This window comes from Protomyctophum parallelum, assembly GCF_964188405.1.
Source record: "Protomyctophum parallelum genome assembly, chromosome: 1".
In the NCBI taxonomy this organism is placed as follows: domain Eukaryota; kingdom Metazoa; phylum Chordata; class Actinopteri; order Myctophiformes; family Myctophidae; genus Protomyctophum; species Protomyctophum parallelum.
Genome location: NC_139697.1, coordinates 69,381,167 through 69,525,345, shown reverse-complemented (window position 1 = coordinate 69,525,345; position 144,179 = coordinate 69,381,167). Strand labels below are relative to the sequence as shown.

The following is a 144,179-nucleotide window of genomic DNA, read 5'->3' as shown; positions in this document are numbered from 1 at the left end:
TTGATTTCTCAATGAATGATAACAGTGAAATTATGGTTTCATTAAGAGGTAACTGTTTTTCTAGCGCCAACTAAAATCGCTGTGTTTTGCTAGCAAGCAGCTACGGTGACGGGGGTCTTACCTTGTGCAGTCACAGTCGATATTTGTAACCAATGAGAAAGATAACACATAAATAATAAAATATATACAAAATTGTATGTATCTGAAACTTTCGCCATTATTCAGTTACGGTCGATTTCCATCAAACACTAGGAAATCATGTTCCCTTTTTCGAGACGGGAACAAATGTTTCGTATCTAAGTCGTCGGATTGGTCGGAATGAAAATAGCACGGACCACTGTATTATTTGTTTTACTTCCGGGTCATGGTCTTATTGTACATTTATGATTTGTACCAACCAAGAGGCTGTCATTCATTTATTTTCTATTGAAATCTCAGGGAATGGAGTGAATGCTATAAGTAATATAACAAGCCGTTTTATGGTTCCACTGGCACTTTATTCTACATAGTACTAAAATCGCGACATTCGTGTGACTCAGTGTGTGTGTGTGTGTGTGTGTGTGGGGGGGGGGCTCTCTCTCTCTCTCTCTCTCTCTCTCTCTCTCTCACACACACACACACACACACACACACACACACACACATGCATTTGCAAAGGCAGATGGTTATGCGAGGCTAAGAACTGCATGCACTCAGTGATGACATCTTCCAGATAGAACGTGTAACGTGTTGTGAGCTTAGTTGTAATCTGCTATTTTACACAAAAGGGGAAAAAAGTGGAATATTTCTGAAACATTTTAACAACACAAATCTTGTATGGGGGTCCATAGCATAAAACATTTTCAAATGGGCCTGCAGACAAACTCATGTTAATTAGGGGGTCCTTGACATGACACTGGTTTTAAACATTACACAACAAGTACGGCAGATGGGGTGGACGGGTGGGAAATTTGGTATAGTCTTTTTTATTGGCCTAAAATATTGTCTATAGAGGGGTTTCTTGTGAATTAACATCCTATGGTAGGCAAAAAATGTCTAACTTTCCTTATGCTTTAAGTAGCATGTGACATGTCAAACTAGGGGTTTTTCATGATTCTGAATCTGAATCCATTGCAAGCATTAGGTTTGCACAAAAAAGGCCCATAGACAAATGTGATCAGCACAAAATGTGTTGAGGTCAGCACATTTGGTGCTGGTGGCTATGGCTGTTTTAAGCCCAAGGAGTTTATTTTGTGCAAAACTAATGCTTGGAATATGTTCAGATTCATGAAAACCCCATAGTTTGACATGTCACATGACACTACTTAAAGCATAATGGAAGTTTGACATTTTAAACAAAAGAAGCCTATCGGCTGCCGACTAAAGCCCAAAATAAGCAACTTCACTTTAGAAACGATTAAACCTACATTAGGTGTCGGTTTTTGTCACAAGGTGACAAGATAGTGTGCCATATCAACATTACATTTAATTATGGACACCACATAAAAATTAAATATTTCCAACAGATTTGAATGTCCAATGTCCTTATGCATAACCTTTTTTTCTTCTTTTAAATATGTTCTTTCACATCAGGACATTGTAATGACCACTAGACTCGGAGCAATAACCCACATATCTCCCAGACTCACTCCCCCTAGGCAGAGAAGTTTGAATGAATGTGCACTCATGTGCAGGATTTAATTGCATACATTTTAAAAGGAAAAAAAAACTCACACTTGCCAATGTTGACACCCATGCCTAAGGTTGACTATCCCTACAGCAGACAATGGCCTAGTCGAAGGCCTTGTGAAATAACGTGTTGAAAAACGTCTCTAAGTTTCAAATTTATTACACAACTTTTGAACATTCCACGACAATCATGCAAGAATAACGCAATAGTTTAGGTTAGAGGCTCAGGTGATTACTACACCACTGTGATAACTGGGCTTCACATTTCCCTAAAGACACTCGGTATGTGAGAGGTAATCTCTATTAAAGACTGTTAGTGAGTCTATAGACCTTGGAAGAGAGGGAATGTAAAGGAAACCACAGTTGAAAGGGGACTGGCAAAAAAATGGAAACATTAACACAATATTTCACATTTATACATGTATGTGATAGCCCATGCATACTGAGCTGCCCCTTCTGTACGACTTGCATCACCTTTCTCTCGTCCGCATAGGAACAAAGATTCATAGCCTCTGTGCAACCTACACATTCTACAATAAGTAAGAAAACAGGTTAAATGAAAATGTTAAGGTGTTAAGAAGCATTCTTTTGAAAGTTCTTTCAACTCATTGTTACATTTAAGTAAATGGATATTTCTGAGTAAGATTTATTCAAGTGTTTAGAATAGATACACACAGATACTAACAGGGTATTGTATTGTTTTGTAATGTTAATATAGTAGTAGCATGACAAAGTGATTACTTTTGAGAATGGAAACCAATTAGAAGACCATTAAACACAAAACAGATAAAATGTTTATGATTATCTACAAATGTAGTTTGAATGGGAATTATTGAACAGCATTGAAACTACCAGGCCAACTCATCTGTGTGTATCTATACATTTCGCATTATATAAGAATAGAATAGAATCACAAAATCATCGTGTGTAAAAGGACTTTCGTGGGCCAGGGTATGAATTCGACTTATGTCCATAGTCCAGAGGCTGGCACCTTCCAAAATTCACTAGCCACATTCACTATTTTGCCAGCCAGCTACAATGGGACTACAAAACAGTGACTGGTCACCAGCCAAAGTGGCTGGCGTGTACAAAACGCCCAAGTCTGCTGGTTGATGTCAATTTCCTATCCTGTTATTAACCATTCCGTCATAATACATTATATAAACCAAACTTCACAAAATACACAATTAGCTTGCAGCAATCATATTTACAGTAAGATAGTTATATTGAGTGATATGTCCCAATAAGCTACTACAGTCTCAATGAAAAAATAAAAAAGGATTATTGTACCATAATGTAGAATAACAGATGAATATAATCAAAGAGTTGGTTATGAGTGAGTGACGACGGCAGGAAGACAAATGTTATATTGTGACAATATAAACATGTATTTGTTAAATTCACAATTGCCATGTTCATATTTTTTATGTTGGTTACACATTTCCTAAGCAGTTCACTAGTTTATTTTGTGCTAACAAATTGATACTACAGTAGCATTATCATACAACAGTGGTAATAGTGCCTTTTCAATTACACGTTACACATACTTATTTCAAGAATAATTTGATATTTTCTTTTAGTGTCCTACAGAAATGTCGATAGTTTGAGTAGAAAACATCAAATTCTTTGGTATTGGATGGATATGGTGGCAACTGGCAAATGTGTTTCTAATAATAACCAAACTCAAAAACAACACAGTGTACGACATATTGGTTTGAGAAAATAAGTGCTAGAAGGTTGTGTTCACATTAATTAAGTATCAAAATACAATATCAAAATTGATAGTATAAAATGTAATATTACAACCAATGATTGCAACCAAATGTTTAAATTAATAATGCTACCGTTATGCATGTGTGGTTTAAAAGTTAACTCAGTAATGCATCTCTCATCATGTCAGACCACTGTCCTTTAGGAGTTAGCTGTTAACTAAATCAAATGTACGGACTAATTTGTCAATCTTACATGTATCCTTTTTTCCATGACTTCAATTCTCACTGGATTATGTCAGATTGTCTGTAACACGTCAAATGTAAATCACAAAAGCCATATCATTTTGGTGAATCTTCAACTAAGACAATTTGAGGCCGTCACAAGGTTGATGTCAGTCCCTCCATATGAATGATGTACAACAGGGGGGAAAACTAAATACAGTACAAACACAAAATGAAAGCAATAAAACTGCAATCAGATCATTACATTCTGGATCACAGAATAAGGGGGGCAACTTAATTAAGAATATGAATCACTTATTCTTCAGACATCCGACACTGCAGAGATTATGCTTCTATTTCAGCAACCAAAGCTGGCTTGTTGACGTTATTCACTGGATCCAGTGGGCAATATCTCACTTGGTTTTGATGAAGACCACAAACAACACTGTCACTGGTATGTCATGGTTCACATAATGGAGGTAACAAAAATTCCTCCTTCAATGCAAATAATACCTGATGAAGGAAAATAAAAATGTTTAGATATCCCTTTAACACTAAACACCAGATTGTAAGGTGTAAAAAGTTTCAAATATTGAAAAGATTAAGTTCTAAACACATTGTTTTAGTTTTGATTTTTTTCTGTCATTTGGAGAGAAAAAAGATTTCAGCATCATATCAATAATCATGTATAAAATGTGTGCCTAATTAATATTTTATACAAGGAGACTAAGGTTTATTCTTGTCAGTAGTGCACTAAATAATATCACCAACATGTCATTCTTTTTTATGCTGAATGCAATCTTGACATTATTAATAAATGGAAAGTTTTACAATTTATCTTCCTTTTAAATGCTTACATTTTTAAATATAATACTTTTTCCTGGAAGTATTTCTGTTGAAATAGAACAAGACTTTCTATGACATCTAACTTGAATTATAGACAGGTTGCTTCTGCAACATAAAATGCATTGTTTAGTACACAATTCAAAATAGTATTTTTCCCCTTCTTGTTCACACATTTCCAGAACTCTGGTAATGTTCTGTGTCACACCATGTGCTATCTCAGGTGCTTCAATGACATCTGCATGCAAGTGACACTAAAAGGGAAATTATACTTGCAGAATATGAACAGCAGAAATGTTACAATTTACCCACCAAACCTCCAAAAGGCAGTTACAATACTATCTATGAATATGTTAGGTGTCCAGTTGCAACACTGAAGACCTGAAAGTTCAGTTTAACAGGCACACAGATGACAGAGAAGTAACCAAAAAAAAAAAAAAAGATAAAAAGAAAATAAATTCACATCTCCTCTATTTCTTGTAGGTTGCTAAGAAGAACACGGAACTGATAGCAGGTTGAAAACATGCCTCTGTCATTCCAATGGTTTGAAGGGGGTAGACAAACGCAAACACGGCAGCTAGATCTCTACTCATTGGCTGCCTTCTCTTTGCATGAGGGTTCACAGATGCCTTCTTTGTGTGGCAGGGGAAAGGGGAAATTCGCTCCGCTACAAATGGTACCGTAAGCCAGTTTGTTAAGGCGAGATAGGCTCTTGATACTGCCGGGGGGCCTTCCGGGACTAACCTTGTACCCTGCAGCCTTGGTTGTACCTAGTGGCCTCCCTGGGCTAGTCTTGAAGCCAGCGGCTTTGGTGGTACCAAGCGGTCGTCCCGTACTGGTTCTGTAACCAGCTAGCTTTGTGGTTCCTGCTGGCCTACCACGTCTCCCAGACTTTCCTGTAGCCTTCTTCTTCTTGGACACCTCAGACGGCGGGTCGACATTTTTGATCCCTCCCAAGTTTCCTTGTGGTGGGCAAGGGTCAGACCCTAACCCTTCCTGTCTCTGGTAGGCCACAGATTTGTGGGGATTCTGGCCCGGTAAAGGAATGGGGCCCAGCGTCATCTGGAGGGACGGCACTGGAGGGGGGTAGAACTTGCTGGACTGAGAAGCGCAGAGGTCAAAGTGGCTGGCGGGGTGATGGCCGTCCTCTGCCAAGCATGATGGCCTGCTGCTCATGCAGAAGTCATTGGTTGTCACCTGGCGCATCATTTTCTGCCAGGGTGGACAAATTAAAATGTATTAATATACACATGGTGTGTGTCAGTGTGTGGTAACTTTGTGTGTCATCGTTCCATTTTGTAGGCCATTTAAAAAAGGTAGGGTACGTTTTTATCAGCTTCAATTTTCTAGTGGTCCAGTTCCAAGTTTGACTGCTCATTTCTTTGCGTCATCGCTTCAATAAAGGTTTCCAGACCTAAATTTTTTTTTTCTTCTAAAAAGCTGGAGAAACAGGGAGACTTCTGTTACTATCAGAATATAGAGCTATCAACACTTAAAGAAGTTTAAGAAATAAATATCACTCACCCTACCTTTGAAATGGCTGCTCTACAATCACAGATTGCACTTGTAAATATTTATGCTTTTTTATAAGCCTAATAGGCTATTGATGTTTTACATTTTCAAATACAATGACATCCAAAATAGATGAGCTCTGGTGGTAAACAGCCAAACAGTTTGGGAATAGAAAGTCTCCTGACTAAATCTCCCTCGTTAATTCAAACCCTTTCTGATCACGAGGAATCCTCAGTCAATACATTTTAATTCTGACGGAGAAGCAATATGCATAGGCCTATGTGTCACAAAGAAAAGGTGATAAGCTGTCAAGTCGGCTGCTGCCCGATGTCGTTGTGCTACTGTCAGAAGAAATGCATGCAAGGGGGAGGGTACTTTACATTGTAACTAAGCAGTAAGCACATTTCATTCACAAAACAAACACACAAGTTGAGCATCTGGATTTCTTTCCGTCAACGTAACAGCCTTATGACCAGGTACATCCTGGGCAAGTCTAAATGAATAATGCATTATTTTAAAAAGGTTTTAAACAAAGGCATCGTTTTCGCATATACATGAGAACATTTTAGCCTACCCAAAGGGGTTTAAATCGCTTTAAAAGGAACGCAAAAGTGCATCCTGTGCAGATATCTCATCTACTACTGCATGCAATCTGCACAAATTACAATGCAAAGGCCATTAGGAAGAAAAGCATGCGACTATTAGGAATATCACTATACTGTACCTCGATTGTTCGCAGATCATGGAAGGCAAGGGGTTAAAAACAAAAACGATACATCTTTCATCCTTCAAAACACAAGTGGATCGAAATTTTCGAGAAGAGCCGAAAAGCAGCGGCGACCAGAGAACGTTGGTTCGCTTCAAAACGTGCATCAAATGCATGGATTACGAGGATTTTGTTTCCACAAGCTCCGGAGGTTTAGATAAGAAGAAACGCAGCCATTTCCCATTAAAAATTAATAAGACTGGACGCTTGTCTGGGCATGCGCAGAACATCCACACGGGAATGTATATTAAGGGATTTTCCATCCGTTCACTTTCGTACCACGGTGTCGCTTGCCGATAAAAAAAAGATCTACTAATACTTTAAGCTTGATCAGTTACCATGTATAATAGATCAACGGCCTTTGTACTTCAGTTAGCTTTTAGAGCAGTTGTTTTCTGCAAGTGAGTCTTTATGCTTAAAGGGCAAGGCTGATAATACAAGCCGTGGTACAGGCCATTAATAATTTAGACCAAAATGAGCCTTAAAGCACATTCTGAAGATTTTTTCATTTGTAATTTAATCTATAGGCTATACAATAATATTGATTCAGTAAAGACCATGTTTATTTCCTTATCAACACTTGGGCTTTATTTGGTGACTTGGGGGAAACAAAGTAAAAACATCTTACATTGTCCCAGGCTTACTTTTAGAGATGAAATTACTGAAAAAATAATTCACAATCAAATTACAATTATCTTATGCTCAACATATGCAGATATCTGAAAAGGCGAATCAAACTTCGCTCATTGTGGATTTACACAAATGTGGAAATCCAAAGTCTAAGTATAGAGCTTAAAATGATTGACAATTCAACTAAAGCTGGGAAGAAACTAAGCAACAAGAAGAAAACGCCCAACACAAACAAAAGCAAAATATGGAAAATGAAGGGGACACAATTAAAAATGCTAAAATATGTTACAGAATATCCACGGACAAATTGTAAAGTAACGGGTGACAGCTGTAGACATAGATTGCACTGGGTCTGCATGTCTTCCTCTACAACACTTTGTATCTGCCCTTGCTGGTTGGCTGGTACGAATTTTGCTGCAAAGAGAAGAAAAACAACAAATAAATATTGAGATCCGTTATGTTGGTCAGTGGTGGAAGTCAGAAGCACTCAAGAATTGATGATGCCGATTCTAAAAACAGCTTCCTAACTAGGTTTTCTGAAAAACGACCCCCCAAAAACATCTCTGTCGGGTGGAAACCTCATGTCCAAAACGGTTACTTTTCAGGATTCAAATAAAAAAATAGCAGAAGTAGCACAAAACGAGCTTGTGGATATACTTTTGTGTGACACCGTTAGTATTATCAAATAAGGCGTTCATTTACGGGAAAAAACCAGGGCCGGCTTAGTGGTCCAGGCACCTTGGCTGGTAATCCAGCATGACAGTGTGTCACGGGTTCGAGTCCCGATTCCGACAAACTTTACTGTGTGTCCCCCCCGGTCTTAATGGGTTAAATCGGTAATCTGTGAAAAGTGGTTGCACTTGCATCCTTGCTTGCACAGAATGTTTCTATCCGCTTGGTTCAAATGCTGCAATTTACATTATGCATGTTATGTAAATTATGTCCTGTGTGGGCCACTGACATAATTATTATTGAAAACAGAATGCAAGTACGTGTCAGAATGCATTACAGTACGTATAATCGTATATGGAGGAAGATTTAATTCCATAAAAGTGTACAGTCAGTGCTCAAATGCTGTTTTTCTGTGGATACACCACACGGTTCATTAATTATTCCAGTAGGCCTTAGGACCACCCACTTCATACATGTTTCATACTGTATGTGCACTGAGGCACTCTGCCTTTATTTTTATTTTATTGAGTACACACCAAATATATGTTTGTGTGTGTGCGCGTGTGTGTGTATATTTTCTTATTTTTTTTCCTTTACTGTGAAGTTGTTTACATAAAGCTATGTGGCAGCTACTGGGAAAAAATGCTGATGGTGGATATTCTAAGATCATATCTGCACCTGTACATACACAGATTTTGTTCTCTCTCTGTCTGTCTGTCTCTCTCTCTCTCTCTCATAACTATGATGCTGCATTGTCTGAAGGAAGGCGAACAAAGTTTGACTCTTATGTACCCGTGTACACAAGATGCAACGGTAAAGCACAACCTTGGCTTGAACCTAACTGCAATTCGTGGGAGCTTGTAGGCAATACAACGTAACATTTCTCCCACTCTTGTACAGTCCCGTACTGTGATCAGAAAATCAACTTGAAGATGAAACTGGATACCAAAATGTATCCTTAAGGCACTTACTAATCGGATGAGCTCTTCCTTGATGAGCCTGGTAATTTCTGCTTTGGCCTTCTGTACTGCCAGTTCATTTGCACCTGTCAAACAAACATAATTTTAGTATGTACTTGTACTAAACTAAACACAACACCACACTCTAGTACTGCATCAAAGGGGAGTTTCATTCACTCTCCACCCACCAAACAAAATTAATAACATATTGTTAAAATGTCAAAACACTAATGTAAATACAGCCTCTGTTATGCCCCCTTTCCTCTGTATTTCGACTCTATAAAAGCTCGCCGCTCCATGTACTGTATCTCTTGACCAACATACATGGCACGAGCTGAGGAATTGTAAACATTTTGAAGACCGATGCCATAATCTTCTCTGGACAGGTTAACAGCTGTCTTATTTTGCCAAAGTATGTAGCTAAAAATATGGTAACATTTTATGGGCGGCTGTAGCCGAGTGCGTAGACAGGCCGTCTGGGAATCGGAAGGTCACTGGTTCGGCCCCGGTTCAACCAGTCGATGTGTTGAAGAGTCCCTGAGCAACGCACTTAACTGCCCTAACTGCTCCCCAGGTACTGTATTAAATGGCCCCTTCCCCACTGCTCTTAATAGTAGTTTGTATGGATGAATGCCAAGACAAATTCCAAGACAAATTCCACATTTGCATGCCCAAAATAGGGACAGCAGGTTGAAAAAGATTCAGAATAACATCCTTCATACGCACTTTCAATAGCCAGGTAGATCTTGCGTTCTCCTTCCTTGGGTTCCTTCCCTGGGGGGAAGTAAGTTCCTCTAATGGTGATGGCAGCCTCAGAGTATTCACCAATCCTCTGGAGGGCTTCCTTCGATGTTACCTTCCACCTGGCCGTCTGGAAGAGAACAGCAGTGACAAATGAAAATCAGTGGGACCTATTTGAGGACCGCCGACCATGTTAATGACAATTCTACAACAGGTCGTTAAGAGGAAGCAATCTGATTGGTTGAAACAGCCTTCTAGCCGGTGGTTTAACCAGCACTGTTCACCACCTAATCAAAACAAATAATTCAGCTGCTCTGTTCTCCCAGAGCTTTGTTTTAAGGGTAACTGTTGTAGAATAGCAATATTACACTCGAGGGTGTTGTTTAACGTGATTATTGCCACGACAGTGATGCGGTAGGGGAACGAGACGAAGTCGAGTTCCGCAAGCATCACTGAAGTGATGAAACAACACCCTCTCGTGTAATATTGCTTAAATGTGAAGTGAAATACCAGTAACGAAACTTTAAAACAAGTTTTGCACAATGATGTAGAATGTAGATCATTTTCCAAATTGGCTATGACTGACCTACAAAGTTTGTAGGTAACCAGGCCTGGTGGCGATATTCAGTTTAATTTAGTTTTTACATATTTAAGGGGTAACTCTTGTCTTGGCCCCTTATTGTTTTTCACAGTTTTTCTTCTTCTTCTCCTTCCACCAAGAAAATGAGCAGTTCTGGTCTGTTTTCACGAAACGTGGCAATATGGTAGAGGACTATGCCAAACGAGGACGCGAAGCCCACTACTACTATTGGCTAAAGGGTGGCGCTACACTTAAAATTGCACATACAATGAAATCATGAAAATTAGACACAACATGATATTTTCCTTCAACGCATCCAGTGTGTCTGACCTGTGGGAAGTCATTGATCTCCAGCTCCTCTTCGTATCTCTTTACGGTCTCGGCCTGCTCCGCCGCCTGCCTCTCCTCCTCCAGCTTCTCCACGGGGATGTAGTTGAGCTTGGCGTTGATCTTCTCCGCCAGCTGCTCGGCGATGGTCTTCGCCGATACCGAAGGAGCCATGATGGTTCCGCCCCGCAGGATGGCATTGGTGGCCTGCTGCATCACGTCCTGTGAATGGCGGATACACAGTGCTTTAGCAAGTTATTTTAAGCGATATATTTTTGTTAAAATAAGTGTGCAATAGCCCTGGCTATAGTAGGGAGTGTTTGTTCTGTAACATCCCCCTTTAGAAAATACATTTTTCAGGTAGGGAGACCAATTTCATCCAATAACGAGAGAGACAGCTCATGAGAGGATACAGGATAAACAAGTGAAATTGGAAGCGATTAAACAAAAACGAGCAGATTAAATTGGAACTGGAAAACATATAAACATGTGTAAGATAAATAAATCTTTGTGAGGAAAACCCACCTGGAAATGTGTTGTTTTAATGTTTGTTAAAGAGCTGGAACCCTGTTACTGAACAAACACTCTATAGAACCATAACATTCCAACAACAAACCTTTTGTTTTAACCAATGGAAAATATCACTTACAGCGCCTTTAACCAATGAACTGAAATAATGGTAAACTAAGCCAGTGGTTCTCTTGGGGGTTCCCCAGCTAAATGTGTTAATACTGCAATCACAATCATTGATGGCAGTATTAACCACTTCATCCTTATATTTTATACATCCCTGGCATAAAACATTTTCAAATGGGGTCAGTGGACCGTGGCCAAATATACAGATCAATTTGGGGTCCGTGACACGAAAACGTCTGAGAATCACTGAACTATCATCATGTTATTGTGTAAAGTTCTGTAAACTGTGGTATTGAACAGCCCCCATCTGTCTATGTTGATGTAGCCTCGGAAACCCAGACGTTTTTATTTCCAGGGAGAAAAAAAAGTCTGGGTCTGAGTCCACTTCAATTCAGCATAGAGTAGCGCAAACATTGCTCACTCTCTGCTGATTTCTGATCGTCTGCACCTTTGTTAAATTGACGCACACATGTACACACACAGCTCTCTCTCTCTGTCGCTCGAAGTAATTAGTCTCATGTCGCGCAGCTGCGCATAGTTTCTCCTGCCGGGAGCTGCCGATGCCATAAAAAGCATAGGTGAGTTCCAGGCTAATGTTGATGCGACGCCAGCCCACCTGAGCCTCAGCGCCCAGGTTCTTCTGTGCGTTGATGCGGAGCGCCAGCCTCTTTGCCATCTCCAGTTTCTGGATGTTTCCGGCGGACTGGTTGCCGAGGTTAGCCAGGCCGCCGGCGGCAGCCACCGCCGCCGCCATGGCTCCTGCGGGGCCCGCCGCCGCCCCGGGGGCGGACAGGTCCTTCACCCTCTTCTTGGAGTTGAACATGCTCTCGATCTGCTCGTCGATCTAGGATGGGGGAGAGAGAGAGGGGCAGGGGTGGAGAATGGAGATTATTGGGCATGTAACGATATATCATCTAATTTAATAGTTGTAAACTTGTACCCAACACATGGCAAGAAACCCAAAGCCACAACAGCTACGTCGCTATTGCAACACCCACAACACCATCTTGCACACTACACCCACACACACTCACACGGCAGTGACGTCACACACTTACCTTCGCAGTGTTCCAACGCTATCTCCTCCTATCGCGCCGAACGGCAAAACTCGACACCACCCGCCAAACACTGGCACTGGCACTGCCACCAAAAATGCCTCCCGTCCACACTCACGCCGCCAATGCATTTGTTTACTACAAACATTATCGCCCGAAGCACCCACACCCCCGGAACACTGTTGCCCTTTCACCACGCTAAATTCGCCAGGTCTATGCAAGTGAGCACAAATTACATGTGAGAAAATTCATTCACAAGCCCACAAATGCCATTCAAATGCCATTCAACACACACTACGACTCTCTTACAATTCGCGAACCTGGCAACTACTACTCCGTCTTTTCATTGGCTACTAGCTCTGCTGCTCTCCGACTCTCCCTGACAGTCCTGTCCACTGTCCGGACTCCGCAGCCCGCAGGAGAAAAATACAAGGAAGGAGAGGAACTTTCGCCTCACGATTTTGCTTATTCCTTCTAAATCTCTGTATATTAAATATCGCTCTCTCAGCGAATCTCTTAGTTGCATTAATATTGTTCTTTGACAGATTTTGGATTGTTCCAAACTATTACAATTACGCCGTTCGAATTCGCCATTTCGCCTGCCAGCCATACTGCCGAGTACATTTCATTGCGCACACACACACGCACACGCACACGCACACACACACGGAATGAATATATATATTAAGGTTGGGCGATATGCCAATTTTTTTCAACCGCCCATCGTCTGACAAATATTCGCCGATTAACGATGTATTCGTGTCATAAAAGTAAAGTGAGAACGGCTCACTGCAGGTCGCAAAAAAGCCAGATCTACAAGCTCTCAAGGCGCCGCGTCCTGCCTGTTTTTGCAGCTCCGTTCGCTAGGCGTTGAGAGCTTGTAGATCAGTCTGTTTCTGCAGCGTAGCTGCGCAGCCAGGGTAACTTGCTTCCTTGCCTCCCCGCACCGGTCAGTCGGAGGCTCGGAGCGGAGCAGCGGAGCCCACAAGCTGCTGCGGCCGGGCTGCTGCTGATCTACAAGCTCTCAAGGCATCTCGTCCTGCCTGTTTTTGCAGTGCCGTTCGCTACGCGTTGAGAGCTTGTAGATCTGTCTATTTTTGCAGCGCTGGTGTCGGTGTTCGTTCACGTTGTCAATAAAAATAACTTAGATTACAGGCGGATATGAAGTTCAATCATTGGGTTGCAGCACCAGTAGGGGCTACACGCTAAGCTAATGCTAAGCTAAGCGCTATTATGATCCCCGAGCCTATACACTAACACTAGTAGACAGTTTTTTTTATTTCCCCCCCCCGACTTCACGGGTGAGGCATTGGGATTGTGATGAGACACGAGACAGCAGTGTGCATTCTGTTGTGACTGTATATTATTAAACTGCATGGGTCTGGACTCCGGAGCTTAAACAACATGTAGGCTACAGCCTCCCTCAGCTCCCAGGCTCCCAGCCTTTACTTTGGCTGGCGGCTGCCGTAAGTGCCGTGCCCCGGTGCCCGATGCTGCTGAGTGCGGGGACTGTGGGAGCATACATACATTATAACGGAGGAGGTGATTTCCACCCGGCCGCTGTTACTACTTTGCTGGGCCAAATTGATTCACATGTTGCTCACACTTTACAGGTTAATTGGGCTAAATCGTCCCGAAAAATCGCATGTATTTTGTTCGAGGCGATCGTGTATGTAGCCTGGCCTGCATACAGTCTATGGCCTGCACACAGCGCTACTCGATGCAAAATAACAAGCTATTGGAAGCTATTTTTCAACAACAAGTTTACCGTGTTTGGGGTCGGGGACGAGGCGCAGTCCCCCATATGTTGTCTGCTGTCTCCGTGGATTCAGCGACAGCAATGCACAGCATGCATCATCATAGTTGTAAAATGTGTGCTAAGTGTGCGCTCCAAGGAAACTTAGCCGATGCTGAAATTAGTTTCGGTTTTTTCGGGGTTGATCAGTGAGCGCGCTGCCGCTGTTGAACTCACGTGTGTCGTGTGCAGACCGGTGCAGACAGACAGGCAGAGAGAGAGACGGAGCGAGAAAGAGAGAGAGGACGCGCGGAATGAGCGAGAATAAAGTATATAATAAATATTTTATTATCGCGCTAATGCCCGTGCTTCATGGTTGAGGCTGGGAGTGAAAGCAATAAGTAGCACTGGTGCGACCTCGTTCAAATTTAACTCGCACATTAAGAAATTAAGTCGCATATGCAACCTAATAGGTTGCACGCTGGAGCCCTGGTCGGGAGACAATCTTCTGGATGTCAGAAGATCATTGTGATGTCAGAACAGGCCAGCTCCATATATGGAGATCTGGGGGTGATCAGTTGTGATCAATTGGCTAATTTGGGCCCTGTCCAGATGCTTTTGTGTCAGTGTGATGTCAGAACAGGCCAGCACCAAATATGGAGATATAATTTGGGGCCTGTCCAGAGTCCAGGCAGAGTTATTTTTGTGCTGGTTCTGGACAACGGTGTATCCGACGGACTCGACACCGGGCACTGCACTCCTTGTGGTAGTGTTGAACGCGTGTGTCAAATTTGAAGTCGGTGGTGCGACCGGTTCCTGAGTTACGTGGATTACAGATGTACGTACGTACGTACGTACACACAGAGACTTGGTGCATTTATAGATAGGTCACTCACATCCATAGCTCCTTCCTCATCGTCAGAGTCCTGCAGTCCCAGAGCAGCTTTCTGAAGCTTCTTCCTCTCGTTGGCCATAGCGTGTTCCGTCTCATCAAACTTGAAGCCCTTTCCTGAGAAACCGCTGCTGCTCTTGATGGTCTTGCCCTCCTGTGGGAGTGGATAAAAGACAGGAGGGGAATAACAGTTAACGCAAGACACAAAGAATGAAAACCGCGGTGTTCATCTTGACAATTCATTATCATCATCATTATGGGTGGCTCGTTTCAAGTGTGCTGCTGACCACATGATTCCGAGTTGGAATCAGCCTCATGAACCGTCTCTAATAAAGAAATAGATCGGTTTTCATTTAGTGTAACAACAAACAGAAGTGTAAATGTAAATAAAAACCATTGTATAAACTATCCTAGTGCAAATCATCCCAGGATTTTGTAAAAAAATAAAAGAAACATGGCCGGAAAGGCACTTGCAGTTCAACAGAACCTTCTGCTCTCATCATCATACCAGTTTCTGCTGGTCTTTGAAGGAGGCCCAGAGTTGTTCCAGTTCAGAGGGGACAGGGGAGACGGAGAGCTCCAGGGCCTTTATGATGTCCCCAGCGTAGCGAACCTGGTCATTGGTTATGAAGGTGTAGGCAAACCCCTGGGAAGAAGACATGGGGGGAGATCTATTGTAAATGTACAATAAAAAACACCAGATGTTCTATTTCTAATGACCGATTTCGGACTCCCGAGAGCGCTCTCGGTGCCTTACGAACAACCAACAAAGTTTCCTATTTATTTGTTTCCCCGTTGCAACTAAGGTGTCCCAAACCTTGTTTCCAGCACGGCCTGTGCGTCCAGCCCTGTGGACATAGTCCTCGTAGTGGTTGGGACAATTGTAGTTGACCACCAGGATGAGGTGCTTGATATCCAGGCCTCTGGCCGCCACCGACGTGGCCACCATCAGACGACACGCTCCGTTCTTAAAGTCGCTGATGATGCTGTCTCTGTCGTACTGGTCGATACCTGCAAGAAAGGGGGTGTGGGGGGGATAAAGGTTAGTGCCACTGCCGACCTGACTTGCACTGTATTGGTACTCTTTTGTTGATCTACAGCAAATCTCTAGTCGGTCTACACCAGAGTAATATAGTAAGAGAGTGGCGACACTAGCGTTGACTGTCTTAACAATGACAATGGAATGCAGAAGTGCTCATTCTATCTCAATGGGATAGTTCCAGCCATAGGAGCAATGTTTGGAACTGTAGCCCATAGGCACCCGCTTTGCGGCGAGATCAAAGCGCATCGCTGCTCTCCTACTCTACACTGGTCTACACGACGCGTTGCGACAGACTGTGAGCTTGTAGATCGGCTAGTAGAAGTGGTTAAATCCTTGTCTTGCCCGTGTGATCCAACTTGCTAATGGTCAGTTTTCATGCTAAAAAACAATGCGATTTCCAGTACCTCCGTGCAGAGACATGCAGGGGTAGGAGGCCTTCATCAGATCTTTCAGCAGAGCGTCGGCGTGCTCCTGTTTGTCCACGAAGATGATGACGGAGCCCTTCTCCTGGTAGTGTCCCAGGATCTCCAGCAGCTTCAGAAACTTCTTGTCCTCCTCAATCACCAGCTGGACAGAGAGAGAGAGATGCAGAGATGTGATATCCATATGATGCACTTTGTTTAGAAAACATTCAAGCTCATTCATTTACTCATTGACAAGTTCAATTCTACATAGATATCTTCAGGGACAGGAACGGACGCACCACACTGTACCAGACAATGAGATCGCTGATGTACGTTTTACGTTACATTTTGAGTCTAGAATTCAATGTACCGGTACATAAATATAGTTTGTCGGGTGGATGTCTCATATGTCTGCATTTAGCCTAGGTGTTTTTTTTCTTTCATTTTTGTTATAGATCAATGCACACTTCATGTCCGTCTGTTTTTGTCCCTCCAAATTTACCCACTGAAGCCCTGTCCTTTCTTTAAAGGCTATAATTACATGCCCAAAATAGGGATGCCAAAGTTAAAGTGCTTAAGCAATGAAAAGTATTAGCGCTTGTGACTAAGAATGCATTACATCCATTCGAACACGTTTTTAACTTTTTCCTTTCACAATGAAAATGAAAGGATTTGAACATACAAGGTGTATGGCCAACAGTGACGATAAAGAGACGTGTATCTTACCCAGTGTTGTTCTCGTCGACTAAATCTAAGACGAAAAATGTTTGTCGACTACCTTTTTTCACTGACGAAAACTAAATGGAAACTAAGCTATGATATAAATACTAAGACTAAATATAGCAATATAGCAATTCAACTGATTGTGAACCAGGGACCACCACCCTGACTTAGAATCAACATGGGGACCATGTTGGGTAGGGATATGGGGTAAGGCGTAAGGGCTAAGATTAATGCTTTTGTAACACTAGCTATGCATCCCATGTGTATACATTCCACTGTTTCTCAACCAATTGTCCACTGACTAAGTATAATTTCCTAATAATAATGACTCAACCAGACAATCCTCTGCACTTCCCGCTCTTGAGATGATAACTCCCTTTTTCTGTTGAATTTCTTGACCTCCAATTTGTCAGTAAATGACTACATGGACGGTCATCATAGGTCACCAGGTCATTCAGTTCACTGTTTCTCAACTAGTGGAAAGACATTAAAAAAACATCAACAAATCCTTGTTTTACTAAATGAATGGTCAGGGACCACATGCAATACTTCCAGGGACCACCAGTGGTCCACGGACCACCTGTTGAAAACCCCTGAAATATATGGACAATTTCGTCAACAGATACAAACTAGACTAAAATGTAAGGAAGGGACTAGTGGTTCAGTATAAGTTATTTTACACTTGGTTGCGTGCTGAAAATAGCTCACAACGCGAAAAACTTGTAGATAGGCTATTTTCAGCAAGTGTAAAAAACAGTCATTATAACGGCATCAAGGCCCGCCAAAACACATTTTAGCCGACTAAATCAACTACAGATTTAGTCGATTAAATCCTAGGATATTTAGTCAACTAAAACTAGACTAACACCAAGACATTCCAGGTGACTAAAATGTGACTAAAACTAAACGAAAACTATTCAAGAGACCGACTAAAACTAAAATCAAAATTTGTTGCCAAAAAACAACATGTATCTTACCACGTGTTGCTCCACGTCGGAGCAGACCACGCTGCGTCCTCCCACCTGCACCTCGATGGGCTTGGACAGAATCCGCCGCGCCAGGGCCTCCATGGCTCGCGGGAAGGTCGCCGAGAACATGACCGTCTGCCGGTCGGGACGTATGTTGTCCACGATACGCATCACCTGGGAGGGTGAACCCATCGTAGCTTTTTAGCTCAAAACATTACATTCATATAAAAAATTATCTTGCTTTATAACTAAACATTTCTACGCCAAGGACCTCCAATTAACACAGCCACTGGCTGTGAAATGTTTATTTTTATTTTTTTATATATAAATCTGTGTTCCATTTACAACTTTAGCAGATAGCTTTGTGTTTGGTAAAAAATATTTAACTCTAAAAACAAAAGTAATCGTGCTACAAAATGTCTGGTCAAATTCAGGATCCCGTTTTATACTATGCTTGTAAACCAACAGTGCTTCTATTCCCCTTTGCAGAGGGATTCAGGTTTGAATGATTATCCGGTAACATTTGAGTTGATGGTGTTAAACCGGGGTTTCTAATCCAATCTGTTGCATCTACTGGGTTATGATCCGAAGGGGAGACCCACCTGTGGCTCAAAGCCCATGTCGAACATTCTGTCTGCTTCGTCCACCACCACGTATGTTGATCTGCGCAGGTTGGTGACACGGCCTACGCACCCAGGGAGAGGAGCACAGGGAAAACAGTTCACCTCAAGAAGGGATGGGGATTAATGTCAAAAACACAACTACACAACGGTGAAATGCCCTAACCCAGGATAATACTGATGGTGGTACTGGATGCGATTATTGTACTGGTCTTTTGATCTATTGTACTCTTTTATGGTTATGTTTTTCTTCTCCCCCCCGATTTAGTTATTGCCAATTCTTCCCATGTGTATAGTTCCTGCCAGGGGAGTTGAGGAGTTTGACCGGAGGGCGTAGTAGAGGAACACGGTACGCTATCCGTCCCCGTTATGTTCCGCTCCCTGCTGAACAGGCCAATGACCAGCCTGTAGGACTCGCTAACAGGCCAATGACCAGCCTGTAGGACTCGCTAACAGGCCAATGACCAGCCTGTAGGACTCGCTAACAGGCCAATGACCAGCCTGTAGGACTCGCTAACAGGCCAATGACCAGCCTGTAGGACTCGCTAACAGGCCAATGACCAGCCTGTAGGACTCGCTAATGCAGCAACAGCTCCCTGCCCAGCTTCCCACCCACAAACACAGCCAATGGTGTTTGTTGGGAGTGCTCGCCCAAGGCGCAACGTGGAGGTAGCGAACCCCGGGCTCCACAGTAGTGGCCAGGTACTTTACCCCTGCGCCACTTCTTAAAACTCATTCCCTACCGAGGATGACTTTGACGACTTTGCTCTGCCATGTACGACTTATTTTACGATTATTATTTGTTTTGGGGGTGTTTTCAAATGTCCGCGAACGGTACCGTCTTGTGTAAAAACACTGGGGTCAGCAATCGACTGGGGCAGCAATTTTTTTTAAGCGCTAAAAGTAAAAAAGGTAAAGGAGAACAGGGGGCAAAATAAATGTGGCAGAGTTAAGTGGCCTGGTTATTTTGCATTTTAAGATTGTGGTTCTGTTCTCTCTGCTCTTTGCGTACCATCTCAGAGGTATGAGGGACCTGTAAAAGTCAGAAAACAGCCTCTAGATACAATACAAGAGATGGAGCCACATCAAGCAATATCTGACCAACCGCCTTCTCACCTACAAGGGAAACATATTACAGATTACCGCGCATGTGTGGAAGGAACAATATATATATCTATATAGATTTTCTTTCAATAGCTTAACTGTTCAACAACTAAAGATATACATCATTTGAAGCACAAGCATGTCAGAAGTACTATACTATACAAAATTACATTTTCCATAAAATGTAATACACAAAGGCTTTACGGTGACATTTGTTCTCTTGCAGAGTATATATGTGCTCCTAGCCTCCTAAGTTTGACTACTAATAAGGAGCATTAGAAGGGAATTTAGGAATCATCATTCTAGCTTTGAACTTTACGCTTCATAATAATCCTCTCTTATTTCCCGAATTTGTTTTCACCGTAGCATTGTGCAATTTTAATCACAACACTGTAGAACCGTGGTTGGGCATGTTCTCCCATGCCAAAAGACAAATACTTGTCAAGTTGGCTGACCTACTTCTACCTTGGCAACACATCTATAGCAGCTGGACTTTGACTCTTGCCTGGGGCACCGGGAGCCAGTGAGACAGCACCAGGTCCACCTACCTGTTCTTGCCATTATCTTCAGAGAACACGTCACTCTCTTGTGGCTGTGACTGATTCCCAAGGCGGTCAAACAATGTCAACAGTTTAGTAAGTGGCACTGACTTGATTCATTATGTTCTGAGTTATACAGTATAAATCACATGCACATGGATAATATGCCTGGGCTTTGTTACAAAGACTTGTGAAGACAGGAGACATGGTGTCGGGATGGGAACTCACCACTGTTGGCACCTAACATGTCAATCATTCTTCCTGGCGTGCACACAATGATCTCAGCTCCTCTCTTCAGTTCAGCAATCTGGACGACAAAGAAAAGTCGTATTTTATAAGATTTTAACCACTTAACCCTTCCATACTTCAATGTCCAACGTTCACCTACTGCACTGGGACCACAGCCCACCAGTGCCAACCAATGGCTCGCGTTATAGCTTTTCCCCTTTAATTATTGCCATCAACATTTTCAACCTGCGGATCTCGGGATCCACACTGAATCATTGTGGCTCCAATGTAGATCTTAGACCTCAGTGGCCAGCCTGTGACGTCAGTCATCGATGACGTGTCCATCATGTGTGATTCCAAATTTGGTAAATATTTAGCCCGATCCGATTCAGAGTCCCACTGACTTCCATCCATTATAAAATGAAAATTAAATATTTCAGGAAATAAGATATATTTGAGAAATATGCTTGGAGGTCACTAAGTTGCACTAAGTTTGACCGGTCCATGGGTGTGTGTGTGTGTGTGGCTGTGAGTGCGTGTGTCATGGCTGTGCAGTCTAAGGCCAAATTATGTTTCGGAAATGTGTGTACAATTGTACATACCTGTTCACTGATACCCGTTCCTCCGTACACACACACCACATTGAGTCCTAGAGCTTTGGAGAACTTCTTACACTCCTTGGTGATCTGCAGAGCCAGCTCTCTGGTAGGGGTCATGATCACAGCTGTACACATGGGAGTTCATAGAATCAGTTTGATTAACTGTGATTAAGTTACAAGTAATCATTTGACATTGTACAAACTCTGGATTCTACAGTGTATGAATGAATGAATTTTAATGAATGAATGATTTTTATTTTCGTGTCTTGTCGTTAAGACCCATCCCTTACGGGATTATAAGACACCAACAACATAAATGAACAATATCACGTTCACTTCCCACACAGAAGTTACACAAAGTATTTGATCAAAACAAAAACAGAAATAAGCATTATCATAAAATAAAATAAAATACATCACATATAAGTTTTCTTTGTCCGTATGTCCCAAGCTTTCTCTATATATTCTGCTAATGCAAATATATTTTGTTCGAAAATCCATCTCAGTCGCTCTGCATCATAATATGCTAATACGTTCTTCTTCTGTAACTCCTCTATACCTCCCAGTCTCAAGGTGCAAGGGGCAGATCCCAGAACGAAGTTGGGCACATAGGGATCTTTGTCTTTTGGATAATGGGGCACAAACTAGCGTAACAGCTTTTTATCGTAACAAATGTTCTCAGCTTTGGTTTGTACATTATGTCCTGTGACCATTTGTTCTGAAATAAACTATAAAGTGTGTCTTTAACCATGGAGATGTTTACAACCCTGTTATTTAGAAAACTGGGTTAGGGTTAGGGTCATGTAACCCAGTTCGTACAAGAGTGTCCTCTATTGCACTCGCCCATAAATCTTTTACTGATACATCCCAGTTGAAAATCTTCCTAGCAACTCTGTTCTCTGGCATTCTGATTAGTCGGCTCCATAAGGCCATCATGCTGCCTCTCCACCTTATCTCACACGGCTCCCAGCCCATGTCTCCTGTTATTGCTAATACAGGCGCAAATGTATGCACTCCTAGAAAGTACCGCATGGCTCTATTCTGAACCATTTGTCCCTTCATATTCATGTTTGAGCCCCATATTCCCGCCATATAATCCATGCCAGGGCAGACACACGTGTGAAACAGTTTGGAGTAGGCAGCATATCCCAAATCACCCAGCTGTTTACTTTTGGCTGTTTTGTTTAGTTTTGGCAGTGTAGTAGAATACAGTGCAGAGAATAGCCAGGTGCTAAAATTTGGGAACCGATTATAATCCGAGTATGACCTACTTGTGGATGCCGAGTCAGTAGCAAACCCTGGATTAGAGAATCTGCACTATAATTGTCTTTACTTTAGTGGGTTAATCCATTTTGATTTTAGTGAATGAAACATTATTTTGACTAATCTGTATGGTAGAGTATGATCATACAATATATAAGTATATAGTTGGTCTCTCTGCTCTTCTATTGAGAAATGTAGATCCTTTGGTCAGTCAGGACCACTACTGGTTCACAAGAGGTATTCCATGAAGCTCAAACCGCATTTTATCCTCTGCCTCAACAGGCTTTCCGTTAATGCTGAACAGTAGAAATCTCGGGTTCGATCGAATCCCAGGTGGGACATTAAAGTTATGATTCCAGTTTTAAGGTTTAATGTCAAGCAACTGATTCTCATATAAAACAAATCCTGAAATCTCCTAAATTAATCTCTATAAATAAATACGCTATTCCGTTCCGTCATGTGTAACAAGACATTGAAAGAATAAATGAATAAATCAGAAGACAAAAATACCACGTGAGGAAAAGTAAAACAAAGAGTGGGCCCTTACCGATGGGTCCCTCTCCCTCCTCCAGGGGCCTCTGGTCCATGATGTGTCTGAACATTGGCAGCAGAAAGGCTATGGTCTTACCACTGCCCGTCTTGGCGATGCCAATGAGGTCTCGGCCCGACATGATGGCGGGGATGGCTTGGGTCTGGATGGGCGTGGGTTTCTCATAGCTGTGCCTGGTTCAGCCGGGAATAAGAAAAACATTGACTGCATCCTTAACCCATTCTGACCCGAGATCAGATTAAAAAAATGTCTATTACATCCCGACAGTTTCATTATAAACCCATTCTGACCTGAGATCAGATTCTAAAAGTGTCTTTGATTTTTCAAAAATAGCAGACCTACAAGCTCGTAGTGCGCCACTTGGTGGCGCACTATGAGCTTGTAGATCTGCTATTTTTAAATAGCTAAAGCATAAAGTAATGCTAACCCCAAAAGGGGTTGCTTGCTTACCTTACGATGATTACGATAAAGTCTCTCTAGAAGCATTAATATTTTAAACAAGAGGGATGTTGAAGTCAGAAATGAAGTCCGAAGTATAGCCATCTGGTCAAAACTACGGAGAGCTCCCTAGATTATGCGCGGCGAGCCTTTCTTTTTGAGTACTAAACAAGGAAGTGAACGGGAGCGCGCATGCTCTATGCCTGAATGTGTAATAACCAGTGTATACCTACAGTATAAGAGGTGTATCGTCATCTTTTACACACCTTTTCAGAGCGCTGAGTATCTTCATGGACGTACCACACTGCACCCAGGTCTTGATGGGTTTGGGGCAGCCTTTCCCTTTGACATTGATACCCTCCAGCTCCAACCTGTACGTGTTCACATCTGGATACACACAAAGCCGCCACATGGGCAGAAATTATACAAGTGGAAATTCTCTTTTCACTGTTCCTGCTCCAAACGTTCCCTCCTAGGCAGGCACTGGAGGGGACCGCAGCTCATCGCATGCGCGCTGGGTCTTAGGCTCTGGGGACCGCAGCTCATCGCATGCGCGCTGGGTCTTGGCTCGCTCGCGTTGTTACAGAAGCCCCGTTGGCACAAAAGCAAAGCACGTCTTATGAAAGACACGTGTAGAAAAATATATAGTTTTCGAGCGATCCAAATAAACGATTTAGCCTACAATTTAAACATTTAGCAGACACTCTTAATCCAGAGCGATTTACATTAAGCAGTAACAAAAAGCATGGCATACATCACATATATAAAAGTAGTTATCATGAAACATGCGTTAGCTAAGAACGTAACAGTGGAGTATCTATCATGTGTACTATAAAGTGCTATGACTACATAAAATGCAATTCTAGTGCTGTCTACGTAACATGCTATAAGTCTGTTTAAAAATACTATCTAAGTCTACATAAAGTGCTATATTTTAAAATACTATCTACGGGCCATGGTGGAGTCTGAAGAGGTGGGTTTTCAGACTACGGCGGAAGGTTGGGAGTGAGGCTGCAGTTCTGATTGTGATGGGAAGTGCATTCCATAGTTTTGGAGCCGGAAGGGAGAAGAGTTTGGGACGTGTAGAGCGTGTGGAGCCTAAGACCCAGCACGCCTGGTCGGAGCTGCGCTACACTCTGGATGTTATGTAATATTTCACGTGTACCACTCGTTATATTACAATAACATCAGATTAAGATAAGAAACCGGTTAATCCGGAATTCCCTTTTAAATCAATCATTAGTTTTCTTTCTCCACACACATCCCCGTCACTCCTAACCCCTAGAGTTGGTAATTTGGGACAGTGTAGAAGAGCATGTGGCTCCCCTAGGCATGTAACGATTCACTCAACTCACGATACGATTCATATCACGATATGAGGTTCACGATACGATTTTTCACGATATAAAAAATAATATATATTTTAAAGAAAAATTACAGTTTTTTTTTCAATTTTATATAATTTATCTTCCCCCCCTGAGATTTTTTATTTAACTACATTGCAAAAGAAGTAGCATTACTTTTGACAGTGCAGAAACATAATTGCCTTCCTTGATGAGCATCAACGACCATCATCACCTGGACACAGTCACAGACACAAACAGCTCCCCTCTACAGTGCTCTACTACTGAAAGTGACTATCATTTCTCTCCAAAAGCACTTGAATATGATGGAATATGACTAAAGCTCACATATCACGTCACACACTAGCCCCCCTAGACAGCCAACGCCCTGTGCTCGTTGGTACGTCTGGCCAAGGGCTGGATCTACCGGAACAGGAAGCTACCAGGATGCTCAAAATGTGCAACCAAAGGTGCTATTTACACGAGGATGGTGTTCATACATAGAAAACGGCAAAATAAAGTATCGTTTGCCGGGGTCCGTTTAGACGAGAACCGTGTTCTCAGGAGGTGAAAACGCAACAAAAACTTATGACATCATGGCTCACGTTGGTTCACAGCGCATATGTTTATTACATTGATGCAGAGCCATATATGATATAATGGAGTTCCTGAACAAGCCTCCTTCCTCGCCTACAAAGTGCTGCTCATCAGCGATGGTGAATGTAAAACCATGATGTAAATAAAAAGCCTTGTGATAGGCGGCATCAGCGTTTATGTAGCCTAATGTATTATAAAATATATAACCATCCCGTGGCGCGCTTTGCCTGCATGATCTGGGCTGCCTGTCAGCCCAGAGCCGTGTTGCGCAGGGTTGTGTGAAGGGGTTCTTCTTCTTGTATGTGGGTGACTGGTCTATTTGGCAGCCCGTTACCGCCACCTAGCGACATTATAGCATTTTCATAAAGTGTGCGTTCTCGCGTAAAGGGTAAAAAAAAAAGAGAACGCAACGGGACTTTGACGTTTTATATGAACACCATCCTCGTGTAAATAGCACCAAAATGTGGAACGCCCTACCAACAGTCATTAAGACATGCAAATCCCTCGACTCCTTCAAAACCGCTCTCAGAGGGCATCTACGGACGGCTGCAATCGAAACTGGCCCCCGTAAAATCTGAATCTGAATCCCCCCCACCCACATGAATTGAACATGGTGTAATGCTTAATTGGGTCGTCCACTCACAGTTAACAGTCTTTGTATTGAGTTTGTGCTTGAAATGTACTGTAATTCTGCAAACTGTTAATAAATATTTCAATCAATCAATCAATCAATCAACTACTCGTCACTGGGTCATAATTCTAGGTGGTGTAGATGGAAAAATAAATGATTCTCTTAAGTGTTGTGTTTCACGTACCCTCAGGGGTCATCTTGGTCAGCTCAGGCACCTCCACGTAGAAGTTCTTCCGGTAGGGCTCATACTGAATCTTCTGGTGGTCCACGGGCTCCAGGACCTTCCTCTGCTTGGTCTGGTACCCTGTCAGAGCAGTCGCCAGGTCCACCTCTTCTTCCTCCGAGGAGTACTGAACCACACATTATAAAAAATACAACACGGACTTTAGGCAAACGTCGTAAGGCAGAGACTTGCGACAGAGCTCTAAATATTTTTTTATACAAAAGAATGTGACTGACACATCCTGCACAATCCAGGTTAAAACCCTTTGTATTTGAGTGGATCTTCATTACTGAATTGTTGAGGATAATTGCAATAATATTGCCTTTGCTGTGCCGTTTATACATTACATACTGTACATATTAGTACATGGAGGTCCTCTCAAGTACAGTACGTATACTGACAACGGTGCTTCTTCTAAATCTAACCTCTTAGCAAGTCTACAGACCTACTTCCATTGCCAGTGTTGATATGAAAGGCTCTCACCTCCATAGCGTCCTGGTCATTTTCCATCAGCTCCCCTTTCTTCTTGTGGGTGTTAATACCCTTCTTGGTACTTTTAACCATCGTCACCATTTTGGCTACCGTCACCACTCCTTTCTGTTGCACATGGAGACAAACAGTTATAGACTCTTCATCGTCGAGCAGAAATGAAATATTAAAAAAAAAAAAAAAATCTCATAAAAGAAAAAAGAAATAGCCTAACTCTATGCATTATGATTCATTGTGAGCTTTGTTCTCACGCATAAGTAGCAGAAAATAGTGGGCTTTTATATAGTAAATGATAAAGTGATTAAGAGCGTGTGGGTGTTATAAATATTGAACCAAATTAATTCCCCATTTCCTGAACAGTTATTTGACATCTAAGTTTTCCATCCGACAGCAACAACAGCAGAACTCGCCTTGTCTCCCTTCTGGGGGCCCATGTTGAACTTCTTCACCTCCTCCTTGACGCCCTCCATGTAGGCGTCCAGGGGGTCCACGTCGTCGTCCTCCTCCACCTGCTGCTCCATGGGGGTCTCCTTCTCCTCTTTGCCCTTCACCTCCTCCTCCTTCACCTTCACCACCTCCTCCTCCTCCTCCTCCTCCTCCTTCTTCAGCTCCATCGGCTTGAGCTCCATCTCGTCTTCGTCAGCGTCTCCCTCCATGAGGGCGGGCCCTTCCTCGTCGTCGTCTGAAACAAAGAGGGTGGCCATAGTGAGCTAAAGCCTCATTTATACTGACTGTAGTACACTGCAGTGTTGCCGATTGCCAACAAACCTTTCCAAACATATAGTTACAAAGTGCTTTACAGACAGGTTAAAAATGGCAAATATCAAAGTCAAGACATCGACAACGTTTATTTATTTATTATACGGCAAACAGTGGGGTCTTCTGGACCAGCGTGAAGAGGTAAAAAAATAAAAATAATAATAATACAGTCCAACTAGCTGAGAATCAGCAGCAACACAGGAAAGACAACACACAAACAAGCCTTGCAGAGGCACAAATAACTGATATAGTTGTCCATAAACAATATAGTTACAAAGTTCAATCTGAGTGGGTAACGGGTGGCTTAAAAGTGTTTTTGTAACTTAGAGAGTGTACAAATGCAAACAAATTGACCCGTAGTCCAAGTGTATTTGTATGTTCTCTGAGTTAAATGAACACTGGTAAATTGGCACTGAAGGGGTCACTGACTGTGTAAATTTGATCTGTTGTAGCTTATGTGCCAGCAAACAAGAAGTCACAGAATCGGCATTTGAGTTTGAGTCAACATGAAATGAGTCAATTTACGGATTGCGATGTAACAATACCGAGCGGGCAGGTCATGCTCACAGACAACCCGACTGACCAGTTAACAGCAGCTGCCGCCCGGGTTGGAGAAAAACACACTGTCAGTGGCCTAAATGGTCCTGGCAACATATTTTGTTTACAGTTTACAAATCAGCAAGAATCACTGCTGAAATTTCATTTTCTAATGAATATTCATATACTATAAATAAAGTGTGGGGTCGCCAAAACAATGGCTGCCATAAAATGGGTTTGTGGTATAACACGGTTGGAGAACCCCTGGTCTAACTAGTCCCCAATTAGATAGCCAGAATGACCAGGAAGTCAGGTGACGGCAAATGTATTTAAATTCACGGAAAACAAAGCAGAGGCTCCTGAAGGGAAGACCAGGGCAAGGAACGAACACAGGGCCACCTGGTCTAGGACAAATACAGTAAGGCTGGGGAAATGAAAATTCGCAATGTTGCCGTGTCTTTCTTTCTCACCATCATCGTCCTCAAGACTCCATTTCTTGCCCTGCTTCATCTCCTCCAGCTCTCTCTTGATCTCCCCGATGTTCACGATGGCCCTCTGCCTCTGCTCCTCTCGCCACTTCTCCACACGCTCCTTCCTCTTCCTCATCTCCTCCTCCAGCTTGTTCTGGTCAAAGTCTTGCTGCTTGCACACGGACACATGCACATATTCTTGTCAAATTCTATTACAAGGAATAACAAACTGTTAAAGATCTAAAATCTGCCTTTTTGGGGAGGGGGGGGGGGGGGTTTGGCTTTTAGGCTTTAGTTATGAAACTTACATCTTCCAGCAGCTTCTGTTCCTCTTTCTCCTTCTCTGTCAGTTTTTTCTCCGTTGAAGGATCTGGGTTGTCTCTCTCCTTGCTCTTAGACCTGTCAACAAGCCCACCACAGTGTGAGAAACACTTCTTTTAATACTATATCACAACAAACCTAAATATAACTCTGTGGTTATTATTATTGTTAGTTATGTTAAATACTACTCAATTAGGTCTGGTTGTCACAGTGGTGTCTGGTGAGAATTTATTTATTTAGATCAAAGATGTCTAAATCTCTGACACAACGATATCTGGGGTGTAAGGCCAAATATCACTGGGATATCTGGGTTGTAAACTAAGTATATAGAGTTTAAGTGGTAAATAACTTAACAATTAACAAAAAGTTAATCGCAAAGCCAAGAAAAAAAAGCTATTAACTGGTAAATGGTCTACGTTTACAAAAGACACAAGCTATAAATAGTCTATAAAATGAACATGACGGGTTGTTCTTACTATATTATTGGTACATGAGTATGTAAATATATCATTTGTGGAAGTTGTGGCAGGTCCTAAATGACATGACACTCCATAAGCTACAAATAAAACATGCATATACAGTATATGACACTGAAACACTTCTGTTCTCAGACAGAGCCGCTTTTGTGTCTTCTGTTATCAGAGGCATCTCACTTTAATTAGTCGTGCAAAATGTACGAGTAATCTCACTTTTCATCAGGTCGCCTGCCTTTGCTGGGACTGCCGGATCGTGACCTACGACCTCTGCTTCTGGACCGCCTCCTGTCTCGACTCCTGGACCTCCTCCTCTCCCTGCTCCTGGAGCGCCTGGAGGAGAACAAACACACACCGACATAACCATCAACACACATAACATACATACACCAGACACGGACACAAAGGGCTGCGCGACTTCTTCTCAATTATTAAATTAACCTGTCCTACATGAGCAAGATTAAGTCCGTTATTTTATCTAATATATCCAATTGTCAGTTTTGATATATTTTTGGCTAATAGTAGTAGTCCAGCCCTACTAACAAACACGGACAGATCTAGGAATCACACTATGAGTAGTGGGCGAGTGCGTCTAGTCTGTCTACTGTTACAAACCAACCTCGCTGGACGTTTCCGGTCTCTGGACCGGGACCTGCGGCGGTCCCGGCTGCGGGACCTCTCCTTCCTGTTTCGGTCCCTGTCCCGGTTCGCAGCCCGGTCGTCTTTCTTGGACCGTTTGCCGTCCGGGGATCGGCTCTTGGACCTGCTACCAGAACGACCCCTGGATGACGAGCGCTTTCTGTAATGTCTGGAAAGAAGAGTGATTGTTTCATTTTATACTTTCAAAAAATTGCAGTACTGTTGTTGGTCTATAAAGGTTTAAATCGTTTAGGGCCAAATGCAATCTGATGATCTTGTTGTACGATATCATGAACATTCCAGACTAGGGATGCACCGAAAGGGAAATTCTTGGCCGAAACCGAATACCGAATATAGGAAACAGTTGGCCGAAAACCGAATGTCGAATATGATTAATATTATGTATCTTTTTTCCTACCAGCTGTCATGGCCGTACCTTAAAGGACAACTTTAGTTTTTTTCAACCACGGTTCATGTTTTAGGTTGTTATTAGATCAAGTAAAAGATGAGTGTTCATTTTTTTAATTATTTACTATAGTCCTGCTAGACCCCAGGAAATTATATTTGGCCACAAACGATCACAGGATTTACTGAATGTGAAGGGGTGACAAACTGACATGTTGAGCCATGCAGTATGGCATCCCCCTATAGTACCCCCCTTCACATTCAGTAGATCCTGTGATCTTTTGTGGCCAGATGTAATTTCCTGGGGTCTATAGTAGGACTATAGTAAATAATAAAATAATAAATCGCTATAAAATTGTGTAAACAAATACATATTTAGCCCCATGTTCGAATGCCCCCGCCCCCCTGCCAAAAACAGCTAAAATCCCTAAAACGAAAGAAAGCAGCAAATAAAAAACAAATACCGGTAACACTCATCTTTTACTTTCTCTAATAACAACCTAAAACATGAACCGTGGTTGAAAAAAACTAAAGTTGTCCTTTAAAGCTACCTGATTTATGGCAAAATAAATGGTTATGGCAAAACTTAACTTAAATAATAATTACTATTATGGGTCCATAAAACATTTATTCAGCTCTTTTGAATGCATTAATTGCATACACTATTCAGTGATATATTTTCTGCCTATTCTGGGCGAAACCGAATAGGACAAAAATACAATTTTAGCCATTTTATGCAGAATTTATATATATATATATATATATATATATATATAATATTTTTTGAATTTTTGAATGCTGGGTACATTTCAAACGAAAGCACAAGGCAATACGAAAACAGTTGTTTTTTTTCCCCCGAGGGGGTTCTAAAATGGATCCTTACAGGTCTGTAATTCTGACTTGTCCAAAATGACAAAGTTTCATAACCACTTGCATAATAATAATCATTATCCCCAATCCAACCCTTGGCGCTGAATGTCAAGCAGGGAGCGACTGAGTACCATTTTTATAGTCACCGGTATGACTCGGGCGGGGCTTGAACCCCCGACCTCCCAGTCTCACTTAGGGCGGACACTCTAACCACTAGGCCACTGAGACGGTGCTCCGTAAGGGCAACAGGATGGAAGATGACAGAAGTACAAAAACATACCCCAAAGGAATGGGGATTAGATGTAGCCTAAGATTTAGACTCTCGTAGATTCTCGTAGATATTTTAATCGATTCTGAAATCTGACATTTTCAATCCACGTATACTGTCAGAATCGATCGAATACATCTACGACAGTCTAACTAAATCTTAGGCTAGATTAGGTTAATTCGATTAAGGCAAACAATAAAGAGCAAAAGACAAGTAGAAAATAGATACCCTATAAAAAAAAAACACTTAAATATAATTAGAATGGTTGTTAAAGAGTTTAGAGAATAGAAAATACTAATAAAGTTTAAATAAATGCATTTAAAACACGTTAATGAAGTCAAATGAATAGTTTAATTGAATTTCCAGTGATGAGAAACGTGTTAGCCTGCTACCGTGGTTAGCTTCTCTGACAATTGCAGGCGGCTCTCTGAATGAGTTGAACGCATACTGAAATGTCAAATTTAAACATGAGTTTTATTTAAATACCTCGACTCTCTCCCCATGTTTGTATCAATCAATGCCACAGGCCTGACAACACGACACGCTAAATAACTTAAAACGAAACTCTCACGAATGTTGTTTTCATGCGACCGCTGCTGCGCACCCGCAACGTCATCTAAACACGACGGGTCAGGTCAATCTTCGAACTTAATGGCGATGGTGATATAATAATATGTGTGCCTCTAGTGGCGGGGTGGCGTCAACACACTTTATAATATTATACAGTATACACCAGTGGTTCCCAAAGTGGAGTCCGGGGACCTCCAGGGGTCCTTGAGGCAGTTCCAGGGGGTCCACCCAGCTAAATGATAGTTTGGAACCAAATGGGCCCTTATTGGTAATAAGAGTTAAACTAACTTTGATTTTACAATATAAATTATGGTATAGAAATGCCATTAAATCAGTGAAAATCACTGCCAGAGCCGTAAAAATCTTCTCTTATGGGGCTTCCTTGGCATATATTTTCTAATGGGGGTCCACAGGCTAATGAGTGTCAATTTGGGGTTCCTTGACATGAAAAAGTTTGGGAACCACTGGTATACAGTACACCAACTTGCCTTTACCAAGGTTAAGTTTACTGGTGGAAAAATCCCTCAACCCCAGGCCAGGGTCAAATAAATATTACCGGTACTCAACAACCTGAAGTCCCCCCTATTTTTCTATAGGCCTGGGCTACCGTACATGTTTACCTTTTTTTCTAACCATGTATATGATTGCTTTTAGCATATAAGTGTATGTTTGTATGTCTTTAAATGTTCTGATGAATTGAAAATGGAGGACCCTATGTAAACAAGTCTTCTGGTTTTATCCTCTTAGCAGATCTGTCCTGTACTTTCCTTGAACTGTACCCATTCTGCAAACTGTTAGTCAAGTAAATGGTCAAGTAAAGTACAGGTACTCAAAACATAAAGTACAGAAATCAATTAAATATACTTAGAATCACTGTATTTTATACTTAAGACATCATTGAACACTAATTCAGGGAAACATTTAATCTGAAAAGAGTCAACTGTGGCAAGTATACAATAAGTCCATTTATTTTGGTTTTTAATATTTCATTATTCGTTCTGATACATTTATGCAGTCTTACATTATGTTGACATTGACTGAATATTGAATTATATTTCGCTATATAAGACCCATCAAAAACAGTTTACAACTCAATAACTGAGCACAATTACTCTGTAAACATTATCAAAAGCAATCAAGTAAATTGTCAAGTACTAAATCATACTGCCACAGAAAAACTGAATAAATAAATCTGAATGAAATGAGGAGCATGGACATAGAATGAAACACACTACTCAGACAGAGAAAGATCACAAGGAGTATTGCTGAGTTTGGGACAAACAATATTTGATATTTGATCAGAATAAAGTAACCAGCAAAACTGTACACACAGTCCAAGATGCTACTGAAAGACATATTAGCAGTGACAATATACACTTTTCAGTAACCCCAAAACATTCCCTCCCATCTAGAGTTCATTATTGTATTTCATCTTTTATCACTGTCACCAGTGTCTCAAAAACTAAATAAAAAAAACATAAAAAAAAAACATATTGTAGTATTTGCAGGTTTCCAACTCAGTAAATGAATGTATGAAGATTACTGTAAAATAGCATAGAATGGTGCAAACAAATTAAATAACAATTGCTGTTACCCTGATGGATAAATGCATATTTTCATGTCACCATGATTGAAAATGCACCAAAAAAAGAAAAGCTATCAAATTTCACAAGGATGTGGTGTAACCGTCGGAACATGAGAGCACAATGAAAGATGCCATGGAAACTGGAAAGCCTGGATCACACTACAAATGATGCCGTCACTATCCACCTTTTAACAACTTAAACCCTATACATAGTTGACCGGGCTCAACACTAAATCATGTCTTTGCCAGAAAATAGCCCAAAATAGACTACAAGCTCACAATGTGTTGTGTCTCGTGAGCTTGTAGATCTGCCATTTTCTCAGAATGTTTCCCTCCAGAATAGGGATGCTAGGGTTCAAGTGGTTAATATGATAGATAGATCAGATTTTTACAGAAGCTTATCTAATGACAGAAGCTTATCTAATGTAGTCCATCGAAAAAGCTAGTTTCTGCATTTTATTTAAAGGACTGTAATGGCGCCAATACGTGTGATTGTCTATTCACAGCTTCAGCCATACATAAACAGAATATGTTTCTGTTAACAGCTTTATTTATTTGTTTTACTTTACTGTAAATCTGTTACTAAACTCCCATCTAGGCTTTTCGCTGCTAATGTGAGGGCCTTTAGATAGTATGGAACTTTACAATTCCTCCAATGCCATTAAAACTATGATGCCTTGTTAGCTTGAAGATCAATTCCATCGAGCGATGTAGTACACATTAGACATTACAGCAAGACTGGGGAGAAAGCACTCATAATTTCAAAAAGGAAAACCACTGCTTTAAAAAGGATTTTCTTACCAATGTATACCTGTAAATAAATTGTCGAGAGTAACAGCACTGTCATCATGTGATCGGACCATTCACTTTGAGTTAACCAACTTGCAACTTTCAAATATCGATAAAGCAAGCATATCAGTGGTTTAGTCAAGTAAAAGAGAATTGACCCCAACTCAAAACCAACTGAGACAAGGCCTGGGAGGCACTGTCCATGCCTGGTAAATGAGTGTTGTATATTAGTTCACAAAACGACACAAAACCCAAGCATACATATAGCTGGAGGTAAGGAAGATGTAGCAGACCTTTGCAGTTCCTCTACACAGATTTATTTGTGGCGGCCCATGACAATATCAGAGGAAGTGCATACACTTGAGAAATTACTTAGTAGACAAAATTGCACAGACTTTTACAATGTTAAGTGTGCACTTTTTTGCACATCTGTTACTCAACTCCCATTCCGACATTTCGCTGCCGCAAATAATCGGAAGGCCCTTGGGAAGCAGGGGACGCTGTCGTCACAATTAGCCTCATCTTTGTGTACTAAATGAGCACTATTCTAGCAGACGCGCAACCCTGATAGCAAGGGGGGGTGCATATCTTTGGTCTGACGTCCTAACAGTCCGACACTACTTTGGTCTGACGTCCTACCCCAAACCCTAACCTAAACCTAACCGCACGTGGAAGCCACGGGTGAGTCTTAACTGGCCACGCATGTGTCTTAACCGGCCACGTATGTCGGAGCCACGGGTGAGTCATAACCAGCCAAGTATGTCGGACTGTTGGTACGTCGGGCTAACGTATGCCCCCCATAGCAAGACAGTGAGGTTTCGCTCCTCCCCGCCACTTACTGGCAGCCGAAGAAAATGAGTGTGCCTTGTTGTAATGGGGGTAGGGGAGAAACTTAGGGACGAGGGTGGTGGGCTGCCAAGGTCGTTCCTGTCAATCAGGGAGTCTCTGAGCCCACGAGTAACATGATCTCGTGCGAGAGGATGAAGGTGAAGAAGTAGACACAGAGATCGGCAAAGACATCACCCATCCTCCTGTAGGTGTCCATGGAACGGTTGATGACCTCTGAAGGGATTCCCGACAGCAGCAGGGCGGCCGTCAACACGGTGGTCTTGGGCTTCTTGTCAACCTGAGGTGGAGAGAACATCACGCTTTACAAATTATCATCATCAATGATGTTTAGGAAGAGATTTTGCCTGTGAGCGCCTTTACATGTAAGGCATTGGACATTCTGGAAGTTTTCCACAAAGCTCTGAAGCTTAATTTTCATATTATATATTTAAACTGATTTATTTTCTGGCCTCAGCCAGTGAGGAGGAAGAGTCTGGTATTTCTCATATGTACAGTAGGACAATCCAATGCAAACAGTAAACAGTTCTGAAGCACACAAATAACAGAAATGAAAACTTGAGATGATTGCATCCCAAGTGTTTTAACTTCCGTTATTTTCAAGTAAACTAAAGTGACCTCATTATCAGTACTAACAGAATCAAATTAAATATCAAATATCAACTCACCTTTGGAAAGTATTTGAACAACCCCATGTAGGCCAGTTCAAGGGTGAGAAATGGAGCAAATATCGACTAAAAACAGAAGAATATGAGAGAAGTTACTTTGCTATCATATATCTCAACACAATAAAAAAATATCTAAATATTCTCTTATAGCAATTTACTCATGTTGGATATTGTTCAATGCCAGCAATTATTATGGGCAATGTCTATTAATAGCTGAAACCAAGCCAATAATTTGATGACCGGTGGCATCTCTGGTAGGAGACTCAAATGCAGGTCAATTGAGTCTCCTACCGGAGACTATGCCAGTCATCAAATTATTGTCTTAGAAATGCGACCAAAAACAAAACAATCTCCATGAATTTAAGGCTTCATTGGGTGTATAATTTATGTTATTTATTTACAAACTAAAGAAACAAAACATATGTGGTTTGGGGCTAAATCAATGATCCATACTGCAGAAGTCATGGATCAGCATCTCACCAGGAACTTGCAGACAAAGGCCCTGACAAAGATGGCGAGGAGCACACTGCCAACCAGCCTGAAGATCCTGAAAGGGTCCAAGTCGTCCGGGTCCGAGCCTTCCTCCTCGGCCGGCTTCTCGCTGACCAGCTGACCCCGCAGCTTCATGGCGTCGTCAAAGCGAGACAGGTACTTCTGGAGGCCGCCGCGGCGTGGCGAGCCGCTGGGGTCGTCATCTGCCGTCCGCTCCCCTCTGGCTCTCTGAGCCCTGAGTCCGGCCGTTCCTCCCAGTCCCCCCGCATCGTCCTCCAGCGGCTCACCAAAGTCAGGCAGAGGAGAGCCCCTCCTCTCCGGCGTGGCGCTGTGGGAGCGGCTCTCTGGCAGGAAGGGGGACGGCCTGGGGGAAGCGGACGCAGAGGCCGGCCAGCTGTCTGTCCGGTCCAGATCGAGGTGGAAGCGGGGCTCCGACGGACGCAGGGAGGCTCCGGATGCTGAAATATTCATTAGTTTAGGTTGTTTTACAGGCGCTCAAGTAGTTTTAGTAATGGACTTGTTTTTGTTTTTCATTTGTTTTTCCAGGTATTAGATTCAGGTATTCAACCTGCAAATTTGCAATTTGACCAGCAGGGCTGTGAACAGGATCAAATTGCAGTCACAAGCTGATCTTTTTCGTTTGTTTTTTGTTTCAGTTGTTCCCTTTATTCTCTGTTTTAGGAGGGCAAACTGAGGAAGCCTGGTGTGATCCAGTTGTTGCCCTAAATGAAAAGATGCTCTGACTGTAATATAATATGTCATCTCATCCTGACAACAACTAATACTTTTACTGTCAAATCCTTGCTGGCTCCCTCTGAATGTGAAATTCCATCCTGCATCCAGCTAACAACATCTTCAGTGACTGTGCATAAACCAGTAGTTGTGGTGGCATTATCATGATCTATCCGCAAGAAACTTGCGGAAAGAAAGATGCAGCAGATAGCATCTAGTTGCTTTCAGCTACCGTACATTATTATGATCATGAGTCATGACAATGGAACATATGTTCATGGTTCAGAGTTAAATCCACTCAGGATATTACCGTTTCAGGTTGACTAGTCTCTAGTCTAGAGTACGATTGTCTGGAGGGAAGAGGGAGTATAGAAGATAATCATAATTAGCAGACTGTGATAATAATTAGCCCTGAAACATGACTGTCATAATCATGACAGTCATGTTTCAGGGCTAATTATTATCATAGTCTGCTAATTAGTAAGCGTCATGTGAACCATGGCTAGATAATAATAGATTATTAACACGTACCGATGTTTTCAGATTCGTTTTTAGCGTAACCCACGATTCTGTTCATTCTGTCTTCGGAATTCATCAGTAATTTTCGCCTTCTAATTTCAGCTCTCCTCTGCGCCGCAGACACGGGGATTCTTTCTTCAGGGCCGTTTTCTTCTGCAGCCGCGGACTCCATTATTGTTAAATACCTGCAATGTTAATCCACAGTGGATGAAAGAAACGAGTGCGGCTTAAAAACACAACAACACTAATGCTCAGATCATTTTGACACTACTACAGACAGCCAGAGGAACAACCGGAACAAACAATGGATCCTACTAGCCACTAGCCAGGATCCGGCAGCGTCTAGTGAGCTAATCTAGTGAGCTAATTTAAGACTTCCGGTGGACGATCTCTTCAAAATAAGAGTACCCTCTAGAGTATTGAAAAAAAGTTTAATTTGCACATTAAAACTACAAATTAAGCATTTAAATGATGCTATATGATGCTATAAGACACACATTATGTTTCTGTGTAAGAATAAGTAATTAAATCCTTATAATAATAATAATAAAGTTATCTAAATGGATAAATGCTATTCACTGGAGTGCATGGACTTTATAAAGTGGACACTGGACAAAAGACGGCTCCGCAAGGCAACTATCTGGACATACCCACGCGTTCGGGGAGATGTCCTATACCACACCCCACTCTCCGCTAAGCGGGAGAGGTGTAAAATTCACAGTAGCAGACCTTCTACTGGGGTCAAGGCTGACAAAAAGTACCGTTTCCGGACCCAGAATGGACACTGGACAAAAGACGGCTCCGCGAGGCAACTATCTGGACATACCCACGCGTTCGGGGAGATGTCCTGTACCACACCCCACTCTCCGCTAAGCGGGAGAGGTGTAAAATTCACAGCAGCAGACCTTCTACTGTGGTCAACGCTGAAAAAAGTACCGTTTCCGGACCCAGAATGGACACTGGACAAAGAGGCCTCCGCGAGGCAACTATCTGGACATACCCACACGTTCGGGGAGATGTCCTCTACCACACCACACTCTCCGCTAAGCGGGAGAGGTGTAAAATTCACAGCAGCAGACCTTCTACTGGGGTCAAGGCTGACAAAAAGTACCGTTTCCGGACCCAGAATGGACACTGGACAAAAGACGGCTCCGCGAGGCAACTATCTGGACATACCCACGCGTTCGGGGATATGTCCTGTACCACACCCCACTCTCCGCTAAGCGGGAGAGGTGTAAAATTCACAGCAGCAGACCTTCTACTGGGGTCAATGCTGACAAAAAGTACCGTTTCCGGACCCAGAATGGACACTGGACAAAGAGGCCTCCGCGAGGCAACTATCTGGACATACCCACACGTTCGGGGAGATGTCCTCTACCACACCACACTCTCCGCTAAGCGGGAGAGGTGTAAAATTCACAGCAGCAGACCTTCTACTGGGGTCAAGGCTGACAAAAAGTACCGTTTCCGGACCCAGAATCGACACTGGACAAAAGACGGCTCCGCGAGGCAACTATCTGGACATACCCACGCGTTCGGGGAGATGTCCTGTACCACACCACACTCTCCGCTAAGCGGGAGAGGTGTAAAATTCACAGCAGCAGACCTTCTACTGGGGTCAAGGCTGACAAAAAGTACCGTTTCCGGACCCAGAATGGACACTGGACAAAAGACGGCTCCGCGAGGCAACTATCTGGACATACCCACGCGTTCGGGGAGATGTCCTGTACCACACCCCACTCTCCGCTAAGCGGGAGAGGTGTAAAATTCACAGCAGCAGACCTTCTACTGGGGTCAATGCTGACAAAAAGTACCGTTTCCGGACCCAGAATGGACACTGGACAAAGAGGCCTCCGCGAGGCAACTATCTGGACATACCCACACGTTCGGGGAGATGTCCTCTACCACACCACACTCTCCGCTAAGCGGGAGAGGTGTAAAATTCACAGCAGCAGACCTTCTACTGGGGTCAAGGCTGACAAAAAGTACCGTTTCCGGACCCAGAATGGACACTGGACAAAAGACGGCTCCGCGAGGCAACTATCTGGACATACCCACGCGTTCGGGGAGATGTCCTGTACCACACCCCACTCTCCGCTAAGCGGGAGAGGTGTAAAATTCACAGCAGCAGACCTTCTACTGTGGTCAACGCTGAAAAAAGTACCGTTTCCGGACCCAGAATGGACACTGGACAAAGAGGCCTCCGCGAGGCAACTATCTGGACATACCCACGCGTTCGGGGAGATGTCCTCTACCACAGCACACTCTCCGCTAAGCGGGAGAGGTGTAAAATTCACAGCAGCAGACCTTCTACTGGGGTCAATGCTGACAAAAAGTACCGTTTCCGGACCCAGAATGGACACTGGACAAAGAGGCCTCCGCGAGGCAACTATCTGGACATACCCACGTGTTCGGGGAGATGTCCTCTACCACACCCCACTCTCCGCTAAGAGAGAGAGGTGTAAAATTCACAGCAGCAGACCTTCTACTGGGGTCAACGCTCAAAAAAGTGCTGTGCCTTGGGGCATTGACATGAAATCACTTTCTCTACGCAAGCTAAGTCAGGTCAAGGAGTTACCTCTAGCTTTGGAATGGGTGTCACTTGTGTGCGTTGATTGCATCTGTCTGTGCATTTATGCATTTGTTTGTCCTGACGAAACTTGATTATTTCTCGACTGTTTATTTTCTCGTATGACACGACATAGAAACTACTTGTGACTACTGTCTTTGTGTGCTGTCGAGCGGATGTTCTTTGCATCAGCTCAAAGGTATAGCCTGCTGTGTCATTCGATTCATTTGTCCAGATATGCCATTTATGATCTTTAAGGATGTACAATGACGCATATGGTGGCCTGTCGAAAAATACACACATACTGGTCAAAGCATACTCATTTTGGTGGTACAGACAGGATAAATTGAACGTTTTTGGAATTTTTGTGCCAGCTCTTAACAGGAGAAGTAAGGTCTGTGGGCTGTTAATTACTTCATATGTTGATAAGCTCTTTTCCTGCTGACATGTTTCACATTGTTCAGATTGAGCAGGTAATATTTGTGCAATAGTGTCTAAGATGCCTTTTTGTGACACGTCAAGTGGCTGCACTATGAATTGTGACATGTTCTTTGTAGATGGTAAGGCCTTGTCACCACATTGAGTACAACTATACAGACTAAGACTTTTCAGGCAAAGCAGGTCATCTCCAAGGAAAGGAGACCGAAGTGTGTATTCTACAAATCTATTTAATATGGTGCATACTTCTGTCCTAGAACATTTCTGAGACACTAATGACACTGATGTGTTGGCTAGATTGAATTTCTCAAGTTTCCGTCTAAATGTTGAGTCCTGCGCTGCTGCTTCTTCAAGCCGTGTGTGACATTTTTTGATAGCAGATGTCTGTTGTAGAAATGTTAGAATTGGTAATGGTATAGCTTCACACATATTGTCATTTAGACTTTCATTGCATAAAACCACATCATCATCATCTTCTTCCAAATTGTCCTCCGTTATTGTTCTGTTAATTGCTTTCAACTGTCCAGGCACAGAATGTACAGATGTCTGTATGTTTTGCTTGAACAACTGTGTGGACACCACACATACTCAACCAAACTACTAGTTTGTGTATAAAATCTAATGGGTCATTGTGCATTCCTAAGGCCAAGTAAGATGCTATTCACTAGTTGTTGAGTGACACCACAGATTGTTTTGCAATCAAATGTGTGACCTGGATTTTGAAAAAAACGCTTGAATGAGAGCTGCTAAATTCCCCGGCATAGATGACAACTGAACCATCGAAGTAGGTGTCAATGGTTTCAATTTATCTTGTACTACTTGTAGATGTAGTATACCCACGCGTTCGGGGAGATGTCCTGTACCACACCCCACTCTCCGCTAAGTGGGAGAGGTGTAAAATTCACGGCAGCAGACCTTCTACTGAGGTCAACGCTCAAAAAAGTGCTGTGCCTTGGGGCATTGACAATTATTTAATTAACGAATAACCTTATTTTATTCTGAAGGCAACCGGATGTCTTAAATTAGCTAGCTCTCAGACAGGAAGTTCTAAATTAGCTCATAAGACGGAGCCAAATATCTGCCTGGCAAATGACATGGGGGGTCCTTTTTGTGGGCTTGGCCGAAAGTGGGCGTTACCAAAAGGTGGGCGTGGCCATGGCCGCCAGAAGTCTGTCAGATTTTGACAGCTTCAAATTAGTGTTAAACTAGTATAATATAACCCAATTGACTCCAGTCCTCTCTGTTTAATATATCTATAATGAAACTATATAAACTATGCATATACCATGAAGTGCTATGACTACTAGCTCTGGTCCATATCTCTAATGCGTTTCATTTAGAGCTATGTTACTCTAAACTTCCCCGCTCGCATGAATGCAGACCAGCCTCTACTCTTTGGCGTAAATAAAAAGAACGTTTTTGCTACACATAAAAACAAAGGCGAGTTGTGTCATTAGAAAGCCTACTTTGGTAATTGGTTCTAGTTCTAGTGAACAGAAATAATAAATAAATAGACTTGGTAACCTAACTGTAGGGAGTGCAAACACATTAAAGAACCTGGGGGTTATCATCTATGAAAAGGCAACACAATGAGCAGAAAATAAAAATGAACCATGTAAATACAACAAATTGAGCAGAGCACTGCAGGGAGTTGAACCCCATTCCGGTAAACCAGAAGTACCACAACCAGTGCCTTGGTTTTTGTTTTGTTTTACGAGGTCCATTCGTTGAAATGTAAATTTTGCATTGCAACGGTAAAGTAATTTCACAATTGACATTGTAGGCAATAATTAATAACGGTATGGCACCAGGCCAAAGCCATGGGGATAGAGTATGTTTTGCACTCTGAGTGAGTGTGTGTGTGTGTGTGTGTCCGTCAGTTTGTTAACAGCTAATCTCCAGCACCATTAACCCGGTCGATGCCAAATTTTGCACACACACTCCCTGGATGCCAACGATGAACCTCTGTCCCAAATTTTCCAGAACGGCCTGTATAGCACCACACATTTTTGTATGCCCTCCGAGACTATGGACTATAGCCTTTCGCTTTTCCGCGATTTAACCTTTTTTCAAATCGTGAACAATGATGAAGAATCGCGCACTATAGCATGCCACTTAATGACCTTGGGGTCATCAAGGTCATTGATATTGATCAATAACCTTGAGCAGTATAAATGACCTTCAATAAGACTAGTAAATGACCTTGACCAGTATAAATGACCTTGACAAGTACAAATGACCTTGACCAGTATAAATGACCGTGACCAGTATATGACTGACCAGTATAAATTACCTTCATGAGACTAGTAAATGACCTTGACCAGTATAAATGACCTTTAGAAGACTAGTAAATGATCTTCACCAGTATAAATGACCTTTAGAAGACTAGTAAATGATCTTCACCAGTATAAATGACCTTGACCAGTATGCGGTCCGTGACCATGGACTATAGCCTTTTGCTTTTCCTTGATTTTCACCTTTAAAAAATCCTCAACAATGATGAAGAATCGCACACTATAGCGTGCCGCTCAATGACCTGAGACCATGGACCAATGAATGAAATACAACACATTGAGCAGGGCACTGCAGGGAGTTGAACCCCGTTCCGGTAAACCAGAAGTCCGACACCAGTGCCTTAGTTTTTGTGTTGTTGTTCATTTAAAGGTCCAGGTGTGCATACGCATGTGCCCCTGTGTGTGTAGGTGCATGTGTGCATGTGTGTGCACGCTTCAATGACCACTGTTGGACCCAATGGCGATCAAGGACCTCAGGGAGCCACCCATAATTCACAACGGTCACAGCGAACTCTGTTGCATCACAACTGGTGGCCAACAGTCGTAACCAACACCGCCACGACCCACAGGAGAATACCATCGCACAGTGGTATCAGACCAACCACAATCAGCCAGCCCTCAAACCAAACCCTTCGACCTAGAAGAACTCAAAACTGCAATGGGAAAGTTGAAACCCGGAAAAAAAGCAGGGATTGATGACATACTGGCAGAAATTATACAGCACCTGGAACCTAACGCAAAGACCTGGCTCGTGGGGATGCTGAACACATGCATGGCACAGAAAACCATCCCTTCTGTCTGGAGAAAAGCCAAAGTGGTTGCAATCCCCAAACCTGGCAAAGACCCATCATCCTCAAAGAGCTACCGACCCATTTCCCTCCTCTGCATCACCTACAAGAGAGGCTGCTACTCCAACGCCTCATACCACTCATAGACACCAAGCTGACTAAAGACCAAGCTGGTTTCCGTCCCGTCCTGCTGGACAGAGCTCAACCTCACCCAACACATTGAGGATGGGTTTGAGGGAAAACAAATAACTGGAGCAGCAACTGGAGGGCGAAGCAAGCACACAGGCAGCTTGTGCCTGCCTGCGTGCCTGCCTGCCTTCCTCATGTGGAAGCTGCATAGTTGAGTTTGTGTGTGTGTTTCTTTTTCTGTCTTTCTTTCTTAGGACGAAGATCAAGGTAGACGCCGTTGGAAGGCTCAACACAAGCCGATGCCCCTAGAGATCCATCCCAAAGCTTCCCTCAGGGAGTCCAGCAAGCCAGCTAGCCAGCAAGCCCGCCCAGTCAGCCAACGCAGCCAGCCAGCTCCGCCAGTCAGCCAGTGTAGAAAGTCAGGCTGCCAAGCCAGCGCACATCAGCCCTTGCAGTCAACCATTGTAGCCATACCAGCCTTGCTCAGTCAGCTCAGCCAGGCCTCTCTCGAGGCCTGGCTCTCTGTCTGCCTGGCCCGGTCTGCCCCGCCCTGCCTTGCAGCAACAGAACCAGCCTTGCTGGCAAGCCAGCCAGCTCAGAATACGAGCTCAGCAAGCCAGCGCAGCTGGCAAGCACGCAGTTAGTCTAAACCAGTTTCAGACTGGCAGGCCAAGGCAGACAGACAGGAAGACCGAGGCGCCTAGGCAGGCAGACAGGCCAGGAAGGCAACAAAGTGCAGGCAGGGGGACTGTCCGGCCTAAGGCTGCGCTGCAAGGGTTGGAGCCTGGCCAGCTCCTGCTGGTCTAGACTGAGTGGCTGTGGCTGCACAGTAAGGCTGCGGTAACCTAGTCTGGGCTTGCTGCTGCACTGGCTTGCTCAGCTCGCATTCTGAGCTGGCTGGCTTTCCAGAAAGGCTGGTTCTGTTGCTGCAAGGCAGGGCAGGGCAGACCGGGCCAGGCAGACAGAGAGCCAGGCCTCAAGAGAGGCCTGGCTGAGCTGACTGAGCAAGGCTCGTATGGCTGCAATGGCTGACTGCAAGGGCTGATATGCTCTGGCTTGGCAGCCTGACTTTCTACACTGGCTGACTGGCGGAGCTGACTGGCTGCGTTGGCTGACTGGGCAGGCTTGCTGGCTAGCTGGCTTGCTGTGCTCCCTGAGGGAAGCTTTGGGATGGATCTCTAGGGGCATCGGCTAGTGTTGAGCCTTCCTATGGCGTCTACCTTGATCTCCGTCCTAAGAAAGAAAGACAGAAAAAGAAAGACACACAAACCCAACTATGCAGCTTCCACCTGAGGAACCGAGACGCGAGAAAAGAACTGAGCGTCACTTGGGATGGTCACAAACTCTCCAACCATACCCACCCCATGTATCTTGGAGTTACACTGGACAGGACACTCTTCTTCAAAAAAACACCTGGAGAACACAAAAGCCACGGTCAACACCCACAATAACATCCTGTGAAAACTAGTGAACTCCCAAGTGGGGCGCAGACCCACAAACAATCCGTGCAACTGCCATGGCCCTGTCTTTCTCTACAGCAGAGTATTCCTGCTCAAGCTGGAGCCGATCACGTCACACCAAATTGGTCGACACAGCCCTAAATGACACCTGTCGCATCATCACGGGATGGGTCAAGAAAACACCTGTCCCGTCCGTGCCTTTATGCGCTAGCCGGCACCTCCCCCCGCACATCAGACGACTGTGTAACGCTCAAGATGAATGGAAAACACAGGAGATAGACAGTGAAGTCTGGAATGAAATGATAGAGAACACCTCACACACACAGTTTCCTTTCGTGGCTGTTTACATTCGAGGGTCGCCGGTCCTCTCAAACGGAACAGTTTAACGTCATGCCCAGGACGAAAAGATATAGAGAACACCATAATGACAAATGACAAATAACAGCAGGAAGGCATGGGCCACAATCCACCGTCTTGGCAAAGACCACACCACCCATAATTCACAACGGTCACAGCAAATTCTGTTGCATCACAACTAGTGTAGGTATTGGATGGAGCCCGCACACCACAGGTATAAGAAAGACGTGATGCAGAGGAGGGAAATGGGTCGGTAGCTCTTCGGGGATAATGGGTCTTTGCCAGGTTTAGGGATTGCAACCACTTTGGCCTTTTTCCAGACAGAAGGGGTGGTTTTCTGTGCTGTGCATGTGTTCAGCATCCCCACAAGCCAGGGCCTTGAGTTAGGTCCCAGGTGCTGTATCATTTCTGCCAGTAGGTCATCAATCCCTGCTGCTTTTCCGGGTTTCAACTTTCCCATTGCAGTTTCAAGTTCTTCTAGGACTAGGTCGAAGGGTTTGGTTTGAGTGATGGCTGATTATGGTTGGTCTGATACCACTGTGCGATGGTATTCTATGTGGGTCGGTGGCGGTGTTGGTTACAACTGTTGGCCACCAGTTGTGACCAAGACCGCCACCAACCCACAGGAGAATACCATCGCACAGTGGTATCAGACCAACCACAATCAGCCAGCCTTCAAACCAAACCCTTCGACCTAGAAGAACGTGAAACTGCAATGGGAAAGTTGAAACCCGGAAAAGCAGCAGGGATTGATGACCTACTAGCAGAAATGATACAGCACCTGGGACCTAACGGAAAGACCTGGCTTGTGGGGATGCTGAACACATGCATAGCACAGAAAACCATCCCTTCTGTCTGGAAAAAGGCCAAAGTGGTTGCAATCCCTAAACCTGGCAAAGACCCATTATCCCCAAAGAGCTACCGACCCATTTCCCTCCTCTGCATCACCTACAAGCCTATCCCGTCACACCAAATTGGTCGACACAGCCCTAAATGACACCTGTGGCATCATCATAGGATGCATCAAGACAACACCTGACCCTGTCCCAACACCTGTTTACATTCGAGGGTCGCCGGTCCTCTCGAACGGAACAGTTTAACGTCATGCCCAGGACGAAAAGATATAGAGAACACCAACATGACAAATAACAGCAGGAAGGCATGGGCCACAATCCACCGTCTTGGCAAAGACCACACCACCCATAATTCACAACGGTCACAGCAAACTCTATTGCATCACAACTGGTGTAGTTATTGGATGGAGCCCGCACACCACCAAAAAAAAGAAAAACAACATACTATAGTATGCCCTCCGTGACCATGGACTTTAGCCTTTCGCTTTTCTGCAATTTAACCTTTTTTCAAATCCTCAACAATGATGAAGAATCGCGCACTATAGCGTGCCACTTAATGACCTTGACCAATATCAATGACCTTGAGCAGTATAAATTACCTTCAATAAGACTAGTAAATGACCTTGACCAGTATAAATGACCTTGACAAGTACAAATGACCTTGACCAGTATAAATGACCTTCACCAGTAGAAATGACCGTGACCAGTATATGACTGTGACCAGTATAAATTACCTTCATGAGACTAGTAATTGACCTTGACCAGTATAAATGACCTTTAGAAGACTAGTAAATGATCTTCACCAGTATAAATGACCTTTAGAAGACTAGTAAATGATCTTCACCAGTATAAATGACCTTGACCAGTATGCGGTCCGTGACCATGGACTATAGCCTTTTGCTTTTCCTTGATTTTCACCTTTAAAAAATCTTCAACAATGATGAAGAATCGCACACTATAGCGCGCCGCTCAATGACCTGAGACCATGGACCAATGAATGAAATACAACACATTGAGCAGGGCACTGCAGGGAGTTGAACCCCGTTCCGGTAAACCAGAAGTCCGACACCAGTGCCTTAGTTTTTGTGTTGTTGTTCATTTAAAGGTCCAGGTGTGCATACGCATGTGCCCCTGTGTGTGTAGGTGCATGTGTGCATGTGTGTGCACGCTTCAATGACCACTGTTGGACCCAATGGCGATCAAGGACCTCAGGGAGCCACCCATAATTCACAACGGTCACAGCGAACTCTGTTGCATCACAACTGGTGGCCAACAGTCGTAACCGACACCGCCACGACCCACAGGAGAATACCATCGCACAGTGGTATCAGACCAACCACAATCAGCCAGCCCTCAAACCAAACCCTTCGACCTAGAAGAACTCAAAACTGCAATGGGAAAGTTGAAACCCGGAAAAGCAGCAGGGATTGATGACATACTGGCAGAAATTATACAGCACCTGGAACCTAACGCAAAGACCTGGCTCGTGGGGATGCTGAACACATGCATGGCACAGAAAACCATCCCTTCTGTCTGGAGAAAAGCCAAAGTGGTTGCAATCCCCAAACCTGGCAAAGACCCATCATCCTCAAAGAGCTACCGACCCATTTCCCTCCTCTGCATCACCTACAAGAGAGGCTGCTACTCCAACGCCTCATACCACTCATAGACACCAAGCTGACTAAAGACCAAGCTGGTTTCCGTCCCGTCCTGTGCTGGACAGAGCTCAACCTCACCCAACACATTGAGGATGGGTTTGAGGGAAAACAAATAACTGGAGCAGCAACTGGAGGGCGAAGCAAGCACACAGGCAGCTTGTGCCTGCCTGCGTGCCTGCCTGCCTTCCTCATGTGGAAGCTGCATAGTTGAGTTTGTGTGTGTGTTTCTTTTTCTGTCTTTCTTTCTTAGGACGAAGATCAAGGTAGACGCCGTTGGAAGGCTCAACACAAGCCGATGCCCCTAGAGATCCATCCCAAAGCTTCCCTCAGGGAGTCCAGCAAGCCAGCTAGCCAGCAAGCCCGCCCAGTCAGCCAACGCAGCCAGCCAGCTCCGCCAGTCAGCCAGTGTAGAAAGTCAGGCTGCCAAGCCAGCGCACATCAGCCCTTGCAGTCAACCATTGTAGCCATACCAGCCTTGCTCAGTCAGCTCAGCCAGGCCTCTCTCGAGGCCTGGCTCTCTGTCTGCCTGGCCCGGTCTGCCCCGCCCTGCCTTGCAGCAACAGAACCAGCCTTGCTGGCAAGCCAGCCAGCTCAGAATACGAGCTCAGCAAGCCAGCGCAGCTGGCAAGCACGCAGTTAGTCTAAACCAGTTTCAGACTGGCAGGCCAAGGCAGACAGACAGGAAGACCGAGGCGCCTAGGCAGGCAGACAGGCCAGGAAGGCAACAAAGTGCAGGCAGGGGGACTGTCCGGCCTAAGGCTGCGCTGCAAGGGTTGGAGCCTGGCCAGCTCCTGCTGGTCTAGACTGAGTGGCTGTGGCTGCACAGTATGGTGCATACACACCTTTCCAGCAATTTGGATACAGCGCTGTATGGAATCTGTAAGTGTCATGGCCGCTCCAATGCATTCCTGATGGGAGTCACGTGGTTGGACACAACTTTGTGTTGTGTGTGGGGGAGGGGGGCAGTCGAAACACAGGAAAATGCTGTACAGCTGCTTGTAGGCGCTACTTCCACACAACATGCACTGTGATGCACACAGCACAGAGGGTGGGGTTTGACCACCAACAAATAGGAGAGAAGGGCTGTTTTGTATCCCAATAGGCGGAGTTTAGTTGTAGTCTCCTGAGTTCCACAGAAAAGTCGACTGGAGAGTGACAGCTGTCACCCGTGCGCAACTTGGAGACCTCAAATAAGATATCGCAGTCCCTAAAAATACCTTCCCTATAGGTACATTCAGGGAAATGATTTCTAGCACCTTTGTTCAACAATGTAACTGTTTTAATTAATTCTCATCTATCTATTATAGTTCTTTCACTTTTGAATACTTTATGTTTTCCATTTCATATATTTTATATTGCTGTATTGAATGTTGTGTTTTGTATTTCGGCTACATTGAAAATGAGGGCCTGCCCCTCAATTGTAGGCTACTCCACGCTTAAATAAAGGTTATGATGATGATGATGGTACAATCAGTACCAGATTTAAGCACTGATCGGTGTGTTGGTTTGTTTGTTCAGAAGAGGATGGCGTCCTTCAATGCACGTTTGATTCATTTGGCAAGCCAGTACCCAGGTTTATATGTAAAACAACATCGATTGTATTATGATAAAATCAAACGCGACGCCACATACATTGGACATAAGGTGTAATATTTCTAGCATTTGGCGACATACATAGTGGAAATACACAATGTTATTGATATTCTTCATTGGAGGCTTGTGTCATGGAAAATCACCGCAGACTGCAGCATATACGCAATAGAATGAATGAACAAATAAACTATAGGCTGCTACATAATGTAGGCTAGCCTACTTGACACAAATATAATTCATTATTCATATAGGATTAAAGTATTTTGTTAAGGACATCTCCATGCCTACACGTATGGCTCTTCCACAAATAAAGAGGGTCTCAAATCTAATAGAATCAGAAAGAAATTAAATCCAATTTCCATTCTCTACGGGCTTTTCAAAGCACATGCGCATTTACATCACCTATCAAAGTTATATAGCGACTCCACTAGGAGCGTATATATATATATAGGATGATAATGATGTACAATTTAGGCTATGTCCAAGTCATGTACCCTTTACATTACTTACGGTAATTTTCCTAATATAGCCTATAGATATTATCTTCTTCTGAATTTTGGACAAAATAGCCTATATATTGATCAAGGTGCCCACTCTGCTTGTATTTTTTTTTTTACCTTATTTACAGATTGCTATTGAACACAGTGCCCTTTCAGTTCACAACGAACACATTACATTGTTTCAGCATCTTGTTTCAACATTTCAGCATGATCAATGATAAACAGTAAAGAATTGTTTCAGCAGTAATAACATAATTGTGGGCGGCGGAATTATTAGCTCTTAAAAGAGCCGTTGTGTTGGCACTGACAGTGCTGTCTGCCTCGGCAGCTATGGGCATCGCCATCTCGGCGGGCGCCGGGGCCGGTGTGGCGGCGGCCGTCAGCGGGGTCTTGACAGCGGGCGCTGGAGTCTGTGTGGCCGTTGGTGTGGCCACTGGGAGCGGGGTCGCGGCGGCGGCGGCGCCGCCGAAGTGGAGCATGGACTGGACGAATCTCTTCTTGGCTGGAGGAGGCTTCATCATATAGTAGTCGAATGGAAATAAAGCCTGTATTGTACTGAAATGCAACATTTATACTCTCTACCTGGCAGCAGAACAAAAGCCACCTTATTAGCATTTGAATTAATTATTAATTCCTCTCGCGAAGTTTCCGCGGCTGGTGTAGTGTATATACAGTGCATCCGAAAGTATTCACACCCCTTCACTTTTACCACATTTTGTTTTGTTACAGCCTCATTTCAAAATGGATTAAATTCGTTTTTTTCCTCATCAATCTACACACAATACCCCATAATGATGAAGTGAAAAAAGCTTTTTCAAATATTTAGTTAATTTATTAAAAATAAGAAACAGAAAAAACACATGTAGCCTATTGATTGATTGATTGATTGAAATATTTATTAACAGTTTGCAGAATTACAGTACATTTCAAGCACAAACTCAATACAAAAGCTGTTAACTGTGAGTGGACGACCCAATTAAGCATTACACTTGTTTCCAATAGGGTCCACAATGTTCAAATCATCAAAACATTTAGAGACGTACAGATAGACAATAGACAAATAGACACTTCTATATAGACAAGGAACAGATCATAATGGAGGTAAAGAGGGAAAATAAACATATACAGTGAGGGAAAAAGGGGGGGGGGGAATCGCGTTGAGCTCCGTTCATTTGATTTTTTCTTTGGAGGAGCTGCGTTAGGTCCCCAAGTCGGCTCCGTGGCCATACCTCGAGTTGGCTGTGTGGCCGCGACCATCTCTTTTGTTGTCCATGCGTCCGTGTTTTTGGGATTCAGATTTTACAGGGGCCAGTTTCGAATTGTAGCCATCCGTAAGTGCCCTTTGAGAGCGGTTTTGAAGGAGTCGAGGGATTCGCATGTCTTAATGACTGTTGGTAGGGCGTTCCACATTTTGGTGGCATAGGAGCGAAAAGAATTTAGTCCCTTGTTTGTGCCGAATCTGGGTTGAACATGGTTCGTTGCACTCCCTCTGGTGTTGTGGGTGTGGACTTCGTTAACATTAAGGAAGTAACTAGACATGTACATGGGTATCTTGGTGGTGTATCGAATCTTGTGGACCAGTCCCATTGCAAGATGCTGTACTCTGTCGTCGACCCTAAGCCATTCCAACCTGTCGAAGTGGGCAGGGGTGAGGTGGGTTCTGGGGGCGAGGCCAAGTAGGAGCCTGACCAGTTTGTTTTGGGAAGTCTGGAGCCTAGTTTTAAGGGCCTTTGAGGTGCTGTGGTACCAGGAGGTGCATGCATAGTCAAAGAAACCTTGTACAAGGGCTCCTGTTAATGTCTTCAAGGTGTTTTTGTCAACCAGTGAGGAGATCCTGTAAAGGAATCTTATACATAAGTGCACACTCTTGACTTAGTACTAAGTTGAGGCACCTTTGGCAGCAATTACAGCCGACTTTTTGGGAATGATCCTACAAGCTTAGCACAATTTGGGGTATTTCCCCCTTCTTCTCTGAAGATCCTCTCGAGCTTTGTCAGGTTAGACGGGGAGCGTCGCTGCACAGCTATTTTCAGGTCCTTCCAGAGATGCTCAATGGGGTTGAAGTCTGGGCTCTGGCTGGGTCACTCAAGGAGGATGCACAGGCATGAAGTCCTCAACCTTGGTGTCCCAGATGGCAGCTGCCACAGTGGACACAATGCCAGCCACAGTGGAGTGGCCAACCCGGAAGCCTTTGGAGATGGAGTGATAGTCTTTCTCAGTGGCAAGATATCTGAAAAAATAGGACAATAATCGTATATAGGATGTGTAATCATAATGGCACTGTAATAGTGGCCCTGGAGAAGAATGAAATGTGAATGATGAATGAATTTGTTTTTTTCCCATGCCCGTATCACCAACATTAAACCTTTTATTTTATATATATATATCGGTTTATGCACAATGCATCTGCAATATATGATAGTTTTTTTGTATTACAGAAGCAAATGGGCTTGTCCACGACAGTCAAATGTTTGGATTAGGATCTGTATGCGAATACAACTGCTTTTAAAGTGATTTCTGTAACATTTAAACCACACAAATGTAACACTAGAACGGCGGAGCGGTCCTACTGACCGAAAAATGCGCAAATGGCTTCTCCCCCCAATTCCTCACCCATTCTCCTGCAGCAGTTCACACCTTGCATTGTTCCAGATAATGAGTCATTTGCATTCTACTTCCACAAGTGGCCTGTAACTTATACATTACGAATGTAATGATAGTTAGACTAAAATAGACTAAATGTTGTTTTATAGTTCTATTTGAACGAATCATTGGAGCGAGAATGCTTGCCGATGTGTTCTTTTTTTCTCTCTCCCTCTCACTGAGAGAGAGTCAAAGAGTTACAAACACATCTTTAGGCTTTACATATGGGGACCCTCGGTACAAATTCATAGTAATGTGTGATCCATGACATGAACACGTTTGAGAACCGCTGCTTTACATTAACAATAATTATATAAAAAGCCAGTTGAACAGCCGAGCTACACCAGGCTTTTCAAAGCGTGCGTAATGTTCTCTCTCTCGCGCTCTCTCCAACATGCATGATCTCCACATTAATAGCCGATGTACTAATCACATGTGATCTTTCATCCTCTCACCCATTTACATTCCTGTTGCTATTGTTATTTCCAGTTTACAGTAACACATTTAAATCAACCTGGCATTCCTTGCTGCATATCTTAGTTGATTGGTGAGTTTGAGTTTGTTAGCCAGCGATGAATTAGCTCTGATCCATATTGCGTTGCCCAACGCATTAGAGCTGTGTGGGTGGGCTGGGGCACAATCTCCCCGGCTCCCCGGCTCTCTTCTCCTCCGCCATGCGAACTCTCTCCTGCTCATTCACCTCAATCTCCTGGTCAGAAGCACTCTCTCCCGCTTCTCCCTCTCCTCGCCACCAACAATTCCAGGACAAAAGCCCTCTTTCTCCAGTAATACTCTCCAACAATACATCGCTACTACCACCACCATAGAGTATGCTTCACAAAAAACTACACGCAAAGAAACGTGGGTCTGTTGATTTCCGCATTCCGCTCTAGCGCACCGCCCACTTCCCCCAAAGCCTAAGGGGAAATGAAGTCAAATAGGGAGGCACGCTGGAAGCACGTCCATGACACTTCCAGCGCTGTACAGCATCTGTTGGAAAAGTGTGTATGCACCCTAAGGCTGCGGTAACCTAGTCTGGGCTTGCTGCTGCACTGGCTTGCTCAGCTCGCATTCTGAGCTGGCTGGCTTTCCAGAAAGGCTGGTTCTGTTGCTGCAAGGCAGGGCAGGGCAGACCGGGCCAGGCAGACAGAGAGCCAGGCCTCAAGAGAGGCCTGGCTGAGCTGACTGAGCAAGGCTGGTATGGCTGCAATGGCTGACTGCAAGGGCTGATATGCTCTGGCTTGGCAGCCTGACTTTCTACACTGGCTGACTGGCGGAGCTGACTGGCTGCGTTGGCTGACTGGGCAGGTTTGCTGGCTAGCTGGCTTGCTGTGCTCCCTGAGGGAAGCTTTGGGATGGATCTCTAGGGGCATCGGCTAGTGTTGAGCCTTCCTATGGCGTCTACCTTGATCTCTGTCCTAAGAAAGAAAGACAGAAAAAGAAAGACACACAAACCCAACTATGCAGCTTCCACCTGAGGAACCGAGACGCGAGAAAAGAACTGAGCGTCACTTGGGATGGTCACAAACTCTCCAACCATACCTACCCCATGTATCTTGGAGTTACACTGGACAGGACACTCTTCTTCAAAAAAACACCTGGAGAACACAAAAGCCACGGTCAACACCCACAATAACATCCTGTGAAAACTAGTGAACTCCCAAGTGGGGCGCAGACCCACAAACAATCCGTGCAACTGCCATGGCCCTGTCTTTCTCTACAGCAGAGTATGCCTGCTCAAGCTGGAGCCGATCACGTCACACCAAATTGGTCGACACAGCCCTAAATGACACCTGTCGCATCATCACGGGATGGGTCAAGACAACACCTGTCCCGTCCGTGCCTTTATGCGCTAGCCGGCACCTCCCCCCGCACATCAGACGACTGTGTAACGCTCAAGATGAATGGAAAACACAGGAGATAGACAGTGAAGTCTGGAATGAAATGATAGAGAACACCTCACACACACAGTTTCCTTTCGTGGCCGTTTACATTCGAGGGTCGCCGGTCCTCTCGAACGGAACAGTTTAACGTCATGCCCAGGACGAAAAGATATAGAGAACACCATAATGACAAATGACAAATAACAGCAGGAAGGCATGGGCCACAATCCACCGTCTTGGCAAAGACCACACCACCCATAATTCACAACGGTCACAGCAAATTCTGTTGCATCACAACTAGTGTAGGTATTGGATGGAGCCCGCACACCACAGGTATAAGAAAGACGTGATGCAGAGGAGGGAAATGGGTCGGTAGCTCTTCGGGGATAATGGGTCTTTGCCAGGTTTAGGGATTGCAACCACTTTGGCCTTTTTCCAGACAGAAGGGGTGGTTTTCTGTGCTGTGCATGTGTTCAGCATCCCCACAAGCCAGGGCCTTGAGTTAGGTCCCAGGTGCTGTATCATTTCTGCCAGTAGGTCATCAATCCCTGCTGCTTTTCCGGGTTTCAACTTTCCCATTGCAGTTTCAAGTTCTTCTAGGACTAGGTCGAAGGGTTTGGTTTGAGTGATGGCTGATTATGGTTGGTCTGATACCACTGTGCGATGGTATTCTATGTGGGTCGGTGGCGGTGTTGGTTACAACTGTTGGCCACCAGTTGTGACCAAGACCGCCACCAACCCACAGGAGAATACCATCGCACAGTGGTATCAGACCAACCACAATCAGCCAGCCTTCAAACCAAACCCTTCGACCTAGAAGAACGTGAAACTGCAATGGGAAAGTTGAAACCCGGAAAAGCAGCAGGGATTGATGACCTACTAGCAGAAATGATACAGCACCTGGGACCTAACGGAAAGACCTGGCTTGTGGGGATGCTGAACACATGCATAGCACAGAAAACCATCCCTTCTGTCTGGAAAAAGGCCAAAGTGGTTGCAATCCCTAAACCTGGCAAAGACCCATTATCCCCAAAGAGCTACCGACCCATTTCCCTCCTCTGCATCACCTACAAGCCTATCCCGTCACACCAAATTGGTCGACACAGCCCTAAATGACACCTGTGGCATCATCATAGGATGCATCAAGACAACACCTGACCCTGTCCCAACACCTGTTTACATTCGAGGGTCGCCGGTCCTCTCGAACGGAACAGTTTAACGTCATGCCCAGGACGAAAAGATATAGAGAACACCAACATGACAAATAACAGCAGGAAGGCATGGGCCACAATCCACCGTCTTGGCAAAGACCACACCACCCATAATTCACAACGGTCACAGCAAACTCTATTGCATCACAACTGGTGTAGTTATTGGATGGAGCCCGCACACCACCAAAAAAAAGAAAAACAACATACTATAGTATGCCCTCCGTGACCATGGACTTTAGCCTTTCGCTTTTCTGCAATTTAACCTTTTTTCAAATCCTCAACAATGATGAAGAATCGCGCACTATAGCGTGCCACTTAATGACCTTGACCAATATCAATGACCTTGAGCAGTATAAATTACCTTCAATAAGACTAGTAAATGACCTTGACCAGTATAAATGACCTTGACAAGTACAAATGACCTTGACCAGTATAAATGACCTTCACCAGTAGAAATGACCGTGACCAGTATATGACTGTGACCAGTATAAATTACCTTCATGAGACTAGTAATTGACCTTGACCAGTATAAATGACCTTTAGAAGACTAGTAAATGATCTTCACCAGTATAAATGACCTTTAGAAGACTAGTAAATGATCTTCACCAGTATAAATGACCTTGACCAGTATGCGGTCCGTGACCATGGACTATAGCCTTTTGCTTTTCCTTGATTTTCACCTTTAAAAAATCTTCAACAATGATGAAGAATCGCACACTATAGCGCGCCGCTCAATGACCTGAGACCATGGACCAATGAATGAAATACAACACATTGAGCAGGGCACTGCAGGGAGTTGAACCCCGTTCCGGTAAACCAGAAGTCCGACACCAGTGCCTTAGTTTTTGTGTTGTTGTTCATTTAAAGGTCCAGGTGTGCATACGCATGTGCCCCTGTGTGTGTAGGTGCATGTGTGCATGTGTGTGCACGCTTCAATGACCACTGTTGGACCCAATGGCGATCAAGGACCTCAGGGAGCCACCCATAATTCACAACGGTCACAGCGAACTCTGTTGCATCACAACTGGTGGCCAACAGTCGTAACCGACACCGCCACGACCCACAGGAGAATACCATCGCACAGTGGTATCAGACCAACCACAATCAGCCAGCCCTCAAACCAAACCCTTCGACCTAGAAGAACTCAAAACTGCAATGGGAAAGTTGAAACCCGGAAAAGCAGCAGGGATTGATGACATACTGGCAGAAATTATACAGCACCTGGAACCTAACGCAAAGACCTGGCTCGTGGGGATGCTGAACACATGCATGGCACAGAAAACCATCCCTTCTGTCTGGAGAAAAGCCAAAGTGGTTGCAATCCCCAAACCTGGCAAAGACCCATCATCCTCAAAGAGCTACCGACCCATTTCCCTCCTCTGCATCACCTACAAGAGAGGCTGCTACTCCAACGCCTCATACCACTCATAGACACCAAGCTGACTAAAGACCAAGCTGGTTTCCGTCCCGTCCTGTGCTGGACAGAGCTCAACCTCACCCAACACATTGAGGATGGGTTTGAGGGAAAACAAATAACTGGAGCAGCAACTGGAGGGCGAAGCAAGCACACAGGCAGCTTGTGCCTGCCTGCGTGCCTGCCTGCCTTCCTCATGTGGAAGCTGCATAGTTGAGTTTGTGTGTGTGTTTCTTTTTCTGTCTTTCTTTCTTAGGACGAAGATCAAGGTAGACGCCGTTGGAAGGCTCAACACAAGCCGATGCCCCTAGAGATCCATCCCAAAGCTTCCCTCAGGGAGTCCAGCAAGCCAGCTAGCCAGCAAGCCCGCCCAGTCAGCCAACGCAGCCAGCCAGCTCCGCCAGTCAGCCAGTGTAGAAAGTCAGGCTGCCAAGCCAGCGCACATCAGCCCTTGCAGTCAACCATTGTAGCCATACCAGCCTTGCTCAGTCAGCTCAGCCAGGCCTCTCTCGAGGCCTGGCTCTCTGTCTGCCTGGCCCGGTCTGCCCCGCCCTGCCTTGCAGCAACAGAACCAGCCTTGCTGGCAAGCCAGCCAGCTCAGAATACGAGCTCAGCAAGCCAGCGCAGCTGGCAAGCACGCAGTTAGTCTAAACCAGTTTCAGACTGGCAGGCCAAGGCAGACAGACAGGAAGACCGAGGCGCCTAGGCAGGCAGACAGGCCAGGAAGGCAACAAAGTGCAGGCAGGGGGACTGTCCGGCCTAAGGCTGCGCTGCAAGGGTTGGAGCCTGGCCAGCTCCTGCTGGTCTAGACTGAGTGGCTGTGGCTGCACAGTAAGGCTGCGGTAACCTAGTCTGGGCTTGCTGCTGCACTGGCTTGCTCAGCTCGCATTCTGAGCTGGCTGGCTTTCCAGAAAGGCTGGTTCTGTTGCTGCAAGGCAGGGCAGGGCAGACCGGGCCAGGCAGACAGAGAGCCAGGCCTCAAGAGAGGCCTGGCTGAGCTGACTGAGCAAGGCTGGTATGGCTGCAATGGCTGACTGCAAGGGCTGATATGCTCTGGCTTGGCAGCCTGACTTTCTACACTGGCTGACTGGCGGAGCTGACTGGCTGCGTTGGCTGACTGGGCAGGTTTGCTGGCTAGCTGGCTTGCTGTGCTCCCTGAGGGAAGCTTTGGGATGGATCTCTAGGGGCATCGGCTAGTGTTGAGCCTTCCTATGGCGTCTACCTTGATCTCTGTCCTAAGAAAGAAAGACAGAAAAAGAAAGACACACAAACCCAACTATGCAGCTTCCACCTGAGGAACCGAGACGCGAGAAAAGAACTGAGCGTCACTTGGGATGGTCACAAACTCTCCAACCATACCTACCCCATGTATCTTGGAGTTACACTGGACAGGACACTCTTCTTCAAAAAAACACCTGGAGAACACAAAAGCCACGGTCAACACCCACAATAACATCCTGTGAAAACTAGTGAACTCCCAAGTGGGGCGCAGACCCACAAACAATCCGTGCAACTGCCATGGCCCTGTCTTTCTCTACAGCAGAGTATGCCTGCTCAAGCTGGAGCCGATCACGTCACACCAAATTGGTCGACACAGCCCTAAATGACACCTGTCGCATCATCACGGGATGGGTCAAGACAACACCTGTCCCGTCCGTGCCTTTATGCGCTAGCCGGCACCTCCCCCCGCACATCAGACGACTGTGTAACGCTCAAGATGAATGGAAAACACAGGAGATAGACAGTGAAGTCTGGAATGAAATGATAGAGAACACCTCACACACACAGTTTCCTTTCGTGGCCGTTTACATTCGAGGGTCGCCGGTCCTCTCGAACGGAACAGTTTAACGTCATGCCCAGGACGAAAAGATATAGAGAACACCATAATGACAAATAACAGCAGGAAGGCATGGGCCACAATCCACCGTCTTGGCAAAGACCACACCACCCATAATTCACAACGGTCACAGCAAACTCTGTTGCATCACAACTGGTGTAGGTATTGGATGGAGCCCGCACACCACAGGTATAAGAAAGACGTGATGCAGAGGAGGGAAATGGGTCGGTAGCTCTTCGGGGATAATGGGTCTTTGCCAGGTTTAGGGATTGCAACTACTCCAGCCTTTTTCCAAACAGAAGGGATGGTTTTCTGTGCTATGCATGTGTTCAGCATCCCCACAAGCCAGGTCCTTGCGATAGGTCCCAGGTGCTGTATCATTTCTGCAAGTATGCCATCAATCCCTGCTGCTTTTCCGGGTTTCAACTTTCCCATTGCAGTTTCACGTTCTTCTAAGTCGAAGGGTTTGGTTTGAGGGCTGGCTGATTGTGGTTGGTCTGATACCACTGTGCGATGGTATTCTATGTGGGTCGGTGGCGGTGTTGGTTACAACTGTTGGCCACCAGTTGTGACCAAGACCGCCACCGACCCACAGGAGAATACCATCGCACAGTGGTATCAGACCAACCACAATCAGCCAGCCCTCAAACCAAACCCTTCGACCTAGAAGAACTTGAAACTGCAATGGGAAAGTTGAAACCCGGAAAAGCAGCAGGGATTGATGACCTACTGGCAGAAATGTTACAGCACCTGGGACCCAACGCAAAGACTTGGCTTGTGGGGATGCTGAACACATGCATAGCACAGAAAACCATCCCTTCTGTCTGGGAAAAGGCCAAAGTGGTTGCAATCCCTAAACCTGGCAAAGACCCATTATCCACAAAGAGCTACCGACCCATTTCCCTCTGCATCACCTACAAGGCTATATGAGAAGCTGCTACTCCAACGCCTTGTTGCCACTCATAGATACCAAGCTGACTAAAGACCAAGCTGGTTTCCGTCCCAGCCGCTCCTGTGCTGGACAGAGCTCAACCTCACCCAACACATTGAGGATGGGTTTGAGGGGAAACAAATAACTGGAGCAGCATTCAGAGATCTCTCTGCTGCCTACGACACTGTCCAACACCGCACAATGGTCAGGAAAAGCCTCCTCAACAACAGGCGCTTCTATGTCCAGTTAAATGACCAGAGGAGTAAATGGAAAGCCCAAAAGAACGGCATCCAACAAGGTAGCGTGCTCGCCCCCCTCCTTTTCAATATCTACACAAACGACCAGCCACTACCCAATGCCTAATGCCAGCGTTTCATCTACGCCGACAACCTCTGCATTACGACCCAACAAGCAGACTTCCAGAAGATTGAGTCTGTCCTTGAAAGTGCCCTCCAAGAAATGTCAAGCTACTACAATACAACCACCTGAAACCCAACCTATAGAGAACACCTCACACACACATAATTTCCTTTCGTGGCCGTTTACATTCGAGGGTCGCTGGTCCTCTCGAACGGAACAGTTTAACGTCATGCCCAGGACGAAAAGATATAGAGAACACCAACATGTCAAATAACAGCAGGAAGGCATGGGCCACAATCCACCGTCTTGGCAAAAACCACACCACCCATAATTCACAACGGTCACAGCAAACTCTGTTGCATCACAACTGGTGTAGGTATTGGATGGAGCCCGCACACCACAGGTATAAGAAAGACGTTCTTTGTTGAAATACTGACAGCGTTTCGATCCATTTGATCTTCATCAGGTCATGTGTACACAAAACATACACTTTTATACTAAGGGAGTGCCCCCATTAAACAATCAAAATACCACATTTTGGTGCCCCTCCCATCACTGCAGGTGTGACACGTCAACCCTGAGTGAGTAGGTGGGGACCCAGACATATTGATGTAAATATAGTCTGTTCAGAAATTGTAGTGCCTCTCATAGAGCTTGTAGGTGATGCAGAGGAGGGAAATGGGTCGGTAGCTCTTCGGGGATAATGGGTCTTTGCCAGGTTTAGGGATTGCAACTACTCCAGCCTTTTTCCAAACAGAAGGGATGGTTTTCTGTGCTATGCATGTGTTCAGCATCCCCACAAGCCAGGTCCTTGCGATAGGTCCCAGGTGCTGTATCATTTCTGCCAGTATGCCATCAATCCCTGCTGCTTTTCCGGGTTTCAACTTTCCCATTGCAGTTTCACGTTCTTCTAAGTCGAAGGGTTTGGTTTGAGGGCTGGCTGATTGTGGTTGGTCTGATACCACTGTGCGATGGTATTCTATGTGGGTCGGTGGCAGTGTTGGTTACAACTGTTGGCCACCAGTTGTGACCAAGACCGCCACCGACCCACAGGAGAATACCATTGCACAGTGGTATCAGACCAACCACAATCAGCCAGCCCTCAAACCAAACCCTTCGACCTAGAAGAACTTGAAACTGCAATGGGAAAGTTGAAACCCGGAAAAGCAGCAGGGATTGATGACCTACTGGCAGAAATGTTACAGCACCTGGGACCCAACGCAAAGACCTGGCTTGTGGGGATGCTGAACACATGCATAGCACAGAAAACCATCCCTTCTGTCTGGGAAAAGGCCAAAGTGGTTGCAATCCCTAAACCTGGCAAAGACCCATTATCCACAAAGAGCTACCGACCCATTTCCCTCTGCATCACCTACAAGGCTATATGAGAAGCTGCTACTCCAACGCCTTGTTGCCACTCATAGATACCAAGCTGACTAAAGACCAAGCTGGTTTCCGTCCCAGCCGCTCCTGTGCTGGACAGAGCTCAACCTCACCCAACACATTGAGGATGGGTTTGAGGGGAAACAAATAACTGGAGCAGCATTCAGAGATCTCTCTGCTGCCTACGACACTGTCCAACACCGCACAATGGTCAGGAAAAGCCTCCTCAACAACAGGCGCTTCTATGTCCAGTTAAATGACCAGAGGAGTAAATGGAAAGCCCAAAAGAACGGCCTCCAACAAGGTAGCGTGCTCGCCCCCCTCCTTTTCAATATCTACACAAACGACCAGCCACTACCCAATGCCTAATGCCAGCGTTTCATCTACGCCAACAACCTCTGCATTACGACCCAACAAGCAGACTTCCAGAAGATTGAGTCTGTCCTTGAAAGTGCCCTCCAAGAAATGTCAAGCTACTACAATACAACCACCTGAAACCCAACCTATAGAGAACACCTCACACACACATAATTTCCTTTCGTGGCCGTTTACATTCGAGGGTCGCTGGTCCTCTCGAACGGAACAGTTTAACGTCATGCCCAGGACGAAAAGATATAGAGAACACCAACATGTCAAATAACAGCAGGAAGGCATGGGCCACAATCCACCGTCTTGGCAAAAACCACACCACCCATAATTCACAACGGTCACAGCAAACTCTGTTGCATCACAACTGGTGTAGGTATTGGATGGAGCCCGCACACCACAGGTATAAGAAAGACGTTCTTTGTTGAAATACTGACAGCGTTTCGATCCATTTGATCTTCATCAGGTCATGTGTACACAAAACATACACTTTTATACTAAGGGAGTGCCCCCATTAAACAATCAAAATACCACATTTTGGTGCCCCTCCCATCACTGCAGGTGTGACACGTCAACCCTGAGTGAGTAGGTGGGGACCCAGACATATTGATGTAAATATAGTCTGTTCAGAAATTGTAGTGCCTCTCATAGAGCTTGTAGGTGATGCAGAGGAGGGAAATGGGTCGGTAGCTCTTCGGGGATAATGGGTCTTTGCCAGGTTTAGGGATTGCAACTACTCCAGCCTTTTTCCAAACAGAAGGGATGGTTTTCTGTGCTATGCATGTGTTCAGCATCCCCACAAGCCAGGTCCTTGCGATAGGTCCCAGGTGCTGTATCATTTCTGCCAGTATGCCATCAATCCCTGCTGCTTTTCCGGGTTTCAACTTTCCCATTGCAGTTTCACGTTCTTCTAAGTCGAAGGGTTTGGTTTGAGGGCTGGCTGATTGTGGTTGGTCTGATACCACTGTGCGATGGTATTCTATGTGGGTCGGTGGCAGTGTTGGTTACAACTGTTGGCCACCAGTTGTGACCAAGACCGCCACCGACCCACAGGAGAATACCATCGCACAGTGGTATCAGACCAACCACAATCAGCCAGCCCTCAAACCAAACCCTTCGACCTAGAAGAACTTGAAACTGCAATGGGAAAGTTGAAACCCGGAAAAGCAGCAGGGATTGATGACCTACTGGCAGAAATGTTACAGCACCTGGGACCCAACGCAAAGACCTGGCTTGTGGGGATGCTGAACACATGCATAGCACAGAAAACTATCCCTTCTGTCTGGGAAAAGGCCAAAGTGGTTGCAATCCCTAAACCTGGCAAAGACCCATTATCCACAAAGAGCTACCGACCCATTTCCCTCTGCATCACCTACAAGGCTATATGAGAAGCTGCTACTCCAACGCCTTGTTGCCACTCATAGATACCAAGCTGACTAAAGACCAAGCTGGTTTCCGTCCCAGCCGCTCCTGTGCTGGACAGAGCTCAACCTCACCCAACACATTGAGGATGGGTTTGAGGGGAAACAAATAACTGGAGCAGCATTCAGAGATCTCTCTGCTGCCTACGACACTGTCCAACACCGCACAATGGTCAGGAAAAGCCTCCTCAACAACAGGCGCTTCTATGTCCAGTTAAATGACCAGAGGAGTAAATGGAAAGCCCAAAAGAACGGCCTCCAACAAGGTAGCGTGCTCGCCCCCCTCCTTTTCAATATCTACACAAACGACCAGCCACTACCCAATGCCTAATGCCAGCGTTTCATCTACGCCGACAACCTCTGCATTACGACCCAACAAGCAGACTTCCAGAAGATTGAGTCTGTCCTTGAAAGTGCCCTCCAAGAAATGTCAAGCTACTACAATACAACCACCTGAAACCCAACCTATAGAGAACACCTCACACACACATAATTTCCTTTCGTGGCCGTTTACATTCGAGGGTCGCTGGTCCTCTCGAACGGAACAGTTTAACGTCATGCCCAGGACGAAAAGATATAGAGAACACCAACATGTCAAATAACAGCAGGAAGGCATGGGCCACAATCCACCGTCTTGGCAAAAACCACACCACCCATAATTCACAACGGTCACAGCAAACTCTGTTGCATCACAACTGGTGTAGGTATTGGATGGAGCCCGCACACCACAGGTATAAGAAAGACGTTCTTTTTTGAAATACTGACAGCGTTTCGATCCATTTGATCTTCATCAGGTCATGTGTACACAAAACATACACTTTTATACTAAGGGAGTGCCCCCATTAAACAATCAAAATACCACATTTTGGTGCCCCTCCCATCACTGCAGGTGTGACACGTCAACCCTGAGTGAGTAGGTGGGGACCCAGACATATTGATGTAAATATAGTCTGTTCAGAAATTGTAGTGCCTCTCATAGAGCTTGTAGGTGATGCAGAGGAGGGAAATGGGTCGGTAGCTCTTCGGGGATAATGGGTCTTTGCCAGGTTTAGGGATTGCAACTACTCCAGCCTTTTTCCAAACAGAAGGGATGGTTTTCTGTGCTATGCATGTGTTCAGCATCCCCACAAGCCAGGTCCTTGCGATAGGTCCCAGGTGCTGTATCATTTCTGCCAGTATGCCATCAATCCCTGCTGCTTTTCCGGGTTTCAACTTTCCCATTGCAGTTTCACTTTCTTCTAAGTCGAAGGGTTTGGTTTGAGGGCTGGCTGATTGTGGTTGGTCTGATACCACTGTGCGATGGTATTCTATGTGGGTCGGTGGCGGTGTTGGTTACAACTGTTGGCCACCAGTTGTGACCAAGACCGCCACCGACCCACAGGAGAATACCATCGCACAGTGGTATCAGACCAACCACAATCAGCCAGCCCTCAAACCAAACCCTTCGACCTAGAAGAACTTGAAACTGCAATGGGAAAGTTGAAACCCGGAAAAGCAGCAGGGATTGATGACCTACTGGCAGAAATGTTACAGCACCTGGGACCCAACGCAAAGACCTGGCTTGTGGGGATGCTGAACACATGCATAGCACAGAAAACCATCCCTTCTGTCTGGGAAAAGGCCAACGTGGTTGCAATCCCTAAACCTGGCATAGACCCATTATCCACAAAGAGCTACCGACCCATTTCCCTCTGCATCACCTACAAGGCTATATGAGAAGCTGCTACTCCAACGCCTTGTTGCCACTCATAGATACCAAGCTGACTAAAGACCAAGCTGGTTTCCGTCCCAGCCGCTCCTGTGCTGGACAGAGCTCAACCTCACCCAACACATTGAGGATGGGTTTGAGGGGAAACAAATAACTGGAGCAGCATTCAGAGATCTCTCTGCTGCCTACGACACTGTCCAACACCGCACAATGGTCAGGAAAAGCCTCCTCAACAACAGGCGCTTCTATGTTCAGTTAAATGACCAGAGGAGTAAATGGAAAGCCGAAAAGAACGGCCTCCCACAAGGTAGCGCGCTCGCCCCCCTCCTTTTCAATATCTAAACAAACGACCAGCCACTTGAAACCCAACCCTTCAAAAACCCAACTATGCAGCTTCCACCTGAGGAACCGAGACGCAAAAAAAGAACTGAGCATCACAAACTCTCAAACCATACCCACCCCATGTAACTTGGAGTTACACTGGACAGTTTAACGTCATGCCCAGGACGAAAAGTTATAGAGAACACCAACATGACAAACCCTACACTTAAACCCTCTATATTTAATAAAAAACAATTCTGGACAGGAATCCTGCATTGCAGGGGTGCCCAAAAGGTACATCGTGATCTACCAGTAATCACAAAGGCTGTGCAGGTAGACCATATGGCATGCCCCTGTATATAATCTATCACTTGAATTAAGGTGACTTGACACCAGCTCAAATGTTGCACACAAACATCAGTAGCAAAAGTACAAAGTTATTGTGACAGTAATAATTGCTATAGTGTGTGTTCAGTAACAGGAATATTCCTGTCTCTCCAGCTCTTTAATAAATAGAAAAGGGTTTAATCAGGAGTTGTAGTAGCCACAGGATAATCTAAGCGGTGGATATTGCTCTTTTCTTCATGTCTTTATGTATGTAAATTGTCTTGTTGTTTGTGTTATGTCAAATGCGTGTATATGTGTTCTGCATATACTTGGCTGCTGTGTTGCAAGTTACTGAACACACACTATAGCAATGATTACTGTCACACTATAGAGCTATTTAACACTGTTACTGAACACACACTATAGCAATGATTACTGTCACAATATAGAGCTATTTAACACTGTTACTGAACACACACACTATAGCAATGATTACTGTCACAATATAGAGCTATTTAACACTGTTACTGAACACACACACTATAGCAATGATTACTGTCACAATATAGAGCTATTTAACACTGTTACTGAACACACACTATAGCAATGATTACTGTCACACTATAGAGCTATTTAACACTGTTACTGAACACACACTATAGCAATGATTACTGTCACAATACAGAGCAATTTAATTTAGGTAACCAAATTGACCCCAATAGTAGATCTTTACACTCTCAATAGTTCAATTGTTGTTAAGCATCTGCTTAATTTCCAAAAAAACTACACAATTAGAGAATGTAGAAGATTGCTACTTTTGATCCTTTGATTATATAATGCTGATTGTAGCATAGTGGTTAGTGACTGAGCTTTGTTAACATGAGTGCCCTCCATCCATTTCCTATTCATTATTTTCGGTTTCTGATCTGCTGGTCTTAAATGACGTTAAACTCACCAACATTGCAGCTGTAGTCCAAGCTTGAATTATCCTCTTTCAATCTGCCGAGCTTGTTTTTCATAAAAATCCACCGTAGACAACTTATGAGTTACTTTCTGTCCAAAATATTCCAAGAGTTCACAATCCGAGCCGCCATATTGTATTTTTGCAACGTGCCGTAAAACAAGATGTGAGGGGGAGCGCTTGTTTAATAGAATCTTACCTGCGCAGGTAAGACACCCAAAGAAGAGGCAGACGCAGTGTGACGCCCCATCACGCACAGCCTTCTATTAAACAAGCACTCCCCCTCACATCTTGTTTTACGGCACGTTGCAAAAATACAATATGGCGGCTCGGATTGTGAACTCTTGGAATATTTTGGACAGAAAGTAACTCATAAGTTGTCTACGGTGGATTTTTATGAAAAACAAGCTCGGCAGATTGAAAGAGGATAATTCAAGCTTGGACTACAGCTGCAATGTTGGTGAGTTTAACGTAATTTAAGACCAGCAGATCAGAAACCGAAAATAATGAATAGGAAATGGATGGAGGGGATTGCAACTCTAGATTCAACCCATTGTAAAAAAATCTAGAGTTGCAAATTGCGGCTACTCAGACCCATTTGAGCCACTGACCACCATTGTGAGAGTCTATTAATGTGAAATGGTGGTCCGTGGCTCAAACATGTTATCACTTTTGAAGTTACTTGTTGTGTTTAGATATGTAAATACTACTCTTTAAAGCCGTGTTTCGGTAGTCGAGTGGGTACTGTCGACGGTTAGTAAACATTGAGGCCGGGCATAGTTGTTTATAAACCTTCGACACTAACCATTCGACTACTGAAACACTGTTTTACAGTTTCGTACAAACATCATATATAAACATCATAACAAGTAACTTCAAGTGATAGACGTTTGAACACACAAACAACAACAGCGTTAAGTATTAAATAACATTTAATCACTTACTTGCTCCGAAGACGGACCCGCGATGGTGACGTGGCACGTTCCAAACAAACACTGACCAAACCTACCTCCACGCGTCTCTTCCGTATTTGAGGGCGGCGGCACTTCCTTCCGGTGTGAGGCCACGCCCGCGAGATTTAACCGCGAATCTATTGTAGTCATATTGTAGACTACAATATGACTAACGTAAGAGGACTACAATTTGTAGTCCTCTTACGTTACATCCGGGTCCCTTGGTCCCATCCGCTTCTAATGCAAAATAGCTACATATGAACGCGTGAATCTTTTTTTTTTTTTTTTACAATAACGTTATTTGTCAGAAAGGAAGCCATTGAGGGTTAAAATGGGTCTTAATGCTTCCAACTCATATAACTGTCACCAACAACACTTTTAATGATATTACATGAAGCAGACAGCCCTGTGATGAAACCTTTAGCATTACACTGTGGTTAATAGGTTTTTATTCACAATGGAATGTTATTGTACTCTTAATATATCATGGTGTAGCACAGCACAGTAGATTCATATTTCAATCGATCTGGGATGTTAAAATTGTGCAAAACTCTGTTCAATGAATGGCCTCTTCTGCTACATTAAACATTACTAAACATTAAACGTTACTTATACCTGTTATTGAGACTCCTATAGAGCATGTTGACATGGATAGCTTGGTTAGTAGTATCTCTGTTAGTTAATGCAGTTTGATTGATTAAATTAATAGCCTATTTTATTAGACAAAAATGTAGAACAGTAGTGTCATAGAGTGGAAAATGCCATTTGGTTTAATGTCACAGAATGCAGTGCCACGTAGAGCAGCATGATAAATGGTTAACTTTATAGTGTGTTCAAAAATGGCAGATCTGCAAGTTCAGTGTCTTGAATGAGATGTGCTGTGAGTTTGCATATCTGCTATTGTCCAGCATAGGACCGTTGCACAGTGAAGTATAAACAAGGCTTTAGGATTTATAAGTCGTTTTTAGAATATAATAGAATATTCACTCCAGTGAATAGCATTTATCCATTTAGATAACTTTTTGATGTTATTTAATTACTTATTTTTACACATAAACATAATGTGTGTCTTTACAATAACTGTAATGTAATAATAATACTAATAATGTAATGTAATAATTATTAATTAAATAACCTTATTTTATTCTGAAGGCAACCGGATGTCTTAAATTAGCTAGCTCTCAGACAGGAAGTTCTAAATTAGCTCAAAAGACGGAGCCCCAGGATCCTACGTGACTCGTATGAAGAGTCGCACAGTGATGACCTCATCTCTGGAAAACATAAGCCGTACATTACATCATGCACTCTTGTCGTCATCACAACAAATTTAGGGAAATAACGTTATCAGTTTGTTGAAAACTAAAAAGGGTCAGGACAGCCCGTTTAAGTAGGATATACTCATTTACATGTATCCAGCTAGTCGGCTAGTCAGCTAGTGTATATTATCCAAGCACTATCACCGGCTTTAACAGGTGCCTGACGACCCCTGCGGGCCGTCTTTTGAACTGCAATCTCTGTGGTAATTTGGGAAAGTGCAATGGTAATGATTGAAGAAACAAGGATGGTAGGCAGGCAGGTAGGCATGGACATTTTTAGCAGATCAGTCCAACAAGTTGAGTCGAGCCATTCTGTGAGCCCTTTCAAAGCTTTGGTCTGCTGGTGTGATGTGCATCAGGAACGTGGCCTCGGTCCCAGGCTTACTCATGGGTCCAGAGTAGACCGAGTCCAGTCTTCACTTTGTTAATGCACAGGTATTCAAATTTAAATCTCACCATGAGTCTCGTTCCACCACAAAAACAAATCGGGTTTAAAAAGTCCCAAACATTTTATTTCATTAGCATCATTTCACCTTAATATGTTCATACTAAAATCATCAGCATTTCTTCACTTTTATATAATGTAGTCTTTTCAATATACAAGTATCAATAAGTATGATTAAAAGATCACAATGGCTTTGTTATGTCTGTGTTAAAGAATTTCCCATATCCTATTATATTAAAATATCTCATATAGTCTGTATTTAAACAGAGGCTTAATAATAATAAAAAGTGAGTTCCCATACAAGGCAATTACAGAATTTAATCAGATTGGGATTCTCATAAATTAAACAAACAAACGGAGAAAGAAAGAAAAGTAAGAAAAAAAATATATAAGACGCAACATCATCCAATGTGTTTTGAATGTCCAGAGATACGGAGCGACGGGGAATGAGACAGGACGTGGTTTTCAGAGACGGGATGAAAGGACAGATGAGTTCAGACTGGGTGAGGCGACATTTCATTCAACACTCAATGCACTTCCACTCAACACATTCAAGGCAGTGGATAACGGCAAGTAACCCGACTCCGCCAGATTGTGGCAGTATTGAGTTCACAAGTTCCCTCCTCCTGCCTGCATCTGGTCTCTCAAGCAGAAACGATGACCCCGAAGCAGCGGGATAAACATCCGATATCTCCATAATAATTTCAAGTTGTAGTCCTGTTAGAGGTTGCGTTTACATTTGCGCTGTGGCAGCGCTACAATACGTCACCAGTCTCGTGTTGATCCCGCCTCTAGCGGCCGCATATCGCTCCGGTCAGCATTTGATCGGAGTGCATCGTCTCTGCCCGAGAGAGACCAGATGGGAGCAGGAGGAGGAACTCACAGCAAGATCAGTGGGCCTTAAAAACTTCCTACGATTTTTTGCCTTTTACAACAAAGTCAACACATTTTGTTCGACACACAATTATAACGCGGAAAAAGTCAAAAGCACAAGTTCCGTCCTTCACCACTAGAGTATTTGTTATAGCTCAGGTATGCCATGTATAAATGCTTGAGGTGACGCCAAATAACAGTCTGAGCATGGGCACAAATAAACAAACAAAAACACTTCTCTCATCCACCAAGCCTTAACCACTTTGAAAGCCCCATTTCAAAAATACAGAAAATAACCAACTACAAGCTGCCATTTTCGCTATTTTTGAACATCGTTAAAACATGCCCAAAATAGGGATGCCAGGGTGAAAAGTGGTTAAGCATACATACACATATTACTGTTTATTTTATTATTAGTAAAGACAAATGTGCTTTTTGGAACAAAAAGACTTCACACACCCATTGCCTGTCCCGTATCTGATCGATACTTCGGTTAGACAGCATTGTTCTATGAGAATAAACACTGATTCATTAAATCAATCACTGTCATAGATACATGAGCAACATCATCATCGCCACCTTGGACTCTCCTCCTCCACCCAATACCCTCAACAAGTTGCTCCAGCTGGGGAGGAAAAGTACCAAATCGTCATCGGAATGGAGATTCCCTCATGTCACTGTCCTCACAACGTCCACTGTGTAGCTTCATTAGTTCGAATGGCAGTTCAGTTTGCATCGATTCAGCTCTGTTCAGGACAGGGTTCGTTTTCAGGGGGAATTGTCAGGGATGGTTTGAGAGAGACGGACAGCGAAAAATGGTGTCGACAACTGGAGATGATGCAAGATGATGATGCAAACACATGCGTGCAGGTGTTGACACACGTGCACACACAAACACACGTGGGCGGGGGGATCAGCGTCGTCTTCACTCCGTGGTCACACTGAATAGGTTACTTTGAAACTTGCGCCTGAAGGTGAAGGAGAAACTCGTAGTAGGACAGGGCCGACTCAGTCCGGTCCTCGATCATGTTCTGCATAAAGCTGGCCTTAATCTGGCTGTCATCTCTGGAGATGAAACATGAGGAGAAACATGTATCAGTACATGGTACACAAGCTATTTGAACCAACTGAGGGTGAAACATAGCCATGGATTTGACACCATTGTGAAAATAAATATGAAGGGAGCTATAATTTACATCGTATACATACAGTCTAATTGTTTCGATTACTTTTTCCCAAGCTTTTCAAGGTGTGGGGAATAGATGGTTCATAAATCAAACAGTCCTCTTTGGGAAGTACATTTTCAGTCATTTTCATGAGGACATTTTCATGAGGACTCCTCATGGAAGTGAAGTTCAAAATGACATAATTGCAGACAAATCATTGTTATGCCAAAGTTTGTATTCTACCTAGCCAAACATCTTCAGAGTACGGACATCTTAAGAGATTGGTCAGAAATGCAAAGACGTGTTCCATATTGATTTATTTATGCAATCTGCCGGTGACAAACCATTGTCAGTTTTGAAGAACTGAGGTTAGCAGGTACAAACCTCTATAATACCTCTCTGAGGGACTACAAACACAACCTGACAGCAATTCATGGAGAGAGACAACAATTGTTCACTGGATCCGTAAAATCGCATGGGCAAAGTATGTACACTTTGTACAGTATGTGCAGTACACGCATGATTCCATTCTTCCTCTATTGGAGTAGATGCTTACTTGATGATGTGTAGGGTTGGGTAGAAAGGCCTCTGATCTCTCAGCCAGCCAATGAAAGCCCTGGTTCTCTGGGACTCGGCAGTGTCCAGCTCTGGGAGAAGGTACTATTGATTGGAGAAGAAAATCAAATGGACAATCAGTGTTTAGCACATTTCAAAAAGGTAAAATAGCCTACAAGCGCAATGTGATCGGCTATTATCACTGTGCGACACATTTTTATGATTAAGTACATTTTAAGTGATTAAGAGTGTTCAAGTCCCCTACCAGGTTCTGAGGCACAGCAGTGTAGTCTGGAACCCCCAGGACTTGCGTCAGGAAGTTGGCATTGCAGTTCCTTCCAAGCCACAGATACATCACCTGATAGGAGAAGAAAAGAGGCCAAGTTCTAGTCAAGAGTCCAATGCCAATTCAAATAGTTATAGAAACCGTTGCTATTCTGGGCAGGCTTTCGCCACCTCAAAGTGCTATTTTTCATGGCTTTGTTGTTGAACACATACACAGCACAAGACATTGTGAAGCTCCTACTACTGAAATTATCAATTATTTATATGGAGAAATCCCCGACATTTAAAATGCATCTCAATGGTGGCCAAGGAAAGCGTGCCAAGTCTCAGTAACCACATCAATGTCCCTCTTCTGGGCAAAAATGGGCACACATTCTGCGAAAATAGCCAATCTATAAGCTTGTGTGATCTTGTAGATAGGCTATTTTCGGCAAAGAGATTTGGTGTAGAGGGGGAAAGAAGGGGACCAAGTATAGACCCCTGTGGGACCACAGTTAATAACGTACACACAGTGGTTAAGCAAGGCCTCTTGCCATTTCCCTTCTGCAGCTTCACCGTTATATGGTTTCAGTGTTTATGGCACATGTGGTCTCAATGTTCAATTATGAGCCTCTTTTAGATGGCAATGAATAATAATTAAAAGTTTAGTTTGATGACAGTCATTCTCACCGATCCACAGTCCATAACAAAAGCCCCCTCCCTACTGAGCTTCTCCACAGACAGCTGCTGCACTCTGGGCTGAGGGATAGTCTTCTCATTGATGTTCAGGGCCCCCTGTGGACAGGAGAGAGAATTGATTAAAAATCCATCTAAACCCTCAGAGCAAAAATCTCCATTCAATAAATGTACATCTAGGGTTGGTACCCTCACAAAAACATACAGTAATCCTGGTCTCTAAACTACCTCCCCCTGGCCAGCCGGGGTGCCTGATGGAGGGGAAAGGAACTGGTCAGAATAACGTGTTCCTTCCACGTGCTACTTCCGGCCGGGGGAAACCCCCCTGTCAGGTGTAAAGGAGCAACTTGGACACTCAGGCATGAAGGAAGCATGAGTTCAAGTATGTTGCTCTCCCCTTGTCTCCCATATATGGGGACTAGGTTGGTGGAGGGTGTGTAGAGCCCAGGGTCACATTAGATGATTGACACAGGGGTGAAAAATGAGTTACAAAATCGTGGGATAAAATATATATATAAAAAAAAAGATAATTGACACCGGGTGAAAAAATGGGGTGCAAAATCATGGGGTAAAAGTGTATAAATAAATACATTTACATCTAAATTATTTTTCTCCCTCAAAAACATCCATGGAAAGGAGCCTTCTTTGCTCTATCTTTGCCCTCATTTAGTATTCATAGGATACTATGAATTATGCATACATTTGATCCTCCAGAATTTGGCTAATCCACAGAGAATGCACACCAATTGCACGGTGATGAAAAACAACAAGCCAGATAACTTACTTCACACTTCGGTCTCAAGTCAACGCCACGGGGAGTTGAGCGCAAGCAAAGAAGTTGCAAACTAAATTAATTATTTAATTTAATGATAGTTCTGTCATCACACACTATTTGCACATAGTCTGGTAGTTATGGAGAAGTCCATCCTTGGAGTGAAAATAGCACAGGGCTGCTATTTTTCAGCATTTATTTTAGAGCATTCTGAGATACCTGACGTTAAGCAGCTGGAGGATGGCAAACAGAGCTCACTCTTTTTGCTGACAGCTGACAATAGGTACAGGTACACGACTACACGGTACAGTTTATATTATTATAAGAGGAAAATTAAACATGGGTCTAAAATCATAAAACCTATATCCGTTAAGAATATTATTCAAAACAAAACCAGGAGCCTTGATTTTGAAATAAACTTAAAAACAGAAGAAGGACCACACACACACACGGGGGGGGTTAAACCTCTTCTCTCACCTCATCCGTCATGTCATCGATGCGGTACAGGTCGGGGTGGATCATGGGCATGACGTAGGCCAACGGCTGGTACTTGAGCTGGCACATGGCAAACACCCTGTCATCCAGTCTGGTGCTGGTGCCTGTCCTGAACGCTACCTACAGGTCACACACACACACACACACACACACACACACACAGTCAGGACTGCAGAATCACGCCCCATTTTTGCTGCAGTCTGAAAACTCACCCCTGAAGACTGACCCCTAGAACGCCTCCTTGTAATCCCTTCTCGTTACCTTTTTAGCAAGATATGCAAGTTGTACTAATTTGGGTATGGATTTTATTTAGAGCAATGCTAGGTTTAACATGCTAGAACAGTGTGGAATAAAACACATTTGCATCTTTGCGTGGGGAAATTTCAGCACACTGAAGAGAAAACAAAATGAACGTATCCAGGAGGGAGCCATGACAAAAACAGATTATTGAGCTGGAACTGAACCCGTGACATTGTGGCTGAATGATCTGGACATGTTGCACTGGGAAGCTAGGCGTTTAACACAACAGAAACTATGGAACATGCACTTGCACACCTGATCTATTGACCACTTAAGACCCATCTATAAATGCACTCTGTACCCCTGTATGTACGTCTGTAATGCACGTAACTCGAGAACCGTTCGCCCCACCGACTTCAAATATGACACACACGTTCCACACCCCCGCGGGGAGTGCAGTGCCCCGGCTGCCGAGTCGGGTCGGACCCACGGTTGTCCAGAGCCGCCACAAAAGGCCTCTGCCCGGGGCTCTGTGTTAATGTGGTTAATGTCCGTGTTGTGTGCCTATACCTGTTTGAGCATGGCCAGAAGGTAGAGCGGGAAGAGCCTGAGGCAGGCTGGGGCGAGGAGGCCCGGCTGCTGGATGGTCAGCACAGACGTGCGGTAGGAGGTCAGCGAGTCGATGGCCGCGTTGGTCATCGCATCTCTGGCGTCGCTGAGGCTGGCCGACACCGAGCGGTCCACGGCTGAGAGGAGGAGGAGGAGGAGAATAAATACACACTAGGGGTGCCACAGTAAATCGAACTAATCGATCAATAAATGTCATGATCATTTAATACAATTAAAATAGAAAATATATAAGTTTCTAATCGTTTTTTCCCCCCAAAGTTGTTGAAAAATAATTAAAATTGTGAGCTTGTAGATAGGCTGTTATCTTTTGAAAAACACAGTTGTTCAATTAAGTATAGAATAATAAAGAACTTAATCGATTCGTTGATCGTATCTGTATAAAATGAGAATTAAAAAGTAATCAATAGAATAACCACTAAGAATATAATGGATAGTTGTAGGCTGTAGCCCTAATACACACAGGAACACAGAACTCATAACTGTGATGAAAAAGAGCTCATTTAGAGTGTAATACAGAGCTTATCTAATGGAAGTTAGTTTAGGTTCCACTTGTGTCCTGAACTAAATTTATAACATTCTTCAACATTACAAGCAGTCACCTGACCTGACTCAGAACAGTATTTTCCTGCAGCTGCATGAAAGTAGCAGCACAAGGGATAGATGTGCCATCATGAACAAATGCAGTTGCCAAGCAAAATGGAAAGCATTGCAAGGGAAATCAGTTAAATGGTCTTATGAATAAAAGTCAATCAAACATTCTGTAAACGGTGGTGGACAGCAATCACAGCTCAATGATTTAGATAAGTTATACATTTTGTGTCTAATCTCCCCGATAAGATACTGTACAGAAAATAATGTGCAGTGCTCTACTGGGTTTGTATTATTTTGATAGGTTGGGGAAACCTGGGAAAACTGTTCATCAAGTTGAAATTCTATGCGAGACATTTTCAGAGATGGTTCCCTAGTGGCAACCCATCACGGCCAGCTGTCAGTGTTCATACAAAGTGGATGAGAAGCCTGCCATGACAATGCCATCCTGACAGAAAGACCTCACCATACATACATGTTGTACTGTAAGCCCTGAGGGTTCTGTGTCAGCGGCCCCCCATTTCTCCGGTCCGGTCCCCAACTATTCAAAAGGCGTCGTTTGTAAACGTGGACACTTGGATTGTCTGTGGTTATCCACATTTAAACCTGAATTCATATTTATACCGTCCACGGAGTATGGTAATGTTAAAAGGTTCCCTGGCTAATAAGACAAGACATTATACTTGCCCTCTAAAACTAAAATAAATAAAAACCTTAATTATTTTCTTTTTTTCTTTCATGAATAAAGAATCTTTCACTCAATAGGAACTGCTCCTGTCACAAGTCGATGATGTCATATGTCCATGGTCTAGCCCTATGGAATGTACTGTATGGAATGCATATTGCATATGCTAATAAAGACTTAATACTTCCTAAGGATAATATGAGCATCAAAGCAATATTTTAAATACTTTTTATTAGCACATGCATTCCATATAGTCCATAGGGCTGGACCACACATGGACATATGACATCATCAACTTGCAACGGGACCAGTTCGTATTGAGTAAAAGATTCTCTATTTATGAAAGAAATACAATATTTAAGGTTTTTTCATTTTTAAATTGAAGTTATAGAGGGCAAGTATAATGCTTTAAGGCATATTTGTCTTATTAGCCAGGGATCCTTTTCACATTTCCATACACATCACAACCCTTTAACACAGTAGCACTGTTTTGTTTGTAGCACATATATCAGTTTTCAAATGCCTTGTGGTTTCCTAGTTCTCTCTTTATCAGCCATGGTTTCAAAACATAACAATTTATTTATTTAAAAAGCCAAGCCATTCGAAACTAAAGTGAAATTTAATTGAGGATTATATTTAGATTACAAAACCACCTTTGAAGTTAATCTAATATATTTTGTGGCCGTCAGAAAAGTAGAGTTTTGATAGAAAGATAATCCACCGAGTGGCGCGCTACGAGCTTGTAGGTCTGCTATTTTTTTAAACTGTCAAACTGATCTCAGGTCAGAATGCATTAAAGAACCACCATTCTTCTGTGTGTTAGAATCTGATCTCAGGTCAGAATGCATTAAAGAACCACCATTCTTCTGTGCGTTAGAATCTGATCTCAGGTCAGAATGGGTTAATATAGCCTGCTGCCATGGACGGGTGGTTCAGCTGTCACAGTTTTGCAACAAGATGAGGTAGAAAAAGCAAAAGGAGTCCCAAATCAGAACCAAACGCTTCAACAACTAATGAAATTGTTCATCCAGTCTGAGAACTACTGGTCAGTCATTCGACAACAGAATGAGCATGTAACACTGTTTGAATTATTACACAAATCTAACATTTTAATAATTTATATTGTTAGAGTCATTTTAATCGTTTTGTAAACAAATTAAATTCAAGGAAAGCTTTAGTACAAATACTAGCTTGAGTACTAATAATAAGACACTAGTGACTATTCATATGGTTATGAATGGTTTTGGTGGGTTTAATGTTAGGTCAAGACAGAAGAGACCTGATAGACAGTGCTTGGGGTCAACTTCACACATTTGGTTTGTCTGGACTCAACCGTCCAAGGCCGCTGACATCATCAGAGTTATATATCGTTACTTTATCAAGCATCGTCTCTTAGAAGAAGCTTTATTTGCAGTGCATCATAACGTGTGGTACACTCCATACCCATGCTGGAAAGCAGTCCAGTGATGGCTTGCACGTCAGCTCCAGCGAAGATGTCCGACAGGGAGTTGACCACCGGGAGACACATGGTGTGAACACGGATCCTTCTCTCTCCTTGAGGATGTGGAAACAGCAAAGGTAGGATGCATTTAATTGATGAAGAAAATGTATACAGGCTTTTACTGACTTGCAAAAGAGCTCTATGCTGAATAGAACAGAATCAACAGACAGGCTAACATTGAATCTAGTGATGCACTCTGATTTAATTTCATTTCTATGATCCCAATGTACAGTACAAGACAATACACAAGTTCTCATGCGGCTAGTTGGTAGTACATAGCCCCTTTCAGAACCTTGAATACCTATCTTGTATGTCGGTACCAGCGAGAAGCCATTAACTTTCAAGGCACCCTGGATACAGACATCCCAAATACAAAAAAAAAATAAGGTATTCAGGGTTCCGAAAGGGGCTAGTCTAAAATGGATAAGACGTATCGTGTGTGGACATTACATCATTTTCTTTACAAGTGTGTGTGTGTGTGTGTGTGTGTGTGTGTGTGTGTGTGTGTGTGTACCTTTGCTGGAGGTGTAGAGCAGCGCTGCTTGGAAGGAGACCACCTGCATGTCCACCAGGTTCTCCTCGATGGACATCTGAACAGCGAAGCCTGCGTCTGGATTCACGTTGGGCAGAGACAGCAGGTCCGTGGAGCGCACAAAGAAGTTCCCATGGAACGTGTGGATGGACAGGCCTGCACAGGGAAAGAGGAGGTCAGAGACGGACAGACGGACTCAGTTAGCCCATTTTGGGCGGGAACCCCTTTTGGTGTTTTAAACATTATGTTATAATTTAGCTATTGAAAAATAGCAGATCTACAAGCTCATAGCGGCGCGCTACGAGCTTGTAGGTCTGCTATTTTTGAAAAATCGTGAAAATGTGCCTCAAATTTGGAATATATTTTTTCAGAACGAACGTTTTTAACTCAAATCTTTGCTTCTGGAGGGTACCTGGAACAACATATTTTCAGATGGGGGTCTCGAAGGCCAATTACAGATCATTTTTGGGGTTCCTCGACATATAAATATCGAGTGATATAGGCCTAGAAACATTTCGGCCTAAACGGGTTAACCGTTGGCGCCCCCCCCTGGCGGACCTTTGGTGCATCGTATCCTCATGACGGCCTCGAAGCCGATCTTCCTGGTCAGGTATCTCTTCAGGTCCTTCTGGAAGCGCTCCACCTGGGCGGGGGCGTGCTGGTGGTGGTAGGAGGGGTAGTAATACACACTCCCTGCAGAGTATCTGGATATACAACCTGAGGGATGAGAGGGAGAACAGACGACGCAGGAATTAAGACACCTTTTTTTTTTATATATTTTTTGCGGCTTACGCCTTTTATTGGTTTTTTGAAGGGACAGACAGTAGGCTGACAGGAAACGGGAGAGAGATGGGGGGAAGACATGCAGTAAAGGCCGTGTCGGGCTCGGGAGTCGAACCCGCGGCACACTGCGACTGGATTACCAGTCGGGTGCCCAGACGGTTACGCCACCGCCTGGGCCATAAGACACCTTCTTATGTTTCTCTCCAAATGATAAAAATAGATTTACATCCCCCCCCCCCCCATACACACTTGTCCCCTAACCATCTGACTCTCCTTCAACTCAACTCTTCTTTTTGGTTGACTGCCATCTTAAAATAGAAGTGTGTGTGTGTGTGTGTGTGTGTGTGTGCGCGTGCGTGCGTGCGTGCGTCAGAAAAATGTATTCATCAGCCTAAGAGCAGATAATATATAGAGAACCGAAGTCTGACATCATTGGCACTAGAGGGCGCAATCCGCCTAGATCACAGTGTTATTTATTTTTTTCTAATTGGAAATTCCATTGGTAAATCTTAGATGGCGTCTAATTTGTGTTCCACAAATATGAAGCATCAACTGACAGTGGAAAAAAATACAAATGTAACCAAAAAGTTATCAAATACTTGACAAAACTGCCGGGGTGGTTTGTTGCCTGCGAGGACTCACCTAGTGACGCCAGATCACAGTACTGAGCGCTGAGCAGGAACAGGTCCACGGCCACCTGCTGACCAGAGCAGTCCAGGGCCAGCTTCTTATAGAAGTCCGTGGCCGGGGACAAGTGTTGGATGTCCTTTGAAAAAGAAAAGCCCAACAGACAGGGAAACAAGGTCAGCACCACGACAATAGACAGGGAAAGGCGGTCGAGTCACAAAGGTCCATTATATAAGTAACCTTGAACACACACAATGCACCTTAACGAGCTCTGGGGTGCCAGAGTTGTCTGGTCGCTTTTACTCTGAAACCCACGACCCGGAAACAATCTACTAAAAAAAGAGTTTACTTTACATTGCTAGCTTACATTGTGATCGTTTTAATTTATACGATATATAATCCAAAAAGCGTTCATATTTTGCGGGAGAGACGGACGAGGAGAAGAGTCATTCTTTCCGCCGCGCTAACAGCTATGTCAATGGTAAGCTAATTTTAGTGCAGAGCGTAGCATAGGGTAGCCGAAAGGCGAACTGACAAAAAAAGGAAAGAATTCAGAATATTCTTATCTCGCCCGGTATCATTAGTGTGGTTGCCCAACCAGACTCTTGAAATTGCAACACTTTATTATTTATTGGAGTAAGACAAAGTTTGGCGCACTACTAGTCCCTACTAGTTTTGACTGTAGGCCTACGCACTTGAGCCATATGTCAAATCGACCGAAATAAATCCGAATGGTGTGCTTGTATTTTGCTAAGAGAAATGTTGTATAGTTTAATTGATATTAATCACATTCAAGTAGGAGACTGTAAGCACTATAGTTACAAAACTTGGAGGGTAGGTTCATAATAACTACTAAAATGAATTAACTTATAATGTTATCGGTTGGCCTCATGGTGGTGCTATAACAGCCCACTTTACGTTTTGGCTTATAACTCTTGAACCGCAAAATTCCTTTTTCACTGGATTCCTTGGGTCATGATGCATTTCCCCATATAGACCACACCCATTTGCGTCATGATAGATTTTCCGCCATTTTGAATTTTCTCCAAAACACACTTTTTGCTTTTCCTCCTACAAATGTTGTCCAAATCTCACAAATATCTGTACACATGATCTCTGGACCTTTCCGATGAAAACTCGAGTGGCGGAATTTTGATAGTGGATATCGTTCGGCCACAATCATCGTCCGAAGTTAGTGGGAGGGGCCCATTTTACAAAAAATGCCACAAATCACGAACGGAATGTCCAACCCATCCCAAATTTGAATCAGATGTCCCGGGTGGTTTAATCAACCAAAAGCCAAAAGCGATTCCATTTTCATCCAAAGGGGGCGCCACAAATGCAAAAAAAATTACAGTTTCTTGCAGAAAAATGATTTTTGGGGGGATAAATCCCCAAATTACTTACACATGATCACAGGGGTGACGTGACATTGTAATTGGCTAGCAATATTAATGGGAGGGGTATATATATATGCGCTAGGACCTCCTCAGACGTCCTATGTACGCGTCAGTGGGGGTCCCTATGACGTGTGGCAACGTCCTATGTACGGAATCGGTTAATGAGTGAAGCCACATAAAGACAAAGCAGAATTTAAAAGTACACCCCACTATTTGCACAATTTATAGTCCGACTAAATAATAATAATGAATTGATGAATTGCATTTTTACTCATTCACTCATTCATACATAGGGAGGTGAAGCGGAAAACCAGCGTCCCTCACTCCCCACATTCACATACTAACAGATTCATACTTTTTCTCACTTTCCAAATCCAGTCAAAGACAGGATACAGAATCAGTCAAGACATCTGATAAATGTTAATAGTTTAGCAACATTTGGGACTTCAGAGTAGCAGCCCTAGTACTTGAGCCTTTACAGTGACCCTCAACGGGTTATCTGAGGTTTCTAATGAACAATTCATTAAGTACCCTACTTAGTAGCTAGTGCTACAGAGTGGAGCATCTAACATTTTGAAAGCCACCACCTTAATTAAATAGGACTACAACTCACTCTCATATGCATGCACGCACACGCACGCACGCACAAAATTAATCAGAACAAGCCAAATGAGGCATAATGAAGATGGATCACTAATAAGCTAAGAGTAAGTGGATAATAGTGAGCTTAATGAGATCTTAATGAGAAAACAAGAGGAAATGAGCAACTAAACTAGCTGCAGTTATTGTCTACAATAAGAGAACAACATGTATACCAATTATAACACACTGACAAGCAATCTGTTATGAAGACTGGAATATTTATCTAATCACTGACTGCAAGTACTCTCCCTGTGTCACTTACCAAAGTGCGCAATGTGGCAATCATGAGGATTAACGGCCATTATGAGTCTTGGCATATTTGTTGTTGTTCCAACTTCCAACTTCCACTTTATTATATTTAATACATATCAAAACCAGGCAAGCAAAATAAATCCTGCTGAAAAACCCTTTCTTACTTGAAATTGTGATTAATCTATGGATGCCACCAATGAGAAAAGTAACTGTCCTATCCGGGGCCGCATACCTTGGCAGATGCCCGCTGGTTAGGATCCTCCCTGGACTTGAGCGCCCCCACCCCGAGGTTGGGCAGCTGCGTCTGAAAGATGGACATGCGACCTCCGGTGGGCGACACCAACTTGAAGGCTGCCTGCAGGGCCGGACCCAGTGCCGACTGGGTCTCCATGGTCTTCTCAAATATTTGGGGCAGGCTCTTCAACAGGTCCTGCACGAGCTGGAGAAAGACAAAGTGGGGAAAGTCTATTAATGATCATCCCGTCAGCTTCTCTCCCTCAGGTCCATTTGGTTTAATTTCTCTCTGCGATAACATGAACACCGGAGGACATTACTGTGCAGTGTATCCAGTGGTGTCATGGTCGTAGAACGCAGTACCATGCCGTGGTACCAAAACAAAAAAAGGTGTTCTGCACGCAACAAGAATGCCTCAAAGAAGAGATTCGTACAAAGCAAACTTTTTAGTTTAGCTACTGCGACACAGTAAAGAAGTTTATCTGATTACTTTAAGTCTACTTTTGTGTTTGTGTGTCTAAAACTCTCATACACAATAAACAATTTAGGCTAGGCTATCAGCTGTTCTGTGCGCACGCACTCATGTAGGTGCGTCCGCGTGATGTGGTGCTGACAAAATAATGATCTCCATTACACCACTGAGTGTATCTTTTTTCTTTTTTTTTTATATATATTTTTTTTATCTCACGATTTTGTAACCCATTTTTCACCCCTGTGTCAAACATCTAATGTGATCCTGGGCTCTACACACCCTCCGCCAACCTAGTCCCCATATATGGGGCACAAGGGGAGAGCAACGGACTTGAACTCATGCTTCCTTCATGCCTGAGTGTCCAAGTTGCTCCTTTACACCTGATAGAGGGGAGTTTCCCTGGTTGGACGTAGCGCGTGGAAGGAACACGTTATTACAACCAGTTCCTTTCCCCTCCATCAGGTGCCCCGGCTGGCCAGGGGGAGGCAGTTTAGTGACCAGGATTACTGCGTGTTTTTTGTGAGGGTACCTACCCTAGGGGACACGGGGAGAACATGCAAACTCCACACAGAAAGGTGATACACTGAGTGTATCTTAGACATGTACAGGGGGACATGATTAACAATGGCCCCCAACATCTTAAAATGATCCTTAAATCAAAGGCAGTGGAGTGAAATAATTTGTTGCATTGCTGGACCAATTCATATTTGCAGCTGCACTGCCTGGTAAACTAAGCACTCCCCCACCCCCCACACACAAAAGTGTTTATACGGTAAATGCCCCTACATTTTTAGACAGAGTACAGTAGTACACCAAACCACACAGCCTACAATCAACCTTTTCTATGAACATCATCATAAACCTTATTATATTATATGGTCCCATCTATAAGGTTTTGGGCTGGACATATGAAATATGTGTAATAGTACTAAATTACATTTGTAATGAAGACCAGAAGACCATTATCCAGCATTCAATGGACAATGGCAACTCACTGTTCTCGAATCAAATCAAATCAGTCTCAGAGATTGTCTTGAATAAAGCTGTACACAGAGCCATGCACCACATCCCAGATCAGTCTATTTGAAGGTTTTGGGCATGTCATTATAGGCTAGAAGAAATAAATGAAAGATCGTCACTTTTTCCTCATAATCGTGTGTATTTGTACGTCTTAAAATGTTCTGATGAATTCAAAATGGAGGACCCTGATGTAAACAAGTTTCTAGTGTTTTTCTGGTTATATCCTCAGTAGCAGTTTTTTTTTTTTTGCATTGTCCTGTACTTTCGTTTGAACTGTACCCACTTCTACAAATGTGAATACATTTTTCAATCAATCTAAAATGTACAAACAAAGAAAAAAGGCTTTGTGACACGCGAGATTGTAGATCGGCTAGAACTAAGTAATACAGGTATAGAGAGCGGTTATGGTAGCTCACTCATGCAACATTACAGTATGCAGTACAGCTTGATTTAAGGGCCATTAAAAACAATAATTCTAACTCAAGCGGATGGCACACCACACCTATAACAGACCGTGGTAAACTATATCGTCAGTCCTTTAAAACCTCTTGAGCCTGTCCTGGCCATGAGGCTGTCCACCTCATGAACAGCTCTCGTCGGGTAAATGGGGCTGGTCAAGGTCTCAGGTTCCAACTCCGATGTTTTTGATCCCCCCCACTGGGGTTTAAGAGTTAAGTTTTTCTGGGTTCCTCAAAGGGTTTCCTCACCTCTTTGCATTCATTGAGGTTGACTAGAAGGCTGTCTGGTGTAGGTAAAAATATTTCTGTGGAGCAAGGGGAAAAAAGACCATTCAGACTACATCTGTTCACACCACAGCACAGAGAACCCACCTGTTGAATACATCCACATTCATGGCGAGATTAATCGAAACAAATACATACACATTTATGGGATATTTATTAGCAATAAAGCTATTGAAGTCACATTGTTGCGTTGGTTCTCAATGTTTTTGGTTGGGGGCCCCCCCGGAAATGCTTTGGCCATGTCTCGCGAGAGTTATGGGGGGAATCTAAACGGGAGATCTAACACATAAAACATGCTGACAACCACTATGCTGGAGACAGAAAGAAAGTCGTGGAAGCTGCTGTACATAATGCTACTAAATTCAGAGCTAACCAAGCAGGCCGAAAATGGCATAAAAGGAGAGAAAAGGGGGGGGGGGGGGGGTCAACTGTGACTGCTGGCACTACTTCTGAATATTTCATAATTCACTTTGACCACAGTAGTGTTTGGGGAGACTTCACATTTGTGAAACTCTTAATTGGAAGCCAGAAAGTAGGCCACTTTCTGACTGCCTGATGTATCCGGATGTTTGAAGTGCAGCATGTGGCTCGAGTGGAACAGCTTTGATGTCGGGCTGGGTAACATTCAACATTCCCACATTTCCAAACTTTCAACATTGTTATAATTTTTTTTTAGAACATGTTTGTTGGGAATCCTACTAAATATTCACAAAATCTGTGCATCGCAGGTATAACTTGTACGACCGATTGACCTCAAACGTGGTCACTTGGTCGTACACCTGGCGGAAAGTCAGTCGGAGCAACGGTTGTCAAGAACTGAAAAACAGATGTCAGCTGTTTTGACCTGCTTTCAGGGAACCGAAAGGAATATAAAGGCCTAAGTAAGTAAGCAGGGTACCAAACTGGATCATTGTGAATAAGCACTATAATGAAATGCATTTTTATAGCTCATTTCCAAGTGCTCATTCATTCATTCATACATTGGGAGGTGAAGCCAGCGTCCTCACTTCCCACATTCACACACCAATGGTGGCGAGCTCACACTGACCCAAATCATTGGAGGCAATGTAGGGGTCAGTGTCTTGCCCAAGGACACTTCCGACATGTGGACAGGAGGAGGAGCCGGGATTCGCACCGCCGACCCAGGGATCATTGGACGACCTGCTCTACCTCCTGAGCCACAGCCGCCCAACTGTAGGTACAATGAAATATGGGAGGTACCCTTAAAAAGCACAGAGTTCAGTATGCAAGCCTAACGAGGACAACGTTGCTCGCCGTCGACCCGCCTCTCACCTTCGATGTCAGACACGATGAGCATCTGTGGTTGAGACAGGCCCTCCTGGAGGTTGTAGAAGTGGATGGTGCTGTCGAACGTGATGAAGCCTACCTTTGTCCGCGAGTCTCCAGGGAGCCTAGAGCAGACGAGAGGAGCGAGACACATAAAAGAGGTGCGTGTGCCCTGCGTTCAAACCAATATGTTCCGTATTACCACAACTGTCAGGGCAGACAGAAATACATTCATTCTTGACCCGACCCCTAACGTATAGCGACTTCGCTTTGCTGAAAATGTAGCAGCAAAAATCCAGGATATCCCTGCTCTCCGTCCTTGAAAGAACCTCACAAGAATGGAACGAACAGGGAGATCCCTGAATTCTTGTGAGCATACTTATCTCTTTCAAGTTTCAAGGACAGAAGAGTGTTGGCGTGTGTGTGTGTGTGCGCGCGCACGCACACACACACACACACACACACACACACACAAACTGACAGACAACGTTGACCCACTTTCTGATGTATCAAAGAACTCTCTGTCTCACACAGCAGTATATCATCCAGACTACCACTTCTGTGCTGATGATGAAAAGCCTATTTTAACAGCTTGTAAATCTGTTTTGACATAAAGCTACATATCTCAGAGACGGGGAGTATACCATTGCAAGCAATACTAGAATTATGAGAACATTACTGCCGCAGATAGAGCAGTGTTTTCTCTAATCTCTACAATAGCTTGTTAACAGAGATGGTTTGGGGTAACTTGCTTTTGCTTGTATGTCGATCTATGTTTTTGTCCTAGTGTTGTAGACTATTTATTTATAATGTTCTCAATTGAAGAGCTTGTGATGTGAGCTTTGATTGTGAGCTTTGCATCACAGCACACTTGAAACTTAAACTGTTGGACTGTGTGTCCAACAGTTTCAATAAACGTAGTTTTCTATGCATAATGAAGTGACATGATAAAAGCCAGTTTTCTACACAAGTGTAAACCATACTTGAATAACACAGAGGAAATTAGATATGGTCTACACATAAATAAATATGGTCTAGAGTACATACAAACAAAGTCTTGTGTACTGGCAGCTGTCTCACTCAACGCAATACATGTTTAACAAAGTGACATTGTACGTATACTGAGGATGGACATACGCGCTTAAGTTGTCCAGCAAGGACTGGCAGACCACGTCCAGGTAGCCCGTCTCCACTGCATTATGGGATACGTCGAGAACAAACAGGTAAACAGCAGGCTGTGGCGGTCGCAGCTGTGGGACAGACATTCATAGAATTAAGTCAAGGCAAACAAACACACAAGAGAACGAAGTGTGGTTTTGACAGTAAGGGCCTTTTTCAAACGGGAAGCGAGGAACACAGGCGTTGTTGCCTGGATCAACGACAGGTCTCCTCCAGGTCTGCTCAAGAGGGGGCGCCACAACGCAAGCGTAAAAAAAAGCGAAACAGTATCCAGGTCTGGTGAGTCGCGGGGGCGTGTGCACGAAACGAGCAACACGCGCAAAAAAATTCACGGGACCGCGCTCACGTAAATACGCTTGCGTTGTGCACCGCGACTGCTCCCCAGTGGTCCGTGCAAAAACACAGGTCTCATTGAAAATGAACTATAGGCACGTTATATCGCTTCACGTTTGAAAGGCTTTGTGTATGTGTATGTAAAAAAAACACAATCATGGACCATGCCACACACTCGGTAAACCATGTTATCAAAACAAATAATGTAATAACTGCATCACAGACAACATATCTCATGAATCATAGCAACAAAACAGGTTGGTTCTCCAACACTGATGAATCAATCAAGCACAGTTCAGTTTCCGTCCATAACGCCACGCAACAGGAACAGGTAAGCAAAACCATACCATATATTCTGAGGGAGCGATGAACTCGATGGTGGGGTTCAGAACCTCAGGTCTTTTGTGCGGTTCTCCATATTGCCTACTAACTGGGTTGTACATGAACTCCTCGGGTACTGCAGGCAGAAAAATAAAGGACAAGGATTGCACGAGGTCAGTGTCCCAGTCGTAAAATGTTACATACCGTAGGTTTGAATGCTGCATCATCATGCATGGGTACAGCACGGTACGATGGTTAAATTGTGTGAGCCGCAACAGCCATTGTTGAGATAATACTATTAGCCTAACCAATCAGCTTGTGGAACTATTATTTATTATTTCTTTCTTTTATCAGCTAAAGCCATTTCATCCATAATACACATGTGGATTGTGGACATGTGGATGTGAGGCATACAAATAAAACCCCTCAAGGGATGCACACGCAGATTGGACACACCAACGGAACCTACATACGGAAACAACCGTCGGACATGCGGTCGAACATGCACTGCTCCCGTGCTTGCGGTTAGGCGCGATTCATATTCCTACGCCGAATAAAAGTTGGTTCGGCTCTGTAGAGCCTACAATGTGACGTCATTTGAGGTTCGGGGAAGGGGGGGGTACCGTCCTAAAGTCGTCTCTTCGGTGCTACTGAAAATGTCTGACGAAATCATTTCGGCACTACAGCTGTAAAATAGGAGTATGAATCGGCCCTTAGGTTTGGGGATAGGTTGTCGGTCTATAATGACAGTCGGATCAATAGTAAAGTAAAGCAGCCTGTACCCTAAAGAAAAGACAAAGGAGCAAAGACAGTTTATTTTAGAATAAGTAAGTAGTAATGTACCGATTTGTGACACTCTTGCTCTTTTGTCATTTCTTTATAATTTGAATTCTAGAACCTGTTAACCTGTTAAAAAACAAACAGATTAGAGAAACAGGTATTTGGTAGAGACGACGACGCTCATTTGATATTTACCATCGTTGACCCGGAAGCAGAGGTTACATTTCCACCTCCTCTGGTCCAGGAAGGTGACAAAAGGGTTGATGTAGGTTCTGCAGGAACGACACCGGACTATTGTGCTGGACGTCACCACAGGAAGTTGCTGCCCAGACAAATAAAAATCAAAGGGTATATAATTGACATGTAAAACATGTAAATGACGCGTCTCTATCCTTGAATAACACAGGAATGAGGCACATGCTTAGTCAAATACTGTATGTTTAACAAAACTGTATGTTTTACAAAATCGTAAGCTTAGCCTAAGGGTGCAGTGGTTCTTAGACCATGTGCAGAGGTACACTTTTTTTTACCCCCAATACAAATTGGCTGCTACAATAACCTTAATAATAGCAGGGAAAAAACATCATAAATAAATACCGACACCAGATATAATCATTAAGGAAAGTTTCTGCATGCACTAGTATGTGTACTATCGTAAACTCTTAATTTCCATTTTACAGCCATTCAGGTCGCGACCACCCCCCCCGGGTGGGGGTCGCACACCCTTTCTTTGAAAGGATGTAGCAGCATTACAGTGTGTGGTGTGCATAGTGGTGTTACCTACCGAGAGGTCTTTGAAAGGGTGTAGGAGCATTACAGTGTGTGGTGTGCATAGTGGTGTTACCTACCGAGAGGTCTTTGAAAGGATGTAGCAGCATTACAGTGTGTGGTGTGCATAGTGGTGTTACCTACCGAGAGGTCTTTGAAAGGGTGTAGCAGCATTACAGTGTGTGGTGTGCATAGTGGTGTTACCTACCGAGAGGTCTTTGAAAGGATGTAGCAGCATTACAGTGTGTGGTGTGCATAGTGGGGTTACCTACCGAGAGGTCTTTGAAAGGGTGTAGCAGCATTACAGTGTGTGGTGTGCATAGTGGTGTTACCTACCGAGAGGTCTTTGAAAGGGTGTAGCAGCAGGCCCAGGGGCAGCTTGGCCTTGTTGAGCAGGGACTGAGTCTGAGGTATGCTGGTCAGCGTGCAACGACACACCCTGGAGAGACGCAGAACAGAGTGGTGTCAGTGTGGTGGTGCATCAAAACCTTGGCAAGCTCTCAATCTGTCTTCATCTCTCTTGACAGCAAAAGAAAGAATAAGTCTGCACACCGTCTTGAAAGCTCCCCAAAAACCAAGGCAGGGTAAAAAACACAAATAAATAACGTTTTTGGGGAGCTTTCAACTTATTCTCTCTTTTGCAGTATGTTCTTTTTGTTCGAGCACCCGTTGAATTAGCCCGGGATGCGCGTGCACCTCCTGACCACTTAATCTCTCTGACACCCATAACACCAGAGGGAGCAACCACAACCTTGGAAAAAAATCACACCTGTGTGAACTGAGTAGTGCAACTCCCCCCCCCCCCCTCTCCTCTGTGCTATTTCTCATGTATGTGCCATCTCAGGAGGTCTTATTAGGGTTCGACTTTCTCCACAAGTACGGAGCTGTAGTGGATTTTGAGAAAAGTTCATGTAGGATAATGGGCACCTTCCCCTCATTGTTCCGGCAAACCTGGGAAGGCCTCAAGTCGTCACAGTACCTGTGGACACTGTAATTCCCCCCCCCCCGTAGTGAAACGATCATCGAAGGTAGAGTGGGAGACATAGTAGAACAGGGCTCCCTGCCGGTCCGGGTCATCAATGTCACTGACGAGGCGCTCACTTTGAAGGGCGGGGTAAAAGTGGGCACATTGCATACTGACAGAGGTGGGGAAAAGGGCAGAGCATATGGGGATGGCAGACAAGGGGGAGGAGTCACCTGAATCTTGGTCAACCGACTCATTGTTAGACCATCTTGGGTTAACACAGAAAGGTTTTGGGGCCCCTGAGTTGGCAGTCATCCTACTTTACTGTACCAGAATCAGAAGCGGGGACAATGACTTGGGGAGAACTCAGTACACTGTGCATCAGAGTGATACAGGTGAAGAGAGGCCAGTGAGGTTGCCCCCTCGGCGTAAATGGAGTGTCCCACTCCATTTACAACATGAGGTTTCAGAGCAGGTAAAGAAAATGTTAAGAGAATGACATTATCCAGCCCTCTCACAGCCCCTGGGCAGCCCCTGTAGTTTTAGTCCGCAAGAAAGACGGAAGTCTCCGCTTTTGTGTGGATTACTCGAAAATGGAATGATTTGACTCGTAAAGATGCGTACCCTTTACCCCGCATTGACGATGCCCTCGACATCCTGAGTATGTCGTGTTGGTTTTCCACTCTCGACTTAGCCAGTGTGTACTGGCAGGTCGTGATGGACCCCCAAGACAGGCCAAAAACAGCATTCACTACGCGCCAAGGCTTTTTCGAGTTTAATGTGATGCCTTTTGGCCTGTGCAATAGTCCAGGTACATTTCAGAGGTTAATGGGTCTGGTGTTGGCGGACCTGCAGTGGGTGACCTCGTTAGTCTACTTTTGGATGACATAATTGAGTTTGGTCGAACATTCTATGAACATGCTGACCAGGTTGGACTAGGTGTTAACAGGGCTTAAAGCCAAAAAGATTATTTGTGATAAGTGATAACTTTTGTTATGTTAACCAAACCTCTGTTGCTAGTCATGGCCGCCAGTTCCCACCTGATGCCATGTGAGAGTTCAGACTGGTCCACACCACACTGAATAACCGCTAGCTTACATAACGTTTTCAGGCTAGGACTCAAGTCTAAGATAGAAAGGGTTTTTCTGTATCCTCCAAAGAGGATGATACGACCTCCCACTATGCAACAGCACATTCTATCCCTATTCGCATTCACTCCATTCAACCCGGACGGACCGTTCCCCTTGGGCACAAGCTTCGTCCAGGAGAAGCTCTCTGGGTTGAATTTCCACAGGTCACTTGAGGTAATGTCCCGGGTGTTGCCACCAGTTATGTACAGCTCTCCATGGTAGGCAAAGGCTGAATGAAGCCATCTTCCTATAAATAGCTGTTCAGAAGGAGTGTCCAGCCAGAGGTTGGTGTCTGTGTCAAACACTCTGATGTAGTTCAGAGTGGTGCCTCCAAATACAAACATCTTCGTCCCGATGATGAGTGACTGCATGTAGCAGGAGGGGAAGTTCCTCTGGTGTTAATGGAAGACCAGACCATCGTGCTGGTGTCCAACCTGTAGATGGTGTCCAACCTGTCTACAGGTAAGATACACTTACTAGTGTAAATGTATCCTGTCAACAAGTCTCCTTCATAGACAAACATGACCTTTGCCAAGACACAAGCCGAGTGGTTATACCTCCCCTCTGGAACGCTCCCCGACACCCTGGGTTTGGACCAGCTCTGGGCTTCCACGTCAAATGCATGAAGCACGTCGTTGTGAGGGCTTTCCCCTCCCCAGACGTAGACGAGATGTCCTATCAGCACAGCTGTGTGGCCCTCTCTCCTGCGCCGTGCGGCCCCTCCCCCATATTTCGGCCCATTGTACTTCCACCATTGATCTCCAGTTGTCTCTGAGGTCAAATCCGTCCGGCATAAAGACACTGTGTTGAAAACAGAGGCGCTGATTCGAGTAAACCGATTCGAGTAAACTTCCAGTTCAAAGGCATATATCTCGTGCTTCAGTGCAACAGCAACATGTCCATTCCGTAAATCCGTCCAAATGTACCGTCCAGTGAAACATTCCTCACAATGTTTATTTATCTCCTTACCACCAAGAAATTACACAATGGGAACTGTGCAAACTAAATAAAATTTCTTTTTAACTTTACGATTCTGACTGCTTCTTACTGTAGTCCTAATGTGTACATTATCGCTTATATTTCTTCAGTGGAACAGATGTCACGCAAAGCTTACGAAGCCAATGACGAAATAAAGCTGACAAGCTGTAACATAATGCCATTGAATATACTGTAGTCCTGACAGGCTGTAACATAATGTGGGATGTTCTTTTTGTTCGAGCAACCGTTGAATTAGCCCGGGATGCGCGGGACCACTTCATCTCTCTGACACCCATAACACCAGAGGGAGCAACCACAACCTTAGAAAAAAATCACACCTGTGTGAACCGAGTGGTGCAACTGCCCTCCCCCCCCCCCCCCCTCCTCCTCTCCTCTCTCCCTCTCCCCCCCCCCCTCCTCTCTCATTAGCAGGCAACAGTGCAGCACTAATACTGCACTAATCTCTCTCTCTGTTTCTGGCACAACAGCGCCCCTACTGGTACTAGTCATTGGCTCATTAACCAACGTCACATAGGTGAACACATAGGTGAACACGGACATTGCTGTTCCTTGGAGTGGTTGCACCACTCAAAAAACATGGGAAACTTCTTATGCTACTAGTCTGCCTCCCCAATGTGGAATGCCCCGACACGATCCACAAAAAGATGTGAATCAAACACTGGTTTCTTTCTAAACTGGCCTGGGAAAAAAAAATCTATCTATCTACAAGTGCAGGTAGATTTCATGTCCCATCGAAAGGAGGTGCATTTCTCCTTTGTACATAGTTATTTGTTGATGACCTGTTAATGTGTCAATACCGGTACGCTGTGTTGGTGAATTCAATGCATAGGACCACAATGGAAACAAGTGCGCAGGACTTTTATGTATTATCCTATTAGCCTAAATGTGACTATCATTTATGAATAATAAAGTATTCAATCAATAAATCAAAGTCCTGTAAAATGGTTGCACCTGGGGACTATTGACACTTTATGCTATGGCATATGAACCCGTCACACAATGTGACGGGTTCATATGTTAAGTCATTAGGTCATTGTGTTTGCAGTGTAAAGAAGATAAATACATGTTTTATGCTTTGTCAATACAAAAAATAAAATAAAGAAAGCCTTGTTAAGAACTCAAGCATCCTATATTAAATTTGGGAGAGTTGGCCTCGGGTCTAAATTGTGTTAACGTTAACCCATTTTGGTGTTGGCTATTGAAAAATAGATCTTCGAGCTCGTAGCGCACCACCGAGTGGCGCGCTACGAGCTTGTAGGTCTGCTATTTTTGAAAAATCGAAGAACGACTGATTTAAAAAAAATCTGATCTCAGGTCAGAATGGGTTAATCAGACCAGTGTGTGTCCAGTGGAAACCTCGTATGAATCTGATCTCAGGTCAGAATGGGTTAAACATACTCCGGGTTGCAGTTGATCTTCTGCAGGTCTTGGGGTAAGCAGGGCGTGGGGGCCGGGACAGGGCCCTGGGGGAGCAGGCTCCTCTCCTGGAGCAGGTTGACCACTCTCAGGGACTCCGGGGTGCTGGACTGGAGGCTCAGTGCAGCCAGGGATGGGCTGAGCTGAGGTAGCCCACCAGGGCCACCGGGGGACTAAAGGAGCAACACAACATGAGAATTAATACGTACGAGAAACTACTGAAGCTCACTGTTGGCCAAGAAGGCTGGACCGCGATGACATAACATAGAAACCGTTCACTTAGCCCCAATAGCTATACATACAGTTAGGATACCGTAGGCATTGACACGTAGAAAGTTAAGGGGCCGGGCATTAATTAGCTAACTGGAATCCAACACCATATTGTCTTCAGTATTGCTTACATACAGCATTATTTGGTCAACACATTCTAGTACTTATAAAGCACATATAGGATATATGTGCTTTATAAGTACTAGTACCAATGGCCACAATGCAAGTCAAAACAATACTATTACAGAAATATATTGTCAGGTGCTATGCAAAATGTACAATGAGAGCAACTAAATGGCATGAACTCTAGTCAAGAAACGACAGGGTAAACAGTCGCATAAGTCGAGTGCAAAGAGAACACGGTCGTGCTTCAAGCTGCCTCACCTGTTGGTAGGGCTGATGATGTGGCTGTGTGAAAGGCTGTGCTGTAGGTGGCATGGGGGAAGCGTTGGGGGGCGTCGAGGTGTTCTGGTACCCGGGAGGAAGGGACGGGTAGTGGCCCAGGTGTCGACCGGGGGGTCCCGGCTGGGGTGGGCCGGCTGGAGAACAGAGGATTGTACAGACACAAATTGTTCAGGCTGACAACTTGGGTTTTTTGTAGAAAACCTAAATTAGAGAAACAGTTGGATCATTGGATGGCACTTACACCCGCCTTCTAATGAGAGTGCAAACTCTGTCTTGGAAGTGCCACCCATCGACTAATCTAATATACGGCAACCTTCCCCATGTTTCTTCACTACTCCGATCCAGAAGAACACAGTTTGCCGGCCACTGCTACAGAGCTGACAATGAGGTTATATCTTCCCTTCTTCTCTGGAATCCTGCCTCAAAGCAGACCAGAGGTAGAAAACTGTCGTTCCCCGATGTCAACGCTAGGGAGTCGGGACACATGCATCAGTAAGCAGGAACTGCGGATGGCAATGAAGGACCGGAAAGTCTGGCGTGGCATTGTGAAATCCATGATCTCGACCGCAATCGAAAAATTATGATGAATACTTTGGATGAAACCAGTCAAATTACCCACTTTCGTCCCTATTTTGGGCATTGGCATCAGACATAGACAAAACATTTTCAATTCATACCATTTTATAAAACAGCAGATCTACAAGCTCACAATGCTCTGCAACGCATTGAGACATGTTGTGATCTTGTAGATTGGCCATTTGTGCACATTTTTTAATATAGGCCATAGTGGTGAAAAAGAAAAGAAAAAGAAAGAAAAGAAACCTACCAAATTTGTTATCCATGTGATTGAAGCTGTTTGGGGGTTGTGGTCCATTGCCAGCCACATGTCCTGTTTTAGCACAAACATCAGACTTACTAAGTGTGAATAATGTCAGCGACACAACCTTCTTGTACACAAGATCAAGGAGAAAAGAAAATGGATGTGTGTAACCTTTCTGAGAACCAGTAGCGTATTGCACACAAACAAACAGGACCGTAAAGAAATTAGCTATAGGATAATGGGAGTGCTACTATTAAATGCACTCAACAAGAAAAGATGGAGATGGACAAAAAGCAACAATGACAAATGATGGAACTTGTAGGACAAAACAGCTTATCTATGCAGCATCTAATCTATCAAGTTTGTCAACGGTTATAAAAGTATATGGCATAATATGACGTGTTGAAACTAAACAAAATTATGATTAGCCACAACTACAGACATATTAGGGATGCACCGACAATGACGAGGCAGGATTAGTTGAGTCAAATGCAACAGATCAGAAGTTCATATTAAGGGGCCGAATCAAAACCTTAACGATGGATGTCGGTGCATCCTTAAGACATAACAAGGGAAAACAGCACAAGGCAGGGAGGACAACATCTACTACTACAACACGTATCTACTAGTAAATAGACATGATCACACCTGGACATTCAATATCCCCTTCCTGGGTTTGGGGCTCAGCAGGGGACTGACTGCTGTTAGCAGAACCCCCATACTGAGCTAGCATGGATGGAGAGATGGGAGGGGACAAGTCAGAGTCAGACGATCAGACGTACTGTCCACCTGACTCCAAAGTTGACACAATAATCTGTAGGATGACTAGGATCCCAATTGTTAGTATTGCTTTTTCTTTAACCCATTCTGACCTGAGATCAGATTCTAAAAATGTCTTTTTGAAAATGACAGTTTTATGAAAAAGCTATGTTTCTATGTCAGTCGTTCTTCGATTTTTCAAAAATAGCAGACCTACAAGCTCGTAGATCTGCTATTTTTCAATAGCTAAAGCATAACATAATGCTAACACCAAAAGGGGATCCCGCCCAGAATGGGTTAACCGTGTCACTGTACAAACCAACATCAGTACAAATACACACACACACACACAATGCATTTGTACCTCCGTCATTCCACCAAAGTCACAGCAAGAAAATGGATGGAAAAAAAGGGCACGTTTTTTCAGAGACTTACCATCGGCCTTGGGGGGCGGAGGTGTGGCATTGCCCATTGGGGGCCCAGTGGGGGATGGGGTGGGTTTCATGGTTGGTGGGGGCCCAGTGGGTGGGGGTCCGTATGAAGGCCTGCCTGGCATGTATGTGTGAGGTACCATGGGATTCATTGGTGGGGGAATGGTGCCTGGGAAACCAAACGAAACATTACAATGACATTTTGTTCAATCAAAGCATAAAACTAGGACAGTATGATCGGTAAACCAGATGCATGCCATCAAACTATAATTCACTCAATGTCCGAATTAATGAATGTCTGAATTAATGTCTAAATGAATCTGAATGAATGTCTGAAACACTGTCGTAGCTCCTCACTGGCTGCACCAATCACTCCGACTTTTCACACAGGCATTAACCGATAATATTACGGAGTTTTTTTTTTTTTTTTTTTTTTTTTTTTGCGGCTTACGCCTTTTATTGATTTTTGAAGGGACAGACAGTAGGCTGACAGGAAACGGGAGAGAGATGGGGGGATGACATGCAGTAAAGGCCGTGTCGGGTCCGGGAGTCGAACCCGCGGCACACTGCGACTGGATTACCAGTCCGGTGCCCAGACCGTTACGCTACGGCCTGGGCCAATATTACGGAGTTCTTAACAAAGCTCCAAAGTTTAATTACTGTGCACTTTTTATATCTGCCAATAGCCATACTGATAACTTAAGTTACTTAACGTGTTTACGTTTAATTACTGTGTACTTTTTACATCTGCCTTTAGCCATACTGATAACTTACTTTCTCTCGCTTCCTCCCCGATATCATAGCAACAACTTTGCAATGTTCGTCTCTAACCAACTCTGGGCAGTGTGCCGTGTGTGTGTCCGTGTGCCTCAGCCGAAAGCCACACAGACGTATTTATGCGAGTCCCAGCAATACACATGCAGACACATCCCGCCCCACAGGGTATCTGAAGGTGGGGGGGGGGGGGTGAGCATGGGGAGGAGACCATGCCCGTGCGCCAAATTTGGCGTTAATTTGTTTGTTCTATTTTTAGCCTATTCCCAGCCAAAATTCCCAGGTAGGCATGCTTTGGCTAGGCAACAATGGCACAGTCGCCCAGGCCGTAGCGTAACGGTCTGGGCACCGGACTGGTGATCCAGTCGCGGTGTGCCGCGGGTTCGACTCCCGGACCCGACACGGCCTTTACCGCATGTCATCCCCCCATCTCTCTCCCGTTTCCTGTCAGCCTACTATCTGTCCCTTAAAAAATCAATAAAAAGGCGTAAGCCGCAAAAAATAAAAATAAATAAAAAAATAAACAATGGCACAGTCGCCATTCAATAAATCTTAAATGGGCCAAGCCGCCGATAGGCTTTCATATAGGGGGAAAAATAACTTTGTTGCCGACGTCCAAGTGGAAAAGAAACGTGCAGTCGGGTGGTCAAAAGTGAGGGGGAATGAAAGAACCCATCTGTGAGAGTGGGGGTGTCGCCACCTACACACAGTGAATGGTAGTGACGCGCCTGCCCACCTCCCCATTATCATTTTCGCCTATGGACTAGGGCCGGGAAAATATTGAAAACCAATATTTAGAATATTATATTCAAAAATTGTGAAAATAGCTGCAAGCGTGTCGCATTGTACGGTAGATCTGTTATATTCACCATTTTCTATGAAATAAATATTCTTTCATTAATCGTGATCGAGGCAAAGGTTTGAATTAAATAATGGTGATTACTGATTTGAAGTCATATCGCGCTGTATGTGTGTGTGACGTGTGTGTGTGTGTGTGTGTGTGTGTGTGTGTGTGTTTTAAGGCTTTGAAGGATGCGGGTTGTATGTCTTACAGCAGAGTTTCTGCAATGTTGGCAATGTAGGTATTATAGCTTATACTGTGGCATACTGTTAAAAGGCCGTCAGCTCATCTGTACTGTATGCCTAAAATGTTAAAATGTAATTTCAGTGTGACATACGATAAGATATCTCAGCAACATAATCTTAACCAGTTATACCCTATAGCTACACTGTGTTTGTCTTTGTTGACTATGGGGTCACCCCCAGATAAGCGTGTCGACCACATCACCCCCGGTTCGATTCCAGCTGGATACCTGGGTGCATGTCTTTTCGCCTCTCTGCCCTTGGTTTCCCGTCTCTCCAAATCATGACGGCGCATAATAGTTCTACAGATGCCATTCAATAGAACAAACTAGTGAAAAGACGCTGTCGAGAGCCCTCTTTCTCTCTGCCATCAATGTAATTTAGTGCCAACACTATATTTGTTTAGCCATGATAGCCTTTCAAAGCACACTAATTAACACCAGCTACTGCTGGACAAAATGTCTATACAATGAATCCAATCACATTTCACTCTCTGGTGTCGTCTGAAGACAAGCATCAACTATGCACATATTTGTACTACAACATAAAAACAGACATCACTAGAACGTGAATCAGGGAGCTTACAAATCAGTTTGGTTACATTTTGCACACGGTCAGTTAGTGTCAGAATTAAAGGGTTTTTGCTTTATCAGTTATTGAGATAAATTTAACTCATCAAAACACAGACATCTTACAACAGGACATTACACAAACCTTTATCAGACATCGACATGCTATTATTCAGTTGTTGGTGGTGGTGTCGTTACCTAAGATTTCGTAATTTAGTATTGTACCATGATCCATAAGTAAGTTCCATATACACTCAGTGGTAGGTAACGTAACACACCTATTGAGTATCAGGCAGGTGTCACCATCCTGTCACCTGCTCTCTGATTAAGAGGAGGGCTCGGGACTCGGGTTTATTCATTCTCAGTAAACTCTACACATTGTACAACACTGATTATCACAGTTTGACATGTATTAGGCCACAGACCGCCTTTTGATACGTTTGTCCCCCTTCAGTTCTGCGACCCAATCTACACTGTAAAAGCCAGTGTTAATTTAACTCTGAGAGTTCAGTGTCGTGTACCAAGTCTATCAACAGAACCAAATGGACCTGGCCTTTTCCCCTTGTCCATTTGATTCCAAATGTCCAATTGTACAATCATACAGAGCCATAAGTGTCTATCAATGATTTAGCTGGGGAATCCCAGAAACATCAGAGAATCGTCTGGACCACATGTTGAGGAACCAGTGCTGTGTACACAGGCCCTTTCAGAGATGCTGGAACACCACCATCTACTGAGTGTGTACAGAATGAGTACAGAATGAGCACTGAGCAGTCACCTGCTCAGTGCTCATTCTGATGCTGGTGGAACTGGAACTGAAACTCTTGGCCTTTTCTGCATATGATAAATGATATTTTAAATACCGAGTTGCACTTTCTGTATGGGTAGGTTCTTTGCATTAATGAACTGGTGTACCTAATTAAAGTGTTCTACATTTAGTGTGATTTAGCCCGTAGCACTTGCCCTAGCCTCGACGACCTTAGAGGAGTATGCAAAGGCTCAACATATGTAAATTAGATATAGACATAGCACTCTCACTGTTTAGTGTTTACATATGATTCTTGAAGACTAGTTTTATGTATTTGATGTATTACCATGTTTTGTTTACTGTAAATCGCTCGGATTAAGAGTGTCTGCTAATGCCTAAATTGTACATTTCCAGGCCATCAGGTGTCAATAACAATGACGAATAGGCCGATTTATCTCAATAACTGAAAAGGATATTTAAAAAGAAATCCTATACAAGTAAGGGTGACAAAGGCCCCATGTGTTAAAAAGGATGGTAAATGCCCATGTAAATTAACACTGAGGATGTTACAGTGAACAGAAAAGCACAGTGGAATTCCTGTAGTCCATGCTGGGTACAACTAGAAAGCCTGGGAGGGACATGCAACCCGGTCAATATGTGGAAACAGGGGACAATGTCCAGCTCCAACGTCAGACTGAGATAATAAACACATCATGGAAGCAAAGGGGAAGGAAATGGCTATGATCAGCGTCGACCGTGCTGCAGGCCAAGGACCCGACAGAGGTGTTCAGATTTCCTTGATGATTTTAAAATGAAGATCTGAACACTACAGTCTTCCGATCTGTTCCCATGTGCCATTTCTTGGTAAATAATTGATCATTGAACTTGACAGTCCTTGGAAATGCCCTTTGATGCCAAGTTGCCAACACAGATTTATTTTATTATTTAAAAGAAAAGAGGTATCTGCTGAAAGTGGTTTATTTACTTCATGCACCGAGTTTTTGCCATGATCTTTTGTTTTGGTAATCTCAGGGGGGGGAAACAACACATTGGGTAGAATTGTCAAGACTCGAGTATGGTCACTGAGAAATTCTGAGAAATCCAAACGATCTTTGGCCTATAGGCGTACCAAACCAGAGTCACAGAGAAAGCTCAGATAATCATATGAGACTCCTCCATCACCCTTTACACAAGCAAGTTTAATCTGCCACCCTTCCGTTGGAGGTTTTTCCACCAGCTTTCAACAAAAGATATTATAGAAAAAAGATAGAAGCGATATTAAATAATTTGAGGCTGACATCATTAATGAGAGACCGTGAGCTCCCATTTCATTTCTTGCTTCCCTACTGCTCTAGGATAATTCTGGTGACAACGCCATCAATGATGAGGTGTTAATTGTACATCTGTCTTAATGTATGTCTATAATTGTATTGTACGGTGGGGTGGTGTTCCACTGTTTTTACAGTTTACTGCTGCTGTAAACCAAATTGCACCCCTTGGGGATAATAAAGCTTTATACTTTACTGCAATTAAATCAATAAAGCAGTGACACATTGGCCTGTGTCCTACCTGGCTGGGTGTATCCGTGGAGGGTGGACGAGGGCAGGCCTGGCCCTGGGGGATGCGTGGCGCTGTGTGGTACAGGAGCTGCTGGTGCGGAGATGTACCCTGCCGACGACGGCGGCGGGGCTGCCGAGCTCGCTGCCGGGTGCACGTGGTTACCCATGAGGACGGGGGCTGGCGCGCTCATGGGAGGGGGCGCCCCCATGGCTGGGGGTGCAGGCCCGTAAGACCAGGCAGGAGCCAGAGGCTGCTGCTGAGGGTTTGGGTAGTAGCTATTGGCAGACACAGCGGGGAGCGGAGGGGTGGCCTGGGCAGGGGGTGGAGGGGTTGCCTGGGCAGGGGGTGGAGGGGTGGCCTGTGGCATCCGTGGCCCCGGGCTGGGGCTGGCAGACTGAGGAGGGGTATGGGGCTGCAGACCTCCCATTAAAGGCCTGGTTAACAGTGGCTGACCTGGAGCGGCCTGGTAAGAACCGACGGTGGGCCCGGCGTGGTAGGAACTGGCGGGGGGGCCTGCCTGGTAGGAAGTGGCTGGGGGCATGGGTTGGTAGTTGCTGGCTGGCGGAAAAGGCTGGTAGGGTCCAGAGTTATAGAGTCCAGAGGCAGGGGCCATGGGACCCTTCGCCTGCATTGGGTTGTATGGCGCCTGCTGAGTCATGGTGTATCCTCCAGGCCCAGGGGGCTGCTGCAGTGCCATGGAGTTCTGTGAGGGACCTGGAGAAAAACACAACGCTTTGTTGTTAACCACTTGCAAGGTTCGGTGCCCGTTATTTTCCAAAATTGCGCAAATAGCCAATCTACAAGCATACAATGTGAGCTTCTACATGGTGAACGGAGCTTCTTTACATATTTTATTTTACCATCAAAGTCCAATAACAAATGTTCATTGTTCAATTTTGCCACGCTGCCATTTAGACTGACTTCTACAGTTTCCAAATGGTGTTTGAAGCACAGGCCAGAAAGAGTGCTTTTGAACAGCAGATGGCATTTAGTATTGACTGTAGTGTGTGAAATGAGGTTTGTAAATAAAAAAAGAATTGAGTCAGATCCCAATACTCAAACTTCCATCCTCGTGCTCTCCACTTATATCGTTTCCTTTCCTCAGATCAAGGAGAGGCAAGGACAGGGGAATCGATCTGGTTCTCTTAAGGAACGGGAGCGCTTCTCACTCTGTCAGCATCATTTTGAAGCGACAGCAAAATTACTTATGTTATGACATGCCACACAGCTGGATCGGTGGACCAATCTAGAGCCCCGGAGGGTTGTCACAGGAGGAGAGAGTGGCAGGAGAATTTATACGTCACACATTCGCATTCCTAAGAAAAACCTGACGAAGGATACACTGATCCTTGCTCCAAGAAGCTTGGCGAGCCTCTTCTCTCTTTGCTCGACTCCTTCAAAAGGAAATTAAAGCTGCACTATTCCACTTTCATGTCCTGCCTGAGATACGAATGCAGGTCCCCTGCGCATTCGCCGTAGAGCAGGATATATATATATTTTTTTTACCACTGAGCTAATAGAGTATGAATGCTTGCTCAGGACATATATTGCTTTTTGACTTTCAGGCTTTGACATTTGGGACGCTTTCAGGTCACACTGGACTACGGAGGAGGCAGAAATTTGAGTATTGGGATTTAGCTCTTAAATACACAATAAATGAGCATTGGACTGGACTCATACAGTGATCAGGTGACTGACTCAATATCTGAGGAGGAAACCCTTTACCTAGATTTTAATGCACTAGCCCTAACCGTACAGCGTTTTTGTAGAAAAGTTAAAGTTCTATATTCCAGTAATAATCATTGCCAATTTGACATATTGTAACATTAGCTACACCACCGGACCCAACAACAAATTTCACTTCAGAATGCACTTTGACTGGAATTGAAAAACACCACCACCACTAGGCTAAATTTAACCTATATACTTTATTAGAAACTATTTGTTCCGCTTTTTCCCCTGACAATTCTCTTAGGCAGAAATAGCCGATCTACAAGCTAAGCTATAAGGTGAACTGTAGTGAACTATTTTCACCAAACCTATTTTTGCTGAAACTTGGCCTACACAGCAGAATTAAGAACTATGATTGGTTTCATTATAGGAGCTGCCCGAGAGCCTAGTAAAAAAAAAAGCAGTTATGTAAGTGTGTCAAGTTACGCAGGCAATTAATTACACAGTAAAAACCTGATTGTTATATTATCCATTTGTAATACAGAGGATGTAAAATGTTACATTTTGAACACTTGAAAACTGAGGATTTTGTAGTGTAATACAGATCGTAAAACAAGATATTCTGCTGTCCACTACATTACAGTTCAGGTAGAGTGAAGTGGGATTAGAAGACAACTCTTCTCAATGACCGAAGATGAAGGACACATAATCCGTCCCAAGAACTCATCCCTCCTAAGAGCAAGGAAGCTTGTCAGCACAAGCTCTCGTCCAATGAGACGCCAGTCGGACTGGGCTGAGGAATCCTCTCCCAACCACAATTCAGCTCATTAACCACTTAAGCTCTACAGCAAAAAATAGCCCATCTACAAGCTCACAACGTGTCATGATGCAACGCATTGTAGGCTTGTAGATCGGCCAAAAATATCTTTTGAACATTTTGAACCTATGCGTGGCAGCGGTGGCCGAGTGGATTGCGGAGCGGGCTAGATATCGGAAGGTCGCCAGTTCGAATCAGCGGTCCGACACGTTAAAATTACCACCGTTGAAGTGCCCTTGGACAAGGCATTGAACCACTACCATGAAATGCTCCATGTGGGCCTGGCTGTAAACAAGTATCTGATGCTTAGTCCAGTTACCCTTGGTAAACTTGATTTACCAGAACGCATTTCTTCTTCTTCTTCTGACATGCCCAAAATAGACACTTGGTTGAAATAGGTAAACTGCAGGTGAAGGCAAATTAAGCCTAAATTTCTATGAATTCCAAGAAGTTTGTGCCGGCCTATACTTCAGTCAAAATGTAATCTGTGCTAACCAAGGTATGTGCACTGTATTTGATACTGGTCAAAATTACACGTATAAACTGTACTTTTCACCAGAGGAAAAATATTCTCTATGGGGCAATATCGGTAGAAGTGGAGTAACTAAAAGTATTTTTTTCCCGATGGAAACAAAATCCCCTTTTGGCCAAAAAGTACAGTTTATACGTGTGGTGGGGGGCTCAGACCCTCCTTTGTTTTGGTGAGTAGCAAAAACTATTTTTATTTACGCTAAAGAGGAGAGGCTGGTCTGCATTCATGCGAGCGGCGGAAGTTGAGAGTAACATAGCTCTAAATGAAACGCATTAAGCTATGGACCAGAGCTACATCAGACCTGTACTTTTACTTTACCATTGAGTAACTAATTCTAGATTATCTTCCAATTTTATTCCATATTGCTTTCAGATAGAGTAGAGTTCAAAGAACACTGTTGGTGCAGAATGGCCCAATGACTCAAGGAGATAACAGATTACGGGTGAATGCGATGAACTCTTTAATAGTTCATCAATCACAAGTTATTATCAATACTACTAGTACAAACTAGTACTTACAGTGCATGAAAACAAAGACAAGTTTAAACTGCCTCATCTTCACATGATAACAAGAAAAAGAAGCCACACAATCAGTGATTAAACTGTATCATAACTGTCATAACTTTATCCCGATATTCTTGAAAGCTAAAAAAACAGCCATACACTATGTGTCACTTTTGTCAGCATTCTGAAACTGACCTAAAGTCACCGACTTGCTAACGGATCATGAAGGAAAAAAAAGTTCTCTGGCAACAAATCTGGATCATCCCCAACATGCCACATGTACAGAGAGAATGCACTGTGCAGACAACAACGCACTGGGCTTGTAGCATACTATTGTAGTAGGCTGCAAATCAGTATAACAATAAAGTCATTTGAGTTACTCATATCATTGCTATGGATGACATCATAGATTAAGAATCTGTCGATGAAGTAAAAAATGAGATTGAGTCACAAATGTCACGGGACCAAAACCAGAAGAAACAGACCCCTAATTGTTTGCTTTACTTAGATTCTGATCACAGCTCTTATGATCTGTGATTCTTCTAAGTCTTAGAAGAATCACAGATCATGCCTATAAGAGCTGCTGTGATCAGAAGAACCACAGATCAGAATCACAATCACAATCACTGTTTGGTGCTTCAAATAGCAGATCTACAAGCTTGCACGTATACGATTTCAGAGTACTAAATTAAGCTCGAGGGTGACAGAGTGACATTTTGCGACGCCGGGCGTTGTTTGCCTGCTACCTGTTGGCTTAACCATGAACCCACACTACTCCGGTCTGTCTTCAAATACAATCAATCACCAAAAGGGAAAGTTGGCGCTAGCCGACATTAGCTGTCCCGGTTATCGTGTGGCTAAAGTTAGCTTCCCCACTGACTGACCCACTGTCCCACTCAGCACTAAATGGCTAGAATGACGCCCGAGCTTAGCCAGGTTGCTAACAGGTTGTTGTTGGTGAGGGTGGGTCAGCAGAAGGCAACACAGCGGCGGTGTCGCTTGTCGAAAATGAACAGATCTACAGGCTCACAACGGATACGGTTGTGAAGCCTGTAGATCTCTGTTCGTTTTTGAAAAGTGACACCGTAGTGGGAGCTAGCTAGCATCACTCGTTTAGCTCCAGAAGTCTCCTCCATTGCTCACCGTTCGCATACGGCTGTCCTCCTCCTCCTCCTGCCCCGTTCTGGGAGTTGTAACCCGGACTTGACATGTCGAGGAACAACCCGACACACACACACACACGCCTGTCTTGGTTTGGTCGGTGTAGCTGAACCCAGCTAAGCGGATAGCCTGCTGCGTCTGTAGTTTAGTTAGTTAGTTAGCTACTTTAGCTAGCTAGCTCGCTAACTGATGATGATGAAACCAGAAACGACGGAACAAAAAAACGGGTCCTGTTTAGTTGGGTATCGGTGTCGCATACATCACAGGACCACCGTGGGCAGTGACGCCATTATTCCGCCCCGGTTGGGTGGTTCGGGTTCCGTTGGGGTGTTATTGTGTGTGAGTGACGGGTGGAACCAACAGGCCTCCTCGTCAAGATGTGACACACTTCTCCAATCCAATCTCCTTGCTTCTTCTTCTACTACTTCTTTTTCTTCTTCCACAGGAAGTTGGGATCACCCAGGAGCAACCGGATCTCACGCATTTATTTATTTCATGTGTTTTGTGTATGCGGTTTTTTTTAACGAGTGTTCTGTTAAAGTATCTGTATTTTAATACCTCGTCTTTGGGCCATCATTATTATTGTTTTTTTTTATATGCAAATGTGAAAATGTAGTACACAGTACACTCGAGTGTCTGGCTGTCGCAAATAAAGTTTGGAATGGGAGGGAGGGGGAAAATACTACCCTCCTCAAGCATGCGCAGTATGTACACGTGGCACTTCCTCTGCGTGTTCCCAGGAATGTCAGTGTACTGGAAACAAGTCAGGAATGAAGAAGGCATGATTGTGTGCTGGCCTTTTTCTCATTTATTGGCTGTTTGTTTGCTTATTGATTCATTCATCAATAAAATGTTCTTGCGACTATCAAATCACAGGGCTTAAAACCAGAATAACGGTCCAGTATAATACATTTGAACAAGGTGGACCCTCTTGTAAACAAGTGTAATGCTTAATTGGGTCGTCCACTCACAGTTAACAGTCTGAGTTTGTGCTTTGTGTACTGTAATTCTGCAACTGTTAATAAATATTTCAATCAAACCACTGCAGGTAAATGATTTCCCACCACCATAGACAGGCAAGCAAGGCAAGCCCCTCAATCTTTCAAAAATGTATGTGCACGGAAAATATATATATTTTGTCTGTGTCCACTTGCTTGCTTTCATGCATAAAATATAAACTAGTATATATGATGTGGTACTACTCTTCTGCCACCAAATGTGGAATGACCTGACACCATCCCATAAAAAATGTGGACCACTGGCTTCTTTCAAAACAGGCCTGAAAAACATCTATCAGGAGACCTGAGACCGTGGTGTCATTTTTTCTCCTTTGTACATTTTGCGTTTTATATTTGTTGTTTTTTTATTTTTATTATTAGTTTTTATTTGGTTTTTATAGACATGACAAACAAGACATACATAACGACACATTTTATATTTGTTGTTGATTATTATTGTGTTATTTTTATGCTATCTTGTTGATTAATTGAATATAGGACCACAATGTCCCCCGTGGTGTTTTAGCCTAAATGTCTGACTGTACCCATTTACATTTCTACATTTCTGATTAATAAAGTATTCAATCAATCAATGATAATTAATATAATATATAAATATGTATAACAAATAAATATATATTTGTTATATATATATATTTGTTTTATATATATATATATATATATATATATATATATAATATTTTATTGATTTTTATTTTTTCATGTGATGTGGTTTTTTGTAAACCTGCCCGGAAAGCTCAGTGTGAAACATAAACAGGAAGGGCTTGTTGGACGATGGGACAGGCCAGCCATTGCAGTGTCGTGGCTCAGTAACAAAACACCGAGGAGGCACAGCGGCAGCAAAAGACCTGCATTTGCGGACTCTCTTTTTGATCCAGGGACCCCGTTTTTCATGGTTTACACGAACAAAGCTCACCATTTGAATTCATCTATCTAGACGTAATCAACGGGTAAGTTTGACAGACACACCATCGAAAAGAAGAAGTGAGAAGAGGGGACAGGAGAGCGTTGGAATTGAGACACATCGGCATCTGTGTGTGCTAGTAGGAAACGCAGCGGCTAACGATGCTAAGCTAACGTAGCTAGCGTCAGGGCTAAGCAAAAAAAGCTTAAAAAATGTATACTCCATCGCTTGCCAGAAAGAACAGTTCTATGCGACGCGCTGTTAAACTGTAGGTACGTTCATTCTTGGCGAGTGACACCGTGGTGTGATCACGGAGTAAATGGAGTTTTAATGATTTAGCTAACGTTAACTTAGCATCGCTGCTGGAGCCTGTTGATGCAACGTCGCCTGTATGTCTCTTGCCTGGACAACATATGACACGTAGCTACTAGCTTCGTGCTAACGATTGCTAACTGGTTAGCCAGCCTCACCCTGTCTTCTTTAGATAATGTTGTCATATGTTTTTTTTTCTTCTGGTATTGCGTAAATACAACTGCCATTTTTAGATCAAGCCAGTCATTGTCCCCAGATTTGACATTTGTTTTCCTGAGGAATAATCATACAGAGCATTGTGTTGATAGCTTTAGGTTAAAGACAAACCTATCTGAATCTAAAACTTGCCTTAGTTTGACAGCCGTGTCAGTCAAACCATAATCATTAACGACTAGTAGCAAACGCTAAATGAATCAATTAGATAACTGCAACCATAGTTCTGATAGTAATTTCTGTTTCTGTTGGTGATTACACACACACAACTTGAATAACTACTGTGTAACAGTTGTTTTTAGTTTACATAGTTAAATATGATTAAATTATCCCTGAACTCAAAATGGCAAGAAAATGATGTCAAGCTGCTGGTGGGGGTGCTGAAGCAGCCAGAAGCCAGCACTGATTTAATCTAATAGTGTAACATTATTACATTATGGTAATGAAAACAAACCGTAGCAAAGTTAATGTTTGGGATCCTAGTCCTACCCTCTGATCATTGTGAGTTTGGCACTGAGAAATGTTTATGAAAACGATTATCAATTTGGCTGAATGGCTTGGTATATAGTTTGATAATTGGTGCCTGTCGCTATTTAACTAATGAACTTTTGACTGTCTTTAATGTAGTGTTTGCTTTGTATTTGGTTTTTGGGGCAAGTTCAGTTTCTTGGGTAATCAATACGTTTTCACTGTTAAAACATCTGTTGAAAGCCAGTGAAGTGAATGATTTGAAACATGGAATTTACAACATTACATTTGATTTAACAGGGTCTGTTTGCTCTAAAAGTTATTACACATTGTCGGACAACCTATTGTCAGATAAACAACTGTAAAGTGTATGTTATGAGGTCAGATATTGTGTGTGTTATCGTAGGCTATGAATATTGTAGTTTTAGTTTTTTGTCAACTCAATCTGGCATTGACAGCTAACACGTGTGGGGAACCCCTCTGGTGCTGGCTCACAGCATAGCGGCACTCAGTCAGCTGTAGACGGCATGGTAGGCAACAAGTTGAACCAGAGCGCAGCCGCTGCTGACGTGTAGTTCTTGACCTTTGGCTGTCGTATACTTTAGCCCTGGAACTGTTTGCACGTTGTTATGCAACCAGGCACACAGATTGTGCCTAGCCTGAAATGTTACGATGCCACCCTAGCTGTCACAGAAGCAGATGGTGAAGAAGGTGAAAGTGTCAGTGGGTCTGTCTAGTATGTCAAAATGACAACTGACCCGATTCAGAACGTTGCTTCTGCTTGGGTTGCTTTTTTTTCGTGGCCTTTGACTTTATTTCCCCATTCGTAAGAGAGAGAGAGGGCAGTACTTCTGCCTGAGACATTTGATCACATGCGGATCATACAGTGGAAGAAGAAGCATGCTGCCATAAGTGCCATTGACATGAAAACACCAACATTGCACTTTGCAGTGTTGCATCTGGAAAGACTAGTCAGTCATAAGTTTTGTTACAAGTGCAACTGCTGATTAGGTCCATCCATTTCTACAAGAAGATGTGACTCGAATATTCTGCATTTTCAATGCCCTGGCTGCGGACAGACCACCACGTGTACACACACAGTCACACACACACACACAGTGACACACACACTTCACAGTTATTAGAAAAAGGTCACAGTTTGTGAACCGTGAACATTGATCTGAACTGCCTGTTCTACAGTCTGAAAAATCCCTACTGGGACAAGATTATCCTGTACCATAGACTGTTACTAGGCGCTGTCAGTTCTCTTATCACCTGTTGCTACAGTCTTCCAGATAGGCTGAGCAGAATAGATCTCCGAACTGGTGACAAAGCATATTTATGAGGTCCATGAGGACCGGCACTGTTTGGGGCTGTGATTGGTGTCCCTATGTGATCTGCATTTTGATGACAAAATGAAACCTGTTTTGTTTTCTAGTCTCTGGCGGAATTTGTAGAGAAATTCAGCTGTAAAGTAACCGAACAATTTGTGCCTTTTGAAGCAGAGAGAATTATGCAGTGTGAGTGAGTTTACAGTCAGAAGAACAGGTTTGACTGAGCATAAGACAAGATAACACAAGTTTACAGTACATTTCAAGTTTTTTTCAGAGTTTTCCTCTCATCAGGTAGTTGGTCTCATTTACGTACTAGTAGGACAGGTAGTGAGCCCATTACTGCACTGCATCAAACCACATCACTTTAAAAGTGCGATATCTCTGCTTAATATTATTTTTGTAATGTGTACAGTACTACAGTATGCATCTTTTCCATCTTACCTATTTTTCTGTTCTTTTCTTTTCAGGACTCAACAGCTCCGGATATGTCCTTCATATTTGATTGGATTTATAGTGGTTTCAGTAGCGTACTGCAGTTTTTAGGTGAGTGTTTTTTACGCTTCTAACAAAATTGTATTTCTATCCAAATGCCAAGTGGAATATCTAGTCTATATTTAGCCAAAGTGGTGTCACTTAAATTATTATGCAACATCAGAGCTTGTACAGTGGTAATTGTAGAGGTCTTGATGCCTGCCCTGATTACAACTTTTCATAATCGCACAAGAGCTAGTTAAAAAAGGTTAGAACCACGGTTCTCCCTTACCTGCTGGTCCCCAGGTGTACAGTGAAAAGGTGAGCGCCAGTGGTATGGTATCATGCACAATAGTAGGCCTTGTTCCTTGGGACCGTTACCCATGTCGGTCCCCTTGTGGTATTAAGTAGAGTTTGTGCAGGTGTTGGCTTACCGTAAGTCCCACTGATCTGAAACACAGACAGATAATGACACTTCCTTAACGGCAGATTTCATGGAGGAAAATGGAAAACTGCCTTTTTAGTAGGAGTGCAACAGTAAATCGGACTAATTTATTACAAATGGTAATCGAAATACTGGACATAATAGATCTACAAAACTCACAAAGTGTCTGGATGCAAGCTTGTAGATCGGCTATCTTATGTATTTTTCCACAACACAATTGTACAACAACGTAATGAAAGTAGTTGATCCAATTAATGGAATTGGGCTTGTGACACACACGCGCTGTGAGCTTGTAGATCGGCTATTACAGTGATTTAAATTGATTCGGATACTATATTAACACATTTAGCTTGGGACCCCTGGGGTTACCCGGACTTTGAGAACCACTGTTCTAACAAACGCAATTGGCCATGCCCATGCTCGGATCACAAGGAGGGGGTTCTGACCTGTACAGGATGGTCGATCCACCTGTTCCAACAGGGAACAGAACTAGGAGGGGTAGCGCGCTCCTCTGCACACCATAACGTGTGCTCCGCTACCCTCGGCTCCCATTGAAAGGTGAAAAGAAGCAGCTGGCCCTTGCCAGATGTGGTTGTGTACCCCTTCCACAGGCTAAACGGTAGGGGCTGGAACACATTGATTAAAGTTCTCAGTCGCCATGACTGATCCCAGTCATTCGGATGCCATATAGAATTTAGCATGTCTTGTATGGAAGTGTATCGTGTCATGCACCGAAAATAGGCCATCTTGTAGATTTCCTATTTTCGGTTATTCGCAGTTTTAAGATTAAAGAGTAATATTTAAAGTGGCTAAACTAGCAATAGAATGCATGTTCAATCACTGACGATTGCAGATATATTTCACACAAAAAAAGGTTAACCCTCTGGCGTTTTGGTTTAAAATATGAAATGACTAACCTTCTTTATTAGGGCTGTTCTGCAATTTCTTCAACTGGTTGGCTGTATGACTACAAAAATATAATTCTACATAATTGTTAAACTGTGCTAATTGTTAAAAAATTGCCCAAATATTACTGTGATTGATAGATCACAGTAGGTAGACAGGACAGGGGGAGGAGACACGTTAGTAACGTTCGTCGGGATCGGGACTCGAACCCGCGACACACTGTCATGTTGGATTACCAGTCAAGGTGACTGGACCGCTAAGCCGGCCCAGGCCGCCTTTTCAATTGTGAGATTTTATTTTTGCTATAATCCGGGACTTGGTCATCACTGTAAACTAGCGAGCATAGCTATAAATTGTTCTTTGGACCATTGACATAGTAAAGGCTAACAAGGGTTGAGGTTGGGCTTTCCTTGGGGCTACCCACAGAAAAAGTGAGCAGCAGTGCATGGCACTATAAGACACTTTGGAATGGATGAGACTGCCCAGTGCCCACCAAAATAACACACGTGAAGTAATAAAAATAAATGCCTCCGACATACATACACAGCTGCAAAACACAATTTCCACAGGCTTGTTACATTTGTCTGTGACAGACTAAAGCCAAGCTCATACTACTGGACATAAATTCTGAAATAAATATTGTCACGATTTCTCAAAAATAGCAGACCTACAAGCTCGGCGCGCTATGAGCTTGTAGATCTGCTATTTTTCAATAGCTAAATTATAACATGTTAAACACCAAAAGGGGTTCCCGCCCAAGTGGGATGGTAGAAGTGGCATGCGACGGAGAGACCACTACAAGGAGACGGACGTGAAGTGAATGAGGACCATTGACATGATGACCAATCAAAACAATCTGTGGCGTGTTGGACACTACAGCTGAGGCTTTTTCAATATGTCTTGTGTCAAGAACACGGCGGACATATCGCAACCATTTGACCAATTTTAAACCGGTTATTTACAACCTGCTTCCACAATTCGATCATCGTTAGATGAGATCATGAGGCGCTTCATTGCTCGAGCTAGATTTGAAATATCTTGTAGTATGAGCTGGGTGGAGCAAAATTGTGCGGTGATTTGGTAGCTCTACTCCCTCACCCCCAGAGACCACTGCTCTACTTTTGAGTGTCGGAGCATGTGGAGGTGCTGCAGAGCAGTCGATCCTGCTCACCCTGTCAGACGGGTATAGCTCTGTCACTCTGCTCCAACGATCAACCATGACATACTCAGTATCTATGAAGTATGACACGTCTTGACAGCAACAGCTGGAACACAGAGGTAGCATTATGCTGACTGATGGGGGAAACACCCCTTACGAAGCTCTTTCATAAACCTGTCGTACAGAAACACGCAGAGGAGATGTTATACTGCTGAATATACAGTATGTTGTACCGGTATGTATGTTATGCCACCACTACCAGAGGTGTGGCACTACAGCATGAGAATGTCCACCTGGTAGGGAATGGATATATAACAGATCGGCGCGCCTTCATTTATATTCCAATATGGTGCAGGCCTTGATGTTCAATGTATTATATTAAACATCAAGTATCCAAAGTGAGACATTTGTGTCACTGAAACTTGCAGCAGTTGGACCAAAATATTGAAAGAACGTGGAGCGAAATTGTAAAGAGGTGGGGAGCTAAATTAAGAAAGATAAGCAAAGCAAAAACAACCTACTAGTTCCATTACGAAATAGTTGATACGTTTACATTTACACGGACAAAGTTTGTATTTTGCTATATTTTCTGAAATGTTGCCTGGTGGTTGTTGTTTTTTCAGGACTGTACAAGAAATCGGGCAAGTTAGTATTTCTTGGACTGGACAATGCTGGCAAGACGACGCTACTGCACATGCTCAAAGATGACAGATTGGGTCAACACGTGCCAACTTTACATCCCAGTGAGTTGGTGCTTAATTTACGCCTGTGCCACACACAACTTGCTCACACTCACTCACACTGTTAAAAGCCATCCGTCCCAACGCTACGTTAGATTTGTGCCATTTAATCCCAGATACTTTCTTTCTGCAGAGGTTTAATGATCACCAGCAACAAGTGACTTGAGTTGAGATGAAAAGACACTGGATTCAGTTCACTCATGCTTTCCTTATTTGTGTTTGATGTAACCATACTGCTTTTTCTACCAGCCTCGGAAGAGCTGACCATTGCTGGCATGACCTTCACTACATTCGACCTTGGAGGCCATGCACAAGGTGCGTGACTGTGTGTGGTGCTTTGTGATTATATGCATTTAGCTGTCGTGTAAATGGTGTTTTAACCACCTACACCATATTTGATGCTTAGTTGTGCAGTGGTGTCACAAATCACAAGATCGCGTCGCAACACATTGTGATCTTGTTATTTTTTACCATTTCTGAAAATGTTTGAAAACTTTCCAAAGCATTAGAAATATTTTGGCTATAATAACATGACATGCCCGAACATACATTTTTGTATCAATTTGAAAAATATTTTATTAAACACCTGAGACATATGCATTGGTTTTTATTGTTGAAGATGTAAGCAACAAGCAACAAATGTATTGGTCGGGCTCTAATATATATATATTTGAGTCATATAGAGGCAACTGTGGCCTTTTAGGAAAGAGTATTAGAATGTCTGACACCACCACACATGCACCTGCTTTGTTGTTTAATTTTGATTGTGTGTTCACCCAGCCCGCAGAGTGTGGAAAAACTACCTCCCTGCCATCAATGGCATTGTCTTCCTTGTGGATTGTGCAGACCACCCCAGATTGGCTGAGTCCAAAACAGAACTCGATGTAAGCATTATTTTTTCTTCTTCAGTTTAACTAGACAATTTGCAATTCTGGGCAAATGTGGTTGCTAAGGACAGTAACTATGTATTGACCCACATGACGTCACAAGGGGCGGAATAATACAAAACATTGTGGGGTTGCTTCATAAATATAGTCGGGCAGTCTGGCTGCCCTGTTAACACGGTCACCCATCTGAAAGCGCATCTGAGTCAGAATCAGTGCCAAACATAAACACTTCTTTATTTAAGGATGGGATTACCTTAGGTCATGAATTGATCGTCGTTTAGTTGACTATAATAGCGTTGCTTCCAGCCAGTGTGGTTACTATGCCAGGCAGTAACGGTTTGTTCAACCTCCCACTACCAGGCACTAATGACGGATGAGACCATTGGAAACGTGCCTATACTGATCCTGGGCAACAAGATCGACAGACCAGAAGCCATCAGCGAGGAGAGGCTGAGAGAGATTTTTGGATTGTATGGACAGACGACGGGCAAGGTGAGGAGGACATGACAACACATCGCAGCTCCCCAAAAAGTACATTAGGGGTGTAACAGTTAATCGAATTCATCAGTTATTAAAAAAACAATCAATGCGTTTAATAAAAAAAATCTATTTTGGGGGAAAATTGAAATCGCTTTTCCTCCTCCAAATCATTTTTGCCAGTTTGTGCAAGACTGTTATACGTATTAAACGGGGCTAGACTGTTTGCTGCACTAGTAGCCTTTTCCTTTTTCTTCTTTAAAAAAAAAAGTATCATACAATAAATCATTGTCTTTCTGTAAGTAATCAACTGGGGAAGTTCCATGGTGATTACTTAATTACATTTTGACCTATCCACCTATCATTATATATATACACACAAGTTAACTCTAGGTGAAAATAACAATGTTTGACAAATAGGAAAAAGCTACTCCTGTGGAAGGGTTATCATACAGTAAATAAATGTACTTATTGATCCTATAAACAATTTAATATAGGTATGGGTTTACCCACTTAATTCGTAATTAATGCTCCAATTTTGGGGCTCTGGTTCATGGACGTTGAACCGGGCTGGTTCAACCCGTTCCGTGGCCTAATGTATAGTTTAGTTAGTTTATTTGATCATCCTTCAGTTTCAAATACAATATTTAAAGAAAATGAATGTAAACAGAAAACAGAACAAAAAAAAACCGAAAAACATGATCAAAAGGAGTAGGCAGAAGCTAAAAGCTTATAGATGCCTATCCTACTTACAGAATCGTAATACTCATTACATTAACGAGAATTTCACCCTACACCAAACCCCCCCCCCCCGTGTCACCGTAGAGATAGCATTACATAACCGTTAGATTACACATTATAATTGTTGTTTTTTTTTTATCCCTATTCACGATACCCTCGTTGCCAATGATCATTATCATTTATGTTGTTGCTGAGTAATGTCATTTGGTTCACACACATTTTTTTTTATGTTACCATATATACAATAATATTAGTTAATTAATTATTAGTAATTACAGTACTAATTACTTAAAGAAAGAAAGAAGGAAAATAAGAAAGAAAGAAGTATCAGTTGATCATACAATAACGTCAACATTATACATAATTTCCCTATAGTATGCTGTATTTGTCCAAAAGGATTCGCTTGAGCAATTTTTTAAATTTTGAAAAGTTACTACTGTGTTTGACTTCTTCTGGTAGGGCATTCCAGATCTTAACCCCTCGGACAGAGATACACATACTCTTCCGAGTGGTATTGGCACTGGGTTGTTGGAAATTTAAGTATCCTCTTAACTCATACCCCCCTTCCCTATCCTTGAAGTATGACAGGATAGTTTTAGGAATTAGTCTATTTCTTACTTTATACATAATAAGAGCTGTTTTATGTTCAACTAAATCAATAAACTTCAATGTATTTGACCTTAAAAACAGTTCATTAGTATGATCATAATACCCTACCTTATGCACTAATCTTATGGCTCTCTTTTGTATGATGACAAGTGGCTGGAGGTTTCCTTTGTAATTATTTCCCCAGACCTCCACACAATAGGATAGATATGGTAATATTAGCGTATTATATAATGTGAGTAGTGACTTATAATTTAATAAATACCTTGCTTTGCCAAGAACCCCAACACTTCTTGCTATTTTGGACCGGATATACTTTATATGGGGTTTCCAAGTGAATTTGTGGTCAATTATTACTCCTAAAAAGGTGTTCTCATAAACTCTTTCCAATTTTACATTATTAATCTTTAATTCAACTAATGTGTTAGAATGTATTTTTTTATTTCCAAAGATCATGAATTTAGTTTTTTTCAGATTGAGTGATAATTTATTAGTGTCAAACCACATTTTCAGTTTCTCTAGTTCTGTAGAGACAACCTCCAATAGTTGTTGGAGGTTCTCCCCAGCACAAAAGATGTTGGTGTCGTCGGCAAAAACAACATACTGTAGAATGTTTGAAACTCTGCAAATGTCATTAATATATAATATAAATAGTTTAGGACCTAAAATAGAGCCCTGCGGTACCCCACAGGTGATGGGTGAGCTGCTTGACTTATATTCGCCCATCTGAACATACTGTTGTCTGTTTGTGATGTAGCTTTTAATCCAATTAAACCCTACCCCTCTAATCCCATATCGTTCCAGTTTATGTAATAATATTTCATGGTTTATTGTGTCAAATGCCTTTTTTAAGTCTATAAAAATACCTAGTGCATATTTGTTATTGTCAATTGATGAAGTCAATTCTTCGGTTAACTCCATCAATGCCATTGTTGTTGACCGTCCAGATCTAAATCCATATTGGCTATCCATTAATAAATTATGTTTATCTATAAAACTGTCTAACCTTATAGAGAATATTTTTTCCAGGATTTTTGAGAACTGTGACAGAAGGGAGATAGGCCGGTAATTTGTGAAGAGATGTTTATCACCAGCTTTGTGTACCAAACAGGTGGTCTTTAAAATGTAAATGTTTGAGAACCACAGGTCTGAAGATGTGTTTTTTTTTCTTCCCCCCGCCCTCCTCATCAGGGCAACATTCCCATGAAGGAGCTGAACACGAGACCACTGGAGGTGTTCATGTGCAGCGTGTTGAAGAGGCAAGGCTATGGAGAGGGCTTCCGCTGGCTCTCCCAGTACATCGACTAAAAAACACCTGCCAGCACCACCACCGCCACCACCATCAGGGGGCGCTAAAACCGACCACCCAGCCGCCCGCTGCCGCCACCAGTACCACCATACTCAGCCCCATGTTTGGTTTAGAAAAAGTCTGCCTCCACCATCAGAGCAAACGATTTAACGTTGAACCCAATAGACTTTTATTGGTCGAACATTTGGTCAGACACACAAACAAATGTACCAATACATACATGCATATTCATATATAAACGTGTGTGTGTGCGCGCACACACACACACACACACATTCATTTCTCTTTCATTCTTTTCGTATGAGAATAACATAACATAGCATTGATTTCTCCAGCAGAGTGCAGTGTGCAAAATCACAGTGGTGATTTCTTTTCTATATTGTTTTCCATTCTGTTTTTCTTTTTTTGTCTTACTTTGTCTACTCTGCCTTCTCCTCGCCATTTCTCCTCGCCATTTTGCCATCTGTTGAGTGTGATGAATGCATTCTAACTGTAAATCTGTACACGATACTATTGATATAGCTCCACCCCACCATCACCACTTCGTTGACACGAAGGGTCAGCAAGAGAGCCATAATAGTCGTATGTTGCAATAGTTTGTTTTGTTTTAAACCAGAAAGAAATGCAGACATAGTATTTAATCAAGGCATTTTCTTTTTGTCTTACTTCCCCTTCTTATATTCTAATTTTCTTTTTTACATGGTTTAAATAAACCACCTAAATACAGCTCCCATCTATTAAGACATACTGCGGGCTGTTTGGACCATTTATTAAAATGGAGTTGTCCATTTATCTTCATGCATTGGAAATGGATCCATTTGAGATTTTAGTTATTTTTGTCACATCAATTCGAACTATATACGTTTGGGCGGGGGGTTTCTATTTGTGGGCAGGCATTGAAGAATTGGAATTGGTCGAAGTCGTCTTTGATCTATTTTCCTTTTTTAATTCTGTAAAGTGGTGTGAGGAAAAGACCATCTCCAAAATAACTGAAGATTTGTAATGCAAAATGATATTGGCTATAACCTTCTCAGCTCTTGTTGGAGTTTGAAATTGTTTAGATGGCACAAAACACAAGGAATTCAAGAAATCGGAGAGGAATAGTAAAGATCATGATATCGTTAGCCTCATAGGATAAATGCATAAGTCATTTTTTATGATTTTCGGATAATAAGGAAAAACACATTTTCTCGCAAGTATGTAAGAGTTTTTAATGCAGATTTTTACAATGGTTTCCTGAGGGGTTAACAAAATGTTTTTTACAAAAAGATAAACATGAGAGTCATTCCATAACAAAAAAAAGTGACTTAGGCCATTTTCAAGAAAATAATCTGTGACTTAGGCATTTTTTAATACATGTCTACTAAACACCTGGGGGTCTATTAGAGTGATGTTAACTCCATACTAAACACCTGGGGGTCTATTAGAGTAATGTTAACTCCATACTAAACACCTGGGGGTCTATTAGAGTGATGTTAACTCCATACTAAACACCTGGGGGTCTATTAGAGTGATGTTAACTCCATACTAAACACCTGGGGGTCTATTAGAGTGATGTTACCATACTAAACACCTGGGGGTCTATTAGAGTAATGTTAACTCAATACTAAACACCTGGGGGTCTATTAGAGTAATGTTAACTCCATACTAAACACCTGGGGGTCTATTAGAGTGATGTTAACTCCATACTAAACACCTGGGGGTCTATTAGAGTGATGTTAACTCCATACTAAACACCTGGGGGTCTATTAGAGTGATGTTAACTCCATACTAAACACCTGGGGGTCTATTAGAGTGATGTTAACTCCATACTAAACACCTGGGGGTCTATTAGAGTGATGTTAACTCCATACTAAACACCTGGGGGTCTATTAGAGTGATGTTAACTCCATACTAAACACCTGGGGGTCTATTAGAGTGATGTTAACTCCATACTAAACACCTGGGGGTCTATTAGAGTAATGTTAACTCCATACTAAACACCTGGGGGTCTGTTAGAGTAATGTTAACTCCATACAGAACACCTGGGGGTCTATTAGAGTGATGTTAACTCCATACTAAACACCTGGGGGTCTATTAGAGTAATGTTAACTCCATACTAAACACCTGGGGGTCTGTTAGAGTAATGTTAACTCCATACAGAACACCTGGGGGTCTATTAGAGTGATGTTAACTCCATACTAAACACCTGGGGGTCTATTAGAGTAATGTTAACTCCATACTAAACACCTGGGGGTCTATTAGAGTAATGTTAACTCCATACTAAACACCTGGGGGTCTGTTAGAGTAATGTTAACTCCATACAGAACACCTGGGGGTCTATTAGAGTGATGTTAACTCCATACTAAACACCTGGGGGTCTGTTAGAGTAATGTTAACTCCATACAGAACACCTGGGGGTATATTAGAGTGATGTTAACTCCATACTAAACACCTGGGGGTCTGTTAGAGTAATGTTAACTCCATACAGAACACCTGGGGGTCTATTAGAGTGATGTTAACTCCATACTAAACACCTGGGGGTCTATTAGAGTAATGTTAACTCCATACTAAACACCTGGGGGTCTATTAGAGTAATGTTAACTCCATACTAAACACCTGGGGGTCTGTTAGAGTAATGTTAACTCCATACAGAACACCTGGGGGTCTATTAGAGTGATGTTAACTCCATACTAAACACCTGGGGGTCTGTTAGAGTAATGTTAACTCCATACAGAACACCTGGGGGTATATTAGAGTGATGTTAACTCCATACTAAACACCTGGGGGTCTGTTAGAGTAATGCTAACTCCATACAGAACACCTGGGGGTCTATTAGAGTAATGTTAACTCCATACAGAACACCTGGGGGTCTATTAGAGTGATGTTAACTCCATACTAAACACCTGGGGGTCTATTAGAGTAATGTTAACTCCATACTAAACACCTGGGGGTCTGTTAGAGTAATGTTAACTCCATACAGAACACCTGGGGGTCTATTAGAGTGATGTTAACTCCATACTAAACACCTGGGGGTCTATTAGAGTAATGTTAACTCCATACTAAACACCTTGGGGTCTGTTAGAGTAATGTTAACTCCATACAGAACACCTGGGGGTCTATTAGAGTGATGTTAACTCCATACTAAACACCTGGGGGTCTGTTAGAGTAATGTTAACTCCATACTAAACACCTGGGGGTCTGTTAGAGTAATGTTAACTCCATACAGAACACCTGGGGGTCTATTAGAGTGATGTTAACTCCATACTAAACACCTGGGGGTCTATTAGAGTGATGTTAACTCCATACTAAACACCTGGGGGTCTGTTAGAGTAATGTTAACTCCATACAGAACACCTGGGGGTCTATTAGAGTAATGTTAACTCCATACTAAACACCTGGGGGTCTGTTAGAGTAATGTTAACTCCATACTAAACACCTGGGGGTCTGTTAGAGTAATGTTAACTCCATACAGAACACCTGGGGGTCTATTAGAGTGATGTTAACTCCATACTAAACACCTGGGGGTCTATTAGAGTGATGTTAACTCCATACTAAACACCTGGGGGTCTATTAGAGTGATGTTAACTCCATACTAAACACCTGGGGGTCTATTAGAGTAATGTTAACTCCATACTAAACACCTGGGGGTCTATTAGAGTAATGTTAACTCCATACTAAACACCTGGGGGTCTATTAGAGTGATGTTAACTCCATACTAAACACCTGGGGGTCTGTTAGAGTAATGTTAACTCCATACTAAACACCTGGGGGTCTGTTAGAGTAATGTTAACTACATACTAAACACCTGGGGGTCTATTAGAGTGATGTTAACTCCATACTAAACACCTGGGGTCTATTAGAGTAATGTTAACTCCATACAGAACACCTGGGGGTCTATTAGAATAATGTTAACTCCATACTAAACACCTGGGGGTCTATTAGAGTAATGTTAACTCCATACTAAACACCTGGGGGTCTGTTAGAGTAATGTTAACTCCATACTAAACACCTGGGGGTCTATTAGAGTAACTGTTGTTTGCTGTGTATGCAATGTAAAAATGCCCAAGTCACACAAAGTGAGTTAGGCGGCAACGTAAAAATGCTCAAATCACACAAGTGACTTAGGCAGATCATCATTTTTGAAGATTGTGAGCTTTGTGATTGGCTGAGGACATAGGCGATGATCCAGAATGATGCAGCAGCCCCAGGAGATCACCTGTATGCAGAAATCTCAATTTCGCCAAAAAATGACTTAGGCATTTATCCTATGAGGCTAACGATATTTAACTGAACGAAATGATGATAAAGCTAGCTTGATAACATGCAGTACGGAAATGAAAACAAGTGGGTTGGCACGTTTTGTGACATCTGGTATAGCTGTCAATGTTAGAACTCCACAGATGTGTTCCCTAAAAGCAAACCTTTTACAGGGTGACTAGTGACCAAGTGTAGATAACAGAGGACATAGTCCCTTAACGGGAACCGAGTCGGACCATTAGTCCCAATGTCTCTGACACGCTGTCTTTGCGATGGAAAGTCACATCAAACCAGGCACCATTTTGTTTCCTTGCTCACTAGCACAGCACTAGTAGTCATAGTCGGACATGTAGAGATCTCCACCTGCTGATAAGTGTGGTGACATCTAAATTCAACGTATGGGCTAAAACTGGATGGATACGGAATTGGGCAATTTCAGAAACAACAGCACTGCAGAATCAATGGCAAGACTTAACGTCGGTCCTTCATTATTGGGATTGGTTTTCAAAGCAGTGGGTGTAGATTTGTACTGTTGTAGCCCATATATTGAATGTGGGTGTCACCATACAGAGTTGGGATTGTCTGGCTACAAAGGGGGTAGCACAGCTCTTACAGTACCTCATGGAATGGAACTTGAGTTTTTCAGAATTATTAGGGTCTATTCCATAGTTTGGATTACACTCCATCCACTAAGCAGCACGACTTAAAATAAAAATGGCCTTAATCAGTTGTCCCTTTTGCTCTTGCTCGACCATATAGACTGGTTTAAAAGATGACATTTTATTTGCCAATTGCTGCTTGATGGGTTGGATAGATGCCAAACTGCAGTGGCCCTAATGTTCCACTGAGTCCAAAGCTGCCTGTGAGCAAGACACCAAACGGTTTTATGTGACACCTCCCACACAACAGCATGTATCAGGGCTGGGCTAGTTCCAAGAATCCTATAAGAAAGGGACCATATATATGTGAAATGTACATGAACACCGTACATGGATTTTTAAAAATAAGCGGTTCCCCTTTGATTATGTGCATTACTGAAAAAAACTATTATGCATGCCTTGTTCTTTTTGACTTTTAATGACCATTACCCGAGTACATTGAGGGATTCAAATGCCAAAACTTGTTACGGATTTGGAAAGCTAACCTTTTTCTTTCTTTTTTTTTAAGAAATGGAAAAAATCAAGAATGGAATGGCGTGTAATACACTTTCTGTTTCTGTCCCATAGTGTCTCTTTAAGCCTTATTTATACTTCATTGTACAATGGTGTCTCGCACTGAAAATAGATAATGGAAGCTGTAAGCTTGCAATATTGGCTATTTTCTGCACGGGACACCGTCATACGGCAGAACATAAATTAGGCATTATTCCCTCATGACTACAATGAACTGTTCCGACAAGCGAGGGCCTTGCTGTTGTTCGCATCATTAAAAAAATTGTAATAAATGTTTGCAATGAATAACAGGCTTAACACTAGTCCCTGATGACTTATTTTTGGTCATTTGTTATATTTCTCTTACATGCGGAATAGGAGGGGGGGAACCCAGTGTACTCTCTGCTGCCCCATCTGGCAGAGTCAGATTAGAATAGCATGGGACATGACAAAAGTCTCCTGTGTTAACAGTGGTTCGCAAGCAAGAGCACATATTTAACCACTTATAGCCCTGGTCCCTTTACAGTAGGCTATACTTGTAACGCTAAATAACAAAAGTAGCAGCTTGTAGATTTGCTCTTTTTTAATGTTAGACAATTAATTCCACCTGTAATGATGTGGCATGCGTGCCCAAAATGGGTTTAAAGACAGTACAATTAAATGCTGGACTAATAAACGTAATAATTTGGCATTCTCATAAACAATAAATATGCTACTCTTTGTTTGAACAGCTAAAACTAATATTGAGAAGTCATACCGTAAATAAAGGTTGAGGAGAGTAAGAAGCCCATGGTAAACTCAGCCAAGGTCCTTGTAAACACAAATTGTATATAGGCTATATTTCATTTCACAGTGAGATGCTTAAAGAGCACTAAATATAACGTGTTGACGGCGAGACATTTACATTGTACATTTATAGGTCATATCAAATACATTCAATACAACACAACTAGCAACATAACTCCACTCTGTTGTCAAACAGCTTGGAGAACATTTCACATTAAGTCATTTCCATATCACTTTTTTCTTTTTAAGCAAGGGATATTATTGTCGAGGTATATGGATAATGGATTTGTATGTAAATAGGTAGCTCTGGTCCATAGCTCTAATGTGTTAAATGCAACGCATTAGAGCTATGGACCAGAGCTAGTAAATAGGCTATCTGAAGTTGTCCACACTACCCTTTGGACTTCATATTAGTACAGTGGTTTTCAACAGGTGGTCCGTGAAGATATTGCATGTGGTCCCTGACCATGCATTTAGTAATGTATTTAGTAATGTAGCAAAGTGAAGATTTTGTATTTTCTTCTACGGAGCAGTTGAGCTTTTGTTCACTGTTCCGTGGATTACGTCAATATTGTCAGTTACTGGGAAGTCTGAGGTTAAGAAATTCCACCAAAAAGGGAGTTAGAATCTCAAGAAGAAGGGTACGTGTACCAGCTTGCCTGATTGAGCCATTATCATTGGGAAATGTGTCTGCTCTATCAGTACTGAGTTTAATGGAAGGTTGGATGAAGTAATGGAATAAGGGTTTTTATTATCTTTTTATTAGCTATTAAATCTAATATTTTCTTACATTTGATGGACTTTTGAAATACTAATATACTATATTATTTAAACATTTTATACATTTAACAAAGGGCATTTTATTTATATTTTAAAACATTTTCCCAAGGACCATCTGCAGGCCTATTCGGTGTGCCATCAGTGTGTATAGCTATAGACCATAGAGTGTAAAAGGTATAGACATGGGATGCGTTGCATAGCAAGTGTTGTTACAAAAGCACTAATCTGAGCCCATATCCCATCCTAACACAAGGTGGTATATGATCCAACTCAGGGTGGTGGTCTCTCACCCATTATAGTGAACAAAGTCATAGAGGAAGGCACTGTGCAATCTAGACCTCTAGAGGGCAGCCTTGACATGGAGAAGAGTGACTTGTAGGCTTTCCAGCACAATTTGAATGTATCTCCATCTTCACAAGTGCTGAAGGAAGTACTCAAATGCTTTTCAGTAGCCTAAACGTATAGCAATACAACAATGTGGAAATACTATGGTACAAGTATAGTATTCAAACTTTATTGAGTAGCAGAACAAAAATATTGTCAAATTGTCAAAAAATATATACATACAGTAGGCCTATATAAAGTTAAAGTACTAACATTTTTCAAAACAACAAGCTCACAAATTTGAGTTTATAGATCAGCTATTTTCAAAGTAGTCAAAGTATAGACCTAATAGGCATGGATTAAAGCAAAATAATGTTGGTACTGTATGGCCAAGTATGTGTGATTTGTGAATCGTTGTGAAAGGAGCCTCCACTCCTAAACAATGAACACAATAGTCACAGTTCCTGCTGTTCTATACAGCCAACCCAAAGGTGAAGAAAGCACAGACTGAGGCTTTAAATCTTTCAACATTATTAAGATGGCATGGAAGAGGTGTCTGGACATATTGCTAGTTTTACCACTTCAAATCATCTACGGTAATCTTAAAATAACCAAAAATAGACTATCTACAAGCTCTCACTGCCTCATTGAGAGCTTGTAGATGTAGATAGTCTATTTATGCTGTGCAACATGCTTCCGTAGATGACATGCTGGCTTCTATGGAATCCAAATGATAATTATGATCTAAATCTGCAATGTATTACTAAAATAACAGTAAAAAAGTACAATATTTAGTAAAAGTACAGATTTAGTGGAGTTTAAAGTATTACAAAATGGAAATACTCAAGTACAGGACTTGTATAGTTACTTTCCACCACAGTAAATGCCATAGTGGTTTGACTCATAGGAAAGCAAGGTTACTAGTAGTAAACAATGTTAAGATAACATATTTGATGAGCAGAGCATAGGGTATTATATCTTTATTTAGTGTGGCAATCTTTACCTCATATCTGAGTCAGAGTGACTTGGCTGTGGTCGTCCTCCCACTAGCCAATTTTAATATACGATAAATTTGGGTGGTTGTATTTGTTCTTGTATTTGTATATGAGTATATGTATTTGTGTATTGGTTGGACCTTTGATACGATCTTGTTTCTGGTTTGACAGAAAACCTGAAGGTCAGCATCCAGCTCCAAATCCAGGGCAGAACAGGAAAGCTACATATAGTGCAGCTTTAATTCAAGTACTCATTTGAGCAGCTTTCACTTGTAGCTGAGTAATACTTGATCAGGAATATCTATACTTTGACTCAAGTAGTATGATTTGAGTACTTTGTCCACCACTGGTCACTCAATTCAATTCAATTCAATTCAAAGGGTGTTATTGGCATGAGAAAACATACGTTTACATTGCCAAAGCAGAAAGAACAATACAACAATACAGCAATACAATCAAAACAAAAATGATGTACTTTGAAGGTCAGAATCTTCAATAGATCAACTTCTATGTACCAAGATCACTCAATGCAGGTATAGTGCAGGAATATACACAATGATTAGTCTTTAGGGTGGTTGTGTTCCATTTGATATCCTTCTCCTATCACAGCAACTCACAAATATGGCTGCTGTGTTTGCACATTGTTGTACTTCGTCCAGCAGATATGGGAGTTTTTTGTCATTGTCTCCACCAGTCCGTCCGTCCGTCCGTCCGTCCGTCCGTCCGTCCGTCCGTCCGTTAGCAGCTAATCTCGGCCACCGTTAACCCGGTCGATGCCAAATTTTGCACACACACTCCAAACTTTCCAGAACGGCCTGTTATAGCGCCACCAGGAGGCCGCTTTGTGCAAAACAAGTTTTTGCACAGTACACCTACAGATTTTGTCCAAACATCACGCAAATTGGTACACAGTCTCTCTACAGCCATTCAACGAAACCGGTCTTTCAGATTTCTCACACTCCATCCTGATTGGTTAAGATTGGCTTCCAAAGTTCACAGGAGTGCTCAGTTTCAAACAAAATACTGCAAATCATGAACACATCGCGTGATTTCCGTGAAATTGTGCACCCACATTCCCACTAGGCTGAGGACAAAATGCCACATGAACAATTTCAACTCAGCCTCAAGGTGGCGCTATAACTGGCCAAAAAGTGTTTTTACCTCTAACTGCACGGATCTGTGGATAACTTTGTATGCCAACTCCCTAGAGGCCAAGGAAAAACCTTTGTCTGGAATTTTTCACATCTGCTCTTTATAGCGCCACCAGGAGGCCGACATATGTAAAACACATTTTCTATTATTACTCCTTCAGATTTTATCCAAATTTCACGCAAATCGCTACACATGATCTCCATAGTCATGTGATCAAGACAGGTTTGTTTGATTTCTCATATTCCATCCTGATTGGCCACGATTGGCTCCTACAGTTTTCAGGAGTAGCAAATGGCCACAACTCCTCAACGCAGCGTCCGATTGCAATGAAACTGTGCATGCATATTCCCACTAGGCTGAGGAAGAATCCTGGTGGAGACCTGTGCCGATTGGCACTTTATCTAGTTGGTCATGTTTTCAAAATCTCCGTGTGTGGTTGTAATCTGTGAGAAGTATGTGTCTCTGATGTCTTGGTACAATGTAACAATGGACAGATGGTTAGGAAGTGTAGCTCGGTTTCCACGTCACTCACTGCATATGAAATGTTAGTAGTCCTTTACATCATCATTCAACGGCGTCTGTGTTTTTCCCTCCCACTTTACAACACTCTCCGGTGGCAATGTCAGCCACGCATACTCCCACGGCAATCAGAGGCGAGCAGAAAACCAGGAGCACAGCCATGATCAGGTGTCCACACGGCCCACATCGCCCCTTCTGGCCCTGGGCTGTTTCTGTGCCCTCTCCCATACCTCTTCCTGCTGCAACCCTGTCCTCCAGCACAGCGCTCACCGTGGGGACTGGAGGTCCAGGTCTGGGCTGAGCGGCATGGGGTTCGGGAGCTGGTGCCGGTGGTCTAGGGCGACGACTACTCTGGGTCTGGGAAGAGGTCCTCGACACCTGCGTGTTCCCATCGCTTGTCTGACGGAGAAGAACCTGTTGATCTGATGCGGCAGTTTCTCCCGTAACCAGAAACGGAGCTCCCTGACTTGGGTTCGGTGCGAGGACTTTTCCAGGGCAGACAAGGCGGGTGTGGGTGACGCCTGCCGGCCCCAGTATCAGTGTAGCTTGGCTGGGCATCATGCAGAACAAAGTGACTGCTTTTTGTTGTTTAAGAAGTTGATTGATTCTGATCTGAAAAGAAGATGGAGGCCCAATCAAGTTTATGCACATGTTTCAGAATCACAAAAGGACAAAAACCTGTTCACATACCGTAGATATATCTTATAATATTTGCATTGTAATGCATATTTAATAGCTTATATTGCTCAATGTTTTCCAATATCAGTTTTCAATTAACAAAACAAAGTCTTGGTTGAATATAGATAGGAATTGCTGCTAATCAAACCCACATTTAAAGTAGCACATAGAACATTACAATTATAACATGCCTTATTATGTAGCAATACTATGGGGGGTCACAAAATCAAATCTAACAATATTTCTTTTTACCAAATTCCTTGATATATATTGTGACAATAATGTCGTATTGTGACAATACCAATTCTTAAAATTCTATAAGCTCCAACTGTATTTGTATAGCACCTTTCATACAAACAAATTGCTCAAAGTCCTTTACATTAACATAATAAATAGTAGAAAGACAGAAAAAAAGGAATTGGCAAACAGAAACATTATAATTAGACAGTGTAGTTAAACTAAAGAAGAGCAAGTCGATGATAGGTGACTTGGTATCCAAAAACGATATCTTGTCTCATATCATGATACCTAGTACCATACCATACTATATACTAGATACTATAGTATAAAGTATTGATAATATTGCCCAGCCTTTATGCTATAATATAACATGTGGTAGTAATAATAATACCTATCCTACATGAAGCATATCGGTATTGCTCTCGCACTTACCTCACCATCTGTCTCAGGTCTCCTGTGTCCTGCTGACAGAGCTACATTTGTTCATGTACGTGAATCTGCTTTTACAGGTGCTTGAGGACAAACAGGGGAGGTGACAATCTATTACCGGTGACATTCAATCAGTTCAGCATGCAAGACACACCTTACCCGACCGACGCACATATGGAGAACTTACAAAACATCCTCCTTATCCATTTTAGATCTACAGTACAGTAAGAGCAACATTTTGTTTGTCTTTGTTATTCAAAGATACACTTTTTAATGTAAGATCTACAGTAAGTACATTCCTACATTTCCTACATTGTTTTCTTTTTGTGCTCAACATTAAAAGAAAACTGATAACCTTTTCTTTGAAGACATGATGGTATCTCTCTGACAAAAGAGTTTCACTTGCAGATGCCAAGCATTCTCAGACACTAAAGCTAAATTATGTCATGCGTGGAGAGATATGTAGAAAGAGTGTACATTTATTAATAGCCATTGTTTTTTGAAACACGCGCCTTATTTAGAAACAAATCCTTTATCCTTCCCTATCGTTCACACATCAACATGTGGGACGAAATGAAACATTTTCCTTTTACCCCTGCCCACAGTACAGAGAACGCCAACGATCATTTTCCCTCCTGCCAGTCCAGGGTTTGTTAACCCATTCTGACCTGAGATCAGATTCATACGAGGTTTCCGCCGGACACACACTGGTCTGACGAACCCATTCTGACCTGAGATCAGATTCTAAAAATGTCAGTCATTCTTCGATTTTTTTCAAAAATAGCAGACCTACAAGCTCGTATCACGCCACTCGGTGGCGCGATATGAGCTTGTAGATCTGCTATTTTTCAATAGCTAAAGCATTACATGATGCCGACACCAAAATGGGTGCCCGGTCAGAATGGGTTAAACTAACAACATGTGCACGACCTTTAAGCCTGATTTGACTGATGTGTCCAATAAGACATTAATATTTCAAGCTGTGGTATGAGTTTGGGAAATGTGAGATCTGACGTTGAATATAAACTATACAGTATGCATGAGAAGGTTGCTGCAGCTTAACCATGGAATTCATTATATAAAGCCATGACCAATATATCGGTCTGGCTATATTTGGTTATTATTTGACTTTTTGACAACATCGATATCGGCAATTATGCAGCCGATGTGTCCCGACTTTCAACAACTTTGAACCTCACATCAATACTTTGAGCATGGCATTATAGGAGAACATTAAAAAATATATATAGCATATCGCAACATGAGAGCTACTTCTTTGCTGTACAATTTCTGGAATAAAAAGTTTTGTGTTTGTTTATTTAGAATAATGTTTCAAATGTTTGGAAAATAATGCACTTTTAGACAAAATATTGCCCCCCAAAAATTGGGAATTTGTGGGCAAGCACTCTTGTTTATATCACAGTATCACCTATAATTCCATTAATTTGTGTCTCTCACACACACACACACACACACACACGCACACTACACCTTGAGGAGGTTGTCATGATGAGAATCAGGATATGTAGGCTATATTTGTCCCTCAAAGACACACATGCTTGTGTACACAAGCATGCCGTTCAGGAAGTTTTCTAAAAGTTTCAGATGACACCCGTGGGAATATTAAAAAAAAAGAGTACTTCAAGTTGCCATATATTGCTATACTTCAAAATATTTGGGTAAAATATCCCCTTTCGTGATGGTGTGACAACATTTATGTTCGGTTATATAGGGTTAAAAAGGTGCTATATACTGCGTGATGCGTTGCGATCTTGTAGATTGGCTTACATTTTACCCGGGACCTCCTGGAACCCACTCAAGGACTCCTGGGGGTTCCCGTGGGCCCCACTTTGACAACCACTTAAGCAATGAGTATCTGTATTTAATTTATATGTATACTATACAGTCTAATGTCAATGTTAAGCAATGTGCAGTGATATCCTACCCTTAGTAGTTTGTGTGCAAAGAGTCCATGGGCAGGTGTCAGTAGTTAAAATGCAGCAAAGGTCAAGGAAGGTGTTTTGTGTTGTGTGCCGAGGAGGGATGAATGAGTCTGTGGCTGAATGTGCTGTTTGTGTTCACATCATGAGGGGCGAGAAGGGTTCTCATCCTCCCCTCCACAACCACCTCCGCACTGACTAGATCAACTCTGGCATGGAGCTAGCTTTCCTCAACTGGTTTGTTCATTATTATTGTCAAACCTTGTGTTCAACGTTAAAGAATAATACCTTACTTATCTCATGTCAGGGATAGAATGTTCAAACTATAGGCAATCTGTCTGACTTCCAAAGTTCTGAGTTTATTTTCTTTTCTGTACAACTTTGATGTGGAAAACATACTGCATTTTGGAGATGCTGTGGTTTGGCCCAGAGGTGTTTTGTCTATTACCAGGTCACATAGGCCTATATCATCTGTTGTGATACTGTATCCTAGATTGGAAACGCAATGACACCTTTGTGTTTGTTGGAAGCCATTGCTTTTTGTTTTTTTACTACTTATTATAATGATCATTTTCATGACAGTATATATAGTGTAGCCTACTAGCCTATTTTTTGGATAACATAGTATAATAATAGTAACTTCCTCCTATGACTCAGCAGGCTATGGGCTACTATAAATAACGATCAACAGATGTGTACTATAGGCCTATATGACCTGGTAATAGACAAAACACCTCTGGGCCAAACCACAGCATCTCCTAAATGCAGTATGTTTTCCACATCAAAGTTGTACAGAAAAGAAAATAAACTCAGAACTTTGGAAGTCAGACAGATTGCCTATAGTTTGAACATTCGATCCCTGACATGAGATAAGTAAGGTATTATTCTTTAACGTTGAACACAAGGTTTGACAATAATAATGAACAAACCAGTTGAGGAAAGCTAGCTCCATGCCAGAGTTGATCTAGTCAGTGCGGAGGTGGTTGTGGAGGGGAGGATGAGAACCCTTCTCGCCCCTCATGATGTGAACACAAACAGCACATTCAGCCACAGACTCATTCATCCCTCCTCGGCACACAACACAAAACACCTTCCTTGACTTTTGCTGCATTTTAACTACTGACACCTGCCCATGGACTCTTTGCACACAAACTACTAGGGGTAGGATATCACTGCACATTGCTTAACATTGACATTAGACTGTATACAGTATACAATTAAATACAGATACTCATTGCTTCAGTGGTTCTCAAAGTGGGGCCCACGGGAACCCCCAGGAGTCCTTGAGTGGGTTCCTGCAGGAGGTCCCATGCAGGTACAGGTAGATAACAGTATATAGCACCTTTTTAACCCTAGATAACAGTATATAGCACCTTTTTAACCCTAGATAACAGTATATAGCACCTTTTTAACCCTAGATAACCGGTATATAGCACCTTTTTAACCCTAGATAACCAGTATATAGCACCTTTTTAACCCTAGATAACCCAGTATATAGCACCTTTTTAACCCTAGATAACGCAGTATATAGCACCTTTTTAACCCTAGATAACCCAGTATATAGCACCTTTTTAACCCTAGATAACCCAACATAAATGTTGTCACACCATCAGTATATAGCACCTTTTTAACCCTAGATAACGCAGTATATAGCACCTTTTTAACCCTAGATAACCCAGTATATAGCACCTTTTTAACCCTAGATAACCCAACATAAATGTTGTCACACCATCAGTATATAGCACCTTTTTAACCCTAGATAACCCAGTATATAGCACCTTTTTAACCCTAGATAACCCAACATAAATGTTGTCACACCATCACGAAACAAGGGGATATTTTACCAAAATATGAAAAAATATTTCTCATCAAAATATTTTGAAGTATAGCAATATATGGCAACTTGAAGTACTCTTTTTTAAATATTTCATCAAGACTTTTCACAAAGAAAATGAGAAATAGATACCACGGGTGGCCCTATCGAGGGCAACATATATTTTAAACCTGGGAACCTCTCCTTTGGTCCACCCATTTCTGGCACATGGTCCAGTGGGTTCCCCCCCACTGGAAATCCCATTGTGGGTGTATGAGATTTGTCTCTATCACTCTATCACTAAACACGGGTGAAATTCACCCGAACACCTGCCTGTATAAAAAAACAAAACCTACCTTCTATGATGTCACTGAGCATCATGAAGGTATTGAAAGACCCACCCACCTCAGACATCAGCAACATTATGAAAATGACAAAAGTGTAATATTGTTCCGGTGAAAATCACAGTGTTTAAAGTGCTTAACAACATAAAACAGTGAGTCATCAATCATTCAAATAATTACAGCGACAAAAGCAACACACAATTAGAGTGTCAGTGAAAATAGATGTATAGTGTATAGTGTCTGCTGTTAGGGGTTTAAAAAGACCTCCAGAGTCTATAGCGGCCCTGATGGCAAAGGCCCTGTCACTTGTCACTAGGCTCCTGAGTCTAGTGATCAAGTGACAACATCTAGTAGAGCCAAATCATGGGGACGGACAGGCACATGTGGTTGCAGCAGCTCAGCTATAGATATTGAGGTGCCAGGCCGTTGAGAGCTTTAAAAGTCAACAATACAATCAATTCTAAAAGTTACTGGCAGCCAGTGCAGTGCGGCTAGTAGGCCTACCGGGGTTATGTGCTCTGATCTCCTATAGTGCCAGCAGTGAGTCTGGCAGCCGCCTTCTGCACCAACTGCAGGTGATGTATAGACAAATTCAGAAACGGGTCTCATGGTCGCACCTTACGTATTTACTGTAGGCGGTCTCGACATAGCTGCTGGGTTTAAACCCTCACCAGGCGCACCTCTTCTACTAGAGTGAACGGTAGAGTGACTGAAGTTAGTCTGCCTCAAACGTTACTCTTTTACCTGCTTTTTACTAACACTAACATTACAAAGATGCCCAGAACATCGAGATGAACCTGTTTAGTTCATGGCTGCTCCAATAGTAGTGGCAACATAAAAAAGAAAAAACGGAATGTCCAAATATCCACCGCGGGGTCTGAGACCAGAGCCATTGAGTAATGGTTGAGACAAAGCAGTGAAAGGTCCTGAAAGATACATAACGTCAGTCTTACCCAATCTTTCTGTTTTATAAACACAAGGCTGCTGTACTTTATACCTCATACTTTAAATGCTTAGTGTCGAGTCCGCCTACAGGAAATATGTTCCATGAGACCCGTTTCTGAATTCGTCTATATGGATGCCTTGCTGAGCGTTGAATAGAGGGAGTTACAGTAGGGTAGACGAGATGAAATTAGGGCATTGACAACTTTGTGAAGGTTAGGGGTGGAAAGGACTGATCGAATTCTATGGATGTTTCTTAAATGGAAAAAAGCATGTACGAACTACAAATTTGACCTGAGCCTTAAAACAGAGGTCAGAGTCTGTTAGTTAGTAGGCCTGGTGAGATATTTTCTGTGCAAATGGAGGCAGTACTAAAGGGAAAGCCACAGACTCACAAAACTAGTAGGGGGCCATCCTCAAATCTACCTATTGTATTATAAGATATCTGTGCAAATTCGATATTAGCGGAAAGGTCAAGTTTTCACTTAAATAATTCAGGTTCATCCACTGGGGATTGTAGAATGCGAATTCTCATGGCAACCGACCCTTTAAGCCCTAACCACATGCACCAAAGGGTCACCATGCAACTCCTTGGGTCCAAACGGTCTCAAGGAGTTAACGCTAAATACCGTCTTGACCCTTTGGTGTTTGGGCCATTGAATTCCATGCATTGAATCACTAGGGTCAACGTGGGTCAACATCGGAATCACATCAAAAGCTAGCCCTCCAAGCAGAACCCAAATGCTACTGAAGTTTCTGACATTTGTTCGACCCAGTGCATTGGGTCCTGTTCCTCGTCGTCCATGCCACCTGATTAAAACATTTACTGGCTCATGTTTACATGTTAAAACGCCTCCCCGCGCTCTTTGACGATATTCTTCAGTATGAGGCTTTCTGAATATGTAAAGTATAAGTACACATACATACCTTTGCGAATATCTCCTGTGGCGCGGAAGCCGTTAAGTATTTTTAATATATGTTTGCCCGATTTGGAAGCTTGGATTCTTCTTGTTTATTGACACCTCATTGTACCGCCTATCTGGCTAGCTAGTGGCGCTATAGCTATGACACAGCAGATCAGAGGCAGGGACGTAGCCTCACAAGCCAACCGCACACCGGGAGGCGGTACAATAAACGGTAAACAAACAAGAAGAAATAAAGCGACCAAATCGGTCAAACAAAGATTAAAAATACTTAACGGCTTCCGCGCCACAGGAGATATTCGCACCGGGATGTATAGCTACTTAAAGTTACCGAATTCAGAATAACTCAAGGAAAATAATGGCGTCACATGCCGCGGGGCCTATTTTAGAGAGAATCTCCACATCCGCATTTAGGAATTTCCATACGAAAATACAGTAGCGAGCAGGGACCCAACGTAAAACTCAACAAAATATCAAAAAAGTTTTACGTAGGGTCCCGAAAGGGGCTAATCAAAAGCCATGGCTATCCAGGCAAGCAGTACAAGAAAGACAGACAGACAGACAGACAGACAGACAGACAGACAGACAGACAGACAGACAGACAGACAGACAGACAGACAGACAGACAGACAGACAAACACATAGACAGACAGACAGACAAACACACAGACAGACAGACAGACAGACAGACAGACAGACAGACAGAGCCAGCCATAATGCACTGCAAACAGGTCTAAAAAGGAAGAAAGAAAAGGATTGTTCTTACCAGATATCTGCTTCACCTTCCCTTGGCCAGCACTCCAAAGCAACTTGGGAACTTCCAAACAATTTAAAAAAAAAAGTTCACCTCCAGAAACATAAATTCTATAAAGATGATGTCAGAGGCCATCTACTGTCCAATGCAAGTATTTCCTTTTAATGCAAGAACGTGGGAAACAGCTCCTCTTGCATTCAGTAACTAACTACTGGCCTCAAACTGTCAGTTGACAGACAAACAAACAAACTGCTTTCCAGGTGTTCCATTGTTCACGTTCTGCTCCTCCCACTACAGACCTATTTCCTCCCAAACCAGGAAGCGGTTTGAACCATGGATGTTGGATGTGAGCGCATTTTACTCTTCCTACCAATACAAGAGAGACCCATACCATAGTATCATTCCTCTTTAAAATAAATACCATTGATGTTCACCGAGTTCCATACGAAAATATGTAATAGTTCCCATACCCGCACATCATGCATCAATCATTATCAAACGTATTAAGAGGAAACAAATGCATGGTATTTGTATAGGTCCCCTGGCAAAGAGAGTAACAATTAGCCATACCATAATTGGAAAAATGGTTGTGGTTGTTACAGCTCATTTTATGCAAGGCCACACTTAATATTTATTGGATAATAATGGCAGCCATGTTGCTGATTGGATCATGTATTTACATTAAGGATGTGCATATGTTTGGTAGATGGGAGTAAAGTGGTACAAACATGTACAGTACCCTTCACCCGTAAATAAATTCGCATTTTGCTTTGTCGATCCCTAAAAAAGTACAAATCAAGGGATCTTGAGCTATGATTACGAACGTCTGAGGGTACTATACAGTATAGTGGCAATAGTTTCTTATGGAACAGCTATGATCCTCTAATGCTGCAGCCTATCCACATTTACAAATTAAATCACTTAAGCCTTATTTTACACTTTGTCATAATGGTGTCACCTGGCAAAAAATAGCTGATCTACAAGCTACGTGTCGCGATCATGCAACACATTGTGAGCTCATAGATACACGTTTGTACATTTCCTTGTACTTTCACTATAGTGACATGCCCTAAATACAGATGCCAGATGTTAAAATGTTTAATTATGTGGATATATTAGTAGTGAAAATCCACCTTATATGGAGTTGTATTGCACTGGACGTCTCCAGGACCAGGGCCCTCAGGAACGGGATGAGGAATGAAGTAATAGAAAGATGAAAGGAGGCTTGGCAACTAACAGCTGGAAAGTAGCTTTGCTTGCCAGAGTCAATAATTCAATAATTCTTCAAGACAAGTCACAGACTGTTCTTTGACCGATAGTGGTTTCTCTCTCTGCCTCACTCTCTCACAGCTAGGCTATGCTTGCGGAAAAATGATGTGGCATTTGGCAATGGGGAGGAGAGCCTGTGAGTGTGTGTGTGTGTGTGTGTGTGTGTGTGTGTGTGTGTGTGTGTGTGTGTGCGCGTGCATGAAGGCGACAGTTTTTTTCTGTGATGCCTATCTGAACCTTAGAGTATACTCTAAGATCTGAACTACTTTATACTGTCTGTGTGTAAACAAACTTGGTATTGACATAGCCAAAAACTGTGACTGGGACTGTGAGTGCGTGCGTATGTGCGTGCGTGCGTGCATGTGGGAGAGTGATTATTTAGAATTTAATTAATTCACAGGCATTTGTGTGGTGCAGGGGCAGAGTTCCTGTGTGCCAGTTTGGCTACTCAGTAGGCTACTCATAGTCCAGTCTATGTCAGAGGAGGAAGGTGAAGTTTATCATCCACCACCTTCTGGTATACGAGCCTCTCCCAGTAGAATGCGGTTCAGCACCATGTGTATTTCCAACTTGCATCATCGTTCTCAAATTGTGTCGTTAATAATTGACTCGTTCCCAATTAGGCTGGTCTGGTAAGGTGCAGTATTAGGTAACCATGCAGACTGGGCGTGTGTTAAGACAATAATAGAAACAGATATGCTCCTTTCTCTTACACTTTGAACTGAGAGAGTGAAAACATCAACAAGGAAACACAATCGCTGAAACATCCCTCCAGTTTAAAGGAGAATTCCATGCTAGAATGCTTTCTTATCTTTCTTACCTTTATTTGTAGTTGTTACTTCGCCACCAAAGAGGTCCAGGTGTTTTTTTGTGCAATAACTCCTTATTGGCTATTTCCCCTACCATAAGCCCTAAACGAATTGCATTGCATTGAATGGGAATTGAATGGGGCTATGGGGTGTTATGCTAATTCGCTTATTTCCATCGAAAGAAGTAGTAAAGTGTGCCGCTTGGGATATTATTTACATTATGAAGAGAGGATATATACAAAGAAATTATAATTTTAAGCAATGGAAATAAGCGAATTAGCACAACACCCCATAGCCCCATTCAATTCCCATTCCATTCAATGCAATTCATTGGGGGCTTATGGTAGGGGAAATAGCCAATAAGGAGCTTTTGCACAAAATAACACCTGGACCTCTTTGGTGGTGACGTAACAACTACAAATATAGGTAAGAAAGCCTTTTAGTATGGAATTCTCCTTTAAGGTAAACCCCCTTTGCAATCTTTGACGATGAACAAATATATGAGCTAATCTAAGTAGGCCTATCTGTTTATACAGAGAGAGAGAGAGAGAGAGAGAGAGAGAGAGAGAGAGAGATGTAATGATAAACTGTGGTCCGTTGAGAAATCCAGTATGAGGTGAAGTGTGTTCCAAAATAAAAGACTCCTGGAATTCCCCCACGCAGTGAAATTAAAAGCACCGCTGGCAGTGATCTAGTTACCAGAGAAGTAGTTCACATGGGCACACAGGTCTGCACAGATGATGATCCTTGTGAAAACAGTAAAACACTGGTTTTATTCAAACATGAGCTGCAGCCCCAACTATAAATTATAATCTAATATAACCATAGCCACACCAGAACCGTACACTAAAACCCAATTACTCTAACCTCAACCAGAATCTTTTCATTGTACATAGAACATATCGTTTTAATCTTACAATTCTTTGGCATGGCAACAGGCATCTGCCATCTTACGTGTTTATATTGTTTACAATTGCCATCTATGGGCTGGGCAGCAATATATGATTCTTGCCTGTGCAGTGCATAATTGTTTACTTAAAGTACCAGAGAAACCAGGTAGGCTGGCTTTAAATAGGAGTCAAGTATAACAACTCCAATACAAAGTTTTAAAACTACCGGTATGTATAGGCCTACATTACAGTCCAGTATGGCTGAGGTCTACGGTTAGCGCTGATATAGCCTGAGCTAACGTGTTAGGTTTCTGGTCTAGAGGGGCGGGTCGCGGCTCAGATTTGCGCACGCCCTGATTGGATCTCATCGATCTGTCCGTCACCCCCGGCCCCTCCTCTCCCCCCTAGTGCAGTGCTACGTCACATCATTTGGAGCGACGCCCACCCGGAAGGGTTGACTCCCACTTTTAGACCAGAGCGGCCAATGCGTTCCTCCAGGCTTTCAATTTTTGCACCAACAAAAATGAAAGCCTGGTACCGAGGATAGTGCTGATAGCTCTCAACAGCATTGATCTGTTGGATAAACAGAGCAATTCAACTCAAGGCTATTGCTTTGTTTCAAAATCAATACTCACTTAAAGTTATTGTTTTAATTTACATAATCTATCATAGAGCACAAACTTTTCACATAGTGAAAAGTTATATAAGTATAAGTTAGCTCTGGTCCATAGCCTTCTACTGCTTCTACGATTCTGCCCTGCGCAGTAAGGCTATGGAACTTTCAGTTTTAAATCTCAAATCGAAATCAGACCAGCCTCTCCTCTTTGGCGTAAATAAAAATAATGTTTTAGCTACTCACCAAAACAAAGGCGGGTTGTGTTATTAGAAAGCCTACTTTCCTTAGTGGACGCACTCTGAGCCCCCCACCACTCGTATAAACGGTACTTTTTGGCCAGAAAGGGATTTCTTTTCACCGGAGGAAAAATATTCTCTATGAGGCAGTTCTCTGGGCAATATCAGTAGAGGGCGCAGCGGAGTAACTACAAATATTATTTTTCCGGTGGAAACAAAATCCCCTTTTGGCCAAAAAGTACAGTTTATACGTGTGGTGGGGGGCTCAGAGTGCGTCCACTAAGGAAAGTAGGCTGTCTAATGACACAACTCGCCTTTGTTTTGGTGAGTAGCAAAAACGTTCTTTTTATTTACACCAAAGAGTAGAGGCTGGTCTGCATTCATGCGAGCGGCGGAAGTTGAGAGTAACATAGCTCTAAATGAAACGCATTAGAGCTATGGACCAGAGCTAAGTATAAGTATATAAGTATAAGTATAACCAGAGCCGTGTAGAGAATAGCATCTGTGGATCAACATGGAGTGAAGCGTTGATTTATATGTGATGTGATGATAATATACAATCAGATTATTTAAACTAGAAGCTCTGTCTCGCTCTAGTGCCACAAAAAATAAATATACATATTATGTATGTTACCATAGTGCGCATCGCTGTTTGATGACGTTGCGTAGAGTGGTCCTAATGGGCAAAAGAGGTGTCTGAAATGTGCCTGAATAATACATTTGTTTTTGGTTTTTTTCCCGTTTTTTCGGCTTTCTCCTTTATTTTATTTTTTATAAATGGACAGACAGTAGGCTGACAGGAAATGGGGGAGAGAGATGGGGGAGTGACATGCAGTAAAGGTCGTCGGGATCGGGAGTCGAACCCGCGGCACACTGCCAGACTGGGTTACCGGCCAAGGTGCCTGGACCGCTGTGCCACTCCCAGGCCTGAATAATGCATTTTATATTAACAATAATGTGAAGACATTGATGGTGGGATAATAAGCCTAGAGACCCAAGGCAGAGTACTTAGTCTGTGGCAAGTGGAGTGCTGGTAAGCTCCATCCTATAGACCGATTCCGTAGCGGTTTCATGGTCGCAGCCTACGTATATTTCCTCTAGGCGGACTCGACGTAGCTGCGGGGATAAAACCCTCACCAGGCGCACCTCTTCCACTACAATGAACGGCAGAGTGACTGATGTTAGTTTGCCTCAAACTTTACTCCTTTACCTGCTTTTTTACTAACACTAACATTACAAAGATGCCCAGAACATCGAGATGAACCTGTGTAGTTTATGGCTGCTCCAACAGTAGTGGCAACATAAAAAATAAAGTAAAACGGAATGTCTAATATCCACCGCGGTGGCTGAGACCAGAGCCATTGAGTAATGGTTGAGACGAAGCAGGGAAAGATACATATCGCCAGTCTTACCCAATACCAAATCTTTCTGTTTTATGAACACAAGGCTGCTGTATTTTATACCTCAAACTAAGCATTTAAAGTATGAGGTATAAAGTACACTGGCGTTATGTATCTTTCACTGCTTCGTCTCAACCATTACTCAATGGCTCTGGTCTCAGCCACCGCGGTGGATATTAGACGTTTTATTTTATTTTTTATGTTGCCACTACTGTTGGAGCAGCCATAAACTACACAGGTTCATCTCGATGTTCTGGGCATCTTTGTAATGTTAGTGTTAGTAAAAAAGCAGGTAAAGGAGTAAAGTTTGAGGCAAACTAACATCAGTCACTCTGCCGTTCACTGTAGTGGAAGAGGTGCGCCTGGTGAGGGTTTTATCCCCGCAGCTACGTCGAGTCCGCCTACAGGAAATACGTAGGCTGCGACCATGAGACCAGCTACGGAATCGGTCTATAGCAAACACACACCACGTCAACCCTATTCTGATTCTGGTAGTGCAATCATGTCTTACCTTTTTAAAAGGGCATCACGAATGGTCTATTTTGCTGCAGCTCTACTGGGCTGCTACTGTAGTGGCCACGAAGGCCATGGCCGTCGGTGGCCCTCAGTTTGGCCGTGGGCCCCTCAAAGAAATGGCACGCCCAGAGGCCACAGTGGCCTTAACACATTCTGACCTGAGATCAGATTCTAAAAATGTCTTCCACATCCTGACAGTTTTCATTCTGACCTGAGATCAGATTAAAAAAATGTCAGTCGCTCTTCGATTTTTCAAAAATAGCAGACCTACAAACTCGTAGCGCGCCACTCGGTGGCGCGCTATGAGCTTGTAGATCTGCTATTTTTCAATAGCTAAAGCTAAAGCTAAAGACATGATGCTAACACCAAAATGGGTTAATGCCACCCAGGTGGCTGTACCACTTTCTCCTCTGTCTCTTTCTTGTCAATTTGTAGACACCATGAGTGTCCTTTGTGAATTCTTCTTAACTCCCCTGAGTCCACACTCCACATCTTTATAGTTTAAAACCAATCCATTAACTTTGATGCATGGCTGAGCATGGATCAGATTGTAAATACTGTAATGTATTTATTTGACTGCAGATAGTCTACATATTAATTCAATGAATACTGTGTAACTTCTTCAATAAAACCACAATTTGTTACTGGATGTAATATCCTACTGTACGGGCATATGGCACCTGTCAGCAGGGAGGAGTAGGACAGAGGCTCTACATCCTCCCGGTGGGGGCTCCTCGCTGGCAGGTGACTCACCTCAGTATAGGAACAGCATTGACAACACACAGAAATGTGTGTGGGGCGGAAATAATTGGCACAGTGACTACATTGGGGAGAAAAAAACAACAAAGAATGTTGCCAATGGGAAAGCCTCAAAAATAAAGTAAAGCATAAAATTGACATATTTTGAATACCCTTTTTTTACGTAATTCATTTTGCTAATTTGCTTACAACTAAGATGCGCTCATGTGCTCAGGACAGGATTCAGGTAAGATGGCTGCCTGTCACTATGGTGAAATGACATGGTAATGTTTTTTTAAAGATATCCACAAAACAGGGTCTACGCGCGCATGCATGCACGCGCACACACACACACACACACACACACACACACACACACACACACACACACACACACACACACACACACACACACACACACACACACACACACACTTTCTCTTTTACCTCCCCATCTCCCCTCTCTCCCTCTCTCTCTCTCCCCCATGCTCCTTCAGCACAGTAAATATCAGTGAAAGGGATGATGATGAGTCGTCCCCCCCAAAACCCCACTGGCAGCTATTTATAGAGGCAGGGAGGGGAAGGCACACAGACCAGAGATGTGTCCTTCACCAGCTGCTGTGAACAATGCTTCACAACACGCACGCACACGCGCACACACACGCTCGCACACACAGTCACACACACACATACACACGCACATGCACACACGCATTGCTGCCAACCCGGCCACTTCACCTCCACTCACAAACTGTTTCCTTCTGCCAGTGTCTCTTCACCCCCCCCTCTTTCTCTCCTGGTGGATAAAGTGTGTAAATATACGCGGGCGAGAGCAGCAGCAGAGACAGTAATAGGAAGGGGCCTGCATAGCGTACACGCTGCACATCACAGGGGGGTTGGGGAGGGAGGGAGCCCTGCGGCTGTGTGGGAGGATAATGCAACCAGCTGAAATATCTCTCCCTCTGCTGGTAAACACACACAGCAGCCAGGCAGCCGCCATACTGTTGTTTCACTGGCTTTAACCACTTTCAACATGGTGCCCTTATTGTTCTGGACGCGTTAATATTATGGAATCATGCATTTCCAGTCTGTCAGTCCGTCGGTCGGTCAGTCGGTCGGTCGGTTGGTCACCCCAGGCATGACCATATATGGTCATGCCTCGTGACATCACGTTCACGTGACATCAATATTGGCCAGCAACTGTACATCTGACCTCAAACCTCAAACCCTTAGATCTCCATATATGGAGCTGACCTGTTCTGACATTCCTCTTCCCCATCCATCTGCCCTCTTCGATGTCTCCCTTTCGACTGACACCTGTCCATTTAAACTCTCTACGGGCCTGCCCCAAAGTCATTAGTGCACAGCGATAACTAGAGTTCTCAACAGGCCAGAAAATTAAGGCCTGGCCCTAACTGGGCACACATCAAACCCTGTACACTGTATAGACACTGCCCCCGCTGCCACCCTTAGATCTCCAT

At 43.3% G+C, this 144,179-nt stretch overlaps 6 protein-coding genes across 7 annotated transcripts in view; 1 reads left to right on the top strand and 5 right to left on the bottom strand.

Moving 5' to 3' along the window:
• The window catches only part of txndc15 (thioredoxin domain containing 15), a 5,564-nt gene extending 5,264 nt beyond the window's left edge, over positions 1 to 300 (bottom strand). The window contains exon 1 of the mRNA XM_083774819.1: positions 122 to 300. Within this exon, the coding sequence (XP_083630945.1) occupies positions 122 to 218 (97 nt within the window). The 5' untranslated portion in view covers positions 219 to 300. The remainder of the gene's footprint in view (positions 1 to 121) is intronic.
• A 1,554-nt stretch (positions 301 to 1,854) lies between these two features.
• On the bottom strand, positions 1,855 to 6,891 carry LOC310861620 (UPF0461 protein C5orf24 homolog). Its single transcript, XM_083769141.1, has 2 exons — positions 6,682 to 6,891; positions 1,855 to 5,657 (listed from the first exon to the last, which is right to left on the bottom strand). The coding sequence occupies exon 2, from the start codon at positions 5,652 to 5,654 to the stop codon at positions 5,031 to 5,033; it is 624 nt and encodes a 207-aa protein (XP_083625267.1). The 5' UTR covers positions 5,655 to 5,657; positions 6,682 to 6,891; the 3' UTR covers positions 1,855 to 5,030.
• Positions 6,892 to 7,284: 393 nt separating this feature from the next.
• Positions 7,285 to 32,068, bottom strand: ddx46 (DEAD (Asp-Glu-Ala-Asp) box polypeptide 46). 2 transcript variants are annotated; one of them, XM_083786881.1, is made up of 23 exons: positions 31,940 to 32,068; positions 29,891 to 30,079; positions 29,488 to 29,604; positions 28,786 to 28,876; positions 28,478 to 28,649; positions 27,122 to 27,393; positions 26,706 to 26,819; positions 26,184 to 26,349; positions 23,695 to 23,815; positions 22,988 to 23,163; positions 21,181 to 21,302; positions 20,579 to 20,657; positions 18,690 to 18,772; positions 18,097 to 18,261; positions 16,397 to 16,559; positions 15,768 to 15,961; positions 15,459 to 15,596; positions 14,955 to 15,104; positions 11,885 to 12,112; positions 10,636 to 10,854; positions 9,711 to 9,855; positions 8,997 to 9,070; positions 7,285 to 7,767 (listed from the first exon to the last, which is right to left on the bottom strand). In XM_083786881.1, exons 1-23 carry the CDS (start codon positions 31,954 to 31,956, stop codon positions 7,720 to 7,722), a joined length of 3,243 nt encoding a protein of 1,080 aa, XP_083643007.1. In that variant the 5' UTR covers positions 31,957 to 32,068; the 3' UTR covers positions 7,285 to 7,719. The 2 variants fall into 2 exon arrangements, with proteins under 2 accessions (XP_083643007.1, XP_083643008.1); XM_083786882.1 differs by having other exon boundaries at positions 28,478 to 28,646.
• Positions 32,069 to 32,990: 922 nt separating this feature from the next.
• camlg (calcium modulating ligand) lies at positions 32,991 to 37,951 on the bottom strand. Its single transcript, XM_083769879.1, has 4 exons — positions 37,667 to 37,951; positions 36,392 to 36,861; positions 35,912 to 35,977; positions 32,991 to 35,523 (listed from the first exon to the last, which is right to left on the bottom strand). Exons 1-4 carry the CDS (start codon positions 37,824 to 37,826, stop codon positions 35,332 to 35,334), a joined length of 888 nt encoding a protein of 295 aa, XP_083626005.1. The 5' UTR covers positions 37,827 to 37,951; the 3' UTR covers positions 32,991 to 35,331.
• Positions 37,952 to 69,819: 31,868 nt separating this feature from the next.
• On the bottom strand, positions 69,820 to 106,637 carry sec24a (SEC24 homolog A, COPII coat complex component). The gene is made up of 23 exons (XM_083792673.1): positions 106,207 to 106,637; positions 101,550 to 102,254; positions 96,811 to 96,975; positions 95,623 to 95,685; positions 94,776 to 94,930; positions 94,104 to 94,294; positions 89,949 to 90,051; positions 89,040 to 89,166; positions 88,091 to 88,200; positions 87,369 to 87,481; positions 86,238 to 86,356; positions 84,909 to 84,964; positions 82,708 to 82,914; positions 80,197 to 80,320; positions 79,330 to 79,488; positions 78,754 to 78,927; positions 78,182 to 78,292; positions 75,406 to 75,581; positions 74,578 to 74,715; positions 73,323 to 73,427; positions 72,634 to 72,726; positions 72,370 to 72,473; positions 69,820 to 71,712 (listed from the first exon to the last, which is right to left on the bottom strand). The coding sequence occupies exons 1-23, from the start codon at positions 106,271 to 106,273 to the stop codon at positions 71,598 to 71,600; spliced, it is 3,480 nt and encodes a 1,159-aa protein (XP_083648799.1). The 5' UTR covers positions 106,274 to 106,637; the 3' UTR covers positions 69,820 to 71,597.
• A 1,398-nt stretch (positions 106,638 to 108,035) lies between these two features.
• Positions 108,036 to 119,008, top strand: sar1b (secretion associated, Ras related GTPase 1B). The gene is made up of 7 exons (XM_083781198.1): positions 108,036 to 108,193; positions 110,942 to 111,017; positions 114,079 to 114,198; positions 114,445 to 114,510; positions 114,976 to 115,079; positions 115,443 to 115,574; positions 118,098 to 119,008. Exons 2-7 carry the CDS (start codon positions 110,960 to 110,962, stop codon positions 118,212 to 118,214), a joined length of 597 nt encoding a protein of 198 aa, XP_083637324.1. The 5' UTR covers positions 108,036 to 108,193; positions 110,942 to 110,959; the 3' UTR covers positions 118,215 to 119,008.
• The last annotated feature ends 25,171 nt before the right edge of the window (positions 119,009 to 144,179 follow it).

Coding starts and splice junctions, on each gene's coding strand:
- LOC310861620 (XM_083769141.1), bottom strand. CDS start 5,654: ATGATGCGCCAGGTGACAACCAATGACTTCTGCATGAGCAGCAGGCCA.
- ddx46 (XM_083786881.1), bottom strand. Junction 26,820..27,121: donor GCCCCCAGAAGGGAGACAAG/GCGAGTTCTGCT, acceptor CATGTGCAACAG/AAAGGAGTGGTGACGGTAGC. Junction 7,768..8,996: donor AGGAAGAGCTCATCCGATTA/GTAAGTGCCTTA, acceptor TTCTCTTTGCAG/CAAAATTCGTACCAGCCAAC.
- camlg (XM_083769879.1), bottom strand. CDS start 37,826: ATGGAGTCCGCGGCTGCAGAAGAAAACGGCCCTGAAGAAAGAATCCCC. Junction 36,862..37,666: donor AAACGAATCTGAAAACATCG/GTACGTGTTAAT, acceptor TGAATATTTCAG/CATCCGGAGCCTCCCTGCGT. Junction 35,978..36,391: donor CCTTTGTCTGCAAGTTCCTG/GTGAGATGCTGA, acceptor TTCTGTTTTTAG/TCGATATTTGCTCCATTTCT.
- sec24a (XM_083792673.1), bottom strand. CDS start 106,273: ATGTCAAGTCCGGGTTACAACTCCCAGAACGGGGCAGGAGGAGGAGGA. Junction 87,482..88,090: donor TCGCTCCCTCAGAATATATG/GTATGGTTTTGC, acceptor TCTGTCCCACAG/CTGCGACCGCCACAGCCTGC. Junction 84,965..86,237: donor CATCGTGTCTGACATCGAAG/GTGAGAGGCGGG, acceptor CTTGCTCCACAG/AAATATTTTTACCTACACCA.
- sar1b (XM_083781198.1), top strand. CDS start 110,960: ATGTCCTTCATATTTGATTGGATTTATAGTGGTTTCAGTAGCGTACTG. Junction 115,080..115,442: donor AGTCCAAAACAGAACTCGAT/GTAAGCATTATT, acceptor TCCCACTACCAG/GCACTAATGACGGATGAGAC. Junction 115,575..118,097: donor ATGGACAGACGACGGGCAAG/GTGAGGAGGACA, acceptor CCTCCTCATCAG/GGCAACATTCCCATGAAGGA.